Genomic DNA, 137,126 nt, shown 5'->3' on the forward strand with positions numbered 1-137,126 from the left:
CACAAGAAGCACAAGAAGCATCACAAGACGCACCGACACCACAAGCATCGGCAGCTTCCGTCGACTCCTGATCCAGCTCCGGCTCAGTCCATTCCGGCTGCTCCTTCGCCGAGTAGGCTCCCGGTTATATCAATTCCCTCTCAGCCGAGTTCGACTGCTTCACGTCCGGCTGTGGTCGCACTTCCCAGCGCTCTTACACTCCCGCTGGCGACGTTACGGACTCGGGCCTCGCAAGCGGTGTCCAAGGATTGTCGCCTGACTCTTCACATGGCTCAACTCCGCGAGGTACCATTCATGCATTTCGGCTCAACTCGTTGTTGGAATGCATTATTGGATACACTGAGCGGAGGGGTGCAGATGGAGCTCGTAGGGGGCAAGAGTCGTGTTCCACCTACGCCGTGTTCTCTTGACGGCATTCGAGCTTTCATGGCCGTTTTCGACCCGAGCCATCCTTGTCAGCGTCTTCGACGGATGCTCCCTGAGCTTCCTTTCTTCTTTTCTCCGTCGATACTGGAGGAAGCTCGGCGATGTTTGGCTTCTCAAACCCGGCCTCGAACTTTGATGCAAGTTCTTGGAGATATGTGGGTGAAGCTTCGTGGCGACAGTCCCTTGGACTCGGCGGGGAGGCCCATCCAGACAGATGGCCAAATGACTCGTTACTTCGTAGCTCTCTATGAGCGTCGTCATTGGATTGTCGAGTCGAGTGTGTTAATGGGTCTCCATCCTGACGTCAACCCGGCTGCCACGCCCGCCCAGCTTGCTGAGGTATACGAACTGTGGGTGGTGTACAAGCGCGAGCGCAAATGTCGTAGTGACACCTTGCGATCCTTGGTTGTTGCTGTCTACGACCAGCTTTACTCGGCGGTCACTCAGAAGTTCGGCGATGAACCTGCTCCACTGGTGGACGCAGAGGTTTATTTTGATCCGTCCGTTCCCCATTACTCTCCCGTTAACCTTTCGTGGGTTCCTTCCGGGAGAGACTGGGTCCAGTGTGCTCACGATGTGGATCTAGCCGAGCCCTGGCGAGCTTGGTGGCTTACTGACCCGGCGGTCCATCCGTACAATACTTGCTTCCGCGCTCGGAACGTGGACTTCTTGGTTTTCGCTCCGCGCGGTATGGATCCTCAGGTTGTTGACGACGCGATTGAAGAAGATTTCGATCTTGCTGAACAAGCGCCTCCTGCCTATGCCCCGGGTGCTCCAACTCGGCTGAATCGTCAAGGCATCCATATCTTCACTGGGTCTTCGATCGGTGAGCTCGGCTCAGATGGCGAGAGTGCGTCTGATGACGACTCGGCGGACGATGGGTTGGGTTCTCCCAATCTCCGAGAGCGTCTCCGAGTATGTCTCCGTTCGGCACTCTCACTCCTCAGTGGACGATCCGCAGCCCACTTCGCGCGTCGGGTCTGAGCACTGGTCGCGTCAGCTTCGTGCTAGCTCGCGATGATACTCTGCACGCTGCGATGTGCATCTCCTTTCGCAAGTCCCAGGGGCCGATAGAGGTGCTACGACGCCACGCCCCATCGTCGAGTCCGCTGTAGCTCTTCCCAGCTGTCTCCGTCGGGTTCAACTCACTTGGAATCCGGATCGCCGACTTTTTAGTTTTCTTCCTTTGACTGGGCGTCCCGTAGGAATCGTTCAGGACTTCATTTCGTAATTATTCAGTATATGTAGTTTCGACACAGTAGCATTCCATCTCAACTCGGCCTGTGTCGTCCGCTGAGTTGGTGTAACTTTTGGTGCAATAGCTGTTAATCCTCATCTGCAACTTGCACCATTTGCAGACGGTTTTCGCGCTTCTTCTGTCGTAGATAGTCAAACAGGAGACCCCCACATGACATATTCGACAGTGGTTCCCAAGTAGGCTCATCGTAGCCGACCCACTTAACTTTAAACTTCCGTTGTGATCGTGACGTACTTGTGGATAATGGTAGCTCATCGTCGAGAATTGCTTCGACTTCATACTGGTTTGTACTTGTGTCTGGTTCCCAGCTGTCTTCAGGCAGGAATTCTTCATCAAAGTCAAATCGCTGAGTCTCTTCGAGGTCGGCGATTAGCCTCGTCTTTGGTCTTCCGCCGAGTTCGGTGACTGCCTTCAGACGTGATACATGGACCACTGGGTGGAACCTATATCCACTCTTGTCGGGTAACTCCAATTCATAGGCGAATTCTTCCACCTTCTTCTTCACCCTGAGTGGTCCATGCCATCGGTGTGCTAACTTCTTGGTCAGGCCCGACTTTACTCGCTCCGTAAACAACCAGACTTGATCTCCTTCTTTGAACAAGGATTTGGTGGATTCATCGCCTAGTTCTGCAACTTCATCTTCGTCATCTGCTGTGTTGGGAATGGATCTTTTCTCCTTCTTGCTCAACGCTTCGTTGTGCTCTCGAGCTCGTCGTGCTTTCTCTCGCACTTGGAACTCAGCTGCTAATCGAAGTGCCACTTCTCGTTGTCTGTTCGCTTCTCGGCGCCACTCGACTGCGTCCGCCGAGTTGACTGGGCGTCCCTGTCCACGTCGTATTGAACTCGTCATAGCCTTGAGTGTAGACTTGGCGTCCCAACCATGCACCAGATAGAAAGGGGTTTCTCGCCGAGTCGAATCTCTTGAGTTGTTGATAGCGTGTACCATCTTCTCGGCGATGTCATCCCAGTCGGCTTGAAGTGGGTCTTCTACGTAGACCCGTATAGTCTGAACCATTGTCTTGACTGACCTCTCTTGTTGACCGTTAGCTTGTGGTCGGTAACTCAGCGTAGCTCTTGATCTCGACTGCATCATCTCGGAGAACTTTTGGAATACTTCACTCATAAACCTTGGATCTCGGTCGTGCCGTATCAGAGACGGCGCCCCGAACTGCCTGAAGACGCATTCTTCAAATAACTTGGCCACTTCGAGTGCCCCGGTGTCATTCATAGCCTTAGCGATAACGAACCCCGTGAAGTGGCCCTGGAACAACAGCAGTACAGTATTGCCCCGCTGAGTTCGAGGTAGGGGAATCACGAAATCCATTGACACGACTTGGAATGGATGGTCGGACACCACATTTCCCGGCGAGTAACCTCTCAACTGTGGCTTGCTCTTACTGGTACTGCAGTCCTCGCAGGCCCTAACATGTTTCACCAAGTCGGCGTATAGACCAATCCAGTAGTAGTCGGCCTTGACTCGGTGATACGTTCTGACGATGCCTTGATGCCCTCCTTCGATCGAGTTGTGGCAGTTATGAAGTATTTCGTCGACCATGGTTGACGGAATCACCAATCTCAATGAGAGGTTCGGGTTGCCGAGTTCGCCAAGTCGGCGGGCTTCATCTCGGCGGTATAACAGGCCGTCTTCGCTGAGTACAAAGACTTCTGCGACTTTGCCGGCATTCTGAGCTCGACGGTGTGTAAGGTCCTCCAATTCACCTCTCAGGTACGCCTTCAGATCGGCCCACCTGAGTTCTTCATCTTGTGCCTTCGCGATTCGTCGTCTCCGCTCAGTCTGTACTGTCACTGGATCAATGTCGTTGGCATTCTGAGCTGTCTGGGCTGACTCCATCTGTGACCCTGTTTCGACATTCGGGGTCGTGTGGTTAATCCGCCGAGTCGACGCCCTGCTGACTTGTTCGAATTCATCTCCACTGCTTTCAAACGCGGATTCTCCAGGATTGGTAGACATGGCTTCATGATCCTGACTTCCTCCTCTTGCTCTAGCCGAGTCTTCATCCAGCTCGTCCTCAAAGTGAACTCGGCGTACTCGGCTACGAGTGACTGCCGTGACAATCGGTGTTTCCGCTGAGTAGTCTGTGGCGTACAGTTCTTCGGCTACGCGGTTAATCATTCTCAGCTCTGCTTTCCTATCCGTCCCAAGAATTACTCGTCCAGCTTTAGCTTCCAGTGCTTCTGTAGCGAGAGAATCAGCCGCTGCGTTATAGTGTCGCGCTATGTGTCGATACCGGACCGAGTTGAGTTGTTTCGTGAGATCCTTGTGCCGAGCTAGTTCCACTTGCAACGTTTCCTTCTTGCATGCTATCACCCCCATGGATTGCTGGATTGCAAGCCGGGAGTCACACACGATAATCAGATCGGTTATCCCTCGGTCAATCGCCGCCAAGACTCCATTGTTCATGCCGGTGTACTCGGCGATGTTGACCGTGGTGGACGACAGGTACGCACTCGCAGCAATCTCAATGTCCCAATTCGGAAGGCGCCACAGTATCCACGAACAACTGCCATACCCGCCGTATTTAGCTGTCTTCGCTGAGCCATCAAATGACAGCACGCATCCTGCAAAGTCAGCTGGTATTCGGGCATATAGCAGCGCTGGGTCCATTCGAACTGTCGCCGAGTTCTTGGAGGGAGGTGCCACGTGCTTCAGGGAATCGTCGAGTTCGATAAACGGGGTTATCGACGCCTGGAGCAACTGGGCGAAGTCTACATCTCGCTCACGTACTCGTTTCACCCTCAAATCGTAGGGCGACAACATAACTGCGAAACTGACTGCGCGACCGTACAGCGACTTTGACTTAAACACCCACTCCAGCGTGGAGAAACGGGTGTAGACGTGAAGCGTCTTTCCCGCCAAGAGAGTGTAGCACACTTTCAGCAATTGCAACAGCGCGACTACTTCTTTCTCAGCGGGATGATAGCCGAGTTCGTTCTCCTTTAGTACGCGTCCGCAGAAGCGAACTGGGTGCAGCTTGTCGTCGTGTGGTTGCATCAACGTACTGCTCAGCGCCCACTCATTGGCGTACAACATTATATGGACTTCTTTCGCCGAGTCGAAATGACGCAGAATTGGAGCTTCTGCTACCCGTCTTTTGAGCTCGGCGAATGATGCTTTTGCTGACGCCAGGTCACCCCCAGGGCCAAAGTCCGTATCGTTTAGCTGATAGAGTACTGCTCCGTAAACAGCCAAGTTCTGGATGAATCGGCCGTAATAGTTGAGGGCGCCGAGGAAAGCTTGCATCCCCTTCTTTGATTTCGGGAAGGCGAGCTCGGCGATCGCGGCTATCTTCTTCGCATCAGCGCGTATGCCACTCGGCGTAATCTCGTGCGATAGGAAATCAACCTTGGGTTGGACAAAGATACTCTTGGTAAAGCTGATGCTAATTCGACATTCTGTGAACCGGGCTAGTAATCGGTCGAGTGTCTCTAAGCAGGCGTCGAACATCTCACCTCAAAAACAGATATCGTCGACAAACGACCTCCGCTTGAACACCGGAATCAAGGAAGACTGGTCTGGTTCTCCATTAGCAAACATGTCGCCGTCCGGTCCGTTGACCAGGTCTTGGACCGGATCGCAGTCAGCTTGTGATTGGTGGTCAGCTTCAAACTTCGTCAGCTGACTCTGCGTTGAATCGCTGACTCCGCCGAGCTCAACTCGCCGAGTTCCCGACTCGGCTTCAGCATCATCCATTCGGCAAACAGTTGCCATCCTCCCTTTGGTTGAACGTATCCCCATAGAGCGTTGTCGATTAGTCGCTGGTAAATCATAGGCGCATTCTTCAATCCAAACGGCATTCGTAACCATTCAAAGTGTCCAAGTGCACATACGAACGCCGAGATCTGTCGAGCTCGGCGTGTCATCAAGACTGCCCAGAATCCACTCGCAGCATCGAGCGAGCAAAACCACAAGTAACTCTCCAATTCGGTAAGCAGGTCATCGATCAATGGCATAGCGTATTCCATCGGCGTCGTGACCGCATTAACCAGTTTATAGTCAATGCATAGCCGGATATCCACACCATTTTTCTTGAGCACTATCACCACTGGCGAGGCCTAAGGGCTGCCCGAGAACGATATCAGCCCGGCTCGAAGTAGCCCTTTCAACAACTCCTAAAGTTTGCTCAAGTGGCGGAGAGGTATCCGCCGAGCTCTCTGCTTTATGGGTGCGTGCCCCTGAACGTCGATGTCGCACAATGCTCCATACGCTGGAGGCGGCAGGGCATTACCACTTGAAATCATTATCCCTTCGTGCTTTTGTAGCTCTGCCACCAATTTAGCCGACTGTGCTGGCGTATGACTACTCGACTTGACGTTTGCAGCGCCATAGTCGAGTTCGGTAGGTTCAACTTCAGTGAGGTCGGGAAGGAAGGCCAGCTCGTGAGCGTAGTCCGTCAATTCCAGATCTGTTCCACTACGCTCAAAGGCGTTGGTCGTACCATCGTCAACATCATCCTCTTGCTCGTCTTCAGTCGCGGCGATAGCCAAGTAGTGTTGTCTTAGAGTTTGCGTTGGGTCTCTCGTTGAGTTGCACTCGTCATCTCCAGCTTGTCCTAAACCGTAGTCAATTCCGCCGGGGTCGAACACCGTCGCCGCTGAGTTCGTCACTCCGACCTCAGCTATAGTACCTTCCAACAGTGATACCTCTGTTAATTCATGGTTGTCGGTTGCGTCAGGGCCCGTATTCGCTGAGTTCACTGCGATGGTCGATCTGACTCCTGCGTTTTCAAACTTGGCTCCGAGGTAGATGGCATCATCGTCACGCTGTCTAACCACTTCCAGACCGGTCGTAGTCTCCATAGTCTCCAACGCTGAGTTCGCAGTGTCGTTCGGCTTTATTCCTTCAGGCAGTAATACCTCTTGACTATCATAGTCCTTGGTCGCGTCGGAGTGATCAACCGCTGAGTTGGTTGTGACGGCAGAACTAACTTCCGCGCATGCAAACGCGTCCTCGGTGTAGCTGACATCATGACAACATGTTGTGGCCACGTCCGGGGCACTCTCAGTATTTATATCTGCTGATGCCGAGTTCACTGCCCCCGACTTGATAATGCAGGCTTCCGGTGTACCCATCGCTGAGTTCACCACGGCTGCAGAACTTGGTCTACTGACTCCAAACTTGGCTCGGTTGTCAGCAACAGGTTGGGCATCACTTAGGGCGCGTTCTGAGCGTTCGTCAAGATCTCCTTCCGTTATAGCTGAGTCTTCAGTCGCCGACACGTCTTCCGTGGCCCTTACTGCACTTGTTCCTTCAACCGCTGAGTTCGTGTTGACGTCAGAAATGGCGCCACCGTCTTCAAACTTGGACAACTGATAGGAGACATCTTGGCCATCGTGTAGCACCGACGTACGGTCCGCTCGGACGTCTTCCAGCTTGAACGCTGAGTTTATAGCCGGGTCACCCCTTGTCACCCCTGAAGTCGATATGACGTCTGCGTTACCGCGACGCCTCTCGAAGTCGCCGGCTTCAGTGTCGGCTTCAATCCTTCTCCAGCGTTCGGCGCATGTTAACTCTGGTCCACTTTCCACTGGAGGAGGTCGTCTTTCAACCGCCGTCGGAGTTGGGTATTTTCGTCTTTTCACAGCTGGCGGCTGGTGTGACAACCAGTCGTCGTACAGTCCGTTGGTTCTTTCTGCAGCAAATCTTTATTCCATCGGCCAACTCAGAGCCAATATCTGCCAGTCACGTACTTTCCCCCGAGTTCACGCGGACATATCCCTCATTGCCAGTACTCGTGTGGTTGCATTTTATCACATGAAAGTGAGGTGGGCACCAGACTGACGTCTGTCGTACGTTCGTAATCAGGACATGGGTTGGTCTTCCTCGGCGATTAAAAACAACCGTTGGAATCCAACCCTTCGTCCGTCGCACCCACAAGTCATGCGTCGACTCACTGGGTTGTCGCCTGGGCAATTTGAACTCAGCGGTCATTCGACTTTCGATCGTCAACCCGTCTGGTGGCCCGCATGGTACATTTGGTCCGAACTCGGTCTTGGTCGGTGCATTACTTGACCGGATGAGTGGTATCACCATCTCATCGGGTAGCTTGACCGCCGAGTTGTACAGATCCAGACGTATTCCAGCTGGGATCATAAAGTCGGTGCCGAGAATCAAATCGACTCCGGCATGATGAGGCATTATCCATACTTCAAACTCGTATGCCACTTCCCAGCCGAGTGTCACCTTCACCACTGCTCTTGACGTTGTCACCATCCTGTCTTTACTTATTCCTTGTATGTCAATCCGCTTATCTCGGCTGGCCACTCTCTTGAGACGCAGTTTCCTCGCGAAGTACTCACTGATCGCCGAGACATTTGCTCCGGTATCCAATAATATATTGGTCCTTCGGTCATTCACTGCACCCAATACGAGGGCTCTCATTCTAACTCGGCGATCAAACGTCTGTGCTGACCACCATCCCAGCCGTTCTCCCGGAAGCAGCTTCATTATCCTGGTACGATGCACAGTCTGGTCCGACTGCCGAGTTACACTTGCAATCGCTCGGTTGTTATCATCTAACTCACCGAGCTCACGTTCAATTCCGTCGATTTCACACATCCAATTGCCATCCCCGCTTCTTCCCTCGGGCCGTCCTGCTTCGCCTACGAAGGCAAACAAGAAGTTCGCCTCAACTGCAGGTTCAGCTGACTGTGGCAGCCCGGCATATTCCAACCCAGTCAGTGTTGGCGGGCCGCCGAGTTTAAATCACTCGGCGCGTAAAGGTTTTGCAGGTCTTCTGGCACTTGCGACTTGTCGACAGAGTTCTTCACGAACGCAGCCAGCTTCTCATATTGACGAAACAGCTCGCACTGGCCGCCTTCATGGACTTGTCTGCAGAATTTGCAGCGTCGTCGACAGTAGTGAGCCGAGTGCCCCATTCTTCCACAAGCTGCACAAGGTCCACGTTGGGTGTTGTCGCGTGATCCATCTCCACGATTCGACTGTTCTCGCTGGTTGTACGGTCGCGGAGGTCGGTTCGCTGAGTTTCCCCAGCTTTGGTTCGAGCCTTTCTGGTCTCCCGCCGAGTTCTCTCGGCGGTCCGGTGTATTTCCTTTATCATTGGAAACGCCGGCGTCAATGTAGTCGTCGTCTTCCGCTGAGTCGTGGCCTCCGGACTGGTCCTCATCATCCCATTCGTCTTCGGAGTTGTACGGACTCGGCGGGTTCTGATCGATGAGTTCCTCTCCGTCGGAGTCAGCGTCCACGACAGTGACTCGGCGGTCGCGGTTTTCTTCCTTGCGACTGCGCTTCTCATCTCGGCGGCTCTGATCCTTCCGCTTGTCATCTCGTCCTCGTGCGATCACGAGTCGGTCGCGTTGCTTCTTGCGCTTCTCGCCGAGGATCCGACGATTGATTATCTGTTCCACCTTACTGATGTCTCCCAACTGCAAGGGGTACATTAAATCCATCACATCGTCATCACCACAATGCAGCAAGAAGTGTTCGACATGGTCAGCTGCGTCGGCGCCACCCTTCTCGTACTGGATCTTGGCTGTCCGAGCATACCCGTTGAGTCGGATCAGGAAGTCGCAGATCGGTTCGTTGACTTAAAGTCTCGCCGAGTAGTAACGAGTGCGGGCGGATTGGTCGAGCTGTGAGCAATAATAATCCAGGAACGCCTCGCTGAGTAGTTTCCAACGTCGCTGAGTCTTCTTCGGCAGCTGCCTGTACCAACTCTTCGCCGCACGTCCCAAGCATAGCGAGAAAGGCTCGCACCATGCACTTTGGGGCATCCTGGTGCTCTTCATCTCGTAGATGAAACGCTTGAGCCACTGGAGCGACGCGTCAGAGCGGTAGCGCTTTCCTTCGAACTCGGCGATTTTGTCGAGCGAGGCGTGGGTTCGGACTTCGAGGTACTGCGTCGAGTCCTCTTCAGCCGCGTCAAAGCTCAAGTTTCGGATGTAGTCCTTCACGGTTTCTTCACGGTTACCTCTCACGTCGAAGGCGTCGTCGTCTTCTTCATCCTCCCCGTAAGCCTCAGCCTCATCTGCAGCGTCATACAATTCACGGTAACGACCTACATTCCGCTGCCCACGACTCGCGCTCGCTGAGTCGGGTTTAGCTTCAGTGGAGTCAGCATGTGAGAGTCTTCGAAGTACGGAGTCCCTTGCGTAGCGCGGAACACTTCACGTCTCTTCGTCTCCGGGGTCTTCGGCAAAGTCTTCTTGCTCGGGTCCTCGCCGAGTTGTTTGAACTCGGCTACTCGGCTGTACACCTTCTTCGTTCCACCAGGGGCCTTCTCCAATCCAAACGCCACTCTCAGCTTCTTCTTCCATTGCCAGAATTCGGCTCCGCCACGGGTCAGACTCCAGTCGGACAGGATGAGGCTGTTTGGTCGGCTGTTGCACCGATAGCCCATCGCCTTCAACAGCAACACAGTTTCTTCCACCAACTGGTTGATGTTGGCTGCACGCACCGGCTGAGCTAACTCGGGTCCCAACATCGGCCACTTCGCCTGCGCCATCGCTACAGGCGCGAACATCATCATCCATTCCGATCTCGTTCTCATCTCCTCGCCGAGTCGAGCCAACACTTTATTGGCGCTCGGCGTATCGGCGTTCCTCGTCGCTTTCGGAATAAGGGGCGGACGGTCCCCTTGAGCAACGCCATGTTCTTCTTCATCTTCTTCATCGTCCGCACCTTCGTCGAGCTCGGCGGATAAGTTGCACTCGACAGGACGTGGGGCTCCCATGCGTCCCACCTGCAGCGTCAACTCTTCCACCTCGCCAAGTAGCTCGGCGGTAGTCTTCGTTTCTCCGAGCTCAGCGGTCTCGGCCTTCTCTTCATACTCTCCTTCACTTGCATCTCCGTTCTCGCTCTCCTGGTCTTGGCCATCCTCGTCGAACTGGACGGTTCGTCCCACCTCCATCGTCATGGCGATGAGTCGTTGATCCGCCGGGTCCGACCCCGCGAGAGGCGATCCTCCAGCCGTCGCTGGGCTTCCGTCGCTCGGAGTTGCTGCTCCCTTGACCATCTTCACTCTTCTCTTTCTCTTCTCTTCCTCTTAACTTGGTTAGCTGGCACCTATAAAAACAAGCACACACTCCTGTTCCCGGGTCGCGGCACCAGTTGTGGTGTAGTAGAACACACAAATATCGTCAGATGTGGATTCCTTACACAAACCACAACGAATCGCCGAGTTAGGTCGGCGGTTTGTATGGCCTGCGCAGAGGGTGGTCCCCTCGCGGTCCGGCCCTTCCGGGACAGACGAGTGGCTCGCTTCCACTCGGTTCCGACTAACCAAGTCAGATCACTTCCGAGGCTCCGCCGAGTTTGGTTCGGCTGAGCTCGCTCACAACCCTGTGCCCTTCACCAAAGGATGGACGACGGCGCGCGAGCGCTTTTACAGGTCACCGAGCGCAGAGGCTGCTCAGCTAGAAGTGTTACGGCACCCGGGCTATCCGACGTACCGGCCCGCTGAGTATGCGGGACTTCCTTTCGCGCGTAGCGAGACTTTGTCCTACCCGGACCGACCTAATCTCTTGGCGCTACCAGTCAATACCCTACAAGCTATGCCTCTCGAGTATTGACGGCAGGATAATCCAGCCCTATGCAGGGACTTACCGGAAAAGTGTACACGTGTCTTGGACTAGGAAAATTCTGCTCTGTTATCTTCTGGGAGCCCTTCCGGCTCCCCCTATTTAATCCTATGCTTCTCATACAAATATCTAATGAAATGTAGAAGTTTCGGATCTCTACCGACCCTTCAGCTGAGTTCCGGCGACCATTGAGCTCAGCGGCTGTCCGGATAGCATATCCGGACAGATCGCCGAGTACTTACCGTGATCCTTGGCTCCTAAGCTCTGGGTTATCAGACCGAGCCGATTCTTGACCTAAAGTAGGTCGGCGTATGGTCGAATCTGGAAATCCCTACACCACATAGAGCTAGCTATTCCCGATATTTTCGGTTAGAGTCCCATGTGGAGCTCGCGTCTTCAGGGGCAGATACAATAACAAACTTGGCACGAGGAAGTTCAGCCAGGTTGACAGCGGATCGGACCGTAGTTAGTAGCCACAGCTGAGTGCCCGACTGAGCTCGAATCCAACATTAAGTGCCCAACTGAGCCCGAATCAGCCACAGCCTGCCCGAGTAAGCTCGAACTGCCCGAAGCAACGCCAAATGTCACAAGGTGGCGGAGGTAGCGACGATGCTTCAAATAGGCTGCCTCAGTAGGAGCATACACGAGCAAATTGAATGTGCTGCGTAGCTGGTCCTTTTGCCATGAGGTGAAACCATAGTCCGAAGATGCCACAGCCTCTCTCAGATACTTCAACACGTGAAACTGACAGAGCAGTATAGAGGCATCCGGAAACGCTGCCCTGAGTACCGACAACTCCGTAAAGTATTTGTCGATAAGTATGCTTTGGACTCGAGTCCATGCCGGATTGTTCTGCTTAAACTCCTCGATTGCAGTGACGAGAGTGTGACGACGTTCATTCTGCAGAAACAAACTGTCCGTGGCCGAAAACATCGTGCGCCATGAACGAAAATACCTTGTACTTAGAAGCATTGGTGCCGTGGGTTGCATCGATCAAAAGAACCTCCGGGAATTGCTCGAACATCAGCCTCATGTGCTGGGTTTGCAATGTAATGCAGGTCGCAACTCGCTAATTACATTCAACACTGCACGTTAGCTAAGGTATCGATAGTCAAATTGAACGAATACTATACCTTGGTCTGCATGGTCTCGACAAATATACGTCCAATATTTCCTGGTGCTTCACAGAATTCTTGCATCCATGTTTTCAACCGTTTGGCACTGTTACGCGAACCACGCACGTTTTCGCTCTGCTTGAGGCTTCGAACCATGTTACGCACGTCCTGAATAGACGGGTTGGCGTCCGTGTTCTCGATGATGAACTTCATAATATTCTTGTGTTTTGCACCCGCCTTGCGGAGCATATCCACCGACTCAACGACGCCATCATCTAGCACCTTGTGGATCGAGGAAAAGCGATAGAAGGTTTGGCGGTTGACGACATGATTGTGTACGGGGTTACACTTTGTGATACAAACTGCAAACGCGTGCTTGGCTTTGTCAACTAGTCGAACGCAGGCGTTGATCTATGCCAGATTTATTAGCGTTAGTACCGATAATTGAGACAATAGTACCCGCAATGCCCGAACAAACCCGAACGAACCCGAGCAGAAGTAAAACTTGAAGCCGTATCTTACCTGGGCTTTGCAGTCCGATAACCGCTTGCTGTTTCCCTTCGACTTGTACTTGCCGAAGCTCTTGACGTGGGCGCTTGCTGTTTCCCTTCGACTTGTACTTGCCGAAGCAAGTACAGACTAACGTCTTCGCGTAGTATTTCCATTCGGACGGGATTTCAGGTGCTTTAGAGTTCTTGTTTCGGATGTCTGTGTTACGACGCTCAACGGTCGTGTTTGTACGAACACGGAAGACCTTCATAGCACACAATGGGATCAGCAAAGAAGCCTATTGCAGTGTAAATCCACTTTACCTGGTAAGATGCGGCAAAATACCGGTCTAAATACGAGTGGAAAGCGTCCCACGATGTGAAGTGGTGCTTGTCGGGCACAGCCAGCGTTACATTGATAGACTCAGAGTCGTCGGTGTTGGTCCAGTCGCTGGAGCGGCTGCTGTTGTCGCCAGATTCCATCGGGAGCGATTCGTCGACCAATTCCTCTTCGCTGGACTCGACCGAGACGTTGGATGCGTCATCATCGCTTCGTGACCCTGATCCACGACGTTTTTGAGACGTCCGCGCCCTTAGCTCCATCTACAACGTTTGCGCCGATCGATTCTTGCCCTGTGGCTGACCCACGCTCGGCAGCACGCGCAAATTCGTGGCGATCGTCTAGCAGTATTCAGACCCCGAGGCGGGAAAAATGTGTGGTCGCCCCCCTTTACTATACGGTATACTTTGTCCGGAAAGGGGTATTTATCTGAGGAGGTTAGGGTCGACTCGACTCAGATTTGGCAGATTTTCATTCGGGCAAATGAATCACTCTCTATTTTCAATGCAATCTTTTATTCGGTGGGCCTGGCTTCCGACGTTTACGTGAGCAGGTGATGGCTAACTAGCTGTCCGACAAATGGCTAGGTTTTACATTTCGCAGCGGCCACCGACGTTGGTGTGCCGTAACTCGGCCAATTTTTAACGTTAGAGATTGCTGTTTAGATGTGTCAGAGCTTTGATTGGTAGAATAGGTGATTTGTATAAACGCGCCGCAATTCACGAGGTGGTTTTGGACCAGGTGTTTTGTTTAATAAGACAAAAAGACAAATTTTAAGGGTTAAATTGGTATTTTATCCACTCGCGGCTTTTAAAGCATTGGTATTTGGCGCGCAGTTGGTGCTACACGTCTGGGGAAAAACTGAGGTAGCACTTAGCTTGAAGACTCCCAGCCATAGTTGGTGTCGCACCGGGACCTCCACTGCTATTATATCGCTGAGCGACTCAGCCATACGGCCAACAAATCGTAGGTGATTCTTCATGTTTTTGGTTGTCGCCAATGTTGTTCAGCCAGACAGCTCGAGCTGACTTGTAGGGAGGGACCAGGAGGATACTTCGACTCGTCTTTCGATCCATATAGGAGTGAGGTGGAGATTGGAAGATTTCTTGGCAATTGGCGAGAGAGAGGACCAGTGTGAGAGGCTACCACGCTCTCTCTGTATGCTAAGCATTTTCTGATAAAAGCAGCCATTATTAGTGGTCTAAAGACTCTTTGAGAGTTAAGAGCCACGAGGGCTAGTATAGTAACGCATGGTAGTCATCATGTCCTTTTAAAAAAGTATTAAAAAAAAAGCATAAGAAAACCCACAATTTAGTAACAGCTGTGCTACTGTACAATCGGAATCAAAAATGTCGAAAACCGTCTACATCCGACCGTCTCATCACCAATGGCTAGAAAAAATCCGAGATCGATGGCAGTAGCGGGTAAAATGGACTCTGGTGGACGGGATAGCAAAAAAGTGCGTGACCCATAAAAGCTTTTTGTAATGTTATGTAATACTACTGTGGGCGTTAAGAAATGGCGAAGCCTACATATAGCGCTACTGACCATACCGATGAATAGTGTACTTCAGTACGCCCGGTGGCCCAAGTTGTCGGATCCTATGCAAAAGCAATCTAAGATAAGACGATGTACAAACTCGCAGCAGCTCTACAGTATAAACTCGCTGTCATCGTTTCTTGAAGCCCGGAACACGTGCAGACGATGTCTTGCTCGAGCCGCGCTCGATGTCGCGCAGCATAAGAGACGGGCGTTGGAGTGCTCGATGGCTGTGGCTATAGTGCCTACCGTACTCGAGGGGTCAGTGCGTGTGCTGGAGATAAGACTTTGCCTGGCCGTCGTTACACAACAGCAAGTGCGTACCGGCACTGTCGCAGCCAGTTTCAACCGGCACACAACGAAAGAAAAAAAGATGCTTGACGAAGTCGGAGCATTAGCTTGAAACGTGAGGCCATAAAAACACTTGGTTTCACTAAATCCTTTCGGCCTACTTTGTTCTTCGAAATCTTTCTCATTTTCGATTTCGCAGCCTACCATTTCGGCAGAAATATTCGACCCGACCCGATCAATGTCTCGAGAGGAGCTTTGGGCAGCGCCTACGCTCGCCGCTCTTGACCGTGTCCGGAGCCGCGGCAGCTCCACGCTGCAGGCGCCTGCGCCGCTGGACAACGGCGTGCGCTTTTTCCTGGGCGAGTCAGACGAACAGGAGGTGCTGGGCGTGCTGCGCGAGCGGTTCCGGCAAGAGCAGCGCGTCACGTCGGACGACGTCCGGTTTGTGGTGCGCGCCGTAGCAAGCCGCGGCGGCGCCGTGAACATCCCACCCGACTTCCCACCCTCGCTCTGGATTCTCGAGTTTAAGCGTGTGCACGGCTTCTTGCAGCTTGGTGGAGGCTTCGCGCTCGGGCTTCCTGACCACCTGACGGCTGGGCGGCGCATCCGCAGCGGCGGTATTGCGCGAGTACCAGCGAGCAGTGTGAGCAGCGGAGGGAGTAGCGACGACGAGAGAGACCACAGGGGCCACTACGTCGCCTCACGTGAGCCCAGTGCAAGTGCGCGGCCCAGTGCGCGACTGGCGTACGATAATGGCTCACCGGTGCACCGCACTCATCATCAACAACAACGGCAGCAACAGCAGCGCCGCTCCATGATCGTGAACGACCACCGCGCGGCCACTCAATGGCAACAGCGTGATCGGCCAGATGACGTGGAAGAGCTCAGCTCCAACGACAGCAGCGGCAGCGAAAACGGTGCCACAACCGGCAGCTCGAGTGGCACTGGCAGTGCAGACTTGACGCCTCCTTCTGTCGCCACGAGCCAGAACAGCTGTGAAGTCAACGCGCCGACGTCGAGCGAGAAGCGCGGCTACAAGCTGAGCCACACAGTGCCAGCCGAGACGTGGGAGAAAGCCATCGCCGCTGTCGAACAGCAAGGCATGAGTCTGCGCGCCGCCGCCAAGATCTACGGCGTGCACTTCGCAGCTCTCCACCGGCGCGTGAAGAAGCGTGCCCAAGGAGGGGAATCAAATAAAGGCAACAATAGCTACTTCCACCCAAGCGATGAGGCTGGGATCACGCGCGTCGTGGTCGCTTACGCGGAGCTCGGCGTGCTCATGACGTTCGACGAGCTCATGAAGCTCGTGGAGGCAGCTGCGTTACGCAAGCTCCCCGACATCTCAGTGGAGAATGCACGCAGGCTTTTGGTGCGCTTCCAGTCACGCAACGAGCAGTCGATACGACACATTATCGAGGACTGGCCGCCACCAGTGCCCGCAGTCTCGTCGGGCGGATCTACTGCAAGTCACTACTACTTGGAGCATCCGGGATACGCCTACGGGTCCAAAGTACCTTCAGCATCCATGCAGCGCGCGTTGGCAGGGCACGTACCAGGAACTGCGGTGGCTGCCGCGCCGCAGCAGGTCTTGCCGCCGCATCGGCTCGGTTTCGCTCACTCTTCTCCTATCAACGGCACCAGTCGCCCCGTGCTGCCAAGTATGAGCGTCCGCAAAAACTCACCACCACTTTCTGACAGCACCGTGACGTCTTCATTGCTGTTACCCCCTCAGCTACCGCAGCGTGAACCTCACAGTCAGGAGTCGAGTCGCTCTCGCCCCGTGATGTTTGTGTAAGCGTTTGCTGTGTTCACGTTGTCAAAGTTTAATCGTAAATTAATATGAAAGAATGCCAGTGTGCAGTGCTGCTCTTGTTGCTGCATTATTGACCTCTACAAAGTTCCGATTAAATCTGATCGAGTGCATGTGAACGCAAAGGGCGATTCCTTTGAGCGTGTCGAGCACACACCGTTCTGAAAGACCACGGTCGCAACGGAACATTCCTTTCGATGCAGCGGTACTTATCCGTTGGATGACGCGTTATCACGACGGCAAACCTACTGGTACGGATGAAGGAATTTATCTTGAAATCCTAAGGGCAGGAAGTTACTCTTGCATTGGCTGGTACGAAGCCGAAAAGCGTATCGGAAAACCGTTGTCACTCTACCGGCGTATTGAAGTGTCCTGTTGCCTCTGACCATACGCTTAAATTACGCCCATTATTTTAGCTCCAGCCACAGTCAAAGAAAACTAAAATAGGAAACGAGCACATTTACGACGCATTCAAAAATGCAATATTGACAAGCAAGAAAAAGATTAATCGTCCTACATGTACATGTACAACTTGTAGGCTACAAGTCATCAGCAGCTGATTCAGCTCAAGTTGAGCCTCGACACATGCCGGCCTAGTCCACCTCCTCAATCTTCGGACCCTGCTCAGCACCCGACGAGCGAGAATCAGTACCAGGCATATCACCCGGCATGCCACCGGGCATACCATCACCAGCACCGCCTGCAGATGCGTACACCTTCTGCAGTACCGGGTTAGCCACGCTCTCCAGCTCCTTCTGCTTCGACTCGTACTCCTCCTTCTCCGACGACTGGTGCGCATCCAGCCACTGGATCACTTCCGTCACCTTGTCGTCCACCACCTTCTTGTCGGCTTCCGGGATCTTCTCCTTCATCTTCTCGTCGTTCAGACTGTTACGCAGACTGTACGCGTAGTTCTCCAGCGCGTTCTTCGCCTCGATGCGCGCCTTGTTGGCCTCGTCCGCCGACTTGTACTTCTCGGCCTCCGCCACCATGCGTTCGATCTCGGCCTGCGAGAGGCGGCCCTTGTCGTTCGTGATCGTGATCTTGTTCTCCTTGCCGGTCGACTTCTCCACGGCCGACACGTTCAGGATGCCGTTGGCGTCGATGTCGAACGTCACGTCGATCTGCGGCACCCCACGAGGCATGGGCGGGATGCCGTCCAGGTTGAACTTGCCCAGCAGGTTGTTGTCGCGTGTCATGGTGCGCTCGCCCTCGAACACCTGAATGAGCACGCCCGGCTGGTTGTCCGCGTACGTCGAGAACGTCTGCGACTTCTTGGTCGGCACTGTCGTGTTACGAGCAATCAGCGTCGTCATGACACCGCCCGCCGTCTCCAGACCTAGAGACAACGGCGTCACATCCAGAAGCAGCAAGTCCTGCAGCTTCTCGGACGAGTCGTTGCCGCTCAGAATGGCAGCCTGGACGGTAGCACCGTAGGCCACAGCCTCATCTGGGTTGATGGACTTGTTGGGCTCCTTGCCGTTGAAGAAGTCGGACAGCAGCTGCTGCACCTTGGGGATACGCGTGGATCCGCCCACGAGCACCACCTCATGCACCTGGCCCTTGGACAGCTTGGCATCGCGTAGAACCTTCTCCACGGGCTCCATCGTCTTGCGGAAGTAGTCGCCGCACATGTCCTCGAAACGCGCGCGCGTGATGGTCGAGTTGAAGTCCACGCCGTCAAACAGAGAGTCGATCTCGATGTAGGCTTGTGACGACGACGACAGCGTACGCTTGGCACGCTCACACGCCGTACGCAGACGACGCAACGCGCGCTGGTTCTGCGTCAGGTCCTTGCGGTGCTTGCGCTTGAACTCCTGCACGAAATGCTCGACGAGGCGGTTGTCGAAGTCCTCACCGCCCAGGTGCGTGTCACCCGCTGTGGCTTTCACCTCGAAGATGCCCTCCTCAATACTCAGCAAAGACACGTCAAACGTGCCGCCGCCCAGATCGAAGATAAGCACGTTGCGCTCGCCACCTTTCTTGTCCAGGCCGTACGCGATCGCAGCGGCGGTCGGCTCGTTGATGATACGCAGCACGTTGAGCCCAGCGATAGCACCGGCATCCTTGGTTGCTTGGCGTTGGGAGTCGTTGAAGTAAGCCGGCACCGTGATGACGGCGTTCTTGACCTCCTTGCCGATGAAAGCCTCGGCCACCTCGCGCATCTTGATCAGCACCATGGACGAGATCTCCTCCGGCTGGAACGTCTTGGTCTCACCCTTGAACTGCACCGTGATCTGCGGTTTGTCACCGGGACCCGCCGTGATCTTGAACGGCCAGTGCTTGATGTCGGCCTGCACCACGGGGTCTGAGAACTTGCGACCGATGAGGCGCTTGGCGTCAAACACCGTGTTGGCCGCGTTCATAGCGACCTGGTTCTTGGCAGCGTCACCGATCAGACGTTCCGAGTCCGTAAACGCCACATACGACGGGGTCGTGCGATTGCCCTGGTCGTTGGCGATGATCTCCACGCGGTCGTTCTGCCACACGCCCACACACGAGTAGGTCGTGCCCAGATCAATGCCCACCGAGTATCCAGACGTAGCTTGAGTCATCTTGAGTTCTGATGCGAGTTTGTGTTGGGTAGTTTATGTAGTAGGTCTTGTAGTCTTCGCTATCGGACGTTCCGAAGCCTGTTGTTGTTAGTGTGAATCGCTTGATGTCCACAATGGAAATTCAGAAATGAGCGTAGATGGCAAAGACGGACAGCAAGCAGCACTGACAGTCAGGGTGAGCAAGTTGGTCGGGTTGGTGCCTCCCGTCCCGTCTCGCATCTCGATGCTTCGAGATGATTCGGACTGAGTATGGTTTGCAGAATCGGGGCTTCGAGTCGAAGTTCGACGGGTTTTCTAGACTGTGCTCAATGAGTCTGAGACAGTGAGGTAAGGACGGGGTGTTTAGCAATGGAGTCCATAGTATGGACCGGCGTGAGCTGGTCGTGACGTGTTTGATTGGCCGATTGGTGCACCAATGAAGGGCCCAGATCAGGTTCACTTCAATTCAGCCGACACTATTTTATCGCTCCTGGTGAGCTGCTCAGCTATGACAATTATGGGCTTGGATCGTATTGGTGCATCGACGATTTGAGCAACTTTTGTTGCTTGAAACCAGGCAAGTTTGCCAGCGTCGATCCAGCCGTATAATCCATCTTGCGAACTATTAGTACTACGACTGGAGGTGTACCAAATGAACGGTAAACTATTGCGAACAAATAGGGGGTACTTAAGTATTAGTCTACTGCATGTGCACATATACATGTATTTACTTCATTGATTTCTAAGCTAATCTAGGCATATCTAGCGACATGCACTTCTTCCACATAGAATCACTGGTGACAACTTCGTCCACCTCCTCGATCTTCGGACCCTGCTCGGCACCCGACGAGCGAGAATCGGCCCCGGTACCAGCACCAGGCATATCACCCGGCATGCCATCGAGCATAGCACCACCAGCACCGCCTGCAGACGCGTACACCTTCTGCAGCACCGGGTTAGCCACGCTCTCCAGCTCCTTCTGCTTCGACTCGTACTCCTTCTCCGACGTCTGGTGCGCATCCAGCCAGTGGATCACTTCCAACAATGCTAGTGCTTGATAATTGGAGAAGTGGCATCAACCACTGAAGGGTGTGATGTGGCGGGTTGGCTGCCGCGAATGAAATTCGAGAATGAGCAGCTTGGGCCGAACTCCTGCTACCGTATCGATAGATTCACTGTAGCATTGGGAAACTACGCCTTCCTGGCAGTTGCTACGTCTTGTGCTGTCTCAGTTGCTTCTGCAACCTACAACTTCCGTCACCTTGTCGTCCACCACCTTCTTGTCGTCTTCCGAACCTTGCAGCAAGCCATTAAAAGGTTCACCTCTTCAGGCAAGAAGTTGTTTAAATGCCAGAAGCAGTTTCTATCCCTGAGAATGGTTCGCATTAGGAAAGAGAGATAGTTTACAACTTATCCTTAATGTACCTTATAAGGGATACGATCCAAGCCCGTAATAGTCGTAGCTGCTCACCAGGAGCGATATAATTGTGTCGGCCGAGTTGAAGTGAGCCCGTTCTGGGCTCTTCATTGGTGCACCAATCGGCCAATCAAACACGTCACGACCAGCTCACGCCTGTCCATACTATGGACTCCATTGCTAAACACCCCGTCCTTACCTCACTGTCTCAGACTCATTGAGCACAGTCTAGAAAACCCGTCGAACTTCGACTCGAAGCCCCGATTCTGCAAACCATACTCAGTCCGAATCATCTCGAAGCATCGAGATGCGAGACGGGACGGGAGGCACCAACCCGACCAACTTGCTCACCCTGACTGTCAGTGCTGCTATGCTGTCTGTCTTTGCCAGCTACGCTCATTTCTGAATTTCCATTGTGGACATCAAGCGATTCACACTAACAACAACAGGCTTCGGAACGTCCGATAGCGAAGACTACAAGACCTACTACATAAACTACCCAACACAAACTCGCATCAGAACTCAAGATGACTCAAGCTACGTCTGGATACTCGGTGGGCATTGATCTGGGCACGACCTACTCGTGTGTGGGCGTGTGGCAGAACGACCGCGTGGAGATCATCGCCAACGACCAGGGCAACCGCACGACCCCGTCGTATGTGGCGTTTACGGACTCGGAACGTCTGATCGGTGACGCTGCCAAGAACCAGGTCGCTATGAACGCGGCCAACACGGTGTTTGACGCCAAGCGCCTCATCGGTCGCAAGTTCTCAGACCCCGTGGTGCAGGCCGACATCAAGCACTGGCCGTTCAAGATCACGGCGGGTCCCGGTGACAAACCGCAGATCACGGTGCAGTTCAAGGGTGAGACCAAGACGTTCCAGCCGGAGGAGATCTCGTCCATGGTGCTGATCAAGATGCGCGAGGTGGCCGAGGCTTTCATCGGCAAGGAGGTCAAGAACGCCGTCATCACGGTGCCGGCTTACTTCAACGACTCCCAACGCCAAGCAACCAAGGATGCCGGTGCTATCGCTGGGCTCAACGTGCTGCGTATCATCAACGAGCCGACCGCCGCTGCGATCGCGTACGGCCTGGACAAGAAAGGTGGCGAGCGCAACGTGCTGATCTTCGATCTGGGCGGCGGCACGTTTGACGTGTCTTTGCTGAGTATTGAGGAGGGCATCTTCGAGGTGAAAGCCACAGCGGGTGACACGCACCTGGGCGGTGAGGACTTCGACAACCGCCTCGTCGAGCATTTCGTGCAGGAGTTCAAGCGCAAGCACCGCAAGGACCTGACGCAGAACCAGCGCGCGTTGCGTCGTCTGCGTACGGCGTGTGAGCGTGCCAAGCGTACGCTGTCGTCGTCGGCACAAGCCTACATCGAGATCGACTCTCTGTTTGACGGCGTGGACTTCAACTCGACCATCACGCGCGCGCGTTTCGAGGACATGTGCGGCGACTACTTCCGCAAGACGATGGAGCCCGTGGAGAAGGTTCTACGCGATGCCAAGCTGTCCAAGGGCCAGGTGCATGAGGTGGTGCTCGTGGGCGGATCCACGCGTATCCCCAAGGTGCAGCAGCTGCTGTCCGACTTCTTTAACGGCAAGGAGCCCAACAAGTCCATCAACCCAGATGAGGCCGTCGCGTACGGCGCCACGGTGCAGGCTGCCATTCTGAGCGGCAACGACTCGTCCGAGAAGCTGCAGGACCTGCTGCTTCTGGATGTGACGCCGTTGTCTCTAGGTCTGGAGACGGCGGGCGGTGTCATGACGACGCTGATTGCTCGTAACACGACGGTGCCGACCAAGAAGTCGCAGACGTTCTCGACGTACGCGGACAACCAGCCGGGCGTGCTCATTCAGGTGTTCGAGGGCGAGCGCACCATGACACGCGACAACAACCTGCTCGGCAAGTTCAACCTGGACGGCATCCCGCCCATGCCTCGTGGGGTGCCGCAGATCGACGTGACGTTCGACATCGACGCCAACGGCATCCTGAACGTGTCGGCCGTGGAGAAGTCGACCGGCAAGGAGAACAAGATCACGATCACGAACGACAAGGGCCGCCTCTCGCAGGCCGAGATCGAACGCATGGTGGCGGAGGCCGAGAAGTACAAGTCGGAGGACGAGGCCAACAAGGTGCGTATCGAGGCGAAGAACGCGCTGGAGAACTACGCGTACAGTCTGCGAAACAGTCTGAACGACGAGAAGATGAAGGAGAAGATCCCGGAAGCCGACAAGAAGGTGGTGGACGACAAGGTGACGGAAGTGATCCAGTGGATGGATGCGCACCAATCGTCGGAGAAGGAGGAGTACGAGTCGAAGCAGAAGGAGCTGGAGAGCGTGGCTAACCCGGTGCTGCAGAAGGTGTATGCATCTGCAGGCGGTGCTGGTGATGGTATGCCCGGTAGCATGCCGAATGATATGCCTGGTACTGACTCTCGCTCGTCGGGTGCCGAGCAGGGTCCGAAGATCGAGGAGGTGGACTAAGTTGTCGCCAGTGATTCGGTGTGGGAGAAGTGCATGTTGATAGATATGCTCAGATTATTTTAGCAAAGAAACCAATAAAGTAAATATATGTGCACATGCAGTAGACTGATACCCCCCCCCCCCCGTAATGGTTTATCTTTCTTGTTTGAAAAATTATTTCGTAGTGGAGTGAATGCGCTCTACATAGTCGTAGTATGCATAATTCGCAAGATGGAGTAGACGGTTGTGATGAGCATAAATTGTTTGGTCTGGGTCGACCGTCGACTCGAGTTGAGCAACTTGCTGCAAGACTTTTGCTTGCTTTCAGATAGTTGATAGCTGGTCGCCATTCACATCAAGCTGTGCTGCTTCATTGAATCATTTGGCGTGGTTCAGATTAAAAGCAATACAAGTACAAGTTACAGCCACAAGCGCGATCGTTAAGCCATGATCTTCAGGGTTCTGAAAAATCTTCTGTAAACAGGAATTGCCGACAGAATGCGGGCGTTCGTTTTACGAATTGTTTACAATCGTACGTGTATTGATACCACTCTCCACGGTATCTATTAATATAGTGGTCCGACGTATTCATCCAATCCAGTCGATTGGACACCAGTTTGGAGCGCATCCACGACTTGCGGTAATCTGGTTGATTGGATGGATAAAAACAGCCTGGGTAGCATGCAGTTGCAATTTGTAGTACAAGTTGAGAACTCGGGTCGCTCTTTCCTTACTTTAAAAAAAACTATCCACGTTAGCAACTACCACAATCTGTGAGCTCCCCACGAATGGTATGGGATCAGTCGACTAAATGTATTCGACCGCTTAAGTCCGTTACACTTGATCCCGTGATAAACCTCCCAGGCCGGCGAACCGCGCTGTTGCAGCTCAAGGCAGTCCGCTCGATTCGAATATTGCGCGTGAAAACAAGAGCCACAGTGCTTTATCCAGTCGAGGTAGTTCAAAGTTATCCAACTAGAGATATCAAGGATCCCCATTGGCGAATCGTCTAACCTTCAAGGTAACACCCAATCACAGTCACAAACCTTCCAGATCCATCGAGAACTACACGAATTCATAGCCTTGCGCAACAAAGTGTACAGCATCGTGCGTGGGGCCCACCGCAGCCTCCACTGCGAATTTTGCGGCAAGATTGTGGACTTCTTGGTGTTCGGACCGAACCCAGACGGGCTGTTCCTGAGTATTCTCGGTAAGCGAGCGTCAAAGTCGCTTCTGAACTTCGTCACGGATATTCTCCACCTCACCGTCAAGTCCACCTTACATCCAACCCGATGCAACTGCGCAGGCCTCAGTCTCGTCCCCGAAGCAGTGCATTCATTTCTCTTCGATCCAGCTCCATTCCCAATCACCAACACTCCGACCAATCCACACTATAATTAAAAATGTTTTGCTTTTTATGAATAGCAAATGAAAAGCAAAAACATATTTTTTTCAGGCAGAAATAAAAAACGAACCTATGGATTTTCCCACTCGATTTTTCATTTTTCACTGATTTTCTTCGCGATTAAGTACGAAAACGCCTGTCAAGCGGCGTCTGCAGATACCAATAGCTCCAGGCTATGATGAAGAAGGAGCCGTCCATGGCGGCAGCTAGCGGCGACCCGTTCTACGTTTTCAAGGAGTGCGTGTGGCTGTAGCGGTTATGATATACGCTTTGCCGTCTCTAACACTGCTGCGTATAGTGAACTGGAGAGCAAAGTGTCGGCCGTGAATCAGAAACACGCCAAATGGCGCGCCATCTTGGACGTCAAAGACTCACCCGCCGCAAAGGAACTACCGGCGCTTACACATCGTGCGTGCTGCATTGACTACAACGTTCTCTTTATTGCAACGCGCAACTGACAGCGTGCTGCTGTAGAGATCGAGGGCGCCGTGGTGACAGCGGAGAAGTCGCTCAAGTTTTTGGAAGAGACCATCGTCATGGTGGAAGCCAATCGAGCAAAATTCGAGCACATTGACGCGGCGGAGATCGCAAGTCGGAAAGCGTTTGTAGCCGCCACTAGAAAGGTGAGAGAAAGCGTGGAGATTCAGGAGAGGAAGGAATAAAAAAAGAGCTAATGTCATGTGGGGACAGGAACTCCAAGCTGTTTCAACCGAAATCTCAACCGACACTGTGAAGACACGGATCCGCAAAGAAGAACGCAAGGTATGGAGAGAAATAGGCTGCATGGATGGTGATATTCGGCTGACACGCGTGCAGTTGATGCAACCAGCGAAGTCGTCGACGTCTTTCAGGTCAAATCTCACGGGGCAAGAGCGAAACGAGCGATTTTTGGAGGATGAAACACAGCGGCAACAGGTGCGAGTTTTTTTTTGCTGATTAACGCTGGGTTTATAGCTGCTAATGCACGAGTGATGGCGGATTTTCTTTTGGTATCGCTACAGCAAATTATGCAGGAGCAGAATGACAGTTTGGCAGGACTTCACTCGGATATCACACGCTTGCATGGAGTCACCGTGGAGATCTCGAGCGAAGTCAAACACCAGAATAAGTGCGTACTCTTTGCAGGTTTGAAATTTTTATTCGGCAGTGTGATAATTGTATTTTTTTGTGTGTGTTGGCTACAGAATGTTGGACGATCTGACTGACGATGTGGACGAAGCACAAGAGCGAATGAATTTTGTCATGGGACGTTTGAGCAAACTCCTGAAGACAAAAGGTATACGTGTATACACTCCAGAAATTTCAAAGTTATGCTAACTTTGCCAATTTGCTACTTTTTTAGACAAATGTCAACTTGGACTCATCCTCTTCCTAGTGGCCGTGCTCGTTGTCATGATCTTCCTGGTCGTGTACACATAACGCGGTACTATCTTCCGTAGTTGCTAGACGTTAATATGAAGCTCTAGCTAGACGAATAACTATGTACTGTACTACCGCGTCTTGAGGTCACGCGTTTGTTGCTCTGTTTATCTGTTTATGGGGGGGGGTCTATGAGGGGCACATTGCGCCCAAGAGCGACTTAGTGCCAGTCTAATAACTGCAGGCGTCTTCCTGCTTGGGACGGACACAGTTGGGGGTGCTTCTATTCCTATTGTTCTTGTCCACCTCCTGCACGGTGGCGCCCGAGGCGAAGAGCGGTCTCTGCTGCAACATGTCAAAGTGGTGCTGAGGCCGTGCAGCCACGAGAGACGCGAGTGCCGCCGCGGCCGCATGTGACGAAGCGAGGAGCGGCTGCGCGCGCGGTGAGGACGACGCGCTGGCCGTGAGCTGTTGCTGTTGCAGACGCTGCTCCTTCTTCTTGCGGTCCAGTTTGCGCTGGTTGGCATTAGCGCGCAGTCGGTGGTAGTTGCACAGATTGTGGTAGTCTCCGCACGACTTGAGCGCACGCGCATTGTGGCATTTGCCAGTACGGTACTTGCATTTGAGCTCCGGCGGCACAGGTTCCCCCGTCTCCTCATTCTCCTGTTGCTGGGGCTGGAAAACGGTGCGGAAGCTCGGGAGCTTGGCGTCGTCGACGGTATCAGGTTCGGTTGGCTGCTCCTCCTTCACCTGAGCCTCAGGATGCTGCAGTTTCCGCTTCTTGAGCGTCACAAGCAGCGACTTCATGGAGATGTTGCCGTCCAGCAGTTCCGCCGACGCGTCCTGTTCCTGACCGGCGCTCTCAGCCTCGACAAGCGGCTGGTTCGACACGAATTTCGTGGGGTTGCTGAGATTCACAAGCGCGATGGCTTCCTGCTCCAGAGAGCGCGCCACCTCCTCGTCGACCATGGTTACAGGGTTGCGCAGGACTCGGTCGGCAAATGGCCGGGAGGGCGCCGTGCGATCGTAAGTTAGCTGGTCGTTTGGTCGTTTTTCTGATTCTGGTAACAGCGAGTGGTTGGCAATCGGCGGGGCAACTTGTTGCGTTTTTTGCACAAGATCGAGCATACGAAAAGCAAGATAAAACCCGATATCATAACGGACGGCGCGACTTGAACTCACCGGCACGACCATTGATAACCGCATTCAAGTATGCACCAGTCTCACGGACGGCGGCGCTGCAACTGTGGCCACTACATGTAGACGAGTAAAAGCTGACAAGTTGTTTTTTTGCGCTAGACTTGCCGCGTCTGCTGAAGTTGAAGTGGAGCGAATTACCGCACCAAGAACGTATCATAATGGATCTTAGGTTTTTGATCTCCTTTCAGAGGATCGAGGACAATTAGTACTACGTAGTAGTACGCAATAACTTCATGAGCTTCAATACGCTTGTTGGTGTTATTTTCACATTGACAACAGCTCCAGCAAGAGAGCAACGTCAACGACTACACCATTTCAAAAATGCTTATAGCGTAAGCTTCCACCCTCAATCTCGCCCGTCCGTCCCGCTTAGTCCACCTCTTCGATCTTGGGACCTTCCTCCCCGTCGGCACTCCCAGCACCACTCGGTCCACCAGGTCGTGGACCAGCTCCGCCCATTCCTCCCATTCCAGCACCCGCCTCCGACGCATAGATCTTCTGCAGAATAGGATTGGCCACGCCCTCCAGCTCCTGCTGCTTGGCGTCAAACTCCTCCTTCTCCGCTGCCTGGTTGGCATCCAGCCAATGCAGCGTTTCCGCAACTTTGTCCTCGATACTCTTCTTGTCTTCTTCACTCAGTTTCGCCGCTATCTTCTCCTCGCGCGTCGAGTTTCGAAGCGAAAACGCGTAGTTCTCCAACGCGTTCTTCGACTCGACACGCAGTTTGTTGCGTTCATCTTGATCCTTGTATTTCTCAGCGTCGGCGACCATGCGGTCGATGTCGGATTGCGACAGTCGACCTTTATCGTTCGTGATCGTGATCTTGTTCTCCTTACCGGTGGACTTCTCCACGGCCGAGACGTTCAAAATACCGTTAACATCAACGTCGAACGTGACATCAATTTGCGGAACGCCACGCGGCATGGGCGGGATGCCGTCCAGGTTGAACTTGCCCAGATGATGGTTGTCACGCGTCATAGTCCGCTCGCCCTCGAACACCTGAATCAACACGCCGGACTGGTTGTCGGCGTACGTCGAGAACGACTGCGTCTTCTTCGACGGCACCGTTGTGTTGCGTGGAATGAGCTTAGTCATGACGCCACCGGCTGTCTCCAGGCCCAGCGACAACGGCGCGACGTCCAGTAGCAACAGGTCCTGCAGCTTAGAAGACGACTCGTTGCCACTCAGAATCGCAGCTTGCACGGTGGCGCCGTACGCGACGGCTTCGTCCGGGTTGATGGACTTGAACAGCTCCTTGCCATTGAAGAAATCCTTCAGCAACTGCTGCACCTTCGGGATGCGCGTCGAGCCTCCGACCAATACGATCTCGTTTACCTGGTTCTTGGACAACTTGGAATCCCGCAGAACCTGCGCAACAGGATCCATGGTCTTGCGGAAATATTCGCTGCACAAGTCTTCAAACCGCGCGCGCGTGATGGTCGAGTTGAAGTCCACGCCGTCAAACAGCGAGTCGATCTCGATGTACGCCTGCGCCGAAGTGGACAACGTCCGCTTGGCGCGTTCGCACGCCGTACGAAGACGACGCAGAGCTCGCTGGTTCGACGTCATATCCTTGCGGTGCTTACGCTTGAACTCGGTCACGAAGAACTCGACCAGACGGTTGTCGAAGTCCTCACCGCCCAAGTGGGTGTCACCCGCCGTCGCCTTGACCTCGAAGATCCCGTCTTCAATAGTTAGCAGTGAGACGTCGAACGTACCGCCTCCGAGATCGAAGATCAGCACGTTGTGCTCGCCTCCTTTCTTGTCGAGCCCATAGGCGATCGCAGCAGCCGTCGGCTCATTAATGATACGCAGCACGTTCAGACCAGCAATAGCCCCAGCATCTTTAGTCGCCTGACGCTGCGAGTCGTTGAAGTAGGCCGGGACCGTCACCACTGCATTCTTCACTTGTTTCCCGATGAAAGCCTCCGCGACCTCGCGCATCTTGATCAGCACCATGGACGAGATCTCTTCTGGTTGGAATGTTTTCTTCTCCCCCTTGAACTGCACCACCACTTGCGGTTTGCTTTCGGCACCACGAATTACGTTAAACGGCCAGTGCTTAATGTCCGATTGCACCTCTGGATCGGTGAACTTACGTCCGATCAACCGCTTGACATCAAACACCGTGTTGTGCGCGTTCATAGCCACCTGGTTCTTGGCTGCATCACCGATGAGACGCTCCGTGTCGGTGAACGCCACGTACGACGGGGTCGTGCGGTTCCCCTGATCGTTGGCAATGATCTCCACGCGATCATTCTGCCACACACCAACACACGAGTAGGTCGTGCCCAGATCAATACCAACGCTTTGCCCCGTCACCTTCTCCGGCATCGTCACTCTCTCCTTGCTGTCGTATTGGACAATGACTTGTTACCAAAGTGCGAGAGTCTCCCATCGATCTACAGCTTCGAGAAGCGGCGAGCATGCTCCTGTCCCAAAGTTCTGGTATTCTCGTGATCAAACCAACTGCCACATCCAGCAGCTAACCGGAATAGTTTGTTGAGCATCCGACGGTTGCTATAGATAAAGCTGCGACTCGTCCCTGATTGTGTCGCTAAAATCTCTCGCCCCTTCTCGATGGCGAAGCCTCGTCGTGCGTCGTACGCCGTCACCAGTGCCGAGCTCCCGGTCTTGAAGACGTTGGGGCTCGAGGAAGTTGACCCGGAAGACGTTTTCGAGCTCCAACGCAAGGAAGGCGCCGGCGCTTTTGGTCGCGTGTTTCGCGCCTGCTACAAGAAGGACCGTGCACGCCTCGCAGCGTTAAAAGTGATCCCCGTCGCACTTGAAGCTGGCGAACGGGGGGAAGACATTGAAAGCGTGCGACGTGAGATCCAATTCTTACGCGAATGCGACCACCCGAACGTTGTAGCCTTCCACGGCGCCTACTACAAGGACGGCGCGTTATGGGTCGCGATGGAGCATTGTGCCGGTGGGTCGGTGGGAGATGTCCGTCGTGTCCGCTCCTTAAATGAACGGGAGATCTCCATTATCATGCGTGGAGCACTCAACGGTCTAGCGTACTTGCACTCGCGTCGTAAGATCCACAGAGACGTGAAAGGAGGCAATATTTTACTTACGGATTCCGGCCAAGTCAAGATCGCGGACTTCGGTGTGTCAGCTCAACTCCGAGACACTTTATCTCGTCGGGGTTCATTCGTGGGTACCCCGTACTGGATGAGTCCGGAGCTCATTCAAGACAGCGACTACGACTTCAAAGCCGACATTTGGTCCTTGGGGATCACGGCGATTGAGCTAGCAGACCAGAAGCCGCCACTCTTTGACGAGCATCCTATGCGAGTCCTCATCCAAATCCCTCGCAACCCGCCGCCACAAGTCGCTCACCCGGAGAAATGGTCGGCGGCGTTCTTGGATTTCCTACGCTTCTGTCTACGTAAAGATCCCGCCGAACGCCCGACTGCAGTCGAGTGCATGCAACACGAGTTCATACGTCGTGAAGCGCACATTGAAAGGGTCTTTGCCGGTGGAGAGAAACCTGCAGCTCCTACGGTTGAGCAAGAACTCGACAATGAAATCGCAGAGGAGATTAGTGACGCCTCGTCATCTTCACATAGCGACGTTGAGGGTGAAGCTTCGACCGGGTTACTGGGCGAGACTTTCGAGTTTCGGGCGCAGTCTCCAATGGTCCCGGCAAAGCTACAGCTACACGCTTCTGCAAGTGCTGACGACCTGTTAACCCTGTCGACCGACGAGCTCCCAGCGCTCAGTCAGAAGGACAACAAGCTGAATCTCGAGCATCGCACATCGACGACTGCGAGTTTCCGTCAACCTGCGACGGAGTTCAAGCTCTTGCCATCCTCTGCCAAGTCCCCAGTCATGCGTGGCAGTACTCGCGATCCCTCGGCTCGCTTTGTCAAGCTCAACGACTCTCGAACGTCTAGCGACGTTTCTTTAAACTCTTTATCAATCTCGTCCGACGTCGCCTCTAAAAGGCCTCCACGATCGCCAGTATCTTTGCGTCCAAAGGCTTCGTCGTCTCCCCCAACGTCTCCATCCGTAAAGTCATCATGGCTGTCCGTATCGTCCCGAGATGACCCTCTCGCAAGCATCGACACAGTCACTAACGCTCGTGTGAACCGCCTTCTCTCCTCCCTGTCCACATCCACATCGTCTCCAAGTCTAGCGGCTGCAATGCGTGCCTACAACGACCAATACACCGTGGACTCGCCCAATCGACACTCAAGACGACAAAGCTTCAATTGGCGCTCAGAGACCGCTCTAGGAGCCACCAACCGCGAAGGATCGACGCGTTCCAGTGGCAAAATCTTCGTCGGCGATCCGTTCCGAGCTTCCCACGATGTCTGTGTCAAGTACAACTCCATCCAGGCCCAGTACGAAGGCGCACCCATGTCCGCCGAGTGGGCAGCGCTGCACAAACAATTCGGGATCGCGTTATCCCACATGCGTTGTCGACAAGGAACAGACATCGACGACCAAGTGCCAGCACTCGTCCGCATGCTACGTCGAGAACTGGCGCGTCACGGAGGCTTGAAATGCAAATACATCTTCCGCGTTTCACCCGTTCAGGACGAGGTGCAACGTGCCAAAGCCGCGATCAATCGAGGCTCGTTTGAGCCCGCCCAAGTCTCAGATCCACACGTGTACGCCAGTCTCCTGAAGCTGTGGCTTCGTGAGCTGCCCGTTCTCTTACTGGACGTCTTGGATGTCCACGATCTGGCCTCCGTCACCAAGTTAGTAACCACGGGGAAGCTCGACGACGACGATGATCTGCACCTCGTTACGACTGAAAACATCGATCTAGTGGACGCTCAGATCGCACGCACCCTTCAGAAACTGGGCCAGCGAGAGAACGCTGTGTTTCAATGGCTGCTGGAGCACATGCTGGAGGTTAACACGCACCGCTCGGTCAACCAGATGACGACGCAAGCGCTGGCCACTGTGATGGCTCCCAACGTCTTCTCGTGCGCAGGAATGGCTCGATCAACGCAGGAAAACGCGGGGAATCTCATGAAGCAGATCGTGCTCTTTCTCCGCGTCTTGTTGTCCTGGAGACGTGCCAGTTTGCCTGCCTCGACGTATCTGCTTGAACAAGAAGAGAAGAACGTGGCAGCAGCGTTTTCGACCAAAGCAGAGACCGCCAACGTGTCGACCATGCAGCACAAAGTGCGTCAGTCGCTAACAAAACTCGTGAAAAGTCCAGAAACTCCGGAGTCGGAGAGTGAATTGGTCTCGTTTGAGACGGCACTGCGCAGTCGCGTGGACCAGCTTTGGTCTGATCTAGAGAAGAGCGAGGTCACTACCGTCGAGACCCAACGACAGGAGAATGTTCTACGTCGTGTCTTCAGTGAATTCCAGTTATCTACACTGCAGTTGATAGTTCGGTACGCGAAGAAACGAGAAGAATGCACGTGGGCGAATCTTCTTCTCGAGAACGTAAAGGAGAACAAGCCACTGGAGACGAAGACGCCCGCGTCGCTCGGAAGGATGAAAGATCTGGTGGATGCTGCGTTGACGTTCGAAGCTTTTTGTCGTCTTCTCGATCGAGAACAGACGACGCAGGAGAAGTTGGAGAAGCTGCAGACTCGACTTGGAGACGCAGCGATTCGTCACGAGAGCAACCAGGTCGGATCGCTCTCTAGAAACATTTTCTATCATTTATCACGCACATATGCGCAACAACTCAAGACTTCACACTCGTCAAATCAAATCGAAGACACGAGTGTCAGTAGAACTTTACTCAATGGAGCAGTCCGTCTAGCTGCGCGGTCTGGCAACGACGCGAAGCTGCATCGCAACGTGGCAAAACTAGGAGAACGTCAGCCCGCGATCGGGAATCTACTGGTTCTACTTGGAGAGTGTAGTCAGAGACGACGACAGAGTGGGGCGCAGAGTCTGGAATGGCTGCAAACGCAGCTCATGGAGTCCATTCCACCACCCACCACACCTTAAACAAGTTGTTTATTTCTCGGTTTTAAGGCTTATTTTCGAGAGCTCTTAACTCCGAAGAGGGTCTTCTTTGGAGCACTAACGAATGTCGCTCCCCATGCCTTTGATGAGCTCTTTCCATCCTTCATCTTGGCGAGTACAGCGGAAACAGTGTCGGAAGATAGATGCGAGTACTTGCCACGAGCATCTCTACTCATAAAAGATCCACAAACAAGATGTGAGTATACTCACCACTTTTCTACAAAACTGAAAATGATGGGACGTACTTTTGCTGCGGATCAAGGAAAGCTTCGACGCGTCCAGAGACGAAGAGGTCGACGAGATGCGAGATGGGCACGAAGCAATCTTTCAGCTGAGCAATCGGGACGGACTCGATGAAGTCCAGCAGCACGTCCAAGTTGCGTTTGAAGTTGGCAATCCCCTCCATGTTGAGCTTCTTCACCGTGGCCCCACTCAAAATCTGCTCCAGCGACTTGGCCAGATAGCTGCACGAAGCAAAGTGAACAGCTTCCTGGACTGCTGGAGGCAGCTGACCCAGTTGCGCAAACGTCACTTTGAGGTAGTTGATGAGGTCCCACATGGAAGGATCTGGCTGGGTCAGCACCGCACTGGGAGTCCAGTTGAGGTAGTAGAAACTCGATAACAACTCGTCAATCTTCTTCAACTAGAATAAAAAACAGGTAGCAGATGAGTATTACACACTAAAAAAAATACTTTCAACACCATACCATGAGCTCGCAGACCATATCTTGCGCTCTTGTAGTTGTGCTCTCGAACTTCTTCTTGGCTGCAGCCTTACTCAACAGCAGTCGACTGGAGCAAGGCTTTATGAGTTGCGTGTTCGCTCCTCGGAGCGTATTACTGACACTGTAGCCATACGTCCGCGCTTCCCACGCTTCCGTCTGAATCTTGACGTGTTCCTCGAAGCGATCACAGGCACAAGCCAGAAACGACGCGTTCGTCCCCATCATGACGGCCTGTAAGCAACAAGGAGGAGCTGTAAGACACTACACGCACCCACTACTGTTTACTACTGTATACCGTCGAAACTTGCAGGTCTGTGTGCTGGTCGATCACTTCGTTCAACGTTTCGTTAAGAAACGACAGCGCCTCGATCGTGTCACTTCGCACCCACTCGCCCCAGTCGTCAATGTTCAAATAGCTACATCACGGCACGAGTGAATAATCATTGTACCCATTCACACAACGAGAGAGTTCCATTCCTACCGCTCATAGTCGAACATCATCTGGACCAGCGCCTCGATACTCGTACAGCTCTTTACGACCACCTAATAAAACAAAAGATACAGAGGTCAGTGAATGCCACACACCCAGCTTTTATCAGCCACACGTACACTGGTAAACGGCAGCACAACGAGGTTGGATCCGAGATCGACATTCTTCAACAAACGTCCGTCTTCTTTCTCCAATCCGCAGCACTGCAGCGTCTAAAATACAAAAAGAACTGAGTTTAAAACACAATCCGGCCGACAAAAGTCCGTGAAAAATACCGCTCGAAGTTGCTCGGAAGAGACTTGAACGCGCTCGAAAGTATCGCTGGACATGAATTCCCGAAGCTTCCTGCAGTCCACGCCACACAGTTGTGTCAATACCCTCGCCCTCCTTCTGCAGCCATGTATTAAAGTACCTCTTGGTTTCCGCCATGATTGCGCTCCGGAAGTGCGTTCCCAAGCGACGGAAAGTGTCAAACATCAGCGTGGAGTTGTACTCGTGCACCTCGTCACTTAGCGTTCGAGCACACACGATCGCTCGGAGCTTGATATCGAGGATCGTACTCGGCACGTTGACGCTCAAGACCGAAGTCGACACAATGCCACACAAACTCTGCATCACGAGATGGAAGATCCCATTGATCTCTTTCTTGGACAGCAACGCAGCGTCCGAGTAGCGCCACAGCAAATGTTCAAGGCAAAAAGCGCCCGTCAACTTCTTGGACAGCTCGTCGTGCTGCGCTACAAACTTGTCCGGAGTGATCGTAGTAACTGCGCCTCTTAGAAACGACGTTAACTGCAATTGAGGCTGTTAATAAAAGTGCAAAAACAAACGTTAAATAACAGCAGAACAAAACCTCTAAAACTTAATAAACGTAGCCATCTTTACCAAGCGGTTGGCATTGTAGAACGCCGCCAGTTCAGGGACTTGACTTATGGCACGGAAGACGTGGAGGATCCTCAGCATCGGCGACAGCTGAGCCAGAGCTTCTTTTCATGTAGTTGGAGTGAATGTTACTGCGCTCGCGTAAAGTATCAGCGTCGGAGTTGAAGACGCGGATGGACGGCAGCTTGAACGAGTCTTCGCTCACTAACGATCTTCCCGAGTCGGACGGACTCAACGAGGCTCGAGGACTGGCAGGAACTTGGCCGCTGTTGGATCTCCCAAGCGCATGGCCGCTCTTCTCTAGCACGTCCTGTTCGTAGTATTGCTCGCTGATTTGGTTCTCCAGGCGATGAATTGCTGCTTGACCAATTGACTAAACAGCAAAAAAAAACAGAAATATCAAAATTTAGTCCAAATTTTGGTGTCTAAGTTTTGAATTTTTCGTACCAATGACGCCGCGCGAACATCTTCCAGCCAGACGGAGGCATTTCGCTTCGCTTCGTCCTTGATAGTTCGCATGGCAACGTGCATCCAGTCGCTCATGCGTTGTGGGAATAGTCGACCCTAGTAGAGCCGGGAGTTTAGGATCCTTGAAGCAAAACTGAAAGCTTGAGCAACAAAAATCGTACTCGAAAGGCTGCAATTTCGACGCGGAGTTCTTCAAGCATTTTGAGTGCATGGAACAGTTTGCCCTGTTGGATGTAAGCCTCGATTGATGCAGCGAGAGCCACCTACCCAGTAGTAATAATCGTTATTGGCAGGAGTACTATTTTTATGACTTCTCAACTTACTATGCGTTGGCATTGCTGTAGCTTCTCGATGGACTCGTCAATGTGCTTTTGCACCATACAGCATGTGGCCAGGGAGTCGTGGACTGAGAGGATCCCCGACGTTGACGTTACGAGTTCGCTCTGAAAACGATCGATATCATTCTGCTCCGATGATCATAAATATTATATCAGAACTTGAGTACTATTTTGAGGCGTGAGTACTAGAACCACCTGCAGCTTGGATACGTCCGCCTTCATATGCACGATCTCCTCGATCGAGTCTACAAACTCCTGGAAATTGGAGCTGCATACGTCGCGGATCTCGTTCTCCTTGGTCGCCGCATATTCCTGCAGGCTGGCTGTATACTTAGTATTATTAGTATTATTCGACATTTTTCACAAAAAATACTACAATTGCCACACCGGTGAAGTTGTTGCCCCACTGCTTCTCGATGGCCAGCTGGATACCGGAGGCGAGTCGTGCGCGAGACTGCGCGATGTTCTCCACAAGTACAACCCACTCTTGTTTGCTCTGCCATGCGCGGGCCGGCGCACCGGCTGCGATCTTAACGGGGCCCTCCATCACAGTGCGAAAGTGTCCGTTGAAGATTGCAGTGAAAAAGTCGTGGCTACACCAGGCCAATGAATCGGTTTGATTGGCCAGAATCAACCGGATCATTTGCCACTCGAGCAACAGACGGCACGAAATATCACCGCGCAATATGCGAAGGCGACATATGAACGAAATTTCAGCCACATATTTCGCTCTTGCACGTGATAAAGGCAAAACGGTTGAATGTTGTGCCAAAAAGGCGAAGCACGAAGCTGTGATTGTAAACTTTGGGAGGACACAGATTTGAGCTGATGTCAGGGCTTGCGTTCTTTTCGAAAACGCTGTGGAAAATACTGTGTACTGTGCATCTCGTTCTCACGGTCGTTGAACTACACGTTCAACCTGCAGCACAGCGCAGTCTTCGTGCGCCGATCCGTATCCGTAAGGATATGACGGCGGAAATGATAAATCGACCTGCTTCTTGCGTACGGGTCGAATTATCATTTTCTGTGGGATAATTTTCGGATATTTGTGTCAAATAACGCTTTTGCCACAATAACGAGAGCAATGATACGGTTTATCACGGTTGGTAAGTAAATAGTCACGGCTCGGTCTCAAGAGCCTCTTGAGACTCTTGAAGAGGAGCCACAATTGTGAGCCAGACACGATAAATTTGATAGGATTATCGCACCTCGCAGAATTTCAACTCGCCCAAGGAAGGGTAATAATCTGCGGAACTTGTACCATTTTGAAGCTTCCCTATGTAAAGCGAAACCAAGTGATCCCTGGAGCTTCTATTAATACTAGGAGTTCTTTTTTACTCATCTTAGAGTAATACATGTATCGCTCAAATCACCAACGACACCAACTGCCAGTTGAACTGGACATGTTCCGACCCCCCCTGCACTTTTGCTTGGGGCATCGCATGCGGGGAAAGGGCAACCCAGCACACTGTCTATCATGGTTACGGTTGTGATCGCCCACCCTGCAGGAGTCCTGCCAGGACAGCGGAATTCGTCGTCGTGTTGATCACTTGTGAACTTTCGCCTACGACACGCACTCAGTCTCAGTCGGAGCCCAAGCACTCAAGTCACTTTCTCCAAGCCAAACTCGTTGATCATGCCGTCTGGAATTCCCTCCGCGATGCCGAACCTGCAGTCCTTGTCGCCTGTGACCATCACACCGACTCGAATCTCCAGGTCCTCAGAACCGCTGGCGCTCTTGGAAAAAATCGATCACGTTGAGATCAACCGCACCACTGTGCGCGGCGGTGTCGTGTACTACGTGTTGGATGTGTATCTTGAGCATAACACGTCTCGCATCCCGACCAACAAGAACACGTCCACAGGTCGACCCGACTACCAGTTGCTGCGCCGTTTCAATGACTTTGCCAATGTCCGCTATCAGGTGTGGGCGTATGCGCAGCGCAAGCATCAGGACGGATGCGCCTGCAAGTACTGTGACGCGTTCATGAGCTACGTCGTGCATTCCATGTCCCAGCCGCGGTTGTTCGTCAAGCTGGCCACAGGTGTGGACACGCGCAAGAAACTGATGGCGAGATTCTGCAATGAGTTCCTCTGTATGACCGTCGGTGGCAAGACCGAGCCCAGACCTCGCAACATTTCGTGTGACGGTTTCCAAGCCATCCCGTACGTAATGGAGCGCTTCTTCCGCAATGAGTCATAGTCTCCGTTGTGAGTGTGTCCTGAAATCGATCGAAGGTTTCACGTTATTCGGACAGACTCGCACAACTCACTGCCTAAGTATTCGTATTTAATTCCAAGATGAGGCACTGCAAAGACCAGGAGCTCGATGGTAGACTACATGTAGTTAGCCCAATACAGCATGATTGCTCTTCCAGTTGATGTAGTATGGTGCTTATAGCCTTAACCATGTCAAGCATTTCAACAGATCCTATCACTATAAGTGGTGTCGGTTATTGATAACTATTCACCAATACGCCTGTCGATTTTGTCAATCAAGGATCCCGAGATGCTGGTGGTGCAAAACACTTCGAGCACGACAGATACTTCTACAGTAGAAAGCGAGCTGATACCGGTAGTTCTTTGTATAAATGGCAGCAGTATCTCAACGCCTACGCACAGCTCCAAACATTCCATCCCTTAAACACCTCCAGATACTGGTACATATATCAAATAATACAAAAGCAGGCAGTGGCCACCGAATGATACCGTCGTCATTGGAGCTGAAAATTGTGGCTGGTACCAACCAAATTTTGGCCTATGCCAGAACAATTGTTTTTTGCAGAATTAGTCGATCAGGTTTGTTTAACTTGATCTCACCTAGTCATCGGAGTATACCTCACTTTATTTATTTGGAAGTTTCGCTGGAACACAAGTCACAAGCATCGATAACCTATATGCTCGTTTTTCTCCTTTGGCAGACCATCGATCGGCGTACGATTCTCAAGCAGTCCTGGAGGATATGACCGCAATTTTTATTGCAAAGCTCACGGAAACTCTTAAGCTAAAGATAATCCAAGTGAAAAGAGTTTCGTGTTTCGACGAATCCAACGTTGCTGACACAGAAGTAAAGGGAGCACAGTTATAAAAACCAATATTGATTGATGCCAACTTATTGTGCTCAAGTAATCACGGTTCTTGCAGATTATCTTGAAACAAATACGCCGTTTCGAGGCTACTCGACACCACTACTTATGCGTTCTCCTTCTCAAAGAAGCGATGCACCAAGTAGGGAATGGCCTGAAGACCATCGCACTCGAAGCTGCGCGGTCGAGGTTCTGATCTGCTGCCCAGTGTGAGGTTGATGAACTCGTTGCAGAACGTCGACATCAGCTTTTTGCGCGTGTCAACACCAGTGGTCAATTTCACGAATAAGCGCGGCTGTGACATCGAGTGCACGATGTAGCTCATGAACTCGTCACAATACTTGCAGCCTGTACAGCTCCCCTCATGCTTGCGCTGCGCATACGACCACACCTGGTAACGCAGGTCGGCGAAGTCGTTAAAGCGGCGCTCTAGCTGGTAATCGGGCCGGCCACTGGAAGCGGTCTTGGCCGTCTTGAGCGTTGGGATGCGTGACGTGCTACGCTCCAGGAACACGTCCAGCACGTAGTACACGACGCCGTCACGCTCAGTGGTGTGATTGATCTCGACGCGGTCGATCTTGGCCAGGAACGACAGTGGCTCTGAAGCCTTGGACGACAAAGTGGGCATGACCGGCACGGGTGACAGCGGCTGCCGTCGTGATTAACAGATTGTCGCTCATGGTGGCAGTGGATGCGGAGGACATTGTCGTCGAGCGCAGTATGTCTTTTGGTGGTTGAATGGCTCGAGTACGAACGACTGCAGCAGACAGTCTTATGCGTGAGACGAAAAATGAAAAGTGAGCCAAATTGGGCGATCTGTTTGTGTTGGCTGTCAAGGTCACACCCGCTGTCCTCCCTGCCCCGTCTCGGACGCTCTACCAAGTTGCCAAGGGCGGACAACCGTACAGTTACCCATCATTAATGGTGATTTACCATGAACCAATCCGCACCCATTGGTTGAGACGACGTACCAAGCACCAAACGTGTACTACTCTGTAGTGTACTACTGTGGCTCAGATCACCTCAGTACAGTACTGTACGTGTTCAGTATTATGTCAACCCCCCCCAATAATCTCGGCAAGATCACAACCAGACTGCGGGAGCAGCCAATCGCCTGAGTGATTCGATTGGGGTGAGATGCTGACCGTGACGCTCAGGCCATGGCTTGCCACGGCCTGAGCATCGCTCTGCTTGGTGTCGCAAGAGCTCCGTCCCTCTTGTGCCTCAAGAAGCAGGGTGCGATATAATAGTAGCAGCAAAGACTCGTTAGTGCGAGCAAGATAAGAGCAAACAAGTCTTCACTGAGCTACTGGCTGCTTCCTCGGCAGTAGAGCCAGCACCAGTCTCTCGTTTGACATCGGCAGGTGGTGTCCCAGAATCCTACGGTGCGAACCGCTGGTTTCATGTTTCACTTTCGCGTGAACGGCAGTCCTCCGTGGATGGCATTGTCAGTGTCAGCTCACCATCACTGAGTCAGGCAGCGATGCGGATTCTGCCCGCCTCAAGGCGACAGCGACGCACTACATGCGTACCGTGATTCTGTACATGTACAAAATTAAAGGGAAAACGTCAGAACGTGTATCAATTGGGCAAACGTTTGTCAAACGCGGTTACAGAGCCAGTCAGAGTGATGGTCACCGGCAGGTTTGAACCGAGCACACGTACTGTCACAAGTTTTGGGGATAAATAGGGCGAAACCCATTGTTCAGCACAATAGACTCGGCCCATTTACGAGACAATCACATTCCAGCAAGTGAGGGACGCCGAGATGGCGCGAGCTGCTGCGGTGTCGAAGATAACTGCGCCGGTGTACGCAGCGCAAGAGCGCATCTCACGCGTTGCGCATTCATCTAAAGTCGGGTATTTCAAGGCGAAGAGCAGGAAACAGCGGTACATGAAGAGGCGGGCCCCAGTCCGAGATTCTAAGCGGGCTTACCGCTGTGGAGTGATGAAAACGGGCGGCGCTAGGCGAGTTTGCCTCCTTCTGGAGGGGGCCATGCTACAGAGGCCCGTGTATTTCGCGTGTAGGGAAGACTGGGGCGGAGAGCCGACGTGAAGATGAAGCACTTTCTTTCATTACGGACCTGGTCGATTTAACCGAGGAGGCAGGAGAGGGTATTTTACCCCCAGAGCATTGTGAAGTAGGCTCTGTTGGCAAAGATATTGCTAACCTTCCGGAAGTGATTGTTTTGTATAATACTAGCGACAATGAAGATACAGAGAGAGTGAGTGATGAAGCTAGTGATTGTGGCTCTAATACAGCACATCAGCCAAATGAATATCGCGAAGAGTATTGCGCTCCGCCTATTTCGCCTCGTGAGATTATTAGTTTAATGGAGAGTGGTGATGAAAGCAGCCATGACAAGACTGAATGCAACGACGTTGACACCGGATGTCACGATGAAATCGACAATGTGTACTGGACTGTCACACCAGATATAATTTATTTGGACGAGTCCAGCGACGAAAACGACAGCAGGTCTAGCGAACGTTCTCACGGAGCTTCTGAGACGGGCGAAAATGAGAAAGCGAACATTTTGCTCCTACAGAAAGATAATGACGTAGTTCCATGGCCTTCTGATGTAATGGAGATAACCAATACCGAGAACCCAAACAAAAATTTTGGTACCCGATTTAGGGCCGATGGATTGGTGTGGCTGCGACACAATTTGCCGACTGGATGGTTGCCCAAATGCACTGGGTAGCATATTTTGTGCTCGGAATAACTGCCTCAACGGATCTGACTGTGGCAATCGACTGAGAGCTGTGAGTGGCCTGCACCTAGCGCGTGGAAATATTGGATACTCTGTTTTCACGGCTGAGGATATTGAAAGTGGAAGTATTGTTGCTGAGTACGCTGGTGTGTTGACAACACACGACTACCGTAAGGACAAGAAAAGAACCAGCAACTACACCATCGGTTTGGCCGCGCGGTCGTCGCGCAAGGAGAACTTGTGGATCGAGGCGAATATCAAGGGAAACATTACGCGGTTCATGAATCATTCCTGTGCGGTAAATTGCCGTTTTTACGAGGTTCAAAACCGCCGCTTCGTCACGGTGGTTGTCGTTACGATGGAGGATATTCGAGCTGAGAGCGAGGTCACTGTTGATTATGGCGATGAATTATGGTTTAAATGCCAGTGTGGTGCGGATGGATGCTGTGGTGACTCTATCGTTAGCAGTGACGATTCTTCTTAAGGGTTACTATAACGCAAAAACCCGGAATTGAGTAACTTTCTAAATGCACAAACAAAACAAAAAAACATGAAAGTGACTTCATTATTGCTCGATCGCGAATGAGGGACACTAATAAAAAATCCGGAGTTGAGTGACCTTCTAAATGCTCAAACGAAACAAAAAAACACGAAATTGACTTCTTTGTTGCTTTATAGCGACTGAGGGACACTCTTTTTGAATGTGTTATGTGCCATCCGATTGCGTGCATGAACGCTTGTTGTGGCCTTTCCGATGGCAACTTGAGCAACTCCGTGAAGATCTATTACCGTCCTCTCCAACACTTCCTATGCGCTTCGTCTTGGGGCGTCCCGGTTTCTTTGTGAAAACGGCAGGTAGTCATTCGGAACTCTGAGTGATGTCTGATTCTATCGGTATAAAGACATCTTTAGCGTGAAATGCATTGGCATACACCGACACTTTATAACACGGCTGAAAGTGTGTGTACACGTCCAAACGGTTGCCAACTACACATTTTGACACACAAACCTCACTTTCATACACCTGTTGGCGTTTGTTTGAGACTGTCACATACTGTCAATACCGATGGCAGCCCATACACTTATTGACACACGTTTTACACATACTGACAAAACGTTTCAGGATGATACACGTTCTGACGTTTTCCCAAAATTAAAGTTTTTACTGTACCAGTGACATGCAAAATGCCTCGTCGCAGACGACTTATCGATACATGTATTACGCGATACACGACAATGGTCAAACCGCTGTCTTGTTTGGTACTTCTAAGTACAAATAAGCGTGTCCGAGGGCTTTTTAAGCTTAAAAAATCAGCATTTACACCGCTCGCCTGCCATTAGTGAACTTACGCGCTGATTGGATCACAAGTAAAATAAATGGTTCTTCACAGACGTTGTGCATTTAATAAAGAAGAAAATATGGATACCGTCCGAAGACGGCGTCGGTCTTGCGGAACAAACCTGCAACATGATACCTGTACAGGTAGATGTTTCTGAGGCGGGCCTTCTAGCAAAGCAGCACGACGAAGCGATCCTAACATATACGGTACAAGCAGTACAGTAATTGGTTGGCTGACATCGCCAGAAGATCGCTGGAAAAGTGAAATCTCCACAGTGATAACGTTTTATCGACTTAGTATCTCAGAGTAAACTCTCTTTCACTGTGCCTTTCTCGTATTATTAGTAAGAGAGGCTTGGTCATTTACGCAGAGCGCTGAGCAGTGGTCGGCTCGCAAGCAGATACACACACCGTGCCTGCCTACTCCACGTGTATATCGCACCCTGGTTCTTGAGGCACAAGAGGGACGGAGCTCTTGCGACACCAAGCAGAGCGATGCTCAGGCCGTGGCAAGCCATGGCCTGAGCGTCATGGTCAGCATCTCACCCCAATCGAATCACTCAGGCGATTGGCTGCTCCCGCAGTCTGGTACTGTACTGAAGTGATCTGAGCCACAGTAGTACACTACAGAGTAGTACACTTTTGGTGCTTGGTACGTCGTCTCAACCAATGGGTGCGGATTGGTTCATGGTAAATCACCATTAATGATGGGTAACTGTACGGTTGTCCGCCCTTGGCAACTTGGTAGAGCGTCCGAGACGGGGCAGGGAGGACAGCGGGTGTGACCTTGACAGCCAACACAAACAGATCGCCCAATTTGGCTCACTTTTCATTTTTCGTCTCACGCATAAGACTGTCTGCTGCAGTCGTTCGTACTCGAGCCATTCAACCACCAAAAGACATACTGCGCTCGACGACAATGTCCTCCGCATCCACTGCCACCATGAGCGACAATCTGTTAATCACGACGGCAGCCGCTGTCACCCGTGCCGGTCATGCCCACTTTGTCGTCCAAGGCTTCAGAGCCACTGTCGTTCCTGGCCAAGATCGACCGCGTCGAGATCAATCACACCACTGAGCGTGACGGCGTCGTGTACTACGTGCTGGACGTGTTCCTGGAGCGTAGCACGTCACGCATCCCAACGCTCAAGACGGCCAAGACCGCTTCCAGTGGCCGGCCCGATTACCAGCTAGAGCGCCGCTTCAACGACTTCGCCGACCTGCGTTACCAGGTGTGGTCGTATGCGCAGCGCAAGCATGAGGGGAGCTGTACAGGCTGCAAGTATTGTGACGAGTTCATGAGCTACATCGTGCACTCGATGTCACAGCCGCGCTTATTCGTGAAATTGACCACTGGTGTTGACACGCGCAAAAAGCTGATGTCGACGTTCTGCAACGAGTTCATCAACCTCACACTGGGCAGCAGATCAGAACCTCGACCGCGCAGCTTGGAGTGCGATGGTCTTCAGGCCATTCCCTACTTGGTGCATCGCTTCTTTGAGAAGGAGAACGCATAAGTAGTGGTGTCGAGTAGCCTCGAAACGGCGTATTTATTTCAAGATAATCTGCAAGAACCGTGATTACTTGAGCACAATAAGTTGGCATCAATCAATATTAATTTTTATAACTGTGCTCCCTTTACTTCTGTGTCAGCAACGTTGGATTCGTCGAAACACGAAACTCTTTTCACTTGGATTATCTTTAGCTTAAGAGTTTCCGTGAGCTTTGCAATAAAAATTGCGGTCATATCCTCCAGGACTGCTTGAGATTCGTACGCCGATCGATGGTCTGCCAAAGGAGAAAAACGAACATACAGGTTATCGATGCTTGTGACTTGTGATCCAGGGAAACTTCCAAATTAATAAAGTGAGGTACCGTATTTCGCATGTAGAGAGCTGCACCCTCATATGAGATGCACCTAGATATTGACCAATCACATTCGGCTATCTTGAATTGAGGAAATCGCATGTAGAGAGATGCACCATTCCTAAGCCAACTAAGTCTTTGCGGCAAAATTTGCGCCGGCAGTCGGTCATTTGCCATGTCACGCACGAAGCCTCGCCCAGTGGGCAGACCTCGTGTCGGTGGTAAGGGACGCCACCAGACCAAACACACGGTCAAGGGCATCACGGTGCAGAAGAAGCTACGGGTACAAGAAGTGCGACTTGCGTCTCGACACCGACTGCCTTGCGGCTGCGTCTTTGGTGGAGGAGTTGCAGCGACTATCGCTAGTAGGGTTAAGTACTGACGAAGATCACGATTTTGATAGATGGCTCACCGCAGAGGAGGATGGCAACGTGAGTGCTGACGTAGCCGTCGTGTAAATACACTTTTTGTAAAGGAAAAAAGGTTCCTGCATAATTTGATTGTGTCTTTTGAATATATATTTATCCGGCTATGTGAACATTAGGTGCATCTCTCTACATGCGAAATACGGTACATGTATTGATGACTAGGTGAGATCAAGTTAAACAAACCTGATCTGCAAAAAATCGAAAAATTGATGAAATTGTCGAATACTTAAGTACATGCTCGCTCTCATACGACTTCAGTTCAGTGTGAGCTTCACGTGAATCGGATATCACTCATTTTGTTGTTAGTGTTCTCTTTCTTGCCATCAATTGTTTTGGCATGTAGGCCAAAATTTGGCTGTTGGGTTCTGCGCGTTACCAGCCACAATTTTCAGCTCCAATGACGACGGTATCATTCGGTGGCCACTGCCTGACGTTTGTCGGTCTTGAGTGCTTTAGTATTATTTGATACATGTACCAGTATCTGGAGGTTGGTAGACTAAGGAATGTTTGGAGCTGTGCGTAGGCGTTGAGATACTGTTTCCATTTATAGAAACAACTACCGGTATCAGCTCGCTTGCTAGAACTATCTGTCGTGCTCGAAGTGTCTTGCACCATCAGCACATTGAGTCATCTCGGGATCCTTGATTGCGTCCTCAGTTCCCATCAAGTGAGCTCCGAGACACGGGAACTGGGCGGAGGTGGCCGGTCAACATTACTTGGCCGCCTATCCCGAATATTTGCGTTCCATAGTGTCGCCCAGTGCAGCGTACAGAGAACGCAAACATGACACCCAGCCGCTTTGATGGTCCAGGTGTCTGCTACATGGACGATGTCAGGTATAAATACTTTGCCTGGCCACATGAGTGAGCTTCAGTTCTCAATTCGCTGCTTGTCACCGAAGTGTGCGTCGCTGCTGTATCGGAGTCGGCATCACCGCCCTTCCGTCATGGTTCCCTTCTGGGAGCGCGCATGGGCACCACCCCTCACACCTGTTTGCCTAACACCACACCGCTCGTCCAGCGCAGTGGAGCCCATCGGCGTGCTAAAAGCAATCGATCATGTCGAGATCACTAACTTCGCGGAGATCGGCGGCGTCGTCTACTACTTCATCGACGTCTATCGAAAGCACCACACGAACCGCATCCCGACCAACAAGCGACTGGAGGCATCGCGACGAGACCAACCAGATTACACCGTCCAGAAGCGTTTCAGCGACTTTTCTAACTTGCGTTACCAGATGTGGAGCTACGCGCAGCGCCAGCATGACGGTGGGGCTGCGTGTAAATATTGCAGCAAGAACATGGACTTCCTCGTGACCAGCTTCTCGCAGCCACGACTATTTATCCAGTTATTTGTCAAGAGCAAGAAGACGCGCAGTCGTTTGCTGGGAAAGGGCATCAACAAATACATCGAGCTGGCCATCGGTGGAAAGGAAGACTCACGGCGTTACTACACTTGCGATGGATATATGACGATTCCTGCACTGGTCGAGCGGTTCCTCCGCGATGACGCATGAAAGCACAATTGACACACGATACCTGTTATGCAACTCGTCAACCTGCTGCGGCTGTGAATATCTGTACCTCGCCGTAGACTGTCGGGGGCACCGATGTCTAGAATGAATTTGTTGTCTGTAAAGTATTGGCATAAAATGGTCGAGCGAGTGAGAAGGTTTGGCGCCGCAAGCGCAGAGTAATATCGTATTAAAGAGCAAAGTGTGGCAAAAGCGAATGCTGTCAAAACCTGACAAAGATTTCTTCGTGTCAGCCTTTTGACCTCGAGTAGTATCGAAGTATTTGGTACCATGAGCAGTTTTCAGCAACAGATATAAAAAAGAGACTTTATAAAAAGCAATTTTTTCTGTTAAAAAAGATTGGCGATCGTTTGCCTTGACAGCTCATGACAAAAGTCATGTAGCATAAGCTCTGGAGCAAACTTCGAGGTCACCTCGAGGTTAAAACCAGAATCCTGGAGTGTTTTCTTGTTTATTTTGCGTCGCTGTACCGCATTTGCGAAGCACAAGTTGCACGTTGAAGTGCATGCTTACTGTAGCACAAATCCAGCAGCGAGGTGTCACGTTGGCAATCGACGCGCGCGATATTTCCGGCGTTACAATTCTCACGTCCTATCCTAAAAGCTCATTAAGAGCGACTGGGAAATGGTTCGGGTCGCGGTTTCCAGCGCGAAGGCAGGGCTGTGCTACAGGGGCTGTAGATACATGTACAAGAAGTATGATAGGAATGTACTTTACATTTGAATTTAGCTTTGGACGACCAGTGGTGTTTACCACACCAGATAAAGCGAGGGAAGAGCACAGACGGTGCAGCCAAGCGGCATAGCCAAGAAATGTGACGAAGGATTGGCCGCGTGCTTGCGACGTGCTGACTCGAAGAAGGGCGCTACGCTGCTGAAAACGAACAGCAGACATCCATTTATCATCCAATAATCCGATAATAACAAAGCGAGGTGAGTGCTTGAGCCATGCAAGAGCTGACTGAGTCAGTCAACTTGACTCACGAGCTCTGGGAGCTCATCTCCCGCCATATTCCTGCGCAGCGGTTCTGTTCACGTTGCAGTTGGCCATGGGTGGGACGGCCGCATCAGATATCCATAGACAAGCAGACCTCTACGCACAAAGTTTTCCCTTTATATTGTATTTCCTTCCATAACTCAATAAGAAACTCTCCAAAATTTTGGCTGTTTTCAAGAATGACTTCCTCTATGCTTTTGTACAGCTTTATAAATAATACTGTGGAGAGCAGCGGAAAGAATGCGAGTAAGTCCTCACCCACAGCTTATGATTTGACCTCTCCATTCACAGTTCTGCCGACTACCAAGCCAACCAAACTACCATCCAAGCAATAATGCGCATGATGCATCACCCCCAGAGCGACGAGATGCGTCCAGTGTCGCCACCCGGCAAGTCCGGTGCCAACAGCATGCTGCTTGTACCAGACCTGCAGCCGCTGCGCATGTGGCCATGCCACTACGCCAAGGCAGCAGACGCTCTGGGCTTCCTCAAGGCCATCGACCACGTTGAAGTGAACGAGACTGTCAAACGAAAGGGCAAGCTCTGCTACGTGGTTCAGGTCTTTCTTAAGAACCCGGAGATCCGCATCCCCACGTCACGCAGTTCAGCCAACTGTCGCTCGTCCACCGCGGCCGACACGACTCCGCAGCGCCGTCAGAGCGTCACGGAACTACCGATGCCTCCATCAGGTCCGCAGGAGTCGGACTACCAGCTGGAGCGCGAGTTCTCTGAGTTCGTTAAGCTCCGCTACAACATTTGGGTACACGCGCAGCAGCCGCGTCCTGCGCGCGGCTGCATCTACTGCGACGACATCACGGCGTTCGTGGGCAACTCGAGCAAGCGCCCGTCAGGCCTCGTAGAGAAGATCTGGGCCACCAAGGCCCACCGAAAAGACATGATGGAGGCGTATTTGAATCGCATGGTGGTACTCGCCATTGGGCGGGGCGGCGACGGCCAGCGAAGCCCACACTGCCACGGCTTCGACCACATCCCGTACCGCCTCGTGCGCTTCCTTAAGAAGGCCGCAGAAGCCAACCACCTGCGCTGAACCTAAGTTAGGACTTTAATCTATTTGACGAGAAGTGGCGTGTTGAGAGAGAGAGGGGAAGACACAAGCCACAGATACATATATTTATTCAGTTGATGCAAAAGCTCAATGAGTATGGTAGGTGCAGTTGCAGCTTCCTTTTTGCAACTTCAAATGTGAGGTGCAAAGAGAATTCCTGATTGTAAAATGGAAGTGAGTATTTTGCCCGACTGGCTAACCGACTATACAATTATACCCCCCAACATGCATAAAATGGACTTAGCCGACGGTCTTGGCAACACTCGCTCGGAATTAATATCTAATCCCAGACACAGCGCCTTGCCGAGTCGAGGACTTAGAGGCCGGGGTGGGGCAGGCCGCGCAGCGGCGCCCCCCGAGCGCAGCGCAGCAAGTGAAGAGAGGGGCGGGCCCACGGCTATAAGTCCGCAGACGAGTGCAAACGCGCTAGTGTCCAACCTTTACTCCAATTTAACCGTACTTTACTATTTGTACACGTATAAAAGGCGATGCTATGTTACCTCAGTCGGGCAAAATAACGAGTGCCTTGTAAAATTGCAGAGCTCTTCGACACATCGACAAATATTTTAAAAGTTCGTGAAACGAAACACAAAATCGGACCACAAGGAGTCTACGAAGACTGTAGAACCTAGTAATGACAGATTAGACGGATACAGTGAAGACTAGACCTCTACTACGTAGCATGCATTGATCGACACTCTTTTGACTATTATTTCTATATGTAGCTCACAGTGGTGCTCAGGCGTAAATCGCTTGACGCAATTAAAGCTGACGTGTGTGCAGGGTGGATTACGAAGGTAAGACTGAGTGTTGGTCGGATGAATACCGATAGATGTAGTGTTTCAGAATGGCAATCAACTGGATTGGACGGGGAGGGATAACTCAAGCACCATGCAATGCCAGTTTTAAAATCTCTTCATCCCAAACACTACACCACCATGAGCTTCACAAAGACGCCCAGCCTGCCCTCAGCTTCCACTCAGCTCCGACCTCTCAGCGTATCGAAGATGGTAGTGTACGCTCGTGGAAACCATTGTGACCGAATTCATTGGGGGTTGCACGAAGTCACGAGGATCTCTGTAATACCAACGTCGAGCAACGGAGATTTGGCGGATTCGCTCTTTGAAGCCACGGTCTTCACCAAGGCAACGTTATCCCTTCCTTTCCCTCATATTCCGGCTTATCGCAAAGAAAAACAATTTGCCGACTTTGAAACCCTGCGCGCAGCCATTTGTCGTGCCGTGGACGTGACTCACTTGCTGTCGCGCTGCAGATTCTGCAAAGCGATACAAGCGCACTGCGCTAACAGCTCTCTCGAAAAGCAAGACGACAAGACTCACCTCGCTCTAGAGCAGCTCATGAACGACATCGTTGCGCTTCTTGTTCCTCTTCGCTGCTCGCTTAAAAAGCGCGTGTGCTGCGGAAAGCTGCAGTGCTGGCACCTCCTATCCCGATTTCTTTGTCAGTAAAATGATAACGCTGCTTCGAACTTCAACTTGAGTCATGCTTTGAATATAAACATACATGTACCTATCTTAAGGTTCGACTACTACAAGTCGACGACTATCTGAGGAGTTTGACAGTTCTCCAGTACGTAAGTACTGTAGTTGCTTATCTGATCGAGCGGATTGCATGATAAGACACGTAGCTCATTTAAAGCTAGAAACTTACAAGTCTCGCGGCGATAGTCCTCACTTAGGATCATTAGAGAGCCGGGGCTCTACGAGTGTTGGTCGGCTGCGGGCGTCGAGATGTCGGTCGTGTCATCTGACGATCAGGTCAGGTTCATGATTGATAATGACTCGCATTTTTCGTCCACTTCAGAATTGGCTTCGTCCGGCTCATATTTTCCAGCCATGCAGACGCAAAAGCAAGAAAAGACTCGTTCACCTTCACGAGGCAGCAGCCTCAGCGCTGTGTCGAGTATCTCAGCAGCAAAACCGGCGTCAAGTGCCTCCGCCTCCCAGCGTCGTCAGCTGACACTTCACGAGGTCGAAAGTTTGATTGTTTCCACTGCCGCATCGCGCCGTCAAGGCACTACGTACTACACACTGGAAGTGTATACCGGCACGTCGACCCCCATCGATGTACATTCAAAGCTAAGCGGTAGTGAAGCGGCTCGGCAACCAGCCTACAAGGTTGACAAGACGCAAGTGGACTTTCTTACTTTCCGTCAGGCGCTTTACAGCGCGTCCCACTTGGCACACACGTCAGTCTCCTGTGAGTTTTGCAAGGAGATGATGATGTACACTGGTCTTGACAGCGGGGACACAAAGTTCGGGAGCAGCGTGCTACGGCGACTCGTTGGTCGTGAAAAGATAAGTCGGTCGCTGCAGCAGTTCGTGGACGGTGTTGTTGACATCCTCATCCACTTTGCCTGCATTGAGGGAACGCCGTGGTGCTCAGGCCAAGTCCAAAGTCATCAAGTCATGCGTCAATTTCTCCTGCCTCGTGCTTTGGACAGCTAAGCTCAACCGAAGCCTATCCATACCATCAGGGAATTGCCCTGGACAAACTCAATTTATTTCCCCCACTCACTCGACTACTGCAAGTTGTGTTTTCTGTTGCAGACTTGTATTTGTTTTGCATTAGATACTTGGTGCAGCACATGTACATCTTACGTGATGCGCACACGTAGTTATCAGTGAATGAGTCAAACAACGAGCACAAAAGCCTCGGCGCTTGCGCGGGCGGGCTCTTCGTCCATTAAGAGTGCCTAATTGAGCTGCATGAGAAGCAGCGTGGCGTCCCTATCTCCTTAACCGCAAAGGAATACCTTGCGCGCTAGGCGGGTACGCTCGCAACAGGGCACTTCGGCTCAGCGTCCCTATTATCTGCCATCAACTAATAGCATGATGACAGGCGGGTACGCGCGATTCTACCTGGGTCATTGACTCGTAGACTAATTGAGCCGGCTGGACGCGGTGCGTCCGGGCGTGCATCGGTCATTTCTATTCTGACGGAATCGATTTATACATCACCGCGCGGCTGCATGAAGCGAGACATTATACCGGCGAACTCCGGGTGGTCTTCAGAGCCGAGTTGGGCGGCGAAGCACAGTAGCTGGTTCAGGAACGAGCTCAGTGGCTCCATCTGCAGGGTCATGCCGCCTTGCCACGACGGGGCAAGCAGTCGTGGCCGTTCCCAACAGTAGGCCATGTACGTTGCCACGCGCTTACAGTGCGCGCAGTGGCCGCCGCGGTCCACGGTTGACTGAATCTGTGAGCGCAGCTTCTTCAACTCCGCAAACGTGCACCGGAATGAATAGTCCGGGGTGCGCTCCTGCGGAGGCTGAGACTGGTCAACGGCGGTCGAGCGTAAGTACACGTGCACGGTAGCGTTGATGCCTTTGTGGCTATCCGGCGAGGTGAGGACGTCGGCGGCGGGCTCGGGGCGCGAGTGGTTGCATGGATCGCCGCCCTTGACGGGAACCAGAGGCTGGATCGAGAGTGACTGCAACATGGAGGAAGTAAGGTAATTAAAGAATGGAGCTTTGAATCAAAGTTTGATGCGCGTGCCAATGCCGACGACAATTGCAAGTTGCAACACAAGTTGTGTCACAACCTCGAGAGCTCTTCTCTACCGATATACAGATTCGGCACCGCGTGCGTGGCAGGTGGACATGCGACGCGCCAGCTCTGACAGCTTCAAGCACAATTGACTGGCCCACACTCGAATTCTGGAAGCGGTACAGTACTGTACCTGCGCAGAAGCGCTTCGAGTAGGAGTTCGACCGTCACATATTCAATCGAGAGGATTTGCAGCTGTCCGGAGTCGTTATTGCCGGGAAGGCTTTGGCTAGGATAACCTTCCCGTCTCTGTCTCAGTGCGGACCATCATCGCTTGAACTTTTGAAAAGCACACAACAAGCAAAAGGGTTTGCGCTCGGACTTCGACGCCAGCGTGCTGTGGCGAAGCAGGCCCGAGTATCTATTTCAATATTTCAGAGTGAGCTAAGCGTTGGTGAAAGTGTGCTGGTCTTCATTGTGAACTTCAGAAATGGCTGTAGACGAAGCCCAGCGCATCCTCTTCTCCAGTCGGAATACATGTACATGTAGTAGGGTTTTAAATGTGTATACTGGTTGCCTTTATCCGGGTTTTTCCGGCGTGAGTCTAATCTGCGAGATTAGATGAATCGAGCCGGCGTTCTATTTGATGAGCGACGAGCGCAGCACCACAGACTTAAAGCTGTTCGCCTCGCTGGTGATGGCGCTTTACTTCATTTCCTGTTTCGACGCGAAACAAGCGTATAACGAAGCCATTTAATCACTCTGCCACCATGCTCCCACCGCTTTCAAACAAGCTGGGCTCGAACCTTCAGTTGCTGGTACCTACCACGATCACTCCTACGATCATGTCGGCTCAAAGAAATGCGCTGTTGGAGCTCAAAAAGGTCGACGCGATCCAAGTGCGTTGCGCAGGTAAAGGCAAGAAGGACTGGCTCGTCGTTGAGGTTTTTGCCGACTCAGCAAGTTCGGACCCTGCGAGTGATGATTGCGAGGAGGTGCAAGACGACGCGCGCCTACGGAGACCGACCGTCCGGATCGAACGGACGTTGTTAGAGTTTGTGGCTCTTCGCAACAAAGTGTATAATATCGTTCACGACGCGCATTACTCCGAGCCTTGCGAGTTTTAGGCTGGTTTCATGGATCAGGTCGTGTTCGGAGCGAATCCCGACGGGTTACTTGTTGGTTTGCTCGGTGGCAAGCGGCTAGCGCGTACAGTGGAGAAATTCCTGGATGAAGTACTCTCGCTGATTGTCCGAATTGACAGTCGAGGCTGTTGTTCCGGGCAGACCTCTGCTCCCCAAATCGTGCATACCTTCCTTTTCAATGGAGCCAATGAAGCCGCCTAGACCTCGACAATAGCTACACATCTCTGTCCATGTCGCTAGGCGAATTGCTTAATAAATCGATCAATTGCGTTCTCGGCGAGGCTTCACACCTTTAACTAATCGTTTTTATACAGTACACTCTTCCGGTACACATGTACTGTACTTGAACAAGACTTGTCAACAATCAGCGTCAGTATACAATGTACATGTATACTTGTTCTGTACTACTACTACTACTGTACTAGTATTACGCTGAGGATTCACCAGGATCCGTTCGGTCAATGTTTAGACGTTGCTGCGCGTGCCTGCGCGTCTGAGGGTTGGATGCCAGCCGACCAACTTGGTCACCAAGGGAGCCCGCCACGCCATTCTTAAATGTGCCAGGCACTCGCAACGTCTTCCCAGCGGTGAAGCGTAACGTGACATATCCTCGACGATGCTGCCTAACCTGTCGAACACATGCCAGCTGCAACTGCTGATCCCCGTGTCCATCGAGCCCGCGTGGGTGTCATCACGGCGACAAGCGTTACTGGACCTTAAAACTATCCTGAGTGTCCGCGTTTCGAGTCGCAAAGGCAAGGGCCGCAACGCTGTTTACACTGTCGAGGTTTTCTGCAACTGTCTGAGCGAGAGCTCGACCAGGCCGCTTAAGGCGGCAGTGCGCACGGAGAAAACGTTGAGTGACTTCGGGCAACTTCGCCGCGACATTTACGACACTGCGTGGTCGGCTCATGAGCATGTGCATTGCGAGTTTTGCACCGGGCTCGTTGAACTTTATGTGCTGGGCAGCGCCGACCCGGAAGCACTGGTGCTACGGCTGCTGGGAGAGGAGCGGGCACTCCGCAAGCTCACCAAACTGCTCAATGATCTTCTCACTCTCACTGTCCGTAACTCTTCAACCGACGGTCGCAGTGTGTGCTCAGGTCAAGCCCACATTCCTCAGACACTGTACAGCTTTCTGTTTGACATTACACCTGCTTAGGTTGAATAGAAGGCTCTGAAAAAGATACTTTAATTGGGTGAAATGAGTATTGCAAAAAAACACTGTCAGTGTCATCGTCGTGAAAACTGAGGGTCACCCACAATGGTTTTTTCATCACCAGATTTCTGTTGATGGGACGCTTGCCGGCACCATCGCATACGCCTGTTTTCCATTATCCATTACATTTTCTTCTTTTGACGTATAATGCCTCCGACATCTGCGTCTGCGTCGACCTCTCCACGGGCCTTTACGCCGACCCATGCCGCCGTCGCGAGACTCCACACTGCCGGATCTTCTTCGTCCACACCGTCAGTGAACGCCCGCAGCCGCAGCAGCTCTGTCGTCCCGCTCCAGCGATTCGAATGTGTGCGTGTGGCCAAGAAGCTCCGCCGTGATGGCCATCGCTTGTACGTCGCCTCTGTTTTCCTCCACCGCAGCGAGGCACAGCGACGCCGATCTGAGTGTGTGTATAAGGTCACGCCGGCATCTACCCTATCAGCAGAGGCCATGCATGCTGCAATGATGGCCGAGCGTCAGCCGGACTTTTTGGTGGAGCGTCGTTTCTCCGAGTTTCGCCGGTTGCGGAACAGCGTTACGGAACTTGTAAGAACGGACACAGCGCATATGAAGACGTGTGTGGATTGCCAGGATTTGTTGCGTGTTGCTCTCAGTCCCGAGCACCAGAATTGGACAGTGAGGCGGATGTTTGGCAATAAAGAGCAGCGATTCGCGCTACTCACGACGTTCATGAACGATCTACTGACTCTCACGACTGATGCTGGTGGGCGCCCAAGTAGTGGCAGTAGTACGCAAGAAACGGATTCGAAGGACTGCAAAATGCTGGAACAAGTGGCCGAGATGCTGCAGGACTTTCTTAAGCGCGAGTACAAGGACTCGCTCGGTATTATTTAATTTTAAAGTGATAGGAGAAGAGATGAAAGAGGATGCATCGACTTGCATTTGATCGCTAAAATACCGTGACTTTCTCGTCGTGCTCCGCTGTTCTTCGCGTCTCATTAATAAATCTCAATGCGGAAGACAATGGGTGAAATTTGGAGTAAAAAATCGGCAATACTGTCCTCGACAGAACGATGGACGTGTTTCGCGTTGCTAAATATGTGGGAACCAATATTCGATCTGGACTTCTTCAGACTGAGAAATGTGGGAAAGTATGGAGCCATCACCAAGGCAATGAATGCTCTCTAGCGTGAGAATTGGAGCCGAAAAAATGTCACGACAACGGAGAATGCCCTGCTCTCTCTTGCGCGCTACAAACCCAGGTAGTACTGCTGAGCCGTACGTGGCTGCGTCCAAGTTGGCAATGCAGCACGGCAGCTCAGTCGCAAGATGCATGGCCTACATGTAGGTGATCGAACTTCGATTGATTCGAAGGGGCTTAGCATGTCGATACAAGTACAGCGGCGATGGAGAGCCAATGGATGGCCATATCTGGGCGATCGATCTCCTTGCCGATGACGGCCTCACAAACAGATTGCGCCCAAATTGAGGAGCAATCAGTTTTCCGATGCAAACCTCAGTTTACGCCCAGCCTTCAACTTGCCGTTTCCTGTTCGTCGCTATCTTATAACATAGTACCCTGTCAAAACTAGTCTTTGCGCATAATTTCAAAGAAATCAGGACGTTAATTGTTATAATTTATAAATACCTTCCACATCGCTTCTCTTTTGGTACAAATGCCTCACCGTACATGCTTGGGGCATGCAAATCGTCTCCGCAAAATCCGCTGCCGTGTTTCGCTCGGTGACATCGTCTGCCGCCATGTTGTTGGCAAGTCGGTTTGCGCCAAATAGTTTGGCAGCGACGACGAAACCCGATTCAAGTACTGTATTTTAACTGGATGACAAATTCGTGTGGCCATCACAACGCCTCGACCAGCACGATTGGAAATGGCTTCACTTGTATCGCCGAGTCGCCAGATCTGGCGCCACACGGCGATATCTTTTGTTATCTTTCATTACGGGTACTGTGTTCCTTGCGACCACAAATTTGCAAAAAGCAACTTGTGATTGCCCTTTGGTGTCACTCTTAAGCAGCAGCCCAGGAGTGTTGGTCGGACCGCCTTTCCGACCCAAAAAACGACCGCAAACAGCCGCACCCGAAACGGCAAAGAGAGCTTCGATCACACTGTGATTCACAGCGATGATCGCGCCATTCCGTAAGCTGGTCGCTGCAGCAAAGCGCACAAGATGCGCATCACAGTGATGATCACTGGGGCCGACAGCATAGTGTGACAGTAGTGGAGCTCGCGCCGCAGACTCTGCAGGAGACAACGGAGCATACGAGCTCACCATAAAGAAAATGCTACCCTAGCCGCGGATTATGACATGCTTCTGCAAACCATTATTTTATTTTCAGCCAATTAAATTCTCTGTTGTGTTTAAATCACGCATCCATTGGATGAAAACCCGCGTCGGACCTTGCAGAGGCAGAGACAGTATTACGCGCAGTCTTGGGCATGAATCACACACTCATTTTGGAATTTGCCTTCACTTGAATACTGTCAAAACTTTCCGATCCAAAGCAATGCCGCAGCCTGCCACTATTGCCTCTGAGGAGCATGCACCACAGCAGCTGAACCTAATCCCGCGTTTGGCGCGCAAGGAGTCGCAGCGCGAGATGCCTGTGGACATGAAGGCGCCTCCACTCACGCCTGTGCTCGTCGAGCCACTTCGCTGGTCTACGGCGTCTTTCTCGCTGTCTTTCCTAAGCAACATTGATCGCCTGGAAATCAATGAGGCTGTGGAGCGCAACGGCGTGACATACTATGTGGTGGAGGTTTACCAGTTCCACTACAACTCGCGTCTGCCCACGAACGTCAACAACCCACGTATGGCCGTCACGCGCGAGTCGGACGTCAGCGAGCCGCGCGAGCCCGACTTCCGCGTGGAGCGGCGCTACTCGGACTTCGCCAAGTTGCGCCACCAGATCAAGCTTTGGACGTGCCCCAACGCGCAGTGGACGTGCCAATACTGCTACGAATACGGCCGCTTCATGCGCTTCAAAATGCGTCAGCCACGCCTTCTCACGTCGCTCACCAACACCAACGTCGAGAAGCGCAAGGAAATGTTGCAGGAGTTCATGATCGACTTCATCGACCTCGCTCAGAACCCGTCGAAGAACACGATTCACCGCTGCGAGGCGCACCAGCACGTGCCCGCTCTGCTCGAGAGCTTCCTCCGAGATTGAGACACTTCATAGTTTAGTCAGCGTAGCCTATAATTTATCCTCAAGCAGAACGTTTCATCCAATCATTTTGCAGCTTTTCAAGCTCGCAATCAAGACCCTTGATTGTGGCGACAGTAAGTACAGAATGATTATGGACGACGACGAGTTTGAGCTGATCTGCTCGCTGGACGCGTACCCCGATGCCGCGGGGCCGCAGCTCTCCGTGTCCGAGGAAACGTTCTCGATCATCAAGCGCCAGGTGCTGCACCACCAGTTCCGCTCTGAGCTGCGTCTGCACCGGCAGGAAAAGACGTTGAAAAAGTATGTGGCACGTCAAAGCGATGGCGAGTCCATGCATCAAATTGCCAAGTCCGTAGGCTTCTCCCTGTGTATGATGGCGCGCCTGCTGCTGGATGCCAAGTACGGATGGAGTAAGACCACGATCTCCAATTTGTTTAAAGAAGCCATGAAGGAGGAGAGCGAACTGGAGACGGATACGCCCAATCGTCGTGGTCTCTCGGACGAAGAGTACGCCCGAGTCATACGAGAGGTGGGAGAAACTCGTAGACGGTTGATAGAAGCACTAACAGCGGGTGAATCGTTAGATCCGTGAATGCATTAACCAGGACGAGATCGGCTCGCCACTAGCGGACCGTATCCGCCACAACATGGGCGTCGAGCATGAATATTTGTTGCTGGAGACACTACGTAACCGACAGTTAGTGTTTGAAAGCGAAGATATGCTTCGTGAAAAAGGATTATCCAAGACACCCGATGTGAGGTTGTTGTTGCCGATCGGAGTCAAGGACCCGAGGACCGGACAGCTGCATGTAGTCAATTGGATCGACAGTAAGGCCATGTTTGGAGACAGACACACACACGAAACGGAGAATGCAAGTCAGGTGAGTGAAGGTGCTAGCTTTGGGTTCTTTTGCGTTGATTTATCTTACTGATTGCGGTGCAGCTGCAAGGGTATGTGAACCGCTACGGACCCGGAATGGTGATTTATTGGTTCGGTTACGTCGCACAGCTCAGCTCCGACAACGATATCCTCATCACCGATGCATTTCCACTTGAAATTTCGCTTCCTGGGGCTTTCAACCCATTAGCATCCGTTACGAAGCTGGAAGAAGGTACAAAAGTGAAGTTGCAACCCGCCAAGATACAAACCGACTTCGACGACGAGTGGATTCCCGTTTCCACTTGTTTTTGATAATACTTGCAAATTCTTACTGGAAAAAAATGTGCGGGCTACTTGGACACATACAGCTCCTAACGTGCTTATAGCTGCATGCAATTAGCAGCCCCTTGCGTTGCTGAGCAAAAACGACTCCAGCATCGCTGGTACAAGCTTCTGCGCGTCGCATTTGCGCTTGCCAAGCTTCGGTGCTCGACGTTGCCCCATGGCCACAAAGTCGTTGATAAACTTTGTGAGAATTTGCTTGCGTTTTTCAGTACCAGAGGTGAGTTTGATGATGCCGCGAGGCTGGCTGTACTTGTAGCGGATGTAGATGAGGAAATCGACACAGTACTGGCACGTGCACTGCGGCATGTGGCTCACAGACCTCAGCACGTTCTCGCGCAACTCCTCGAACTCGGCGAAGCATCGCTCCACCTTGAATGTTGGGTGCGCCGCATGGTGACGAGGAGAGGACGCGTCTGTCGAGCTCGCGGGAAGGCGCGACGTTGGTAGACTCAGATACACCTCAAGTGAGTAGTACACAGTCTTGTTCTCGTCATCGACACGAGTCTCGTTGATCTCGATACGGTCCACGCTGTTGAGAAAGCCTACGGACAAGCTTGCATTCCAGCGTCGGTGCGCCTCCAGGTCCATTCGAAGACTACTCTGGAGGCCGTGCGGCCGTGGCACGGACGGCAACTCAACGTCTTCGCCAGTCTTGGCCGCCACCACAATGGAGCAGTCGTGTGGCATGAGCTTCTGAAGCTTCTGGAGTTGGTGGGGGCGCTCGTGGTCGGCCACGCACGTCGTTGCGGTGGTCGATGCGGTCATTCTGCTTAAAGTTTTTATTACTTCAAAGGAAATTGAGAAATGACTTGGTGCTTGGATTTACGCAATCGCGAATAGTCCCAATGGATTACATGTACACGGAGAAATTGCGTAAAAGGTGCAGGTGGATCAAAAACTGAAGTTCCTGTCTCATATTTGATGACGTGCTGCCTACTGATAGCCGCTGATTGGCTGTTAAAACGACCAAGCAGAAAAATGACCATCACTCTGCATCTGTCTCTTTCTTTTTACATCGCATGCGAAAGGCGAAGCATCAATGTGTAGTGGACAAATGCAAAGGTACGTACACGGCCTGAGGTCTTCAGCGCTCGGCTGCGTTGACGTGCAATTCTGGTGGGAAATCCAAGAGATTATGTTGCTTGGCGTACGATGTCGAGGTAACAGGAGGCCACCAAAAGCCTACATGTACATGTATTAACCCCCAGCTACCTGGTGCGCCATGAATATTACGATATCAGCACTACGACATGTTAGCAAGCACCCCGATATTTTTCGCTTATTTCTGATATAAAAATAAAATATTTACGTATTTTTGTTTTCTTTTTTATATGTGCATAAAAATAATTTTATGCCATATCCCGCCAAAAGAGATATTCACGACTTACTATGCGATGCCTATTAGAGGCCTTATTTGCACAGCCTGCGAGTCACAGCGCGACGGTCAGTGTCGACCCAGTCGTTTCAAGATCCCCAGTTCAATAGCTAGCTAGGATATCGCAATGAGGAGGTACCCCGATCCGGTGCGCAAGCAGTTCCAGAAACTGAACCAACCGATCAACACCCATGGGGAGCATTTCCATCATAGTCTTCATTGCCTAACAGCTCAAAATAAAGCAGAGGCCAATAATGCTGTCTCGATTATCGTCCAAAAAGTTCACGAAAGTAAAATTGCTCTCTCCAGACATCTTGAAGATTGTCCACACACACCGGTGGCTCGAATGGATCGTGCCGCTTTTAAAATGGCTTTGGAACTACGACTACGAGCTCAAGCAGCAAATACAGAAGCTTTTGGAGGGCTCCGTTGCTGTTCATTGTAAAGTCGACGTAGACGCAATGCTGAGACAATTTCTGGAATTTCAAACTGGCAATTGCTTACCGGACACTTTCATCGAGCGACCGTCTACCCTACGATTTATCGAGACTTTGAACGCTGATGCTGTAAGTCACATTCCAGTCAAAAAGACAATGGGCGGTCCAATGTTAACCAAGTATGCCGGAGAAGTCATCGAGGAGGAAGACGAGAATGTACGTGAAAAACAAAACAGTACTGGCGGACGAGTGACTTTTCTTAATGACGTATGGCAAAATATCACAAACAAACATTTTCTGAGGTTCCAACTTGCTCTTTTTGGAGCGGCCACTACCATTGGACTCTTTCCGACTGACTCTAGTCACGACGGATTTACACTGGCAAATTAGTTGGAGACGATAATGACCGATGGAGGACAAATAGTGGAAGATCGGTGCGGTGATCACAGACAGAGCTCCCCAATATGCCATACTCAATATATTCCGCTGCTATTACGCCAAGACAATAATAATGGCATTATCCCCTAAGTTGACTACGCATACTCTGCCTGATAGCTTTAACACTAAATGCGTCCCAGTCCTTGTTGTACGATAGAAACATAAGCACTTCAAAAGTGTTAGGGTCCATGGCTTTCCTCAGGTCGGTCAGAACCAGCTTGGCTTGACTGAAGAATCGCTCGCACTCGTTCGACGTGGGTGGAACCCACTCGAGAGGAAAGTATTGCGGTGTGGAGCGCGTCACAAGGGCCTTCTTGAAGGCCGACACGAGAAATGACTTGGAAACCGCTGGATTCACCACTGTGTCGTCGCTGCTGCGCTTGAGATGAATACACGCCGCTTGTTCGCGTGCTTTCAGCCGACCACCGCCAATGATCTTCACGATGCCGCTCTCCAGTGCGGGATTGTTGACGACGGAGGCGTCACTTGCAAGCCGGGTCTTCATGCTGGGGTTGTTGCGCAACACTGCATCGGAGGCACGTCGTGCACCCACCAGTGTTAGAGTTGAGTCTTGTACAGCCTTACTCACCTCATATAGCTCGTGAAGCGACTTGAGAAGAGAGCGAGCGGCTTCGGTTTCCTCTGGCGTCAGTAGAAAGCGCGCGATGTCATGCTTAGCCACCGTAGCGTGGTCCAGCGCGAGAAGAGCGCTACAAATCTTGTCGTACTGCTGTACCATGCTGAAGGTACTCAACCAACGAGTCGCGTTGCGCATGACAAGCGCTAGAGAGGTCACCTTGCGAATGGCAGCACGACACTTGATGGTGCTCAGGTGCTTCATGAGCGCGTGTATCCTGGCCAACATGGGTTTATGATCAGCCAGATACGCGTTCACCGCCAGCTGAAAACGGTGCCTCGCACAGCCAATGAAAGGCAAAGCTCCAACCGTTCGGCCAATAGCCTGACTGACGGAACAATTATCACCAATCATAAAGAGCACGAACTCCCAAGGCTTTTTGAAGGTTGATAACGTGTCCACTATCAGGTCAAACAAGCTTTGAGCGCCGAGGTCTTCTTCATCGCCCAGAGGGCAAAATGCGAGCAAGACAAAGCGGCGTGACACGCATGGAATGCTCTCATCATAGCCAGGCTTCCTACCCCCCCCCACGTTATTCACAGAGGCATCATATTACACAGCCATGATCGCAATGAAGTGGCGACCACCACTCGACCAGCCATCGAGAACCAGCCCAAACTTCTCAGGAAGCTTGGCAGCGATGACGTCGCGCACGTATCCGTAGAGGAGGGCGATGTATCGTTGCAATGTTGAGGCAGCAATAGGCGCCATGGAAGCATTCGTACGAACCAGAGCGACGACGAGTGGATTCCCGTTTCCACTTGTTTTTGATAATACTTGCAAATTCTTACTGGAAAAAAATGTGCGGGCTACTTGGACACATACAGCTCCTAACGTGCTTATAGCTGCATGCAATTAGCAGCCCCTTGCGTTGCTGAGCAAAAACGACTCCAGCATCGCTGGTACAAGCTTCTGCGCGTCGCATTTGCGCTTGCCAAGCTTCGGTGCTCGACGTTGCCCCATGGCCACAAAGTCGTTGATAAACTTTGTGAGAATTTGCTTGCGTTTTTCAGTACCAGAGGTGAGTTTGATGATGCCGCGAGGCTGGCTGTACTTGTAGCGGATGTAGATGAGGAAATCGACACAGTACTGGCACGTGCACTGCGGCATGTGGCTCACAGACCTCAGCACGTTCTCGCGCAACTCCTCGAACTCGGCGAAGCATCGCTCCACCTTGAATGTTGGGTGCGCCGCATGGTGACGAGGAGAGGACGCGTTGGTCGAGCTCGCGGGAAGGCGCGACGTTGGTAGACTCGGATACACCTCAAGTGAGTAGTACACAGTCTTGTTCTCGTCATCGACACGAGTCTCGTTGATCTCGATACGGTCCACGCTGTTGAGAAAGCCTACGGACAAGCTTGCATTCCAGCGTCGGTGCGCCTCCAGGTCCATTCGAAGACTACTCTGGAGGCCGTGCGGCCGTGGCACGGACGGCAACTCAACGTCTTCGCCAGTCTTGGCCGCCACCACAATGGAGCAGTCGTGTGGCATGAGCTTCTGAAGCTTCTGGAGTTGGTGGGGGCGCTCGTGGTCGGCCACGCACGTCGTTGCGGTGGTCGATGCGGTCATTCTGCTTAAAGTTTTTATTACTTCAAAGGAAATTGAGAAATGACTTGGTGCTTGGATTTACGCAATCGCGAATAGTCCCAATGGATTACATGTACACGGAGAAATTGCGTAAAAGGTGCAGGTGGATCAAAAACTGAAGTTCCTGTCTCATATTTGATGACGTGCTGCCTACTGATAGCCGCTGATTGGCTGTTAAAACGACCAAGCAGAAAAATGACCATCACTCTGCATCTGTCTCTTTCTTTTTACATCGCATGCGAAAGGCGAAGCATCAATGTGTAGTGGACAAATGCAAAGGTACGTACACGGCCTGAGGTCTTCAGCGCTCGGCTGCGTTGACGTGCAATTCTGGTGGGAAATCCAAGAGATTATGTTGCTTGGCGTACGATGTCGAGGTAACAGGAGGCCACCAAAAGCCTACATGTACATGTATTAACCCCCAGCTACCTGGTGCGCCATGAATATTACGATATCAGCACTACGACATGTTAGCAAGCACCCCGATATTTTTCGCTTATTTCTGATATAAAAATAAAATATTTACGTATTTTTGTTTTCTTTTTTATATGTGCATAAAAATAATTTTATGCCATATCCCGCCAAAAGAGATATTCACGACTTACTATGCGATGCCTATTAGAGGCCTTATTTGCACAGCCTGCGAGTCACAGCGCGACGGTCAGTGTCGACCCAGTCGTTTCAAGATCCCCAGTTCAATAGCTAGCTAGGATATCGCAATGAGGAGGTACCCCGATCCGGTGCGCAAGCAGTTCCAGAAACTGAACCAACCGATCAACACCCATGGGGAGCATTTCCATCATAGTCTTCATTGCCTAACAGCTCAAAATAAAGCAGAGGCCAATAATGCTGTCTCGATTATCGTCCAAAAAGTTCACGAAAGTAAAATTGCTCTCTCCAGACATCTTGAAGATTGTCCACACACACCGGTGGCTCGAATGGATCGTGCCGCTTTTAAAATGGCTTTGGAACTACGACTACGAGCTCAAGCAGCAAATACAGAAGCTTTTGGAGGGCTCCGTTGCTGTTCATTGTAAAGTCGACGTAGACGCAATGCTGAGACAATTTCTGGAATTTCAAACTGGCAATTGCTTACCGGACACTTTCATCGAGCGACCGTCTACCCTACGATTTATCGAGACTTTGAACGCTGATGCTGTAAGTCACATTCCAGTCAAAAAGACAATGGGCGGTCCAATGTTAACCAAGTATGCCGGAGAAGTCATCGAGGAGGAAGACGAGAATGTACGTGAAAAACAAAACAGTACTGGCGGACGAGTGACTTTTCTTAATGACGTATGGCAAAATATCACAAACAAACATTTTCTGAGGTTCCAACTTGCTCTTTTTGGAGCGGCCACTACCATTGGACTCTTTCCGACTGACTCTAGTCACGACGGATTTACACTGGCAAATTAGTTGGAGACGATAATGACCGATGGAGGACAAATAGTGGAAGATCGGTGCGGTGATCACAGACAGAGCTCCCCAATATGCCATACTCAATATATTCCGCTGCTATTACGCCAAGACAATAATAATGGCATTATCCCCTAAGTTGACTACGCATACTCTGCCTGATAGCTTTAACACTAAATGCGTCCCAGTCCTTGTTGTACGATAGAAACATAAGCACTTCAAAAGTGTTAGGGTCCATGGCTTTCCTCAGGTCGGTCAGAACCAGCTTGGCTTGACTGAAGAATCGCTCGCACTCGTTCGACGTGGGTGGAACCCACTCGAGAGGAAAGTATTGCGGTGTGGAGCGCGTCACAAGGGCCTTCTTGAAGGCCGACACGAGAAATGACTTGGAAACCGCTGGATTCACCACTGTGTCGTCGCTGCTGCGCTTGAGATGAATACACGCCGCTTGTTCGCGTGCTTTCAGCCGACCACCGCCAATGATCTTCACGATGCCGCTCTCCAGTGCGGGATTGTTGACGACGGAGGCGTCACTTGCAAGCCGGGTCTTCATGCTGGGGTTGTTGCGCAACACTGCATCGGAGGCACGTCGTGCACCCACCAGTGTTAGAGTTGAGTCTTGTACAGCCTTACTCACCTCATATAGCTCGTGAAGCGACTTGAGAAGAGAGCGAGCGGCTTCGGTTTCCTCTGGCGTCAGTAGAAAGCGCGCGATGTCATGCTTAGCCACCGTAGCGTGGTCCAGCGCGAGAAGAGCGCTACAAATCTTGTCGTACTGCTGTACCATGCTGAAGGTACTCAACCAACGAGTCGCGTTGCGCATGACAAGCGCTAGAGAGGTCACCTTGCGAATGGCAGCACGACACTTGATGGTGCTCAGGTGCTTCATGAGCGCGTGTATCCTGGCCAACATGGGTTTATGATCAGCCAGATACGCGTTCACCGCCAGCTGAAAACGGTGCCTCGCACAGCCAATGAAAGGCAAAGCTCCAACTGTTCGGCCAATAGCCTGACTGACGGAACAATTATCACCAATCATAAAGAGCACGAACTCCCAAGGCTTTTTGAAGGTTGATAACGTGTCCACTATCAGGTCAAACAAGCTTTGAGCGCCGAGGTCTTCTTCATCGCCCAGAGGGCAAAATGCGAGCAAGACAAAGCGGCGTGACACGCATGGAATGCTCTCATCATAGCCAGGCTTCCTACCCCCCCCACGTTATTCACAGAGGCATCATATTACACAGCCATGATCGCAATGAAGTGGCGACCACCACTCGACCAGCCATCGAGAACCAGCCCAAACTTCTCAGGAAGCTTGGCAGCGATGACGTCGCGCACGTATCCGTAGAGGAGGGCGATGTATCGTTGCAATGTTGAGGCAGCAATAGGCGCCATGGAAGCATTCGTACGAACCAGAGCTCGCTCGCAAAGGCTTAATGGCATGCGGTCCAGCACACACCACTCGATCCAGCGGAAAATTTTGTTGGTCCGCTGGTCGGGGGCATGGTGAACCCCAGCAGGTTGCTGCGCCGGGAAGCAGCTTCAGCCAGTCGCGGGTAGTCAGGATGCATCTTCAGGAGGTGGTGCATCTGGAGGCTGAAGAGTTGTTGGCATGACTGCAAAAGGTCGAATGAGCTGAGGAGATTGGACAAGGCTCGTAATGTCTCTTTTGAGGTGGTGGCAACCTAGTAGTTTTGGTGGACCCTAGAATAACTGATAAAATGCTAAAAAAAAAATGCTTGCATTTTTACTCGCTCCTCAATACTTTATTGCATTCCCAATATGCGATATTATTCACTATGATAACTCAAATCGCAGAGGCCTGGTCACAGACGACGCGGGTCAGTACAGTCGCGCTCGTCGAATTCTCGCTCTGCGGTGGCCTAACGTGGTCTTCTTGAAGTGTTTTCCTCATGATGTAAATAATCTCGTCAAGAGCATACCCCGTTCATCAGTATTCCGCTTAATCACGTCTCAAGCTCAAAAAGCGGTGAAAGATCTGAATGGGTCATCTGCTGCGTGGCTCAAGCGTGCCCAAGTGATGATGGTTCAAACTTATGGTGGGGAGTGGAAGCTCTATGATCTGTGTACGACACGCTGTAGTTCAATGCAGCGCTGTTTTGCCTCCCTCCCACGCGTAAAAACGGCTCTGCATCTATTTGCTGTCAAGCTCAGTAGTGACAAAGAATTTTCCAAGTCGTGCTCTGTGCTCGAGAAGGATTCATTTTGGACATCTCTGAAAGACGCTGAAGAAGTGACAAGTCCTTTGTTTTTTGCATTCAAGTTGCAGAGCGACGAAATTACGCTGGCAGACGTTATAAGCGTTCTGAGAGATCTATACGAAAACCTGGGGGGGGGTCCTCTAAGTGATGAGCTAGTAAACCTTGTGGAAGCACGGTGGGCAATGTGCGAGCAACCGCTCTTCATGCTTGCGCTTTACTTGCACCCGGCTTATTTCAAGGATGCAGCTAAGCTGCCTGTCACGAAGGTGACAGGCCTGGAGAATATAAGCGATATCGCTGAGTATTACTACAAGAAGCTGCTTCGCTGTGAGCCAAACACTCTTGTAGGAAAATGTCCGATTGGCTAAGCGAAAAACTCGTGAAGAAGGAGAAAACACTAGACAATTTCACGAACTGCACGCTGTCTCCATGGCTGCGTATTCGGATCATATGCAACGTATCAAGCCAACCAGTATCCTTTCAGAGATAGCTCTCGCGATATTCTCGATTCCAGTGAATACTGCTACTTGTGAGCAATATTGCTCGGGCTAGCTTTAATACACACTGCGCTACCGAATCGGATGGATCCTGAGAAAGCGGCAAAGATTGCAGCCCTCCGGAGGCATGTACGGAGGACTATGGGGGCAGAAGTTACTGTGGACAGTCCAGCTAAGCGCTCAGTACCGACGTCATAGCCGGATCGTATTGTAGCGTTCGGCTCACCTGATAGACGGAGCTCAGCGGCGCGTAGTATTTCGTCTCGCGATAGAGTAAGAGAGGCGCCCCCGGAAAATGCAATAGACCTTCCTGATCAAGACGATATCAACGAAATTGCTGGAGATGTCGACAGTGTTGCGTACTGGGAGGAAAATTGATCGGAGATGGACGAAGACGCCGACGTTGCTACGCTTCTTGACACTATGACACGATCAGCTAATGCTGGTAGTGAAATAGAGGAAGAAGAAGAGGAGGAAGAGGTCCCGCTTCAATTAGAAGAGCGACCTCCAGTTCCAAAAGATGGCAGGCACTGTCCACAAGAGGCACTCGTTTTTTGCGGCATTCGAGGTCGAAAGGTTAATTTTGAAGACTTCAAATCTCTTGATCGCATGGTTGTGGAAATAGATGCAGTGTTCTAGCACTTACTCTCCACTGAAAGTTCTTGAGGCACTGGACACGGCAATACCAAAACATCAAGAGCTAAAAAAAAGAGGAAGATTTTTCATGATTGCGCGGATCGTGCTGCTTCTCCACAGCATGGTGCTCTTTTACTTGCGCTCTTGTGTCCAGTATTTGCAACGGGATGCGACGTTTAGTCATGATAAAATCACCATTAGCTCAAATTTGAATACCATCGCTGAAGACGAGACGAAGGACCGGATGAACGAAGAGGAAGACAAGGCGCTGATAAACATGAGTAGCCTCCAGGAGGACCATGAAGGGTACGAATATCAGTACGTTAAGCGAAGGCGCAAGCTCCTTCAACAAGGCGGTTCGTACAGTGCGCTGTGTACGACCTGGATGAAATCTACGAAGGCTTGGTACTCTTCCTGTTGTACTTGTGTCGCTGCCACTTGCGTTGAATACGGGTGTGTTTCAGCACCGCATCTTTGACGACTTTGTCATAGTCTGTAGTATCCTCCAAATTGACTCAAACACGCTCAGTGATGTGGTGGAGAGCTTACGGGAGATCATGCAACTACGCTTCGAGCTCACTACCTCCCTGCATCAGCACAAGACACAGCATGATCTCACAGTCAAAACCCTTCAGGAAGAATTGAAGGCATGAGACGCAACTGGATCCGGGAACATTGAGGTGGACGACTTACGCTCCGTACGGGGGAAGTTTGAAATTCGCTTGACGTTCTTTCGCTTCAATTGCGTGGCGAAGCACTTTTGATCTCGAGGGTACGACGGTCTCGTATGCTAAAGTGGTATGGTTAGTGGTGATTGATTGCTCAGAGCGATAATATCTTTGAAACTGTGCATGTCACTCAGCATGATATACACGCTTCGCTGCAACCAATTTTACTAGTACATGATCATGTCGGCCAGTCTAGTGTGATCTCACAGTCAAACTACGACTTGTACGTATCGACGCGACAGTTACCGCGGCTTTATTTGGAGAGCGAGTCCAGCCTTGGCAACTTTGCTGTGTATCCTGTGAGCTGCTTTGCGCTACCTCCAATCTCACAACTGGCAAATGCACGACTCCGTGTCAGCTCTAAAGCGCTGTACGACATGTTCAATCTGCACGCACCGCCGGACGCTACTTGATAGCTGGGTAACGAGATCAAATCATGCCGTCGGTGTCAAAAAGATTAATTTGACGGTAGCGCTCCTAGGTTCATTTGCCGAACGTAATAATAATACAAAATAAAGCGATGGCAGTACTCGCTCTGGCGAAGATATAAAAAGAGCGAACTTGTTTGTTAGATACGTTATACGTAAATAAAAGCAAAATAATCGGAGCTATAATACGGACCTTTCGAAGCGATTGTTGGATGTGGTTTGTGAGATAGCGGTATCCCATGTCCCACAATCAGCAAGCCACTGAAACTATCTTTCGAGACCCGATTATTGTTAGATTCGGATGCCCTATTTGAACGATGCTGGTATCAAATCTGAAGAGATTGTGCCCAGAGAAAGGTTTGCTCCCATTCACATTAGATCTCCGGCGAAAATGGACGATTCACAAGGGGCTGGTCCTCGAGCATTAGCAGTGCTCGCCGAAGTCCTAAAAGAACTCAAGAACGCTCTGCTCGCGGCCGCTTCAAATGAGTACGCGGAGCGACTACTAATTCCTGACGATCGGCTCGACATCAATACGTACATAGACGCCGATGCGCTTGCAGATTTTCGCCTCACGTGCGCTTATGGTGCACGTCAAGTAGCCGTTTGAGTCTTGTTTGCGCCGTTGTACCTTTGGTGGGAATCATGTTGAAAATGGGACTTACATTGAGCTTGGCCGCTATTTCATCCCACCGCCATCTAATGTCGCCATTCTTGGTCGTATAGGGTTGATCATCGTTAATCTGAGCAATATAAAGGAAGCCTTGGTCCGGGTTAAAGCGCTGGTGGAGCTTCGGTGTAATGGGCCCCTCCATTACATAAGGAGGTAGATTTCTTTACATAAGTAGGTGCATCAGCACACGACTAGCGTGTGTTGAAATGCTGTCATGCCATTGGCTGATATATGGGGGTCAGACCCATTTTTAGCCAATTGGACTATGACGTATATTTGAGTGGCCAGGGCTGTTACCTTGGTCCTAAAAACGTCAGAGTTGATTTTTCCTTAAACCTAAGACTCAGTCGTCCTATTGCGAGCTTCCTCAACACTATAGTGTAAGCAAGTAACGGAGTAAATACCTGGCCCGTTACAATCGGTGTCTGATGATTGTTGCTGCCTGTAATGAATTTTGCCGCCGCATCGTTGACGTCGGTCTTGTCCTCATGACCCGCGTTGCTCAAGACCTCGGCCTCGTCCGACTCGTCATAGATGCGAGGAAACTTGCCATAGTGGCGACTTGAACGTCCTTCGTCGCACTACACGCCACGATTGCTACGAAGTTCAATATCATCGACATGTGACACGCAGTCGTCAGAGCTGCTACTAGGAAATACATTGCTTTCTGCGCTACTTGAGCTCACATGGAGGTGCTCATGTATACTTCTAGCGCCAGACGCTGTTGCCACGGGCGGCTGCGTGGGCTTATTGGGAGGGAACCGCTCCCGAGACATCAGATCACTGAGTGAGGAAGTCCGCTGAAGCCGCACGAACAATTGTTAAAATCTATGCGATGATCGGAGCCACCATCTAACGGGGTACGCAGCCCTAAGTGTACCCCTAGTTACATGAAGTGTGACACGTCACACTTCAGAAGAATCACACGTCATACTTCGGGATATTTGGTACAAGGTACCAAGGTCGTCTAAAGCCAGCGATTGGCTGATGACATTGCTTTTCTATAGGTGACTTATAGTTTGTATTTAGCTCAAGCTTAGCCTACCTATAAATACACTCAGTTTACAATCTACCTTAAATTGGTCACTTCGCTCCCTTTTGGTAAAAAGGGACCTGTGAGCTGCCGTTCACTGAGAGTTTGTAAACTCTCGGAAACCAGCTTCCTCTAGCGCAAGGTGCTGTGTGACCCCGTCACACTTGGTAGCACTCGTAGTCAATCCACGCCACCGCGGTTAGACTACCTCAACCTCTCTGAAGTTCGTTGCCATGGATTGGAACGACTTCGTCCATATGAACGACTCACAGCTCGAGTCGGTTCAGAAGATGGCAGGCAGCTTCGGGACGGAGGCCCTGCAGATCCTAGTGGTGTCAACACCGGCCGAGCAGCTCGAGCGCGTCAATGCGTTTGACGCTTACGAGCAGGGGCTTATTACGCATGTGCGGGAGAACATGCAGGCTCCGGCTGCGGAAGAAAATCCGCCACGCCCGAAGCCAATACGGCTGAAGGTGAAGCCGCATGAAGGGAAGGGAGGTGGGAACCTTCCTTTCTGGGCTCAAGAAGTAGAGCTCCCGATGGACACGGCTCTGCTCTTAACCAAGCAACTTCGTGTTGCTATTGCACTTTCCAACCTTAGCGGTCGTGCTAAGAGTTGGGTGTACACGCGGAAGGCACCATCCCCTGAATGTTTCACATCCTGGGTTCAGCTGTGCGAACAGCTCCGAGCCGCGTTCCTCCCCTCGAACTACGAGTACCGCCAGCGCTTGTGCTTCCTCTAGTGCAAACAAGGGAGGCGTGAGCTGCACGAGTACGTCCAAGAGATACGGGAGATCACTGCGTCCATAGTGGGAAACCCACTTAACGAACACATCAAGATGGCTGTGCTCATGGACGGCCTTCGAGTGGGCCCAGCGCGCACTCAGCTGTTTCGGGTGCAGTCAAGCACCCTTGAAGAGGCGATTCAAGTTGCTCTTCAGGAAGAATACAGCCATCGCCAGGCGCGTACGCCGGCCTCAGCATGACCTTGGAAATCTTTGTCGACTTGCAGTCGAGCAGGCCCCAACGGACCAGTTCCCATGGAGCTCGGGTCCGCCGAGCAGCGCGACATTCGCTGCTTTGGCTGCGGGAAGATGGGCCACTTCAAGCGCGATTGCACCGCGGAAAGACTCCGCAGACGGGCTTTTCCCAAGACCGCCCTCAAGGGTCGCTGGCAGAATCCAGGATCCCGGGGACAGGGGAACACCGGAAACCAGTAGGGGCGGGGCGTCCTACTGAGGAAGAACGAAGGCTTCGTGTTGGGTGCGCGGGTGGCGCGTACGACGGGAACTTAGCCCCTCAGAGTCTTCGCACTCTCGAATCGGCGAAGAGCAGCGGCGGGCTGCTCGTAGTACACGGATGTGTACGGGGATACGATCACACCTTTAGAATCTTGATCGATTCTGGGACGTCGAAGAATTTCGCACGCCGCCAGACGCTTGCTCGTAATAGCAACAAGTTGTCCGATGCTTTGAGAGAAAGCAAGGGTATCGGGACGGTGTGGGTGCGACTGACCGACGGGAAGGTCGTCACTGTTCCCAACGTCCAAGTGGATCTGGCCATCAAGTTTGAAGACTTTGACAGCCTCGAATAGCTCACTGTTCTCGACATGGATCCATACGATGTGATCCTGGGCATGCCCTGGCTTGAGGAGCACGAGCCCTGGATCAACTGGCGAGGCAAAGCAATTAGTGCCAGCCGCCCTGCGAAGTCCGACAGAGCATTGGTGAATCATGTTCCAACCTCTGTCAGGACCCGGGGCGCATGCAAGGTATCAAAGCATCCGGCAGATGCTTGAGCGTCGTCGACGTATATGACGACTCCGACGATGCTTTGATGGTGGCAGCGCTCAGAGGAGGCGCTGGTCAAGTGGGTAACTTAGGTCCACAGGCGGGTAACATAGCTCCGCAGACAGCTGCAGCTGTTACGAATGCTGACAATAGCGTGTTCAAGGTGGGTAACAGAGTTCCACACACGGTCGCCCACACCTTAACTGAAGAGGAAGCCGTCGGATACGCTACCTTTTTGGGTAACATAGTGCCACACGCGGTCGCCCAGACCTTAATTGAAGAGGACGACGTCGGAAACGCTTCCTGTGTGGGTAACATAGTGCCACACGCGGTCGCCCAGACCTTAACCGAAGAGGAAGGCGTCGGACACGCTTTTTGTGTGAGTAACACAGTACCACACGAGGCTCGAATGTCGGCGATCCGACATCCCCAGACGTGGGTAGCAGAGTTCCACGTCACGGTCGCCGTCGACGACGTCGCTTCAAGCGACTTGGAGTCCAGGACCCGGGCTCCTCCGACAAGGCCGGTGGAAGAGTGTTATCACATCTTCGATGGCGAGACCGGTTTACCTGTCAAGGCATCCGGGGTCCACTTGGAGCCGTTGCCAGAGGTTGCCGAGATACTGAACCACGAGGAAATGACGGTCGAGTCTTTCCTGGCCAACTTCAAGGCTGGAAAGGTTGCCGATATGGTGCTCATAAGACCTGAGACCACTCGGAGGAGCTGAACGCCTCCTTTGTCTTGGACTAGGACGTCCTGGAAGACCTGAGCAAGCAGCGTCAGACGCGCTTGGGCTCCGATATCCTTAAGAACCGCAAGGATCCGGTGTATCCTTTGATGACGGAGTATGCGGACGAGGTGAGCAAACGCCCACCGACACAACTTCCACCAGATCGAGGTCTACGGCATGAAATTGATCTCGTGCCTGGCACAAAGTACTGTGCCACGAGGCAATGGCCGTTTCTGCGCGAACAGTGCGAGGCCATTGATGCCTTTTTCGCTGCGAAATCAAAGGCAGGCATGGTGGGAGTCGAAGTCCCCGCACTCGACGCCATCATTCTGAGTTCGGAAGCCGAACGGAAAGTGGCGTCTAGTTCATGCTTATAACAAACTGAACAGCGCGACGGTGCCGGCCCAAACACCAATCTCACGAAAGGATGTGTTGCTAAACAACATGGCCGGAAGCGCACTGTACAGTGCACTGGATTTGGTAGACGGATACTACCAGATCCTGATGCGCGAGAGCGACATAAACTCATCGCGGTGAGCACTCCAAGCGGCATGCTTCGGGAGTGGCTCGTCACGCCGCAGGGCTTGTCTTATGCCCCGGCGACGTTCAGCCGCCTGGTGACGCAATTGTTCCGGCCACTACGTGGCTTCGAACAAGCGTACTTCGACGAAATCTTCGTCCATAGCCGTGCCGAGGGAGGCAAGACGGTCATGGAGGTTCATCGAGGTGCATATAGGGCACCTCCGTCGAGTGTTGGGCGTGATGCGAGCGAGCAAGCTCTACGCCAACATCGACAAGTGCGTCTTCGCGTCACCAGAGATTAACCCTTTTGCTACCAAAACCAACGAAAGCTGCATGTTTTGCAAAAGTAGGCGACAAATCCTTCATAAAATAAGCAAAACGTGTTGATTTTATAAAAAACACGTCATGTGGAATTCCTCTGGCTCGAAGGAACTGGCCCTTTTAATTGTGACCAATGGCGTTCCGAATAAGTTTTACCTTTGCTTAAAAAAATTCGACATATTTACTCCAATCAGCAGTCAAGCGCAAACGACGTTACACACGCAGGAAGTGTTGGTTTTGTTTTTTATGGCTAGTGAGCCGTTGTAATTCCCTTTCAAAGTGATAAACGCCAGTGCGGTATATGTCAACAAAACCAGCAGATTGTGTTGATTTTACAAAAATGCTAGCTTTTATGAATGGAGTGCAATTTACTTGACGTACTATAGGAAGCAAAAGGGTTAAGGTTCTCGGTTTCTTCGTAAGCGACGTGGGCGCTCAGGCTGAACCAGACAAGGTCAAGGCCATAGCAGCATGTCCAACGCCCCGATCCCAAAAGGATCTTTGAAAGTGGTTGGGTTTGACCAACTACCTTCACAAGTACAGCGCAGGGTATGCGGGCTTCGCCAAGCCCTTGTCAAGTCTCCTTCAGAAGGACGTCAATTGGCACTGGGAGCAAGAGCACCAGGATGACTTTGACAGCATCAAGGCCAGTCTCCAAGAGGCCCCTGTCCTGGTCCTGCCGGACGAGACGAAGCCGCTTAGCGTCGTCTGGGATGCCTCCGACTACGCCATCGGGTGTGCACGGCTGGAGGCCGACACGGCTGGACATGAACGGGTCATCTCGTCCCTGTCCAGGCAACTCAAAGCCGCCGAACGGAACTACCGTGATCACGACAAGGAGCTCCTGTCAATGAAGTATGCCCTTGTGAAGTTTCGGGTGCAACTTCTGGGCTCACGGCCCTTCGTGGTCTACACAGACCACGCATCCTTGAGGACGGCGACAAATTCGCCTCACTTCTGCCAACGAATGGCGAGGTGGCTGTCCTTCTTCGCGGAGTACAACTTCCGCGTCGAGTACAAGCTGGGAAAGCTCAACGTGCTTGCGGACGCTCTCTCTCGGCGTCTAGACTACGAGTTGGTCCACATAACGCGGGTGACAGCGGATCTATATGATCGGATACGCATGGCGTATCGTGATGGTGAGGCTGTCGCGCCTATCGTCAAGTTCCCCACAGCAGGAACGAGCGCAAAGTCCGACTGGCTTTCGTTGCGACAGCGCTCCCGGCTCCACCGATATGAGTTGAAGGAGGGCCTCCTCTATTATTGGGTGGAGCCCACTGATCCTCCACGGGTGGTCGTACCCAACAACGAGGATCTGAAGTTCGACATCCTCGCGGAGGCGCATGACGCACCCTCCAGCGGCCACTTGGGCCGCGAGAAGTCCTTCCTGTCGGTCTCTCAGGCCTTCTGGTGGACCTATATGTACAAGTGGGTCGCTCGATACGTGAAGACATGTGAAACATGTCAGCGGGTCAAACCCTCAGGGCACTCTTCGGCTCCACTACAGTGCCTGCCCGTACCGGCTGATTGTTGGGAGTCGATGAGTCTTGACTTCATCGTTGGGCTTCCCGCCGACGGACACGGCAACACCGGAATGTTGGTGTTCGTGTGTCGGCTGAGCAAGATGATACATCTCGCTCCGGTTCCCGTTACTGTTACGGGCGAACAAACCGCAAGGTTGCTCGTCAATGGCGTGTTCCGCTATCACGGTCTCCCGGAGACGATTGCCTCGGACCGAGACCCGCGGTTCACGGCTGCGTTTTGGAAAACGCTGTTTCCGCTACTGGGAGCTCGTTCGCAGATGTCCACTGCGGGCCACCCACAGACAGACGGCCGGACAGAGCGCGTCAATCGAGTGCTCGAGGACACTCTGCTCAGTGTGCGCGCGGTAGCACCACGTACGTGGTCAACGCAGCTTCCAGTTGTTGAGTTTGCGCTCAGCAACGCGGTGCACGCGTCCACGGGGGTCACGTCGCTCTACTTGAACGGCTTCCGTCACGCCAGTGTGCCTCTCACGCTTCGAGGAGACACTGACTTCTCTATTCTAGTGGGGGAGAGGCTCGGAAAGTTCTTCCCTCCCAGGTCTCGGATGTGAGACCTGTTTCACTGCGGAAAGAAGTGAAATTCTTTTTGGATACCAAGCTGAGTGTTGTCAGCAGGGTCCGCGATGCCATGGCAGCGGCCCAGGACTGACAAGAGGAGTACTCAGACAAACATGAAAGAGGAATCTTAAGTTTATTTAAAGTGGGGGGCTTAGTGATATTAGACACGAGGAACCGCTAGACACTGTCAGCTCTGTCGGCAGTAACAAGCTGAAGCACCGCTTCATCGGACCATTTGCAGTCCTGGCCAGACATGGTGCGTCGTACAGCATCGAACTGCCTAAGTCAATTACGACGCACCCGACGTTCTATGCTGGACGTTTTAAGCGGTACTTTAATCTGCAGGGGATTGCTGACTCGCAGACCCACCTTGGCCCAGCTCCTCGAAGCGAGGGCCGGGCACAGACGTCGACGAAGGTGTCGGAGCAGGCACCCAAGCCTCGGTCTGAACGGCAAAGCTGCGGTCAAAACCGTACCCAGGAGGGTCTCCGTACGAACGGACCCCGGGGCCATACGCCGAGTACGTTGAAAACACCGGTACGCACCATACGCGTACGACGGGGAGTGCGCCGAAGGCGGCTTCGGACGTGGCAGCAAATCCTCGACACGTCGGATCATGCGGAAGGCCTACTTAAGATCGGACAAAGAGGCCCGTCGGTCCACCCGCAGATGCAGGCTCGCGACCTCACGCTCCAACAGGTCCAGGCGGTCCGCAAGACGAGCGAGATCGCCCTGATTCCCGGCCTGGGCGGCAGCATCCCCGCCAGTCCCAAGGCCAAGTGCAATCTCAAGCACGAGGACGCGTTAACGAAGGCGGTCAGCCTCAGGGCCCTGTGTCGGACCCGCATGAGAAGCACGTGTCGTTCGGGAGGCGCTGGGTACTCGTACACGTACGAGGGACCTCCGCCCCTGCTTGATCGGAATGGAAAAGTCCACTACCACGTGGAGCGGATCCTCCAGGGGCAACGGCGTCGCGGTAAGCGACAGTTCCTCGTGAAGCGGAAGGGCTATGCCCACTCCGAGAGCTCGTGGGAGTTGATTGAACGGCTCCTGATTGACTTCCCGAAGTCTGTCGCAATCTGGGAACAGAAGCGGCGGCAGCTTTATAAGTAGTCCGGAACTTCTTGCCCGAGCGGGGTACGGACGTTGACGACACTCCGTACCCGCGCGCTTCAGAATGTCCCTTGGCAGCATGCTCTTGCTGACCATGTGGGCAAACCGAACACGAAGATCACGCTGGTCCAGGTTGCGGGACAACAGCTGATCTTCATGAAGATCCCGTAACTCCGAGTGTGAGTACTTGAGAGACTCCACCCAAGCCCAGAACATGTCCTCACAAGAACACCAGTTGGGGCCGTTCTCAGGAAGAACCCAGGGGTAACCCCAAAGAGGAAAGAGACCACCCCGGTTCTCGGGCTTCTTACGACAAGTCGTGAAGTCCTTAAGGGGGATGCGGTGTGGCGCGAGAAGCACACACCGAGCCGCCTCCAAGTTGTCAACAAACAACTGCTCCTTCTGGACAAAGGTGCGTTCGTAAACGCCCCTAGAGGTGTGACCGCCAGCAAGGCCACGAGGAGCGACGAGAAGCTCCAGGAAGAGGTCAACCCCAGAGCTCTTCTCGGGAGGCCAATACCCTCTTGAGTTGATGGCAGCTCCCTGGCTGACGGGTGCCACCACCGAACCCCCACGCGTACGCTGGGCAGCTTGGAAGTCCTCCTGCTGCTGGTCGAGGTCGTTAGAGATCTCCCGGGGCTCAGGAATAGCACCCTCTTCATCTTCCTCCTCCTTCTCGTCCTCTTCATTCGAGGAATCGAAAAGGTCCCGATGGGAATACCCAGTCTCCTTCTCCTCGCGGAGTGGAGACTTCGAAGCCGTACGCTTCTTAGAGGGCTTGGCGCCTTCGGTTTTAGCGGCCTTAGCACGCGCAAGACCTTCGGCAAGCGAGAGACGTTTGAGATGTTTCTTTTTTTCGTCGCCACCAGCTTTGGGGTGCCCTTAGCCTCGACGGGCAGACCTCAGAGCGCACCGACGTCTTGGGACTGTGATCTACGTGATCACTAGCGAGCGACTGCACGCTGGCGTCTTTGTGCTCGCTGGGCACTGAGCTATGGCCTCCCGTAGAGCCCACAGAAGCATCGTGCGTGCTCTCGGACTCGGCTTCGCCCTCACTGCCAAAGTCGAACTCACGTTCAGCGAGCAGAGGGTACATACTGCTGCTCGAGGCTCTAACTGTGAAGTGAGCCTCCGCCACTCTCGCGCGGCCAGGTTGATGTTTTTCGACTTTGAGAATGAAAGTTTGTGACGTGAAGTAGTTCTATCCGGCCCCAGAGTGTGTTGCCCAGTACAACACAAATATGCAGGGCGTTGATCGCCTCGACCAAATCCGAGGACGATTCTCTACAGCGGATGGTCATTCGTACAAACGATGGCACAAGAAGCTGGCCCTCGCGCTTATTGACGTTGCACGGTCAAACGCATATCTTACGTGGCAACTGGTGAAGACGGACCCAGCGACTCGTGACCCCCACAGATCGCTCCTGATGGAGCTGGTCGGTGATCTTTTGAACGGGCAGTAAAGGACCGCACCTTGGGACGGTAGAATGATATATAGTGGTGGAATGCTCGACGGCGGAGATGTGGAGCAAGTTAGCACACCTTCATCTTGGACAACGTCCAATAAGACTGCAGTGCTGCCAACAACGAGGTGCGCATCTGTATCTTCAAGACAAATTCACGCTGAGAAGAGCCAAAAACGCCGGCACTGTATTGTGTGTAGATGGGAGGGGCGCTATCCGACCGAGGTCACGAATTACTGTCTAATACACGGTGTGTGTTTATGCCGGGCTGTACATGACCACCCCGCAAAACCATGGATGTGTCCGTCGACAACATCTACATGCTGAGATAAATTTCACCCGTTCTACTTTCCTAATTGTCTGTTTACCGATAAAGGAAATGTACGTCGTCACTGTGATCTTGTGAAGCTGAGAGATGAGTATGAGCCTAGAGCACAAACACCACGGCTTGCGACTGCTCGGCAGATTGGTTACGGGCTCGGTGGCGGCGGGCTCAGCGAAGGTGACTCTCAAGGCCTTGACGCGCTCGGTCCGAGCGGCAGTGCCACGAACAGGCTTGCCGCTTACAGTGTGTCAGGCGGGAATACCAGCGAAGCTGCGCGAGAGTGTGAAAGGACTGATCGTAGAATAAGCAGCGGGGCTGCACGTGAGACCGTGCACGGAAGTAGTGACCGTCCTACAGGACGACCTAGGGGCAATGATGCAGATAGCTGTGGCTGGGAGAAGCTGCCGCGCGATCTTGGCGATGATGCTGCAGGCGCTGGCGGGGGCGATGCTGGTGTCGGGCTTGGCGCTGTAGTTGAGCTTAGTGGTGCAGGTCGTGGCCCCGCGGACGTGGCGAAGATACTCATGAGAGGCATGTGTAATACGATAAAACGAATCATAGTTTCTTACGGTATATGTAAAGTGGATGGAGTGTTGCTTGCCTTCCAGCTAACATGTACTTTTATGTGATGATCGAGCTCCGAGCACTTGCAGGATGGCTCTGTGCAGGATGAACGATGCCTCGGCGAGAAGAGCGATGTTGCAACTATCATCCGTGCCTCTGGCATTGCACTTAGGTCTCGTAAAGCAATCAGCTTAGCATCTATTTCAAATAAGAATATGTTAGCGAAGACAATAGTGGCTTCACAAATGAGAGGATGCCGTGACATCAAAACATCTCTAGCATCCACTTGTTTGAGCAGTACCTTCTGAGCCGTGGATATTGCTTGAGCTGCAACTGCATGCAACGCCCACCTAGAGAGACGAGGTCTCGACGAAGCTCGATCCCGATGCACGCTCTGACGTTTCTCGTAAGTATTACTTGCGCAAGCACGTTGCAAACACCGGCCCCAACATCAACAAATACGTCCGCTTCATCGAGTGAGCCAACGGCTGCAAGTAGAAGAGTAACACCGAACGGTAGCACCTTACCCGCGTTGTCATAAATGCGGCCAGCGGGTTGGCGAACGTCATTTGTAAAAATTATATCCACCGCTTCAGCAGTTTGAAAGTCGTCTAGATTATCTCCATATCATCCGAAATCAGCTACTGCGTCACAAAAAGAAGCCCAGGTTAGTATTGTCAACGTCAATTGTTACGCAGGCAATCCGAGCCTCACCCGCTGGACTTTTCGCTATAGCCACCTGTGGATGACGGCCCTCCCCACAACTTCGCGCCAGACAGCCACCATTAGCTACTGAATTCTGATCACAGCACCCTTGGCGCCCTTGCTCCTCGCTGTCTGACACCTCTCCGCCACTGGCAGTACTTTCATGTATATCGTCACCTTAGCCAACAAGCGCGGCATCGGTCTCACAAACGACACATACGTCTCTCCAAAGCAGACGAACCTGGCGCGTGGTGATCACCGCAGAGACCTTTAGCACTCGACGGAGTAGCTGGAGGTCGGCTGTCTGGTCTTAGTGGTCGCTGCAAAACGAGGGGTGGTGGTGGTGACCTCGGCTCTCTCAGGAGACGTCTTGAATACATGCCGCTAAGAAAACAAGGCGAGAAGTAGCTAATCGCCTTCTCATACGTCGTTTTGAGGCTGGTCAGCCGAATCCGCAGCTGGCGGGCAGACCGCTTGGTCTTCATTTGGCGGGCCACGTAGTCCCATGTGATGCTTAAGCCCTCCTTCTCGAACTGGGAGGCGATTTGCACCAGGAGCTTGTTTTCCGTGTATGTGAAACTAGTGTGCATTAGCCTTGAGACTACTAAAGCAGAATGGGAGGTCGTATGTGTGCATTTGTCTTTCCTTTTGTACGATCTGGTGACTGGCTGTCGAACGATTGACCTCTAGATTGATGACACGACCGCGTAGAAAAGGCCCCATTACGGTCGTTGGAGCAATAAATAGTATTTTACTTTAAAAATACGATGCGGTGATCAGACGACCAAAAACTGCCCCCAACCTCATTTCATTCATTGCTGTGATTGGTAGTAATGAAACACGGTAGGCAGAGCAGGAGAAAAGGCTTAAAAGGGCGATTTTATCGCCCTTTTAGAGGGGCATTTCCTACCTTGTTTTGAAAAAGGTGTTAAAGGGCGAAAAATGCGCCCTCACACCGCGAAAGGGTTAAATTGCTCACTTTGCTCCCTTTCGGTAAAAGGGGACCTGTGAGCTGCCGTTCACTGAGCGTTTGTAAGCAACGCAAGGTGCTGTGTCACCCCGTCACACACCAGCTTTATAAACTCACAGTATTTAAAAGACGTAGAGGCCCCATAATCCAACAATGATGTTGGATATACGGATGGATCACAGTCGATGGACTGCTTTTGCTCACGTCCTGGGCGTTTAGCTCAAATTTCCGTGCGCAGTTCTTTGAATGAGCGCGCACGCAAATCTGTTTATTGACAGATAATCCACTTAAGTACAGTGTACAGATATGGCATTTGTAATTGAGTGACTGGGATGGCGTTAATACAGCGTTAAGTTGCCTCCAAAATCTCTATAATCTTTTTTCACGGCGTTATGGAGGCTTTTACCAGGATGGCTGTCATGACCTATGAGTTTTTAAAACCGCAAGAGTTCTTAAGATAAGAAGGCATCATTTCTTTAATATTCATCGCATTGGAGAGCTTTATACCTCACTCAAACGCTCAACGAGGGTCATGTAGCCAATAAGAAACAACGCGGCTAGAATGTTTATTGAATGATATGGAAAAAGTGTGACCTGAATCTGAAGAGCCATCAATGTAAAAAAGTGACAAAAGGAGCAATGTTAGAGCAACGTTAAGGGGGCTTAGAGCAACAATAAGGTCCAGAAACTCTGCGGTGGTTAACGTTGCATCGGAGTACCTCACTGTACATGTATAGGACCAAAATCTCACAAACAACAAAAAGCCCTCTTCGAAAGGTCTCTAATTAGGAGGAGTCGAACATTGCAAAAAACGTGCTCAATTTTCCCTTCGGATTACGCTCACATTTTTGACAACAACATGCTCACTTTCAAAGTAAGCCACCTCCGGAGGTGGCTTACATATAAAATGAGCAAGCTTTTTTTATTATCTAAATAATCCTCCCTTCCAAAAACCAGACCGGCATGGAAATGGGGGGGAGGAAGGCGCGTGTATGGCTGCGTCGCTCTGCACCCGTCTCCGGCCAGAAGTCGGGTGCCCCAAGGCGCGACGTGCAGCACACATGTTGGAGATTGATGCTGCACAGAAGGCTACACTCATATTATAGCACGGCGACAGTGCACCAAGGCACGCGCCCCTGTAGCCCGTGGCGGCGCCAGAGCAGTGTCTGTGCGAGTCGTCGCTTTAGAAAATGTAAATTGTCTCTTCTTAAGTGCGAAATTGAGCCTCTCCCCTTTTACTGTTTCTGCTCAGTAATTGTGCACTCCTCTGCTTACAAATTGGACACGTCTCTGCTTATATTTTTGGATCATTTCTTAATGTTCGACTCCCCCTATTACTGTAATAATACATGTATGACGATCTGATTGGCATTTGCAATCCTTCCCCAAAATAGAATTCTTTTCAATACCGTGGTGTACCGGCTACATGAAGCATAATAATCTTGAAGAGCCAACGTGGACGCTTTGAAAGATTATTTTTGCAGCGTGGGTCGTATGATCATAGATATCTTATTGACCAAGTTGCTCTGTATCCTTTGATTCTGTGAGCACAAATGCACCAGATTATTTCTCCCGATTGCCTTGACGCCACAAACACAGCTTCGATCTGTACGGCTGTCCGTTTCGATCCCATGAAGCAGAGGTCGGACGTTTACAAGTCTTCGTAAACTTGCCCGTCTCATCGCAAGTGCGGCGCCGACTTGATCAATTTCAGTTTGATACATGCCCCCCCCCGCGTTCCCCGAAAGCTTGACACACTGTGCGTTTGCCCGGCTCACAGCATACACGGTGGGACTCAAGGCAAAGCCCATGATGGTGCCTTGCTAATCCGTAAAGCCTGGAGCTTCCAGGCACCTCTTAGAAAGGTTGCAGCTCATTTTTACAATTGCCAAGATGGGAGGCGGATCGCTCTTCCAGGTGGGCGAGGTCGTCGAGTTTTGGCGAGTGCTGGTGCAACTAAGCATCCTGGCCTTGAGCCTCGTGCTTTTTGAGAAAGCGTTGCATCATATGGAGCTCAAATTTCCTCCTTCTGACAAATATCAACACATGCTCAAGAAAGTTTACCGAGAACTAATGGTCTTGGGTCTAATCAGTCTGGGACTCAAGATCCTAAAGGAAGCACTGAACATCAACAGCGAAATCAAGACAATGCTCGCGTTTCAAGTGGCCGACTTGACCATCTTCTTCCTGGCGCTGGCGCTGATCGTGCAGTCCACTGCCGTCTTCCAACTTCTTCGCAACCAGAACGACCGAGCCGAGCGTGCAGAGCTCATGAGAGCCCAAGATCTCGTTCATTTACTTAACGAATCCAAGAGCTCAGCTCCTTCATTCGCTGAAACCCTTCTTTGTTGTGGACGAGCGGCAAAGAAGAAGAACTACGGCAAGAGATTGGTGGAACTACGTCTTCTTCGTCGTCTGTTTCTCCGTCGCTTCGGGTTTCCACAGCTCTTCCCGTTCTCTAAGTATCTAAGCCGAGCTCAAGCCAACCAGATCTCCCATATGATCGAAGTGGAGCCGGCTATGTGGCTCGTACTCCTCGCAGTAGCCTGGGCAATCTGCGGCATCCTCAATATCCTGGAAGCGCTGGATGCAGAGATGCCGGAGCGTCAAAAACTGGTCGAAGCGTTCATGTTCGTAGCGTGGATCTTGCTGCTTGTTCACCTTATGGTCTTCCTCTTCTTCCGCTCTTGCGTTCACTATCTTCTTCGCATTGCGGCATTCAATGAGGACAAGAAGATTTTGATTAAAAACTTGAATACGATAGCCGAAGAAGAGGCAAAGGCGTGGCAGAATGAAGAAGCCGACAAGGCGTTGGAGATCATGAGTAGCATTCAAGAGCAACACGAGGAGTACGAGTACCAACGCGTTCAACGCCAACGTAAACTCCATCAACAAGGCTTCTACCACCGAACAGCAGCGACGATGGGTATCGCACACGAGACTTCGGGCAAGCTATTCGAGAGCATCAACGGTGTCGTACCGGAGTCTCTAAAGATCGACATCCGGTTCTTCTCGTACAAGGCGTGGCACGTCTCGGTCATCCTCCTTCTCATCCTTAACGGGTTCCTTATCACTCTGTTCGTACAATGTGCACTCTATGATTTAGACGAGATCTACGAAGACTTTGGTGTGCTAGCGACGGTTCTGGTCCCACTACCGCTCGCGTTGAACGCGCTGTACTTCCAACGCCACATCTTCTACGACTTTGTCGTTGTAAGCAGCACGCTTCGTATCGACTCCCATACACTCAGTGATGTGGTGGAGAACTTCCGGGAGATCGTGCAGCTACGTTCAGAGTTTGCAACTTCACTGCATCAACACATGACGCAACATGAACTCACAGTGGAAGACCTTCAGGAAGAATTGAAGGCACGAGACGCAACTGGTAGCGGGTACATCGAGGTGCACGACCTACGTTCCGTACTTGGGAAGTTTGGATTCCGCTTGACGCGCTATCGCTTCAATAGTGTCGCGAAGCTACTTTTTGAGCTCGAGGGTACGATGGTATCGTATGCTCAAGTGGTGCGCTTAGTCGTGATGGCTCAGAGCGAGAACTTCGTTGAGACTTTGCCAGTCACTCAGCACGGTGCTCACCCGTTGCTGCGACCAAGTGTAATGATGTACGATCACGAGGGACAACCGAGTGTGCTCTCGCAGTCAAACTACGAGTTGCACGCATCAACGCGTCAGCTACCGCTGCTTGCCGAGTCGAAGGGGGCAGAGCCCAGGCCAGACGACTTCGTAGGTGGGGCGGGGAGCAGTTTTGTCCTTCACCCGATATCACACCGTGGTATCAACCCAAGTGCGCAGTCAGCGATGGCACGGCCTAGCGTCAGCTCCCAGGCACTACACGACATGTTCAACCTACATGGACTACCAGATGCGCCTCAGTAGATGTAGGAACTAATAAAAAAAATCTAGGTTACAGATTAAACGCGGTATCTATTGCATCTTCAACGCGTGTCGTGTTCCACGTGTGCATGCAAAGATATTTGGAGGTAAAGTTCAGTATTAAAAAGCGTCTTAAGAGCGGATGATTTCAAAGTCATTCGTCTTGGCTGTTTTCGTTGAGCATATTGCGTGTAGCTGAGCGCAGCCACCTCGACACGAATGGCTGTTTTTGTAGTGACGAGCGAATACTCTCGTCCAACAAGCGACACAAAACACGAAATATGCCTCTTCCAGCGAGCCATACTTATCCTTTACCGGTAATTCTACAGCATGTACTGAATTCCAAACACACAACTTGTTGAGCCTCAGTGTCTCTACCCAAAGCATAATCTCCATTCGTGCCTGCATGCGATGCGCTCAACCCTGACGTTTTTTAGTACTGTACACGACATGTGTTTGTATTATAGTACAGTATTAAATACGGAGCCGATTCGGTGGGTCAAAGCACTAAAGTTCATCATTTGGGCCTTCCTTTAGCGTCGCCACCACAAACAATTAATTGAAGAGCTGGTAGTCTATCCGTTTGTCGTCAAAGATCGTTGCTCCGCACCAGTCTTTAGCATCAAACACGTTAAACTTTGCCCGGCTCATCGGAAAATAAGGGAATGACAACGGACTGAATGGATAATTGACAGTGGATTATTCTACGGAACACCAACCAAATGCTCAATTTTAGAATCTTGCGGGCGTGTGGGAAGGATGCAAAGCACTAGGATGGACCCTCGTTACTCCGTAAACCCTGAACTTTTACGTCAGTAACGCTGGCCAGTCCGGAAGTAGAGGCGTTTTGCCGATGATCTGTTGTTTGGCATCACGTATTGCAATGTCCCGTTAAAACAACTGAAAGGTAACGTCGGACTTGGACTCACTTTCCAATTGTTGAGATGGCAGGCGGGTCACTCTTCCAGGTCGGCGAAGATGTCGAATTCTGGAGAGTATTGATCCACTTGAGTATCCTGGCGTTCTGCCTCGTGCTCTTTGAAAGGGCACTACATAAACTGGAGCACAAGTTCCCTCCTTCGGAGAAATACCAGCACATGCTCAAGAAGGCGTATCGAGAGCTCATGGTCCTCGGTTTGATCAGTCTCGGACTCAAGATCCTCAAAGAAATCCCCGACATCGACAGCTACGGCAAGACCATGTTGGCCTTCCAAGTGGCCGATTTGACCATCTTCCTTCTAGCGCTGGCCCTCATTGTACAGTCCACCGGTGTGTTTCTACTACTGCGCAACCAGAACGACCGAGCTGAACGTGCTGAGCTCATCACGACGCAAGACCTGATCAACTCGGTCAACGGGTCCAACGGCGCCGACAAAGCGATGCCCACTTTCTTTCAGACGCTGTTCTGCTGCGGCAGATCAGCCAAGAAGAGAGCTAACAACAGAGAACTCGTCGAGTTGAGACTACTGCGGCGTCTGTTCCTTCACCGCTTCGGACTACCGCAGCTCTTCCCGTACTCCAAGTACCTCAGTCGAGCTCAAGCTCACCAGATCGCGCATATGATTGAAGTGGAGCCGGCGATGTGGATCGTGCTGCTCATCGTGGCGTGGGCAATTTGTGGCCTGCTGGAGATACTCAAGACCCTCGATACCGACATGCCAGAGAGCCACGAGCTCGTCGAATCTTTCATGATGTTCGCGTGGGTGTTGCTACTACTCCACGTCATGGTGTGCTTGTACTTCCGCTCCTGTATACATCACCTCCTTCACTCGGCAGCGTTCAGTAATGACAAGGCCACACTTGCTGCCAACTTGAGCGTTATCGCCGAAGAAGAAGCCGAAGCGTGGAAGAATGAGGAAGCAGACAAGGCACTAGAGATCATGGGGTGCATCCAAGAGCATCACGAGGAGCTGGAACTCCAACGTGAACGCAACAAAAGAGCGGGTGTAGGACACCTCAACAAGCGACGCAGCAGCCTGGCAGAGGAAGGCGTCGTGCCCGGGTCTCCTACTATCGAGATCCGCTTCTTCTCACACAAAGGATGGCACATTGGCGTCATGTTGCTGCTCATCCTCAATGGGTTCCTCATCACCCTCTTTGTACAGTGCGCATTCTACGACATGGACGACATCTACGAAGACTTTGGTACACTCCCGACGGTTATGGTACCGCTCCCGCTGGTGCTTAACGCCGTGATTCTACAGCGTCACATCTTCTACGACTTTGTCGTCGTCAGTAACACACTGCGTATCGATTCGCATACACTTAGTGACGTCGTGGAGAACTTCAGTGAGGTCGTTCACATACGATCCGAGTTCGCTACCACTCTACTGAACCACATTGACCAGCAAGAACTTACCATCGTGGATCTCCAGGCCGAACTGAAGGCCCGAGACCGAACCAGCTCTGGGTTCATCGATGTTGACGATCTTCGTGAGGTTCTTTCGAAGTTCGGCTTCCGATTGACGCGCTATCGTTTCAATAGTGTCGTGAAGCTGTTGTTCGAGCTCGAAGGTACCACCGTCGCCTACTCACACGTAGTGCGTCTGGTGCTCATGGCTCAGAACGAAAACCTCTTCGAAACGATGTCGGTTCGTCACCAACAGCCACACCCGTTGTTGCGACCAAGTGTCATGATGTATGACGATCTGGGCCAGTCAAGTATGCGGTCCCAGTCCAACTACAACATCTTCAACTCGACGCGACAAGTTCCCGTGATGGCACCGCCTAACATGGACGAACCCACCGCATCCGATTTTGTGACTATCGCCGTGAGCAGCAATATCCTCCCGCAAATCTCGAACCGTGGTAAAGGAATGAGCATGGAGCGTCCCAGTGTCAGCTCGCAGGCCTTGCACGACATGTTCAACCTGCACCGCTTGTCGGAATCCCGCGTTCAGCCAAGTGTCATGCACCTCTAAATCTCGTGTCGTAACTCAAAACTCGAGCGATCGTAGCTCGTCTAAATGTGGATAAATTAGGCCGAAAGCGTAAAGTATATCAACAATCAACCTCTTGCTATTTAGTATTTGGTCCTGTTGATGATGCCTAGAAAAAAAACATGCAAAAGTTGCCTTTTTCATTTTTGCAAAGGCACTCGTTATTTTGCCCGACTGAGGTAACATAGCATCGCCTTTTATACGTGTACAAATAGTATAGTACGGTTAAATTGGAGTAAAGGTTGGACACTAGCGCGTTTGCACTCGTCTGCGGACTTATAGCCGTGGGCCCGCCCCTCTCTTCACTTGCTGCGCTGCGCTCGGGGGGCGCCGCTGCGCGGCCTGCCCCACCCCGGCCTCTAAGTCCTCGACTCGGCAAGGCGCTGTGTCTGGGATTAGATATTAATTCCGAGCGAGTGTTGCCAAGACCGTCGGCTAAGTCCATTTTATGCATGTTGGGGGGGTATAATTGTATAGTCGGTTAGCCAGTCGGGCAAAATACTCACTTCCTTTTGCAAATGGTATACTCAAAGTATACATTTGCAGGAGTATACGAAAATGTCCCACCTCCAAATATGCTGATTCCGCTCATATCGTTGGTGCTGCTTTGGACCGCAGCAGCGCAGCCTGCAGGCACTCACCTGGAGCCTGCGACGGATGACGCTTACGACATGGTAAGTCGCATCGATGTAGACGACTCGGTAGTGGCGGTAGTGCGTCGCAATGGGGTTCTCCACCTGCTCTACGACGAGACCATCATTGGAGCCGAATTCGACGACCCGTATCTACGCAAGCAGACGGCGTTCCCCGGCTTCACCATTATGCAATGTGCTGCCTATTTGGAGCGTAAACCCACCAAGGCCCTGCAGATCGGACTGGGTATTGGCAGTGTGCCGAGCTTTTTACGAGAAATGGACATCCCTACAGGTAAATTTTATGAATTCCTCCTCGGGGAATATTTAGGTTGGTAAACTAAATTTTAGGATTCATCGTTCTACTACAGATGTGGTGGAGATTAGCGAAGCAGTGGTGACTCAAGCAGCGGACTACTTCCAGTATGAATGGTGCGAAGAGGACGAGTGTCCTCAAGGTAGAACAGTCGTGATGGATGGCCTGAAATTCCTGGCTAGTAAACCGGAGGATCTTGACATTGAGACGGACACGGAGAACCCTTACGATCTCTTCATTGTGGACGTTTACACTGGCTGGAATCCCTTCGCGTTCTTTGTTCGCGAGGAAATGCTGCGTGTCCGTGAGAATTGGCTGACTACCGATGGAGTGTTGGTCATGAATTTCGTGGGATACATGCAAGACCCCCGTGCGGCGGCCCCTAAATCGATCTATCGAACGCTGCAGAGCGTGTTCAAGTACGTCAAATGCTTCCGGGAGATGGAAGCGCCCGATGAGCCCGAGGCAGCAAACATCGTGTTCTACGCTTCAGACAAGCTGTTCGACTTCAATCTACCCTCCACGGGCATGTACAAGGACCCACCAGCACACACATTCTTCAGCGTAAAGCATCACTCTTCATCTGATAGTTCTATTTTTCTTATCAACTAACGATTTCATTGTTTCCTCTCAGGTCGTCAAAAATTTCCCCAAGTGGGAGGTACATACCTAAATTACTTTCAGCGCTACTATTTTTTTGCAGCATTTGTTACTAACTTTTGCTTTTTTTTCTTAGATTTTCACCGATTTGAAAAGTGACGTGGAAGTTGCGATCCACCAGGAAATGGACGACGAACAAGTGCGCTTCGTGGCATCTAACGACGACACTCAAACCGCAACTTCTGCTGCGCCACGCGTGCTGACCGAGGCTGATCACGGCCAGAAAGATTTCCGTGAGATCCACGCCGAGACGCAAGCGCACATGCGTCAACGCGTTCTGGACCAGTTCCCTGCTGCTCTCTGGGAAGAATTTAAACACCAGAAGAGCAATACTGAGTAAAATTGTGCTTGGCACTATAGAAACAGGGTTGTGTGTATACCGGCAACAAAACTACCAGTGTCGTTGCTTCTTCCAAGCAACTCGACTTTCTCCTTGCACTGCACGTGTTGCCATGCCACCGTCAATAATTCTCTGCACAAGTTGCAGCTCGGTCGGTGGGAGTTGCAGATACGCACTCAGCTCGTCAGAAAGACGCAGTAACTGTTGCGCCTTTTCGACATTCCACTCTTCCACTTCCAGCGACTTGGCAGCACGTAGCCATTGAGCAGCTTTATTGACTCGCTCAGCGATCGTCCACTGCATGAGGCGGTACTCCTGACGAGGGAAGGCGAATCCTGGTTCCTGACTCTTAACGTCTTGTAATAGAGCCACCAAGTGTGCGTATCGTGGCGCTCTGTCACTCGGTCCCAGTACCAGTTGACACGCGCGTAGACACCAATGCACTGCGCCTAACTGAACCTGCGCCGTCTCGAGCCCCACTTCGAGATTCGTCACGCGCTCCATCAAGCGAATCACTGCCCCTTCTTGACTCTGCACATACTGCTCCGTAGCGTACGCCGCGGGCGAGAACGCACGCGACGCGAAGGTGCGTACGAACGCCGTGACGTCGCTCTCCACTGTCTTGACGGTGTGGATGTATGCGACGAGCTCTTGAGCTCCCGGAGGACACGCCACTAACTGCGTCTGCATCTGCGCCACGAAGCTCTCGACGCGACTGAGTGTTGGTCTTCTACCCAGACACTCACGACGTAGTAGTTTCTTGTCCATGTAGTACAAATGCTGTCGTCTTGCACAGCGTGGACAACGGAAGGCGTCGATGGTCTCCAGACCCACCGGAGACAAGTCGACACACGACGCGTGATACCATTCGTCACAAAAGTCGCAGCAGATCATGGGCGCGCGTTCCACGCCTCGACACAGACAGAAGATCGGGGCGTCCGTACTGCGGCGCTCTGGTCGCTTGCGTTGAGGACGACAGGAGCCACATAGGAAGGCGTCTTTGGAACGCGACGGCATCAATTCTGGGACACATTGCGGATGGAAATACTGCTGACATTGTTGACACGACGCGACATGGGCGCGTTCACTGAGCACTTGCTGACAAACACAGTGCAGTCGCGAGTGAATCTGCAGCGCCTGACTCGCGTTCTGACCGTGTTGATGCTGCGCTTTGTCCAGCGCAGTCTGCAAGAACTGACTTAGTGGGAGATGACTATTGGACGGACGTAAGAACAGCGCGTGGACGGCGTCGTGCCATCGCCGACAGTCTTGTAAGCGCGAGTGCACTTGTCGACGTAGCAAGGAAGAACCCGACACGAAGTGGGCGTCCGCTTGGGCGTAGAACCGCTCTACCTCTTCGAGTGACGGACGCTCTACCATCGCCCTCGAGACAGCCAAGATCTGGTGCGCACGACGTTCCCACACTCGACATTTCTCCAGTCGATCTTTAAGACTCTGGGTATTACCTGGTGGGATCGGTAGCGCTATCGCGCGTCGAAGTAGCACTTCTAGTTCTTCGGAGCTCTTGGAGCCATCACGTAGCGCGTCCTCGATCTCTCGCGCCACCGACTCCGCGGCTGCTACCAGTTGCTGCAACGCTCCAGCGTTGGCGATAGAGTTCGGATTCGACAGTCGTAACTCCAGTACCTCCCGCAGCACACGCTCCACTTGTCCTTGCGTCGGCGTACCCATAACTGTCCCGCCTTGTGTCCGATCCACGATCGTCGCCGCTAGAACGTTCACCTTGCACAGCACTTCCAGATACCGTTGACCACGTGCCAGTTGGCTGAGGAAACTGCCGTCTGCGCCGCTCTCCTTCTTGGCTCGTAGACGCTCGCTAACTCTCGTAATGGCAGTACACAGTCGACCGAAGTGAACGTTGTCGTGTAGCAACACGTTGGGAGCGCCCATGCACTGTACAAGCAGCGACGTATCGGCGGACGAGCTTCTGGGGCGAGCGTTGTTCCGGATCTCGTCGTTCACGATCCGTTGCACGGTGTTTAGCAGCTTAATCGCTTCAGTGCGAGCTGCACGCCAGTCGTTGACGACGTCGCGTAGTTTCCCCATTGTCGAAGGCTTGACGAGTAATTTCCCGGCCTCCAGCAACAGCGACTCCCAGTCGCTTAGACTCGCAGCAGAACGGTCCTGTCTAAGCGAGAGAAGCAGTCGCTCGGCACGAACGTCCCACTTGTCGGCACTAGAGATCCAGAACTCCAACGAGTCCAAACGTCTCATGTCGGCACCGCCTGAAGCTTTACCACGTGATAACAATTGCTTCAAGTCCGTTATTGCTGGCTGCGATACGGCATCTTGAGTGGAATATTCCCTAGCAGCCTGCATCGCCGCGTCGCACTCTTTGTTCCAGTCCTGGACACTATCCAGTCGTGTGCGTAGACTGCGGATCATGTCTTCAAGACGAGAAGCTTCGTAGCGATACAAGTACACAAAGTTGGTCGGATCTCGACACTTACACATGGTAGGATAGTGCTCCAGACAGCCAACGGTAGGGCCTCCGTTGCTTGCCTGTGGGGGGCGACATCTCGTACACACGACAGCCTGGAGATAGCAGTATTGCTTGCACGTCACACAGCGTAGACCCTCGTGCTTGCCCGATCTACCCGCCCACAACACCATCCTGGTAGGGCGCATGGATGTCTCCATCTTCGTCCTCATCTTGGAGCCTCTATTGCCGCCCATCTTCGCCGGTTTGTTGCATGCTCGAGCCACCATACTACGACGCATCGATGAGGCCTCTGGGTCTGTGGCAATAACCGCTCCATGCTTCTCGTACCCCGCCATCAGTTCGCGCTTCTCCACGCGCATCTCGCTGCTGTCCACACGTCGCTGGAACTCTTGATAATCCTGCAGGAGCTGCTCCACCGCTGGGAGTAAAGACGAGCGTGTGTTCTCATAGTCAAAGCTGTTGCCATCCGCCAGAGTCTCGGCCAATGTACACACCAGAGCGTCGTGACAGAACACCGGTAATTTACGGAACTCGCGGTATTTTTTCAGCGACTTGGCCCCCCAAGCCAACCAGTCCAACGTCGCAAAGTTCACCGCCTCTGCGCAGTTAAATCCGTTGTTAAAACCCGCGTGATAAGCGGACGGGAACGTGACGACAAACTCGTTCGGACGGTGCGTCGCGCGGTACACTGGAACGCCGTGTTCTCGCAGCGTTTTGGGAGAAAACATGGTGACCAACTGCATGTGCAGATCCGGCTGACTACCGAAGAGCTCGGGCGTCAGTTGCTTCATCGTGCGTTCAAAGTGCTCAGCACTGGCACTGGGGATGCCGTACCACGTCTTGGGGGCACCACAATGCAGATAACTGGTACTGTAGAAGTTGTGGTCCTCCACGTGCCAGCAGAAGGTGGAGAAACACATGCCCGCGTACAGCCACGGCACCATAATCCCCTTGATATCTTCGTCCAGATACTGCAGTACCGAGCCTGACAGTTTGGGCATGTTGTTCAAGTTCCAGTCGTCTTGCGCATAGCGTTGCAGCAATTCCTCCAAAGACTGCGCTGCGTCGGTAGCGTCGTTCTCCCCCCCGGCTTTCGAGCCCAGACCTTCACGCAGACCGTGGGAGAAGAACTCGCTGAGTTGACGCACGTAGTCGGTTTTCGCCTTGGTCGTTAAGTTCTTCCAGCGCTTGGCTACAGTTCTCAGGCTCTTCAAATACAGATCATGGCGAGGGAATGCGCTGCCGTTCGCGCCCGTGTCCACGTCGCTGCCGTACTGCACTTCGAGGCGTTGCTCGTGGATCGGTATACTGAGTAATCGCCAGTATTCTGCTTCTAACTCGCGGTCGCTGATAGCGTCGTCCGGGTTCGTATCGGAGGATAAGGAGAAGTAGTCTCGCTTCCAGGCATCCGCACGTTGCTTGTAGTCGACCATACTGATCTCTGCGCCCATATCGAAGCCGAACTTGGGGTTGTCTTTGCCTTTATCCGGGTCCATGGCGTCGTCCACGCACTCCTTACAGTACCAGTCTCCAGTCGGCACTTTATCCAGCGGCTCGTCCAGACAGAAGATGTGCTGGCCGCTGTTACAGCCGTCGCACAGCAGCATCCGATCCCAGCAATCTCCACGCAGACAAACCTGACAGATCTCGCTGTTGTACGCCAGCTCCGCCGCGCTGGCGTCCCAGCCATTGGCGATCAGAATCTCCATCGTGGACAACTCGACGTCGTCGTTGGAGCCGTCTTCCACGTACCGTACAGCCACGTGCGGTTTCTTCCCGCCAAAGACGCGCTTCACCTCCGCTAAGACGGCGCCGGCATCGGGAAAGAAGCGATAGAATTTCTGTCCCGCTCGAATCTCGGGCGCGCCAAGGCGACACTGACGCGTTTCTAACGGTTTTAACGCGGCCGGCTCGAGACTCTTTCGCTTCTCGTCTTGTACTCGCGTTTCGGTCTTGGGAGCCTCGTTCTCTTCGCTGCTGGTCTGTTCTCCGTCGGAAAAGAGTGTCCGCTTCACTCGGTGTCCGTCGTCTTCTGTCTCCTCGTGCTTGATGAAGGCAGGACGTTTTCTACCGCTAAGCGTGCGAGGTTTAGACGACGGTGTGGCCTTGGTATCACCCGTGGCGTTCGCGCCCGAAGGAGTGGCTTGTATCTTGGTCTCTACTGTACTACTACTGTCCTTGGCGCTGCGCTGCTCCTTCTCGTAGGCTAGCAAGGTAGTCTCATAGTGGGCTTTATAGACTTGACAGAGCTCGTCGGACGGCTCGCTGGCGGCCTTTGTGCGTCCTACGCGACGTACTACCTGCTCCCACCTACTACTGCTACAAACTGCGTCGAAGCCACCGAGAGACACTACTGACTTGTATAACAAGTGGAGATTCACCAGCTGGCCGTCTGCGCGTGGCAGCGCCTTCATGGGCTGTCCGCGTTGGTACAGGAAGAGTCTCAGAGCCTCGACGAACTGGCCTTCTGCTCGGGAATGGCCCTCGATGCAGTTAAGTTGCTGCACGCGTGTCCGGAAGCGGAACGTCTTTTCATTGATAGCGAACGGAGGACGCCAGCCCGACGGAGGCACAATTTTGCAGATACCGGCTTGCATGCCGATGTGGCGGATGCTACACAAGAGAAAGCAAAGGGTAATGGTGAGTAGAGTGATCTCGTCATTGGTCAGGGCGCCAGTACGGCGTCCTAGAGCTTCGTTCTCAGCCTCAGATTAGCCGCAGCGGCATCGCGTCGTTTGGCATCAAAAGTCTCTGCAGTTTGGTCGGGGCAGGACCAAATAGGAGCATCTTAAGCGCTTCCAGAGCTGCTGAGGCTGCCGGAACGGATGGAATTGAGGCGAAATGCAGCGCTGCGGCCTGCTGAGACGCCGAAGTTGAGACTGCGAATAAATTACCGCACCTGGAAATATATTTCAGAGGGTGCTGGAATTCCTCGGCCGTGGGGTAGAACACTGGACACGGAGGGCAGATGTAGCCATCACTGTCGCTGTTCGTGGGGTCCCAGTCCATCGCTGTAAAGTGGCGTTGGCAGTGGGCGGATGGCCACACGTGCGACCTCTTGTTCGTCCTTGACGGCCAATGTGAGAGTGCAAAAATACTGGGCCAAGGCACATTCTCTTTACTTGGCAGAAACCCTACCTGTTCAGTACATTTGGGTTGATTACCCAAAGCAAATGGTCACAAGTCAAAATGAACTTTATTACAAATAATCAAAATTCTACGTGTGGTGAGAAAATAGGATCTTAGAAGCGTTTTTGTCCCTGTTTTTGAGCGTGACTACCCATTTTTGCGGATGGGTATTTTTATCACGTTGCATGGTCAGGTGCCTGGTAGAGAACACCAGATCGAGCACCTCACGGGCCTTGATAGCCTACGTAGCAACCTCTCCCCAGAAATTGGCTGTATCAAAAGGGTAGAACGTTTTGTGCGCAGTACTATCACGATACAACGGCCCCAGTGGTATTTTTATCCTTGGGTCATGTTCATCTGTATACGAATATACAGGTTTACATACTCCCGGCCGCACCGGAAATAATTGCTTATCTCGTAGTCTATAGTAGCTCTTGGAGTCTATACCTCTGCAGAACATTAGTTCATCGTGTTGGCAACGTGATATTTTTTTGCAGATACACAGAGACCTCTCGATAGCTGCACACGCGTCGCGCGGAAGCTATTTATCCCGGTGCCGCGAGTCTGCGGAATTTATGCCGACTAGTGATGGTCGCGAATCGTTGCTTATGTTGCATAGAACAGACAGCAAACCGGCCAATGAACTGGATCATGACTTAATTCAATACAGTCGATTGTGCTCTGCTATTATCCTATCGGCTCGAATTGAGCAGTAATATAATTGACGTTTCTATAGAAGAATTGTATTGTGCATCTTCCTGTCACTGAACTGTCCTGTGATTTAATCGCAAAAGCGACAGCGTCCCAAGTCATCAGCCTTTGACTAGTGATGTGGGAGCACCTTACTCTTCATTCGGCTCAAGTTAAGCCTGAACTTCAGGCTGAAGCACTTGGAGCATGTTGAGGATGTGCTGTATTTCAGGATGTGCAACCCGTTGTTTGAGAGGAATTTATCGTACAGTACTGTGTGCGTGCAAGTTGCACTGCAACCGCCAGTTATATCCACCGCCAACTCAACCGTCACGTTCGATGTCTAGGTGGGTGCACTAAGGTCAAGTAACTGCATGCGATATACCTGAAGTGTTCAAAGCAAAATAAGCAATGTCTCAACTAAGCAAAATCATACAGTCAGAGGCATTTTTTAGTGTCTGGATTGTAACCGCGAAGCAGGGAAATAAGCTACGGGCTATGGCTTTTCAAATATCAAATTACTTTGCTCTAAATCAATCACCGCTATATTGTCGTTCATTATTTGTATTGCCCCACGGTGCTGGCATGGGTATTGTGGGACAAAACGCGGGGGCGAACCATATTTGGCTGAAGGTTCCAATGATCGCCACGGTGTGAGGCCTTTGGGATCGAAGTCTTAATATATTATTTTTTAATAGCGATACTGGGCTCGTCCTTGTTGGGGGGATAACATCACCAGCACCTGTCAAAGTTGAGTTGAGAATGTTTTACATGTACGTGAGCTGAGACCGCAAGCTGAACGGGGCTCAGATCGTCACTCATCATAGTACCTTCAATTTCTGATGGCCGGGCATTATTTCATTCACGTTTTCATTCTGAGCCATCAGCAATCATCAATAAGTGCCCCACTTGCGACTCGCAAGTTGCGAGTAAGCGACTGTAGTGCCTTTAAGCTCAAATAGGATCTTCATGACACTATTGAAACGGTAGCAAAACTCAAGCTTTGACAGGACACCCCGTAGCTCGCCCACTAGTTGAATCGATCTCGATCGCTCAGCTCTTCTCGGAAATCCAAGATATCAAACTCCTGCTGATCAATGTGGAAAAGTAACATGGTGGCGAACTCGGACCTCAGGCGTGTTACCTCGCTGAACTTTTCCACAACGTCACTGAGCGTGTGTGAATCAACACTTACTTCGAAGTAGCATACTGCTGACAATGACAAATCGTAGAACATACGATGCTGCCAGACGAGTGCGTTGAAGTAGTGGCACAATGACTGCGGGTATAATGGTACAGTACACCAAACTCCTCGTAGATGTCGCCCAGTTCATTCACCGCGCATGGAATAAACAAGGAAACGAGGAATCCGTAAATAATTAGGAGCAGAATAATTGAGTGCCAGCCCTTGTGAGAAAATGAAGTGATGTTAAAATTGTTAATAGAAAGAGGAGTTACTACGACTTCATTCGATCCTTCTCGTCTCGTGCCGATGTCGTTAAGATCATCAACGATCGCGCTTAAATAGGCAACGAGGGTGGTCGTATCGGTGGTACTGATTCAATACTACTGAATGAGCTGATGTACAGGAGATGACGAACGCAGGAGCACTCCAGCGGAAACAGAATCCAAGCGAACACAATACAAGCCTCGACGAGATCGTGGCTCTCTGGCATGTAATAATTAAGGAGTTTAAGCAGTCCACAAATTGACCACACTACCATTAGCACCACGACCCACATCGCCGGCTCCACTTACATCATATGCGCGATCTGGTGAGCTTGAGCTCGACTGAGGTACTTGGAGTACCTCAGTCGCAGCGGTAGTCCGAAGCCGGGAAAGAACATACGTCGAAGAAGTCTCAACTCGACGAGTTCTTTGTCGTTGACTCTCTTCTTCGGACTTGCCGCAGCAGAACAGCGTCTGGAATAAATTGGGCCGGAGCCTTTGGACTCGTTGACCGAGTTGATCAGGTCTTGCGTCGTGATGAGCTCAGCACGTTCAGCTTGGTCGTTCTGGTTGCGCAGTAGTCGAAGCACACCGGTGGACTGTACAATGAGGGCCAGCGCTAGAAGGAACATGGACAAACTGGCCACGTGGAAGGCCAACATGGTCTTGCTGTAGCTGTCGATGTCGGGGATCTCTCTGAGGATCTTGAGTCCGAGACTGATCAAACCGAGGACCATGAGTTCTCGATACGCCTTCTTGAGCATGTGCTGGTATTTCTCCGAAGGAGGGAACTTGTGCTCCAGTTTATGCAGTGCTCCTTCAAAGAGCACGAGACAGAATACTCAAGCACCGTAGATCAATACCCTCCACAATTCGACATCTTCACCGACACGAAAGAGTGACGTTCCTGCCATCTCGACAACTGTAGAGTGAGCTCCAATATTCCGTCACATAAATTCGTTTATATGTGATCGGCAACGAGCCCTCTTTACTTCTTGGGTATCAAACTGTGCTGCGAAGGTACTGTACGCCAGCACATTGTTATGCTTTGCTTCGTGAGTTCAAGAGCCTCTTTAGTTTTATAGAAACCACAAGTTGAAGCTACTTCCCCCATAATCGTATATCTATAATGGGACGCTTCAATTGGTTGAAAAACGTCCCATTATCTTCCAACCACCCGCTCCCAGTCAATCGTCGTCATGGTGGAGAAGCGTCGGAGTCCGGTGGGCGACTCGCCGCCCGAGGCCCAGCGCCGCAAGAAGCTCAACACGCGGACCGACGCCGATGTGGAGCCCATGGACGTAGACACGTCGCACTCTGCCCATGAAATTCCCAGCAGTAGCGAGGCACAGGCGGCTCCAGACGGCTCGAAACCTTCGTCACCCGCTAAAAGTCCGGACGCAGCGCTGCCAACGCTAGTTTTTCGCGAAACGTTTCCTGTTCTAGGGCTGGGCAACGAGCGTGTCGTGACGCCCTCTCAAAAAGACGCTCAGGGCGCTTCCTGGCGCGTTATTTGGCAGCCCAGAAGCCTCACCGACGACTCTTTCGTCGGCGTGTTCGTGGAGCTCGTCGAACAAGACTCAGGAGCCGTCAGAGTGGCAGAACTGAGTATCACACTGTTGAATCAAGGTGCACAGCCTGCGCTTGTGAAACACACGAGCGTGCACGAGTTTACCGCGGAAAACGCCGACTTTGGCATGAGTCAGTTCGTTCAGAGGAGTGAATTGATGAACCCGAGCAATCAATTCCTGGACAAACAAGGCCGCGTGGAACTCGAGCTGCGTCTGAGCTTCGTAGGCGACGTTGCCGCTCTAGAAGCGCAAGAACAAGCTCCAGACTCGAGTCATTCTGCCACTCAGGAGGCAGACTCGCAGTCTACCCAGCAATTGATATCCTACGACTCCAAGGAGGAGACTGGGATGGTAGGACTGAAGAACCAGGGAGCCACGTGTTACCTGAACTCGCTACTACAGACGCTCTTCCACTTGCGAGCCTTCCGACAGGTCGTGTACGCCACACCAACCGCCCAGGAAGACACGAACGACTCGGTGTCGCTGGCGTTACAGCGCGTGTTTTACAGGCTACAGAGACAGCAGAAGGCCGTGTCTACCAAGGAGTTAACGCGCTCTTTTGGCTGGAGCGCGATCGACTCGTTCATGCAGCATGACGTGCAGGAATTGTACCGGATTCTGTGCGATCGATTGGAGGAAAAGATGAAGAACACGCCCGTGGACTCTGCGATCCAGAAGCTGTTCGAGGGCAAAGTCAGGTCTTTCGTCGAGTGTGTGAACGTACAGTTCCAGTCGAGTAGAGAGGAGCGGTTCTACGACTTGCAGCTGGATGTGAAAGGCTGCAAGAACTTAATGCAGTCGTTCCGCAGATATGTCGAGGTGGAAATGCTGGATGGAGACAACCAGTACGAAGCCGAAGGACACGGCAAGCAGGACGCGAAGAAAGGCATCGAGTTCTTAACATTCCCGCCGGTTCTTAACATCCAGTTAAAACGCTTCGAATACGACGCCATGCGCGACGGGATGGTTAAGGTGCACGACCGCTTCGAGTTCCCAAAGACGCTGGTATTGGATGAATTTATCTCGAAGGACAAGACGAAGACCGACGCGCAGTCTCCAAGCTTTATTTATCATCTGCATAGTGTGTTAGTGCACAGCGGCGACGTGCATGGCGGTCATTACTACGTATTTATTCGACCGGGCAAGCACATCGCGGCTAGTACCGACTGGTTCCGCTTCGACGACGACCAGATCACGCGCGTGGACGAACAAGTGGCGGTCGAGGGCAATTTTGGCTCTGGAGGAGCGGTTGTGACGCCACCGCACGGCTCTACAGAGCCCCCGTCGCCTCTGTATTCGTCGTCACTCTTTTGCTCACCAGAGCGCAGTAACGGAGCGAATACCGAGGCGAACGGAGTGGACGGACTCGAGTTCCGATCGGTGGATACAGGCGAGAATACAGTCGAAGAGACGTACGATTACAGCCAGAATAACGGTAGTGGCAGTCTCATTTTAAACGCGTCGTCAAACAGTCTGATGCTGCCACTTGGTAGGAGTTTTTCCAGCGCGTATATGCTGGTATACGTGCGTGACGGCGAGAACGACGTCAGTGCGATTCAAGACGCAACAAGTGACGAAGAAGTCACGTCCGAGACGATAGAAAGTGACGCTATCACAGCAGAGCAGTATGAGCTCCCGAGCTGGCAAAGTGACCCGCTCCCGATCCCGCAAGAGCTTGTGACTCGCTTCCACGAAGAGGAACAGGCAGTTGCTAGACGCAAGAAGGCGCAACAGACCGAGCATCTGTACATGAATCTCCGTATCGCGTCGGACTCGAGTATCGCCAAGCTCAAGCGGGTCACAAAGACGCTGGACTTCTCAGGGTTCAATAACTCGACCACGGTGCGTGTCCGTATCAAGCGTGCCGCGTCCATCCGACAACTGTACCGTCGTGTGTATAAGGAGACGGGTGTACCCATGTCAAGACAACGACTGTGGAAAGTTATCACGCGCGAGAACCGCACGACACGGCCGGATCTGCCACTTGGTCCGGACGTCTATGAGTCTTGTGTGGACTCGTTAATTGAGGACGACGCCTCACCTAAGACTCCTGTTAAAATGTATCTCCAAATCCTGGACGCGACGTCTGAAGCTGCACTTTCCCCGGCGTCGCCGTCGTCGCCATCGATCCACGACGTACGAGACAAGAAGACCAGGACAGCAGCTATCCACCGGCATTTCCTGGACGAATTCTCGCCTCCAGAGACGAAAGACGAGGCCAAACCGAGTCAAGAACTGGACGAGGACGACGCTGTTTTGCATGAGTCTACTGACAGCGTCGTAGAGCATGCTCCGCCACTGCAAAGTCACGATATTTTACTGATTATCAAGTTCTACGACCTCAAGAAGAAACTCGGCGAAAGACTGGAATACGTGGGCAATGTCGTGGTGGATTCGCGGTTAACTGGCGCCCAACTGGCCGACTATCTGCATGAGGCACTGGCGATCCCCTCATCTAGACGAATTCTGTTATTTGAGGAAGTTCAGCCCGTCACGGTGTCGACGATTTGCTTGGAGACGCCACTCGCCACTGCTGAGATCCAGAACGGAGACATCATTTGCTTCCAGTATGCAGAAGACGAGGAACCGGTGGACGATATCGTGCTCAAGCCGGATCCGGAAGACAATCCGGACGCCGTGGAGACGTACATTGGTCCAGACGGACAGGAAGTGAAGGCTGTGGTCTCCCCAGATATTGACGATCTATCTGCATACGACAGCGTGGGCTCTCATAGCCACGGGCTCCAGAGACGGTCGTATCCGGACGTCCGATCCTACTTCCGGTACCTGTTAGACCGCGTGGAAGTGACGTTTTATCGCTATGGACACTCGGACGAATTCTTCACTCTCCAATTACTACTCAGCAATTTGTACATTGAGGTGATCGACGCAGTGGCAGCGCATCTCGATCTCATTGGTCCAAAAAGACTGTTTGTGCGACTGTACCAGCACTCGCCACTCAATAATTTGCCCATGAAGGCGCCACTGCGTCACTCCCGCTATGCTGCGGATGATCAAACGACACTGGACGATTTACTCACTGAGTATATGGAGCGTACCAACATCTTGCACTACGAACTACTGGAGCATCCGATCACGGAGATTGAAGCCAAGAAGGAACTTCTGGTGCATTTGAGTATCTACGACGCCTGCTTTGCTACGGAACAGGCTGCGTCGCCGTCTCCTGTTGCGCCGCATCGCAGTGTTGAAGTGCTCGTGCTGCCTACTCACAAAGTTTGTGACCTGCTAAAACTTATAAGAGGCGGATTCGGACTACCGAAGGACACGCCTCTACGTGCGTGCGAGGTAGTACAACATGGAACGATGATCCGGCGCGTGATTAAGGAGGACGCAGAGCTGAAGCGATACTGGGGAACTGGCCACGGAGCGGATGCCAATACACCCGAGATTTTGGTAGAACAGATCCCCATCGACGAGTTGAGTGATGAAATCTCTGAAACTTTATCGAAGGACAACATGTCGGATGACGAGCGGCCGTTGTGGTTCTACCGAGGCGTGGTGCATTTCAACTTCCAGAACAACGCGAACAAGTGGATCCATCCGCACGGCGTGCCCTGCATCGTGCGCTTCAGTGAGCAAGAGACTGTCGGTGAAGTCAAGGAGCGCATCCGGCAACGGTACGACGCTATTTGAGGATTATTTTTGCTGTCTGTACTTAACTAACTTTTTTAAATTTTTGCAGAATGGGCATCGCTTCGGATGTTTTCGCGCAATGGAAGTTCGCGTTGGTGAAAGATCTCAAGGCGTCGACGTTGCAGGCCGTGTACGACGATATGGAGGCAGAGGCGTTAGATGCGTTCCCCATGTCGAGGCTCACAGAGCTCTGTGGCGCGGACTTTGAGAATCTAGGCAACTTGGGACTGGAGCACGCAGACCCGACGCCACCGCCGCGTCACCACAGCAACAGAAGGCAGGAAACAGGGATCCACATCCGCCAGAGTTGAGCGGGAAAAAGCCCACAAGACAAGCTACAAATACAGGTTTAAGGTTTTGCTCTACTCATCGTGTTTCGTTTTGTAGTGCAGTCGCGGCAAAGAGTCCGAGCCAAACCGGTACGTTCCTGTCCTCAGACAAAAGCCTCGTCTGCAACGTGGGTTCACGTTTTGACTTCGACATACACTTGGGTTATCTCGAGTTGTGGACACAAGCTGACACCAGAAGCATTCACGCCTTGTTGTGAGGGAAGGCGACACCTTCGACAAGGCAGAAATCTGGCAGATGGCGGCGCTCCGAGTATTGTGCGGCACAATAAAGGCACAATCATTGTGACAATGTGCCTGGTGCACTTGACCTTGTCACTTTTGCACAGCTGGGGTTGGGACACGCGATCACAAAGCCGCGGCAGAGACGCTGTTTCATCCAGTAGTATCGTTCGAAACGAAAATTGTCCAATCCATGTCGTTACCAGATTGCGTAACTATCCAATTAGCACACTTTATTTTATCACAGTATCTAACGCAAAAAACTGCCAATCGAACACCCATGCTCTCATTCCTCCAGATCAGTTTATTTATTACCGTCTCGAGCGCACATGCCCTCGGCGGCATCGGCATCGGTGGCATGCTGTCCGGACACTTCCAGGAGCGACCGGCGCGCCGCTGACCACGCGGGTGCTACAAACCGAGAAAGTGACGATAATATCAGCACATTTGCCCCAACAATGATTAGTAACATCAGCGACACGACCGCAGCTGCGCGGCCCTTGACTTCGGACATGATTTCGTTCACTGCGACGGTGGTGCGAGCCCCGACTTCCGGCAACACTCGTCCGTCCACAAGCTCGGGCGACGTCTGGACGCCCAAGCCCAGTGACATTCCCCCGCCTGGAAGACGCAGACGGAGGTTTACTCTTCATCGCAAGGACACGCAGGAAGAAGAAGAGAATTGCCAGCACCACAAGAAAGTGGCATTGTTGCATCAGTCCCGTCCCTTCAGCGAGATAAAAATCGAATCGACTGTCGAAAGGATGAGCAGCGAGTTGTCCAAGAATGGGTACATGTATTCGCGCGGCAGCTTCGAGAGCGACCCAACGTTAATGGACAGAAGAAATCGCTATAGCAGCGCCACAAATCGAGGTAGCAGAGTGCGCGCTTGGAGTCGAGCGCTGAGTGTGTCGCATGACTCGGATAGAGACGCCTCGACAATTGCCGCCATGGTCACTGCCACACCTGATACGGTGTGGAATACCTTTTTGAAGACTGTAGGCAACTTTGCCGACGAACCAGCACTCAGTGGCCGCGAGTTTCAGACAAATGTGAATTTTTCATGGGCGCAACATGCTGTTCGAGTGCGATGTGTGGCAAGAGCATTTTCGCAACTGGGCTTTTGCACTGGAGATGGAGTGATTGTCACTGCGCAAATGAGTCCTTTGTTGCAAGCAGTGAACCTTGCAACAGTGTCATTGGGTGGTGTAGTGTCTCACGTTCGTAGTTCATGGAGTGCACGAGAGCTTCGAGATGAGATTTTCCCAATTGCAAAAGCAACAATTGTGGTTGTAGACACACTGAAAGATAATTTCCGCGAGGCTTTAGAAGCTCTTGACGATCAGCCCGACGACTTGCGACCTTCTGTTCGGGCTGTGGTGGTTCTCGGCGGGTTTGATGCAACTGACCGTGCTGTTGCGAGTCTTCACGCTAGTATTAATGTCATTGGCGCTGAAGATCTCGTAGCAATCAACTCTCTCGCCACCAATGAGGCTGCTATGACACCGTCGATCGAGTCACTGGCATGTAGTGTCATGCCCGACCAATGCTGCTTCCTAGGCTTCGATTACGACGCATTAGGACGCGTCCGAGCCGCAGAATTATCACACGACAACGTGCTGTTCACAGCTGCTGCCCTGGTGCGTAGCTTCGGCCTCAATATTCGCGATCGCCTGGTCGGATACCTCCCACTACACCATGTGGCGTCGCAAATTTTAGAGTTCTACGTTCCGCTCGTCGCCGGACTGTCGGTAGTTTGTGCCCCAACGTATGATCGCCCACTTGTACGTGTAGTTACCGACCACAAACCCACCGTGTTCTTCGCGACTCCCGCTACATGGACACGCTTCAGTGAACAAGTGTATCGAGCCAAAGGTGACGTGAATGCAGCCATCTACCGCTGGGCAAAGATACGCGCTACCAACAACTCGCAGAAATTACTCTTCGCAAGAGGCAAAGGAGCCAAGCACCGTAGTCTCGGCTACATGCTCGCCAAGGCTCTTGTGCTGAACAATATCAAGAAGAAAGTGGGACTCGAAAGCTGCACCGCCTGTTACTCTCTTTTAGCGCCATTGGACTTTGAGCTTGAACGCCTTTTTAAGACCGTTGATACTCCGATATATCAGCTTTTCGGAACTGCTGAAACTTGTGGCTTCGCGGCCATAAATTTCCCTCATGCGTGGGAATTTGGAAGCTCTGGCCGTGCGTTGCCAGGTACCACTATCCGCTGTGATGAGCGCTCGCAAGAGACGGTTTTACGCGGACGTAACGTCTTTATGGGGTATCGGTATGCTCCTAATAGTGACAACTACGATGGAAGTGACCAGTTCACGTCCTCGAATAATTCGGACGGATGGCTTCGACTTCGACAACGCGCGTTCCTAACCCCCACTGGTTTCCTTCGGCTTAGTGACCCGAGAGACTTCCTTGTGCTCTCGACGGGCGACTGGGTGCCTGTTCACCCATTCGAATTTGCCATGAAGGAGCTGATGCCAGAACTGGACCGTGCAGTGCTGGTAGGCGACGGCCGCACCTTTTTAAGTGCATTGTTCTTCCTCAAGACCAGCACCGGGACGTCTCGAATTGTTGCTGGCAACAATAAACACGCAAGTGGTCGACAACTGGATGAAGATGCACTTCAAGTCGGCCACGCTATTGGCAGTCCTGCTACTACAGTCGGAGAGGCTATTCGCTGCCAGCAATGGGCAGTCCATTTTGACTGGGTGTTGGAGAAACTCCCTCAAGTCTGCTGTGTATCAGGATCTCGAGTGCGTAAATGGATCCTCATGGCTGCAGATTTCTCCGTTGAGTCGGGTGAACTCGATCCAGACACGGGGGACGTTTGCCGTCGCGCTGTGGATCGAAAATACCAGGCACTACTTGACTCACTTTACAGCTAAACAAACTACTTCTAAAAGAACTTATTACCATAGCAAGATAATTGAACAATAGAAAAAAGAATGATGATCTTTTTGTCGCACAATCACTCTGGAGGTTGAAGTGGGCGGCCATGCTACTGTGACTTGTCCATGCACGATTAATGATGAAACGAATATACCACTGGGGCTCATTTACAGGCACCGATATGAAACGATGGTGGAAGAACACTACCTGGTGACAGCACCGGACATGTGTGACCGTCGGGGCTCCAACCATTTGCATTGTTTCTCTGAGCTTTTTCTGGCCTGATGTCTTCACATTGGGATGAGTCTCTCGCCATTTGCTTGTCTGCTACCGAATTTCAGCTCGACATGAGCTGTAAAATGTACAGGTTTCCTTGTACAGGTTTGCTTGTAAAGTCCTCTCAGGCTGCTGAGACTCAGCTAAGCTTGCGGTTACTGTGTAATGGAGGACTGCAAGGTCCAAATCATCAGGAATGAGCTCATCGACAGCTGCAGCCACCCTGCACCCTTGGAGGAGCAGGGTGACAGGCAACCATGTGTGCGCCTTTTCAGCTCGTCGAGAGGAGCGGCACTCAGCGAAAGGCTCCGCTTGACAAGCTCTCACTTTCGAAAAGAGCGAACAGAGCCCAACCCTCTGCCATGCAAGCCGCCCTGCCATCGTCTTCACTTTCGGCTTCCAAGTCGGCCACCACATTGTGGACGGCTCGACTGATCGCCACACTCTGGAAACTTGCGGTCAGTCGCGCTCGCAAGCAGCGCGGACAATCTCGTCCCACCGCGAAGACCTCCGACGTCTTGTATTGTAAGGCCAGCCAAGTATCAAGGCCAACGCCCCCAGAAGAGTCCGACGAGACCTCGATCATGCGTGAAGCTGCTCTCTCTGTGGTGGCGTCGGGGGTCGTTTCGCTAGCTGATCTCGAGGCACTCACAGGATACCATTTCTCCGAAAAGAATGGCGACGGAATGCCCTCGAGCAACGACGACGACGCGAGCTCAGAAGCAGCCACGGAAGTGTCCGAATGCTGCAGCATTGCGGGCAGCGACCTGTCGGAGAGTACGCTGGACGAGGAATTCACGGCGTCAAGCCCCGCCAGGAGATCTAACGTTTGCAAGTTTCTTTCTCGTCGACGAACGGCGACGAAATGGGTTCGCGTTGGATATGGCCGTTATGTGAAGGTGCAGGAGTGACTTGTACTACTGGTAGTAAAAGCTTTTATAATTTATGAGTTCCATTGAGGTAAATAACACGCTTGACGGTCAGCGTGGAAAGTGCAATACCTGGTAATACGTAGTAGAGCTGTCGACGTCCGGTGTATCCGCGATTTTACACCTCGGACGTCCCAGGTCGTCCCGAGATACACCTCTCGACACGGCAGGACGTCCCTCGTAAATTTCGGACGTCCCTCTCGAGCGACGTCGACAGCTCTAATACGTAGTAATAGTCGATCGCGTGGCAATTCCATTTTGCCTGGTTTTCGTAATCGAACGATGATGAAGACCCAAGCTACGAGCGTTTCTAAGATGGAAGGCTTCCTTTCTGAACCTATGACAGCTCATATCCGCGGATAGTTTATACTAGTAGTAGATCAAAATCACAGTTGTGGTCAAATTGTCTTCTGATAAACGATTTGTTCGAATTTTGAGTATGATCCATTTTTCAGCTCGATTATGCAGATTTCTGTTTATGAATGTTTCGCGATTATGGTGCCCTGCAGATGATTGGCCCCGTATGCGACAATAATGTCGTCGGAATCGTATCGATCAATCGGTCACTTTACGATTTGCCTAGTCGTCTAGGCAACGTTCATAGCTTAATCTGTAAAAAATGTCTGCTGTTCGCGTACCAAGCGAGACAAATCTTCCTGAAATGGTGCTGCACCCAAGGCGATTGTCGCCAGTATCGTCCAGTGGTGACCCTCTCACATCCGAGTCTCCAACATCCAGCGTATCATTGGAAGGAGTGCAGCCGTATTTGGGCCTCAAGCTTGAAGCTCATCGTCGCTGGAACACGTCTCTACCATTGGGGTTCCTTTGGAGCGTCGAGCGCGTGGAAATTAACGTGACGCGAGCCGATGCAGACAACGAATTGATGTTCGTGCTGGAGGTATTCCTAAGTAAGCCGGTGTCGCGTTTGCCCATTGGCAAGCCTGGATCGAACGAAGAGCGAGTGACAGCAACTTTTCCGACTTTCAAGGTTGAGCGCCGATTCAGCGACTTCGAGGAGCTGCGGAGGAGCGTTTCTTCTTGTGTGAGTATGGAGCGACAGTGTTCCTGTCAGTATTGCCTCAAATTCGTCGAGTACATACGATTCTCAGCCACGGGGGCTGGTTAAGCGGTTCGCTGGCGAGCAGAAGCGTAAGCAAGTGCTACAGACTTTCATCAACGATTTTGTCTCGATGGGCCAACGGCGAGTACAGAAGACCGGCAAACGAAAGTGCCAAGCACAGCAACTAGTTCCCGAACTCGTGAGTGCATTCCTATTACAGGGCAATGTTAAGGCGTAAAAAATCCGATAAATAGCCAGCAGTTCTGTTCCACAGTTTGATCGCGTTTTTCATAACCTACACTTTTCTGGTTAATCAATCTGAAGTTTAATGGATCCATAGTTTTTTTCTAACCATGTTTTTTTTGTTGTTGCAGTGCAAGCTTGGCTCAGTACAATGAATGTACTTAGCAGGATCAGACTAAAGTCGACACCAACACGTCACGTTTTAATGCATAATTTTAAAGTCTTGAGCACACGGCAATCAAATCAAAGAAGGCAGCGATTTGAAGAATCGTGGATGATTGCTCGGACGCCATGGTTGCCGTGGCGAGTCGCCATCATCAACAGTGCTGAAAAAATGAAACGGCTCAGTGAAAATCCATCGAGGCAATGGCAACTTCCATGATGGTCGGTGAAATTTGAAATGGCGACGAGGTAGTCGTCGAACGACATTATGCGATCGAAAACCATGAGAGCGTACAAGTCCAATCCATCTATACCACGAGTGGCCAACGTCACCTCAGCGTGACCTAAATAAGCGGTTCAGGAGACAAAGGCGCAATTGTATAATTCCATGTCATAGCGAAGGGCAGCACTTTGTTTACACCAGGCCGAACAGTAGTACCGTACCCATAACCCACATCAACTTCAGCTTCTCTGACCAGTGCTCTTTCGAGTACTTGCGCCATTTCGTCTCTTCACTTCTACTTTTCCACCTCACCTCGAAAGAGAGCGATGAGCGAAGCCATCACCCCGATCGCGGAGACGGTCATTAGCCGGGAAGAGCTGCTGAGTTCTGCCCGCTCGATGCCCAAGCTAAAGCCGCTGCCAGCGCTGTCCCAAACGAACCTCGCGCCGGTGTCGTCTGCTCCAAACGACCGCTCGCCGCCTTCATTCGTAGAATTTCTATCAAACCTAGACCAGATCCGGATCATGGACACCCAGACGAGCACACGCGACGGTGCCACATTGTACGTGGTGGACAGCTACATGTTCTCCTACTCCGCCTCCAACATCCCCACTATGCGGAACTCCTCGCCGCCACCTACGCAGCTCCGACTGCCACTATCTTCCGTGTCGCAGCTCAGCACCGCGACTCCAACAAGCGCATCGGCATCGGGACGTGAGCGTCACCCGAGTCTGTCTGCTCGACGCCGGTTCTCGGACTTTGCTCGGCTTCGACACGAGGCAGAAGCAGCCTCGTGCATGAACGCGCACTTCCTATGCCAGTACTGCCGCCAGCTCCGGACGTACATTAGGTTCCACGCCGCCCAGCCACTCTGGTTCGTGCGCGTTGTGACCACCAAGAAGCAGCGCAAAAAGATCCTCGAGCGTTTTCTATCAGACCTCGTGGACTTTGCACAGTCACGAGCTCAGCGCGACCGACACTGTCGACTGCGCCAAACATTACCTAAGCTCATAGAGGATTTCCTAAGCAACTAACGTGTACGATAGCGCAAGAAGACAAGAGCTTAAAGACAGTAAGATATAGTAGCGTTTTCATCGGGTATTTATTCATAAGTTGCACATTTCCTGTCATTCCAGAAGCGATGTTGCCAAAAGCGATGTTGCCAAGAGATGGCAATGCCAAAGAAAATTGTGACAAAATTTGGAAGGCCATGTGTTTGCCTTTTGCCATCTTTTCAGTCCAAAAGCAAAAATGGAAAAGATTGGGCATTTGCTGAGACCGATTTAGGCCAGCTGGGTCGGAGCTGTTGCCATCCATACAAGTTCAGTCTTGACCAGGACGTTCCAATGCGTGTCACAAAGCACAACAAGTGCTTAACTTTTCATCTGCATTTGCTTGAGGACATTTTTCAATTCGCCACGAAGCACTACAACGACCCATGAGAACGCGCACGCGCTGAGCGAACTAAAGAGAGACGACATGAAGGTCGAATGCACGTTTTTCCGGATGAAATCGATCGCCCAAATGACGCGCGCCGCGCTCAAGATCTGGCAATTCGTGATCAAGTACACCACCAAGCCTTTGCTCAGTCAAGGAGTGGACGGAGACATGGCCCTGGCCAGGAATTCGCGACGGAAATCGTTCGATGGCGCTCGTCTTTCGACCAAGAAAAACGGAACAGTCGACGAAAATCACATCGCATTCGACGATTTGTGCAAGTTGGTTAAACCGGACAACGCAATGCTCTACACCCCTCCAACTTCTCAAAGAGTGCAAGTTGTGGCGCTCGCTAATTGGGAGTCCGCCCCCTCGTTCATTCTAGATGGGCACCTACACCAGGGCTTCCCGAAGGCGAGCACTGACCGACTACTGAACAAGTGCAACCCGTTTCTGTCTGGCAAACGCAGAGCTAACAGTGAAGATCTCAGCTCCGAAGCGCCGACTGTGTCGACCGATTGCTCCACGATTCCAGAACATATCGTCGAAGAGCTAGACATTGTCGAGGAAGAGGAGGACGGTGTTAAAGAGAAAGAACCTATCCCACTCAAGACAGAAGCTTGCGAGACGAAGGTTGAACAAGCTCCATCGAGTGGGACCTTTCAATTTGAGAGCAAGTCGGCTCAACAAAAGACCCACGAAAAGAAGCAGACGCAACGCTGGGTCTGTGCAGGCCACGGTCAGTGGGTGAAATGCAACGCTGAGCAATCGTTTACTACGGTCAGTTTAGATACGAACACTGAAAACCTGTGGAAGGTGCGCTGGGTTCAGGTCGGATACGGCCGCTACACCAAGTATCATGTCAACGGGAAAACAGGGGAGAAAATTACATGTACAGCTTGAAAGAATACAATGTTGATTGTTCAAGTAATCTAATTGATGTAGTACTTCAGTCGAGATTTTTAGGATAGGTATCACCTCACCTTGAGTGATATTGCAGAGTTTTAAAAGAAGTTGTACTGTACCTTGAACCTGTACAACATCGCTAGCGTAAGCACTTCGCACAGCTGTAATGGAGGTAAATACGAGAATGATGGCTTGCGCCGAGTTCTGATGTGGCGATATGATCGAAGCAAACCACGACTTAGATTGTGAGCAAAGGAACGACTTCTCTTTTTACTTGCTCAACCTATGCCGTTGGGAGCCTTTTGGTATACGGCTGTAGAGGTATACTTTGAGTATAGTATTTGAAAAAAGGCATGCTTGTTTTTGAACAGCAGTGCCAAAAAAAACAATGAAGTACTAAATAGCGATACATGTACCGGTTTATTTTACGCTTACGGCTAATTTATCCACATATCGACGAGTTACAAGAGTTTTGAGTAACGACACGACATCATGACGGTTGATTGAACGCGGGATTCCGACAAGCGGTGCAGGTTGAACATGTCGTATAAGGCCTGCGAGCTGACACTAGGACGCTCCATGCTTATTCCTCTACCACGGTTTGAGATTTGCGGGAGCATATTGCTACTCACGGTGATAGTCACAAAGTCGGATGCGTTGGGTTCGTCCGTGTTAGGCGGTACCATCACGGGAACTTGTCGCGTCGAGTTGAAGATGTTGTAGTTGGACTGGGACCGCATACTTGACTGGCCCAGATCGTCATACATCATGACACTCGGTCGCAACAACGGGTGTGGCTGTTGGTGACGAACCGACATCGTTTCGAAGAGGTTTTCGTTTTGAGCCATGAGCACCAGACGCACTACGTGTGAGTAGGCGACGGTGGTACCTTCCAGTTGAAACAACAGCTTCACGACACTATTGAAATGATAGCGCGTCAATCGGAAGCCGAACTTCGACAGAACCTCACGAAGATCGTCAACATCGATGAACCCAGAGCTGGTTCGGTCTCGGGCCTTCAGTTCGGCCTGGAGATTTACGATAGTAAGTTCTTGTTGGACAATGTGGTTCAGTAGAGTGGTAGCGAACTCGGATCGTACGTGAACGATCTCACTGAAATTCTCCACGACGTCACTAAGTGTCTGCGAATCGATACGCAGTGTGTTACTGACGACGACAAAGTCGTAGAAGATGTGACGCTGTAGAATCACGGCGTTAAGCACCAGCGGGAGCGGTACCATGATCGTCGGGAGTGTACCAAAGTCTTCGTAGATGTCGTCCATGTCGTAGAATGCGCACTGTACAAAGAGGGTGATGAGGAACCCGTTGAGGATGAGCAGCAGCATGACGCCAATGTGCCATCCTTTGTGTGAGAAGAAGCGGATCTCGATGGTAGGAGACCCGGGCACGACGCCTTCCTCTGCCAGGCTGCTGCGTCGCTTGTTGAGGTGTCCTACACCCGCTCTTTTGTTGCGTTCACGTTGGAGTTCCAGCTCCTCGTGATGCTCTTGGATGCACCCCATGATCTCTAGTGCCTTGTCTGCTTCCTCATTCTTCCACGCTTCGGCTTCTTCATCGGCGATAACGCTCAGGTTGGCAACAAGTGTGGCCTTGTCGTTACTGAATGCTGCCGAGTGGAGGAGGTGGTGTATACAGGAGCGAAGGTATGAGCGCACCATGACGTGGAGTAGTAGCAACGCCCACGCGAACATCATGAAAGATTCGACGAGCTCGTGGCTCTCTGGCATGTCGGTATCGAGGGTCTTGAGTATCTCCAGCAGGCCACAAATTGCCCACGCCACGATGAGCAGCACGACCCACATCACCGGCTCTACCTCAATCATGTGCGCGATCTGGTTGGCTTGAGCTCGACTGAGGTACTTGGAGTACGGGAAGAGCTGCGGTAGTCCGAAGCGGTGAACGAACAGACGCCGCAGAAGTCTCAACTCGATGAGTTCTCTGTCGTTGGCTCTCTTCTTGGCTGACCTGCCGCAGCAGAACAGCGTCTGAAAGAAAGTGGGCACCGCATCGTCGGAACCTTTGGATCCGTTGACCGAGTTGATCAGGTCTTGCGTCGTGATGAGTTCAGCTCGTTCAGCTCGGTCGTTCTGGTTGCGCAGTAGTAGAAACACACCGGTGGACTGTACAATGAGGGCCAGCGCTAGAAGGAAGATGGTCAAATCGGCCACTTGGAAGGCCAATATGGTCTTGCTGTAGCTGTCGATGTCGGGGATCTCTCTGAGGATCTTGAGTCCGAGACTGATCAAACCGAGGACCATGAGCTCTCGATACGCCTTCTTGAGCATGTGCTGGTATTTCTCCGAAAGAGGGAACTTGTGCTCCAGTTTATGTAGTGCCCTTTCAAAGAGCACGAGGCAGAACGCCAGGATACTCAAGTGGATCAATACTCTCCAGAATTCGACATCTTCGCCGACCTGGAAGAGTGACCCGCCTGCCATCTCAACAAGTGGAAAGTGAGTCCAAGTCCGACATTTCCCCTAACCGGACTGGCAAGCGTCACTAACGTTAACGTTCAGGGCTTACAGAGTAACGAGGGTATTTTGCTGGTGCTTCAATAATCCGCCGTCCTTTCAGTACGTTGTCGTTCCCTATTTTCCGATGGACCGAGCAAAGCCTACCGTGATCATGCTAAAGACTGGTGCGGAACAACGATCTTTGACAACGATCGCATCTTTCATGGCATCGTTACGGATAGACTACCAGCTCTTCAAACATTAATTTGTGGTGGCGACGCTAAAGGATTTCTTAAGCGTCGCCACCACAAATTAATTGTCCCGGACACTCCCAAAATGATGAACTTTAGTGCTGAGGAACCGGCTAATGTAAGGCTCCGTATTAATATAACACTACAAGCACATGTCGGTTTTGAAAAATGTCAAGGGTGAGCGCATCGCATGCTGGCACGAATAGATCTTCGGGTGACTATTGTTTGGTTAGAGACACTCAAGGCTCAACAATTTGCGTTTTGTACGGTCGGTCCGAGCTGAAATGCAGCTCATATAAGCTTGCAATTATAATAAGTATGGCTCGCTGGAAGAGGCCTATTTCGTGTCTTACAGCGCTTGTTAGACGAGATATTTCGCTCGTCACTGCAAAAACAGCCATTCGTGTCGAGGTGGCTGTGCTCAGTTCGCAAACACGCAATGCGTTCAACGAAAACAGCCAAGACGAATGACTTTAAAATCGTTCGCACTTGAGACGCTATTTAATACTGTACTTTACTTCGACGCATCTTTACATGCACACGTGGAACACGACACGCTTTTAAGGTGCAATAGATACCGCGTTTTATCTCGATCCTGCTCTCTTCAAGCAACTTCTCATTCTCTAGTTAAAAAAGTAGAACTGTGCTTCACATCAAGTACAATTTTTATTCATTTCTACATCTACTGAGAAAATTAACGCGCATCTAGTAGTCCGTGTAGGTTAAACATGTCATGTAGTGCCTGGGAGCTGACACTAGGCCGTGTCATCGCTGACTGTGCATTTCAGCGGTTGCCATGGTGTGATATCGGGTGCAGTCCAAAACTGCTCACGGTCCACCTACGACGTTGTGTGGCCTAAGTTCTTGTAACGGGGTACGTAGCCCCAAGTGTACCCCTAGTTACATGAAGCATGACACATACATGGTACAGTACTGCACCCCGTTTTCGCGGGGGTCCAGAAGTTTATCAAAGGTCCCAAGGGCGCGTAAACGGGGTGCAGTACTGTACCAGGGTCGTCCGAGGCTGTGACGGGGTCACACAGCACCTTGCGCTAGAGGAAGTTATCTTCCGAGAGTATACAAACTCTCAGTGAACGGCAGTTCACAGGTCCCCTCTTTAATTAAAGAGAGCGAAGTGACCTAAATAAGGTAGATTGTAAACTGAGTATATTTATAGGTAGGTTAAGTTTGAGGTTAATACAAACTATCAGTTACCTATAGTAATGCAATGTCATTTAACCAATGGTTGGTTTTGAATGACCTTGGTACCTTGTACCAAATATCCCGGAGTATGACATGTCATACTCCTGAAGTGTGAAGTGTCACACTTTCATGTAACCAGGGTACACTTAGTGCTACGTACCCCGTTACATCCTCCCCCACTTAGGTTCGGGTTAACCGACCAATCAGAATGAAGAGATGTTCGTCACAAACTCTCATTCTCAAAGTCGAAAATCATCGACTCGGGCGCGCGAGCGCGGCGGAGGCTCACTTTACAGTTAGAGCTCGAGCAGCAACCTGTGCGCTCTTCGTCAAGGTCTCACTTCGACCGTTAACATGCCTCGTGGCACTGCTAGAGCGGTGCTAAGACACGCTCCAAGGCTGCAGCCGGTAAGGCGCAGGCCAAGAGCACTAAGCCTCACGGCAAAGGCTCTGCACTTAAGGAGGCTACTCAGGTGGCCTCCGAGGCGATCGGATCCTCGGGTGACGCGGCTGCGGACAAGCGCGCAAGCAGGCGCCGCAGTCCGTCGCCCTCGTCTTCAGACAAACGTCCGAACCCTCGGTTCGTAGAACGTGAGTTCAACTCGGGCAGTGAGGACGATGCCGAGTCCGAGAGCACTCATGATGCTCCTGCGGGCTCTGTGGGAGGGCACAGCCCAGTGCCCAGTGAGCACAAAGAAGACAGCGTGCAGTCGTCCGCTAGTGATCACGGTGATCACAGTCCCAGGACCTCTGTGCGCTCTGAGAGTCCGGCCGTTAAGGCTAAGGGCACTCCCAAAGCCGGTGGCGATGAGGAAGATAATCCTCGCAAACGTCTCTCGCTTGCCGAGGGTCTTGCGCGCGCTAAGGCCTCTAAAGCCGAAGGCGCCAAGCCCTCAAAGAAGCGTACCGCCTCTAAGTCTCCACTCCGCGAGGAGAAGGAGACTCGACGCTCCTATCAGAGTCTCTTCGACTCCTCGGATGAAGAGGAGGAGAAGGAGGAAGAAGAGGAAGAGGAGGGTGCCATTGTTGATCCCCGGGAGGTCTCGAATGACCTCAACCAGCAGCAGGAGGATTTCCAAGCTGCCCAGCGTGTGCGTGGGGGTTCGGTGGCGGCACCCGTCAGCCAGGGAGCTGCCATCAACTCAAGAGGGTATTGGCCTCCCGAGGAGAGCTCTGGGGCTGACCTCTTCTTAGAGCTTCTCGTCGCTCCTCGTGGCCTTGTGGGCGGCCACACTTCTAGGGGCATCTATGAACGAGCCCTTGTTCAGAAAGAACAGTTGTTCGTCGACAACGTGGAGGCTGCTCGGTGTGTGCTTCTCGCGCCACACCGCATTCCCCTTAAGGACTTCACGACTTGTCGTAAGAAGCCCGAGACCCGGGGTGGTCTCTATACTGTTTGGGGATACCCCTGGGTTATGCCCGAGAACTGTCCCACATGGAGTTCTTGTGAGGACATGTTCTGGGCGTGGGTGGAGACTCTCAAGTACTCGCCCACGGAGTTATGGGAACTCCATGAAGATCAGCAGCTGTCCCACATCCTGGACCAGCGTGATCTTCGTGTGAGGTTTGCCCACTTGATCAGCAAGCGTATGCTGCCAAGGGACATCCTGAAGCGCGCGGCTTCTAGCGCTCACGATGAGCGCGGGTACGGTATGTATTCATCATCCGTACCCCGTTCGGGCAAGAAGCCCCGGACTACTTATGAAGCTGCCGCCGCTTCTGTTCCCAGATTGCGACAGCCTTCGGGCAGTCAATCAGGAGCCGTTCAATCGGCTCCCACGAGTTCTCGGAGTGGGCATAACCCCTCCACTTCACGAGGAGCTGTCGCTTCCCGCGACACCGTTGCTCCTGGAGGATCCGCTCACGTGGAAGTGGACTTCACATTCCGGTCAAGCAGGGGCGGAGGTGCCCTCGTACGAGTACGAGTACTCGGCGCCTCCCGAGAGTCACTCTCGTTCGAGTGCTCCGACTGCGGGTCCGACACGGGACCCTGAGGTTGACCGCCTCCGTCAACGTCTCCTCGTGCTTGAGATTGCACTTGGCCTTGGGACTGGCGGTAATGCTGCCGCCCAGGCCGGGAATCAGGGCGAGCTCGCTCGTCTTGCGGGTCGCCTGGACCTGGTGGAGCGAGAGGTCGCGAGCCTGCACCTGCGGGTGGACCGCCGGGCCTCTTCGTCCGATCTGGACGAGGCCTTTCGCATGATCCGACGGATCGAGGCTTTGTTGCCACGTCCGGAGCCGCCTGCGGCACACTCCCAGACGTACGCGTATGGTGCGTACCCGGCGTACTCAGCGTACTCGGCGTATGGCGCCGGGGTCCGTTCGTATGGAGCCCCTCCGGCGTACGGTCTTGACCGCAGCCTTGCCGTCCCGACCGAGGCTTGGGTGCCTGCTCCGACGCCCTCGTCGACGACTGTGACCGGCCCTCGCTTCGAGGAGCTGGGTCAAGGGGGGTCTGCGAGTCAGCAACCCCCTGCGGGTCAAAGTACCGCTTAAGACGTCCGACATAGAACGTCGGGTGCGTCGTCATTGACTTTGGAAGGTCGATGGTGTACGACGCACCATGTCTGGCCAGGACTGCAAAAGGTCCGATGAAGCGGTGCTTCAGCTTGTTGCTGCCGACAGAGCTGACAGTGTCTAGCGGTAGGTTCCTCGTGTCTAATAGCACTAAGTCCCCCACTTTAAATACACTTAAGTTTCCTCTTCCATGTTTGTCTGAGTACTCATTTTGTCTATCCTGGGCCGCTGCCATGGCATCGCGGACCCTGCTGACAATGTTCAGCTTGGTATCCATAAAGGATTTCACCTGTTTCCGCAGCGAAACTGGCCTCACATCCGAGACCTGGGAGGAAAGGGCTTTCCGAGCCTCTCCCCCACTTAGAATAGAGGAGTCAGTGTTTCCTCGAAGAGTGAGAGGCACTCTGGGGTGGCGGAAGCCGTTCAAGTAGAACGGCGTGAACCCCGTGGACGCGTGCACCGCGTTGTTGAGCGCAAACTCAACAACTGGAAGCTGCGTCGACCACGTACGTGGCGCTGCCGCGCACACACTGCGCAGAGTGTCCTCGAGCACTCGATTGACGCGCTCTGTTTGGCCGTCTGTCTGCGGATGATCCGCAGTGGACATCTGCAGACGAGTTCCCAGTAAAGGGAACAGCGTTTTCCAAAACGCAGCAGTGAGCCGCGGGTCTCGGTCCGAGACAATCGTCTCCGGGAGACCGTGATAGCGGAACACGCCATCGACGAACAACCTTGCGGTTTGTTCGCCCGTCACAGTGACGGGAACTGGAGCAAGATGTACCATCTTGCTCAGCCGACACACGAACACCAAAAATCCGGTGTTGCCGTGTCCGTCGGCGGGAAGCCCAAAGATGAAGTCAAGACTCATCGACTTCCAACAATCAGCCGGTACGGGCAGGCTCTGTAGTGGAGCCGAAGAGTGCCCTGCGGGTTTAACCCGCTGACATGTTTCACATGTCTTGACGTACCGGGCGACCCACTTGTACATGTGGGTCCACCAGAAGGACTGAGAGACCGACAGAAAGGTCTTCTCGCGGCCCAAGTGGCCGCTGGAGGGCGCGTCATGCGCCTCCGCGAGGATGTCGAACTTCAGATCCTCGTCGTTGGGTACAACCACCCGTGGAGGATCAGTGGGCTCTACCCGATAATAGAGGAGGCCCTCCTTCAACTCATATCGGTGGAGCCGTGAGCGCTGTCGCGACGAGAGCCAGTCGGACTTCGCGCTCGTTCCGGCCTTAAGGAACTTGACGATAGGCGCGACAGCCTCATCGTCCCGATACGCCATGCGTATCCGATCATATAGATCCGTTGTCACCCGCGTGATGTGGGCCAACTCATAGTCGGGACGCCTAGAGAGGGCGTCCGCAAGCACGTTGAGCTTGCCCGGCTTGTACTCGACGCGGAAGTTATATTCCGCGAAGAAGGACAGCCACCTCGCCATCCGTTGGGAGAGGTGAGGCGAGTTAGTCGCCGTCCTCAAGGACGCGTGGTCTGTGTAGATCACAAAGGGCGTAGAGCCCAGAAGGTGAACACGGAACTTCACAAGGGCATATTTCATTGCCAGGAGCTCCTTGTCATGGACAGGGTAGTTCCGCTCGGCGGCTTTGAGCTGCCTGGACTGGAATGAGATGACTCGTTCCTGTCCAGCCGTGTCGTCCTGCAGCAATGCACACCCGATGGCGTAATCGGAGGCATCGCAGACGACGCTAAACGGCTTCGTCTCGTCCGGCAGAGCCAGGACAGGGGCCTCTTGGAGACTGGCCTTGTTGCTGTCAAAAGCATCCTGGTGCTCTTGCTCCCAGCGCCAGTCGACGTCCTTCTGAAGGAGGCTCGACAAAGGCTTAGCGAAGCCCGCGTACCCAGCGCTGTACTTGTGAAGGTAGTTGGCCAAACCCAACCACTTTCGAAGATCCTTCTGGGATCGGGGCGTCGGCCATGCTGCTATGGCCTTGACCTTGTCTGGGTCAGCCCGAACGCCCACGTTGCTTACGAAGCAACCGAGAACTTTGATCTCTGGTGACGCGAAAACGCACTTGTCGATGTTGGCGTAGAGCTTGTTCGCTCGCATCACGTCCAACACTCGACGGAGGTGTCCTAGATGCACCTCCATGGCCGTCTTGCCTCCCTCGGCACGGCTATGGACGAAAATGTCGTCGAAGTACGTCTGTACGAAGGTACGCAAAGGGCGGAACAATTGCGTCACCAGGCGATTGAACGTCGCCGGGGCGTTAGACAAGCCCTGCGGCATGACGAGCCACTCCCAAAGCATGCCGCTTGGAGTGCTTACCGCGGTGAGCGGGATGTCACTCTCTCGCATCAGGATTTGGTAGTATCCGTCTACCAAATCCAGCGCACTGTACAGTACGCTCCCGGCCATGTTGTTCAACAACACATCCTTTCGTGGGATCGGTGTTTGGGCCGGCACCGTTGCGTTGTTCAGCTTGTTATAAGCGTGAACCAGACGCCACTTTCCGTTCGGCTTCCGAACGCAGAACGTCGGCGTCGTGTGCGGGGATTTCGACTCCCGCACCATGCTTGCCTTCGCTTTCGCGGCGAAGAAGGCATCAATGACATCACACTGTTCGCGCGGGCATTGCCTCGTGACACAATACTTTGTGCCGGGCACGAGATCAATTCGAGAGTGTGAAGACTCTCAGGGGCTAAGTCCCCGTGGTACGCGCCACCCGCGCACCCATCACGAAGACTTAGTTCTTCCCCAGTAGGGCGCCCCGCCCCTACTGGTTCCCGGCGTTCCCCTGTCCCCGGGATCCTGGCTTCTACCAGCGACCCTTGAGGACGGGCTTGGGGAAGGACCGTCTGCGGAGTCTTTCCGCGGGACAGTCGCGCTTGAAGTGGCCCATCTTCCCACAGCCGAAGCAGCGGATGTCACGCTGTTCGGCGGACCCGAGTTCCATGGGAACTGGTCCGTTGGGGCTTGTTCGACCGGGAGCCGACAAGGGAACTCCCAGGCCACGCTGAGGCCCGGCGTACGCGCCTGGCGATGGCTGTATTCTTTCTTGAAGAGCCACTTGAATCCGCCTCTTCAAGGGTGCTTGCCTGCACCCGGAACAGCTGAGTGCGTGCGGGGCCCACTCGAAGGCCGTCCATGAACACAGTCATCTTGATGTGTTCATTGAAGGTGGGTTTCCCACTAGGGACCGCCCGTGAGCTTCCCGTATCTCTTGCACATACTTCGTGCAGTTCGCGTCTTCCTTGTTTACACGCGAGGAAGCGCGAACGCTGGCGGTACTCGTAGTTCGCCGGGAGGAACGCGGCTCGGAAGCTGTTCGCACAGCTGAGCCCAGGATGTGAAACATCCAGGGGATGTCGCTTCCCGAGTGTACACCCAACTCTTAGCACGACCGCTAAGGTTGGAGAGTGCAAAAGCAACACGCAGTTGCTCGGTCGAGATCAGAGCCGCGTCCATCGCGAGCTCTACTTCTCGGACCCAGAAGTGAAGGTTCTCGCCTTCCTTCCCTTCATACGGCTTTACCTTCAGCCGTATTGGCTTCGGGTGAGGCGGGTTTGCTCCCGCCGCCGGAGCCTGCAGGTTCTCCCGCACATGCGCGATGAGGCCCTGCTCGTACGCGTCGAATGCATTGACGCGCTCGAGCTGCTCAGCCGGTGTTGATACCACCAGGCTCTGCAGGGCCTCCATCCCGAAGATGCCTGCCATCTTCCGAACCGACTCGAACTGAGAGTCGTTCATATGGGAGAAGTCGTTCCTATCCATGGCAACGAACTTCGGAGGTTCAGGTAGTCTACCCGCGATGGCGTGGATTGACTACAAGTGCTACCAAGTGTGACGGGGTCACACAGCACCTTGCGCTAGAGGAAGTTATCTTCCGAGAGTATACAAACTCTCAGTGAACGGCAGTTCACAGGTCCCCTCTTTAATTAAAGAGAGCGAAGTGACCTAAATAAGGTAGATTGTAAACTGAGTATATTTATAGGTAGGTTAAGTTTGAGGTTAATACAAACTATCAGTTACCTATAGTAATGCAATGTCATTTAACCAATGGTTGGTTTTGAATGACCTTGGTACCTTGTACCAAATATCCCGGAGTATGACATGTCATACTCCTGAAGTGTGAAGTGTCACACTTCATGTAGCCAGGGTACACTTAGTGCTACGTACCCCGTTACAGAGGCCAACTATTGGCTGATGACATTGTTTTTCAAAAGGTGACTTATACCGATAGTTTGTTTTAGCTCAAGCTTAGCCTACATATAAATATATTCAGCTTACAACTTACCTTATATTGGTCACTTCGCTCCCTAAAGCAAAAGGGACCTGTGAACTGCCGTTCACTGAGAAATTGTAAACGCTCGGAAGCAAACTTCCTCTATCGCAAGGTGCTATGTGACCCGTCACACTTGGTAGCACTTGTAGTCGATCCACGCCAACGCGGGTAGACTACCGGAATCTCTCTGAAGTTCGTCGCCATGGATAGGAACGACTTCTTCCATCTGAGCGACTCACAGCTCAAGTCGGCTCGAAAGCTGGCAGGTATCTTCGGGATGGAGGCCCTGCAAAGCCTGGTGGTGTCAACACCGGCCGAGCAGCTCGAGCGTGTCAATGCGTTTGACCTTTACACTCAAGGACTCATCGCACATGTGCGGGAAGACCTGCAGGCTCCGGCGTCGGTAACAAGTTCGCCGTACCCAAAGCTACTACGGCTGAAGTGAAGCCGTATAAAGGGAATGAAGGTGAGAGCCCTCCCTTCTGGGCTCGAGAGGTAGAGCTCGCGATGGCCGCGGCTCTGGTCTCAGCCGAGCAACTCCGCGTTGCTTTTGCGCTTTCAAACCTTAGCGGTCGTGCTAAGCGTTGGGTGTACACGCGAGTGGCGACATCGCCTGGATGTTTCACATCCTGGGCTCAGCTGTGCGAACAGCTCCTAGCCGCGTCCCTCCCGGCAAACTACGAGTATCGGCAGCGTTCGCGCTTCCTCTCATGCAAGCAAAGAAGGAGCAATCTGCTCGAGTACGCCCAAGAAATAAGGGAGCTCACGGCGTCCCTAGTGAGAAACACGCTCAACGAACACGTCAAGATGACGGTGTTCATGGACGGCCTTTGTAACGGGGTAAGAGATACCGTTACTAGCTTACACTATAGTGCGGAGGAAGCTCGCAATAATAAAACCAAGTCTTAGGTTTGTGTCAAATTCAACTCTGATTTATTTAGGACCAGGGCGGCTACCCCTGGCCTCGTGTGAACCACTCAAACACATGTCTATATCTGATTGGTCAATAAGTGAGTCTGGCTCCTCACTATCAACCAATCAGATGATGACGCTTTGGCACACGCTACCCGTGTGCCACTTTACCTACTTATGTAATAACTAAAGAAATATCTACCTACTTATGTAATTGGAGTTGGGCCCATTACATCACCCTCCTCTCTAAGTTGCGCTTACGCAACATAAGCGCACGGAACACATTTGAAGAAAACTCGAAAACCCAACGGAGCGAAGATGGCCGAGGACAACACGACGCAGTCAACGGGCGTTAGCACCAGCGCGACGCTGGTGACAGCAGCAAACATCGACGCACTAACGGCGGCGGTAACCCAGACAGCCGAGACACCGGCGGAGCCGACAGTCACGAGGATCAGTGCCGGAAGCACGCGGTCGCGCGTGATGGACGACGCCCTGGTTCCCTGGGACCTGTACGACTTGTCAGGAGCGGAGAATCCGGATACGCTAGACACTATGAAGAACCACTTTCGTCGCTTCCGCGCGACGCGGAAGAATACATTGAAGGCGCTGATCGTGAGGGACTTCGTCGCTCTTGGTGTGCCTTCATCCGGCGATGGAACCGGATGTCGCGTGCTGGAGAAAGCTTTGTCGACTGGTTGGCGTATCGCGAGGAGATCCTCGCGGATCATTCGATTGGAGAGCTGCGCGTGAAGGTCTGCAACAACGCGTGGGATTTGGATCGACTCTGCTTCGTGCACGTGAGAGAGGGGTGCGAGTCCTGTGGTACTTCAACCCGTCCGACTCAACGTGAATGGAGCGAACATCTCGCTGAGCGGCCACTCAGCGGCGAGGAGTCGGGATGGATCGGAAAGTACGAGCACACCCTGTCCAGTATGGATCAGGCGGCTAATCGCGGCGGCTCACGCCGGCGTTGCACGCGTCGGAGCGCGGCGTCGTTGTCGCCTCCTCGTGCGGGTCGTTCTCGTGGCCGTTCTCGATCTCGTTCGCGGTCTCCGCGGGGTGACCCGCGGAATCCTTCTTCTCAAGCAGCATGGTCTCATACTCGTGGACCATGTTCGGAACGTCGCGGAGAAGGTTGGCGCGGGGCTCCCACGTATTATGTTCTGGGGGATAACCGAGCCAACGTACCAAGTAGCGGCGCGCGGTCGGAACCGCGCGAGGAACACGACTACGGACGTTTCGTTGAGCGGTCGCGCTGTGGGGATCTTCGTGGTCAACGATACGCTCCACAATCCAGCGCGCATCACCCACCGAGTCAATTATCGGTGGTGGGCCTTCACGATGATACGGCATACGCCCTGTAAGTTCAGGGCGAGGTGGAGGCAGCTTCGAACCGCGCGTTGGACGCTCAGGTCGGGGCTGAGCGGGCGGAAGATCGTGCCTGGCGGGCTGAGCAGATCGCGTCGGAGCTTCGTCAGTCGAATCGGGAGCTGTTATCTCGCCTACGGGGATTGGAGACGCATGTGCTTGGCTCTGCCCAGCAGGGAGATCGTCCGCGAGAGCGGGCGCCAGGGGCTGACGGCTTTCTGGCGCGTCAGGCTCGTCGGGCTGGTCGCCCGACGCATGCTCCGTCTGCTGGCTCGAATCAGGAATCGTCGCAGGGAAGTACCGCTTGAGTCGCCCGACGTAAAACGTCGGGTGGAGTCTAAGTGATGACGGGATGTCCAAAGTGTAGGCGTTGCTCACAACCTTGGTTACACGAAAAGGAGCGATGAAGCGCGGGGCAAGTTTGTTGGCGCCGAGGTTGGTCACGGCGGAAGCGCGGATTCCCTCGGTCGATAGGAGAACGCGATCGCCTATCTTGAATACGTTCACGTTCTTTCGACCGTGCTTATCAGCTTGTTCCTTTTGCTTGTCCACTGCGTTCTGCAGTGCGTCGCGGACGAGCCTTGCGATGGATTGCCTTTGCATGACGAATTCCGCAACTGCCGAGCGATCGGCAGGAAGCACCGAAGGTTTCGGTGTGTAGTTTGCCGTGGTAACTTCTTGCGTACGAATCGTGCTGCCCGGATCGATTAAGTTCTGCGACGTCCATCTCGTAATTGGAGATGCAGTATGCCGAGGAGGCGCGATGGACTGCTTGGACGGAGAACGAGTCAGGGCGTTCGCACTGGCTACACTCGAAGGTAACCCTGAAGTCGAGTGCGCCGGCAGGCTTGTTTGACACCGGTGAGGCTACCGGTGCGTGCTGAGACAACGGTTCACGTACCGGTGATGACCACGACACGGACACGTTGTCTCTAGAGCTGAGCGCAAGTTCCAGCATCCATGTTCGACCGAAGGAGGTTCTCCCCCACAAGGGGTGGAGCCGCCAGCATCCGTGGGGTGACCCACGGCGAGAAAGTGCCGGAACACGTGGGTGGCGAGCGTTGTTCACGAAGAACGACGTCATACCCGTCGAGGAGTGCTCGGCGTTGTTGAGTGCGAACTCGGCTAGCGGTAGGAACGAGCTCCAGCTCGTGTACGAAGTTGCGTAGCTTCGGAGAACGTCTTCAAGGACGCGGTTGACGCGTTCTGTTTGTCCATCCGTCTCCGGATGTGCCGCAGTTGACATCAGCAATTTGGTTCCCAAGAGCTCGAAGAGGCGTGACCAGAACGCGGATGTAAACCGCGGGTCGCGGTCGGACACGATAGACTCCGGCAGGCCGTGGTGACGAAAAATCACGTCGACGAAGTGAGCCGCGGACTCTTCCGCGGTGATTGAGGCCGCCACCGGAACGAGATGGACCATCTTGCTGAAACGATCAACGAACACAAGTACACCTGTGCGCCCGGCTGTATCGGGCGGAAGACCGAAGATGAAGTCCATCGAAATGGAGCGCCAGGCTTCCGTGGCGACCGGAAGAAGGCGCAATGGGGCCTGAGACGTCGAAGACGGTTTGACTCGCTGGCAAGTTTCACATGTGCGGACCCACTTGCGTACCCACTTGTACATGTGCGGCCAATAAAAGTCTCTTGACAGAGCCGCGTACGTCTTCTCGCGACCGAGATGTCCTCCAGTCGGGGCGTCATGATACGCGTGGATTATGCGCGCACGTAGATCAGCGTCGTTTGGGACGACGACTCGAGGACCATCGAACCTGTCGATGCTGTACTTGAGTAGATTACCGTCCAGTCGATATCGATCGATCTGATTCTGCGTGGTCTTTGACAGGGCACTTAGCGTGTCACTACTAGGAGCACGCAGGTGCTTCATGATGGCGCCGTATATAGGGTCATCATCGTACGCTGTAGCAATCTCGTCGCCCAGCGGGAGCGTGGGCGTGGTCAACGTCAAGTTGATGCCTGACGACACGCAGACCGCACATTCGTCGTCGTCCTCATCAGCGAGCTGATGTCCTAGCGCTTCACGGGGATCGTAGTCCGGACGCCGAGACAGCGCGTCGGCCAGAATGTTATTCTTGCCCGGCTTGTAGTGAACAACGAAGTTGTACTCGGAGAAGAATGACAGCCAACGGGCCATCCGTTGCGACAAGTGAGGGCTCTTCATCGCTGTCCGCAGCGATGCGTGATCAGTGTAAACCGCAAATGACTGTTCACCGAGCAGGTACACTCTGAATTTGATCAGAGCGTACCGCATTGCCAGGAGCTCCTTGTCGTGGACTGGGTAATTCTTCTCGGCTGGCTTCAGTTGGCGCGACTGATAGCTGATAACGCGTTCGTGTTCGTCATCATCGAACTGCATCAGCGCACAGCCGATGGCAAAATCGCTCGCGTCGCAGACGACGTGGAATGGCTTTGAGTCATCAGCAAGCTTCAGTATCGGCGCAGACGCCAAGCTCTTCTTCACCGAGTCGAATGCAGCTCGGTGGTCCGATTTCCACTCCCAGATCACGTCCTTCTTCAGCAGCGAGGACAGCGGCTGGATCAACCCAGCGTAATTCTTCGTGTACTTGTGCAAGTAATTGGCCATGCCAAGCCACTGACGCAACTCAGTGGGGCTTGTCGGCGTTGGCCAAGCACAGATAGACGATACCTTCTCGGGATCCGCGCGCACACCGTTCTTGCTCACGTAGCATCCCAACACCGGAATCTCCGGTGCGCAGAAGACACATTTCTTCAGGTTTGCGTAGAGCTTGTTCTCTCGCATCACCTGGAAGACTTGTCTCAGGTGTTTTAGATGTACGTCCACGGCACTGAGGTTGCCCTCAGCGCGGCTGTGCACGAAGATGTCGTCGAAGTAACTCGGCGCGAAGTCTCGAAGCGGGCGAAGCACATGGGAGACCATGCGATTGAAGGTGGCAGGCGCGTTCTTGAGGCCCTGTGGCATCACGAGCCACTCCCAGAGCATCCCGCTCGGTGTACTTACGGCGGTGAGAGGCACATCAGATGTTCTCATCAGGATCTGATAGAATCCATCGGTCAGGTCGATGGCGCTGTAGATGACGCTGCCAGCCATGGAGTCCAGTACCATGTCCTTCCGAGGGATCGGAGTCTGCGCGGGGATGGTGGCATCCTTCAACTTGTTGAATGCGTGAACGATACGCCATCCCCCTGTAGCTTTCTTCACACAGAACGTTGGACTGGAATGGGGAGAGGTACTCTCACGCACGTGACCCGCCTTTCGGCGGCCCTCGAAGAAGTCATCGATCGCTTTCACTTAATCACGAGGAAGTGGCCATTGTCTGGTGACGCAGTACTTCGTACCTGGCGCGAGGTCGATCTCATGCTGAACCCCACGATCCGCCGGTAGCTCGGCGGGGATCTCATCCGGGAAGACGTCGGCGTACTCGCAGGCGGTGTCGTATACGGGATTCGCTGACTCACGCAAGGCCTCCCAGGACTGCGTTTGGAATCGTTCCTCTCGAGCAGACTTAGGTTCAGCACCTAGCGGACGTGAACGTTCACTGTCTGTTGCGACCGCATTTGCTGCCTCATCCACCGAGACTGCCTCGGTGACCAAGCATACTTGCTCGACGTCTCCAGCCTTGAGGTCCCGAAGAAAGTTCTTCCAGGACAAGCCTGGAAGGCGTGTGATCGCCGCCGCTTCGCGCGGCGGGCTCGCGATTGCGATGCTGCGCGACCGATTCGGGCCTCCTTCCACGTACTCCAGCGCGCTGACCGATTCCATCGGCGGGCTATCGCTGGTCGTGTAGTCTCGACGAGGTTTCAGGCGTCGTCGCTTCGACTTCCTCGAGCTTACGCTCGAGTCTGACGCACTGCTACTCGACGATGCATCACCCTCCTCTAGGCGCGGGAGACCGTACTCGACCGGGCCGGGAAAAGGGGGGGGGGGGCCCTGCTCAACCACGGAAGCCGTCGAACGTGTACGACAAAGACACGTCACGCCGCGCAACGCGGGGAGCCTTACTGTCTGCGAGTTTGACTTGGATCTCGCCCGGAGCATTCCGGACGCGGACGTTCTTGGGTAGTACCGACAAACACGACGCGCGAAAGAAGTTGTTGGTCGCTCCTGAGTCAAGGAGCGCGCGCAGTGGTCGCCGGGCACCGGTGACGTGAAGGCTGACGATGATCAGTCTCGAGTCGCCCGGCGTAGTGGTAGCATTGGTGTGTGCTTGGAGCACGGGGAGGGCTCGAAGGTTGGGCTGCCACCGGAGGGCCCGGTCTTTCGTCAAAGACAGTAGGGCGCCCCGCACCTACTGGACCTGGTCGTTTTTTGAATGAGCGACCGAGGAGTGTTCCGCGTCGACGTGAGAGACGACGGGAGCTGGCGCGCGGCACTCCGCCGCGCGATGACCCTTCTTCCCACAACGGAAGCAAATGAGGGAGCGATTGCTTCGCCCAGAGCTGCCGCGGTAGGACCCGCGACGTCGATTGCTCGACGCGTTGATGGCGTCGATCTCCATGGGCTCGGGGGTAGACTCCCGGGCTTCCGCAGGTATGGCTGCGGCGTACGATGCAGCTACCATGTAATCCTCGCGAATCGCGAGTGCAAACGCCTCCTCGAGAGAGGAGGGCTCAGCTCTGGTGAGGCAGTAGCGGGTCATACCTCGCGCATGCCGAACACAAAGACGTGGACTTGCGAGGCCATGTCGATTGGCTTGGTCACGATGCATGACGCCAGATGTCGCGTCTTCTGGACGTAATCACGCATGGACATCTGCCCTTGCCGCAGAGCGAAGAACTCTGCGCGAACGCGAGACTCATCTTGCGGGGGCTCGAACGCGAGGCGCAAGTCGCTCTGGAGAGTTTCCAGAGTCGGGAAAGCCTCGGGGTCGACAACCAGCTTCCCGAGGGCCCATTCTTTGGCCTTCCCGGTTAACCGGGAGAGGAGGAAGTTCATCTTGGCCGATGACGCCTCGATGCGTCGCGAGGCGATAGCGATGTCGATCTCGCGGAACCACCGGTTTAGCGGAAGCCGGTTTTCACCGGCGCCAGAATACGTAGACGTCTCCATCTTGACGACGTCATTCTGGGATGGACGCGAGGGAGTTGACACCCGCCGATTCGCATCGGCGAGCTCGCGTTCCATGAACTCTTGTGCTGCAAGACGTTGCTGGTCGGGCGTCGCTGAGCTCAGCAGCGATGCGACCCCAGCGGCTCCGGACACCGCCACGAGGCGGTGAAGCGCTTCCCACTCCACGCGAGTGAGATGCAGCATGCTCCAGGGTCGCCCCGGAGATCTGGACTTGGCTCATCGTAGACTTGGTCGTTGGAAGGACTACAAAGAGCTACCAGGTGTAACGGGGTAAGAGATACCGTTACTAGCTTACACTATAGTGCGGAGGAAGCTCGCAATAATAAAACCAAGTCTTAGGTTTGTGTCAAATTCAACTCTGATTTATTTAGGACCAGGGCGGCTACCCCTGGCCTCGTGTGAACCACTCAAACACATGTCTATATCTGATTGGTCAATAAGTGAGTCTGGCTCCTCACTATCAACCAATCAGATGATGACACTTTGGCACACGCTACCCGTGTGCCACTTTACGTACTTATGTAATAATAAAGAAATATCTACCTACTTATGTAATTGGAGTTGGGCCCATTACAGCCTTCGAGTGGTCCCGGCTCGCACTCAGCTGTTTCGGGTGCGGTTAAACACCCTCGAAGAGGCGATTCAAGTGGTCCTTCAAGAACAAAACAACCATCGCCAGGCGAGCACGCCGGCCTCAGCATGGCCTGGGAATTCGGTGTCGAATCCCGGGGGAGAAAACCCCACCGGACCAGTTCTCATGGAGCTCGGTCCGCTGAGCAGCGCGACTTCGCTGCTTCGGCTGCGGGAAGCTGGGACGATTCACGCGTGAATGTCCCGTGGAGAGACACCACAGGCGGACTTTCCCCAAGCTCGTCCTCAAGGGTCGCTGGCAGAAACCAGGATCCCGGGGACAGGGGAACGCCAGAAACCAGTAGGGGCGGACCGCCCTACTGGGAAGTCTTCGTGTAGGATGCGTGGGGGCCGCCACCACGGGGACCTAGCCCCTGAGAGTCTTCGCACGCTCGAATCGGCGAAGAGAAGCGGCGGGCTGCTCGTAGTACACGGATGTGTACGGCGATATGATCACCCCTTTAGAATCTCGATCGATTATAGGGCGTCGAAGACTTTCGTACGCCGCCAGACGCTTGCTCGTAATAGCAACAAGTTGTCCGATGCTTTGAGAGAAAGCAAGGGCAACGGGATGGTGTCAGTGCGACAGGCCGACAGGAAGGTCGTCACTGTCCCCAACGCCCAAGTGTATCTGGCCGTCAAGTTTGAAGACTTTGACAGCCTCGAACAGCTTACTGTTCTCGAGATGGATCCCTACGATATGATCCTGGGCATGCCCTGGCTCGATAAGCACGAGCCCCGGATCGACCGGCGAAGCAAGGCAATCGGTGCCAGCCGCCGTGCGAAGTCCGACAGAGCATTGGTGAGTCATGCTCGTACCTCTGTCAGGACCCGGGGCGCCCGCAAGGGCTACCAGGGTACCGAAGCATCCAGCCGACGCTTAGGAGTTGTTGACGTATATAACGACTCCGAGGACGCTTCGATGGTGGCGGCGCTAGGAGGCTGGGTAACTTAGGTTCACAAGCGGGTAACATAGTTCCCCAGACAGCTGCAGCTGTCACGAACGCTGGTAACAGTGTGTGCAAGGTGGGCAACAGAGCCCCACACATGGTCGCCCAGACCTTAACTGAAGAGGAAGACGTCGGACACGCTTCCTGTGTGAGTAACATAGTGCCGCACGAGGTCGCCCAGACCATAACGGAAGAGGAAGATGCAGATGGCGGCTCCTGTGTGGGCAACATAGTTCCACACGAGGCCTCAGGTGCCTCGAATGTCGGTACCACGACCCCCTTAGAGGTGGGTAACGAAGTTTCACGTCCCGCCAAGAGTCGGATTTGAACCTCGTTCAGATCAACGTCGCTTCAAGTGAATCGAAGTCCAAGACCCGGGCTCCTCCGACACGGCCGGTGGAAGAGTGTTATCACATCTTCGATGGTGAGTCCAAGTTACCCGCTAATGCATCTGGCGTCCACATGAAACCATTGCCAGAGGTTGCAGAGATAATGAACCTCGAGAAAATGACGGTTGAGACTCTCCACGTTAGTCTCAAAAGTGGGGGGGGGGGTGCCGAGATGGTCCTAATAAGACCTGAGATCACTCGGGAGGATCTGAAATCCTCCTCTGTTTCGGACGAGGACGTCCTGGAAGAGCTGATCAAGCAGCGCCAAGCGCGCTTAGGCTCTGGGATCCTTAAGAACCCCAAGGATCCGGTGTATCCTTTGGTGACGGAGTATGCGGACGTGGTGAACAAATGCCCACCGACCCAACTCCCACCGGATCGAGGCATGAGATCGATCTCGTGCTTAGCACAAAGTACTGTGTCACGAGACAATGGCCTCTTCCAGGCGAACAGTGCGAGGTAATCGATGCCTTCCTCGCTGCGAACGCTAAAGCGAAGGCAGGCATGGTGTGGGAGTCAAAGTCCCCGCCCTCGACGCCAAATTTCTGCGTTCGGAACCCAACGGGAAGTGACGTCTAGTTCATGCTTCTAACAAGCTGAACAACGCGACGGTGCCGGATCAGACACCAATCCCACGAAAGGATGTGTTGTTGAACAACACGGCCGAAAGCGTACTGTACAGTGCGCTGAATTTGGTAGACGGATACTACCAGAACCTGATGCGCGAGAGCGATATCCTGCTCACCGCGGTGAGCACTACAAGTGGCATACTTTGAGAGTGGCCCATCATGCCGCAGGGCTTGTCTAACGCCCAGGCGACATTTAACCGCCTGGTGACGCAACTGTTCAGGCCATTGCGCGCCTTCGTACAAACATACATCGATGACATCTTCGTCCATAGCCGTGCCAAGAGAGGCAAGACGGCCATGGAGGTACACCTCCGTCGAGTATTGGACGTGATGCGAGCAAACAAGCTCTACGCCAACATCGACAAGTGCGTCTTCGCGGCACCAGATATCAAGGTTCTCGGTTGCTTCGTCAGCAATGTGGGCGTTCGCGCTGACCCAGACAAGGTCAAGGCCCTAGCAGCATGGCCAACGCCCCGATCCCAGAAGGATCTTCGAAAGTGGTTGGGCTTGGCCAACTACCTTCACAAGTACAACGCAGGGTACGCGGGTCTCGCTAAGCCCTTGTCGGGCTTCCTTCAGAAGGACGTTGACTGGCGCTGGGAGCAAGAGCACCGGAAAACGTTTGACAGCATCAAGGCCGGTCTCCAAGAAGTTCCTGCCCTGGCCCTACCGGACGAGACGAGGCCGTTCAGCGTCGTCTGCGATACCTCCGACTATGCCATCGGTTATGCATTGCTACAGACTGACACGGCTAGACGCAAACGAGTCATCTCGTTCCAGTCCAGTCAGCCCAAAGTGGCTGAACAGAACTACCCTGTCCACGACAAGGAGCTCCTGGCAATGAAATATGCCCTTGTGAAGTTTCGGTCTCATGTTCTGGGCTCACGGCCCTTTGTGATCTACACAGACCACGCATCCTTGAGGGCGGCGACGAATTCGCCTCACCTCTCCCAACGGATGGCGAGGTGGCTGGCCTTCTTTGCGGAGTACAACTTCCGCGTTGAGTACAAGCCAGGCAAGCTCAACGTGCTTGCGGACGCCCTTTTTCGGCGTCCAGACTACGAGTTGGCTCATATCACGCGGGTGACAATGGATTTATACGATCGGATACGCGTAGCATATCAAGACGATGAGGCTGTCGCGCCGATAGTCAAGCTCCTAGCAGCAGGAACGAACGCGAAGTCCAACCGGCATTCGTCGCGACAGCGTTCCCGGCTCCACCGATATGAGTTATAGGATGGCCTCCTCTAATATCGGGTGGATCCCAATGAATCTCCACGGGTCGTAGTACCCAGCGACGAGGACCTGAAGCTTGACATCCTCGCGGAGGCACACGATGCGCCCTCCAGTGTCGACTTAGGCCACGAGAAAACCTTCCTGTCAGTCTCTCAGGCCTTCTGGTGGACCCACATGTACAAGTGGGTCGCACGGTACGTGAAGACGTGTGAAACAGGTCAGCGGGTTAAACTCGCAGGGCACGCTTCGGCTCCGCTACAAAGCCGGCCCGTTTCAGCTGACGGCTGGAAGTTGATGGGTCTTGACTTCATATTTGGGCTTCCCGCCGACGGACACGGCAACACTGGGATTTTGGTGTTCGTGTGTCGACTGAGCAAGATGGTTGGCCTTGCACCAGTACCCGTTACCGTCACAGGCGAGCAGACCGCGAGGTTGTTCGTCGATGGTGTGTTTCGCTATCATGGTCTCCCGGCGACGATTGTCTCGGACCGAGACCCGCGGTTCACGGCCGTGTTTTGGAAAACGCTGTTCCCTTTACTGGGAACTCGGCTGCAGATGTCCACAGCGGAACACCCATAGACCGACGACCCGACGGAGCGCGTCAGTAGTGTGCTCGAGGACACTCTGCACAGTGCGTGCGCCGGAGCCCCACATACGTGGTCGACGCTTCCTGTTGTTGCGTCTGCGCTCAATAACGCGGTGCACGCGTCCACGGAGCTCACGCCATTCTACTTGAACGGCTTCCGTCACCCCAGAGTGTCTCTCACTCTTCGAGGAGGCACTGACTCCTCTATTCTAAGTGGGGGAGAGGCTCGAAAAGCTCTTTCCACCCAGGTCTCAGATGTGAGACCAGTTTCGCTGCGGAAACAATTGGAAACCTTTATGGATACCAAGCTGAGTGTTGTCAGCAGGGTTCGCGATGCCATGACAGCGGCCCAGGATAAACAAAAGGAGTACTCCGACAAACATGGAAGATGAAACTTAAGTGCATTTAAAGTGGGAGAATAAGTGCTACTAGACACGAGGAACCTACCTCTTGTCACTGTCAGCTCCGTCGGCAGCAACAAGCTGAAGCACCGCTTCATCGGACCATTTGCATTCCTGGCCGGACATGGTGCGTCGTACACCATCGACCTACCTAAGTCAATGACGACGCACCCGACGCTCTACGCTGGACGGCTTAAGCGGTACCATGATCCGCAGGGGGTTGCTTACTCGCAGACCCACCTTGGTCCAGCTCCTGGAAGCGAGGTCCGGCCACAGACATCGACGAGGGCTCCGGAGTAGACACCCAAGCCTCGGGCTGAACAGCAAGGCTGCGGTCGAGGCCGTTCGCCGGAGGGGCCCCGTACGAACGGACGCCAGAGTCATACGCTGAGTACGTCGGATACGCACCGTACGCGTACGGCTGGGAGTGCGCCGAATGCGGCTCCGGACGTGGTAGCAGAGCCTCGATACATCGGATTATGCGGATAGCCTCGTCAAGATCGGGCGAAGAGGCACGCCGGTCCCCCCGCAGATACAGGCTCGGGACCTCCCGCCCCAACAGGTCCAGGCGGTCCGCAAGACGAGCGAGCACGCATTGATTCCCGGCCTGGGCAGCAGAATCTCCGCCAGTCCCAAGATAAATTGCAATATCAACACGAGGAAGCGTTGACGGAGGCGGTCAACCTCAGGGCCCTGCGTCGGACCCGCAGGAGAAGCACTCGGACGAGAGTAGCGTTCCGGAAGCGCCGAGTACTCGTACGCGTACGAGGGCACCCCCTCCCCTGTTTGATCGGAATGGAGAAGTCCACTACCACGTGGAGCAGATCCTCCAGGAGCAACGGCGTCGCAGTAATCGACAGCGCCTCGTGAAGCGGAGGGGTTATATCCCCTCCGAGAGCTCGTGGGAGCCGATTGAGCGGCTTCTAAAAGACATCCTGAAGGCTGTCGCAATCTGGGAACAAAAGCGGAGGCAACTTCATAAGTAGTCCGAGGCTTCTTGTCCGAACGGAATGCGGACGTTGACGACATTCCGTAGGCGATTCGAATCGCCATCCAAGAAGATTACAGCCACAAGCAGGCTGGTACTCCTCGGGAAGAGGAACATTGCCACGATGAGAATGGAATCCCTCGGGAGGTGGAGTATCGAGCAATGACGCTGTTGCTCCTGCTGTCACGCAGCCCGTTGATACCGGCGCGTACAGCGATCCTGAACCCATGGACGTAAGCTCAGCCGAGAGCTTGGTCCGCTGCTACGGATGCGGCGGACATGGACACTACCTGCATGTGTGTCCCTCGCCAGTCCTCAGGAGGAAGACAGCCCGTGGACCCCAGGTCCGGTGGCGCAGGCCGCGGCCAGGTGGACGAAAACTCCCCGACCACCAGTAGAGGCAGTATGACCTACTGAAGAGTGCTAAGCCTTTGTGAAGGTTGTGCTGGTTGTGCGCACCACGGGCTAAGCCCAGAGAGACGCGATTCTCACAAACCGGTGAAGGGCAGTGATGGTCTGCTGGTAGTACACTCGGTGTACGGGGCTACGGTAACCCTTGAACGTTTGATGAGGTCTGGGGCGCCGCCGATACGTCACTTGGCATAGCGGCACCTGACTGCACTCTATGTCAGAGTGGCGTTCGTAAGCTGGTCCTTGGTGGACTAGCCTTTGGTACGGTGAAGGAAGTACCAATGGTTCTCAACGGGACTGAAACGTTTGGGCTCGATGAACCTGCGCACCGCAGTGTCGCTCGCAGCTCTCTCCATGAACAACATGA

General features: G+C 52.7%; 35 protein-coding genes across 35 annotated transcripts; 23 read left to right on the forward strand and 12 right to left on the reverse strand.

Annotated features, from left to right (window-relative positions):
- Positions 1-15,239: 15,239 nt before the first annotated feature.
- PITG_11246 (uncharacterized protein) lies at positions 15,240-16,810 on the forward strand (the record flags this gene model as incomplete). The annotated part of the gene is made up of 1 exon (XM_002901959.1): positions 15,240-16,810. One exon carries the CDS (start codon positions 15,254-15,256, stop codon positions 16,808-16,810), a length of 1,557 nt encoding a protein of 518 aa, XP_002902005.1.
- Positions 16,811-17,290: 480 nt separating this feature from the next.
- On the reverse strand, positions 17,291-19,380 carry PITG_11247 (heat shock 70 kDa protein; the record flags this gene model as incomplete). The annotated part of the gene is made up of 1 exon (XM_002901960.1): positions 17,291-19,380. One exon carries the CDS (start codon positions 19,378-19,380, stop codon positions 17,419-17,421), a length of 1,962 nt encoding a protein of 653 aa, XP_002902006.1.
- A 721-nt stretch (positions 19,381-20,101) lies between these two features.
- On the reverse strand, positions 20,102-20,887 carry PITG_11248 (uncharacterized protein; the record flags this gene model as incomplete). Its single annotated transcript, XM_002901961.1, has 2 exons — positions 20,102-20,368; positions 20,831-20,887. The coding sequence occupies 2 exons, from the start codon at positions 20,885-20,887 to the stop codon at positions 20,102-20,104; spliced, it is 324 nt and encodes a 107-aa protein (XP_002902007.1).
- A 304-nt stretch (positions 20,888-21,191) lies between these two features.
- PITG_11249 (heat shock 70 kDa protein) lies at positions 21,192-23,374 on the forward strand (the record flags this gene model as incomplete). Its single annotated transcript, XM_002901962.1, has 1 exon — positions 21,192-23,374. The coding sequence occupies one exon, from the start codon at positions 21,304-21,306 to the stop codon at positions 23,263-23,265; it is 1,962 nt and encodes a 653-aa protein (XP_002902008.1).
- Positions 23,375-25,468: 2,094 nt separating this feature from the next.
- PITG_11250 (uncharacterized protein) lies at positions 25,469-26,068 on the forward strand (the record flags this gene model as incomplete). Its single annotated transcript, XM_002901963.1, has 4 exons — positions 25,469-25,564; positions 25,651-25,757; positions 25,834-25,925; positions 25,992-26,068. 4 exons carry the CDS (start codon positions 25,469-25,471, stop codon positions 26,066-26,068), a joined length of 372 nt encoding a protein of 123 aa, XP_002902009.1.
- A 171-nt stretch (positions 26,069-26,239) lies between these two features.
- Positions 26,240-26,815, reverse strand: PITG_11251 (uncharacterized protein; the record flags this gene model as incomplete). The annotated part of the gene is made up of 1 exon (XM_002901964.1): positions 26,240-26,815. One exon carries the CDS (start codon positions 26,813-26,815, stop codon positions 26,240-26,242), a length of 576 nt encoding a protein of 191 aa, XP_002902010.1.
- Positions 26,816-27,577: 762 nt separating this feature from the next.
- Positions 27,578-29,542, reverse strand: PITG_11252 (heat shock protein 70; the record flags this gene model as incomplete). Its single annotated transcript, XM_002901965.1, has 1 exon — positions 27,578-29,542. The coding sequence occupies one exon, from the start codon at positions 29,540-29,542 to the stop codon at positions 27,578-27,580; it is 1,965 nt and encodes a 654-aa protein (XP_002902011.1).
- Positions 29,543-29,788: 246 nt separating this feature from the next.
- PITG_11253 (serine/threonine protein kinase) lies at positions 29,789-33,139 on the forward strand (the record flags this gene model as incomplete). The annotated part of the gene is made up of 1 exon (XM_002901966.1): positions 29,789-33,139. One exon carries the CDS (start codon positions 29,789-29,791, stop codon positions 33,137-33,139), a length of 3,351 nt encoding a protein of 1,116 aa, XP_002902012.1.
- A 29-nt stretch (positions 33,140-33,168) lies between these two features.
- PITG_11254 (exocyst complex component, putative) lies at positions 33,169-36,607 on the reverse strand (the record flags this gene model as incomplete). The annotated part of the gene is made up of 15 exons (XM_002901967.1): positions 33,169-33,325; positions 33,403-33,800; positions 33,865-34,113; positions 34,178-34,298; positions 34,364-34,425; positions 34,492-34,584; positions 34,648-34,717; positions 34,785-35,176; positions 35,258-35,344; positions 35,424-35,627; positions 35,702-35,818; positions 35,884-35,985; positions 36,046-36,186; positions 36,256-36,383; positions 36,448-36,607. The coding sequence occupies 15 exons, from the start codon at positions 36,605-36,607 to the stop codon at positions 33,169-33,171; spliced, it is 2,481 nt and encodes an 826-aa protein (XP_002902013.1).
- A 1,113-nt stretch (positions 36,608-37,720) lies between these two features.
- Positions 37,721-38,263, forward strand: PITG_11255 (uncharacterized protein; the record flags this gene model as incomplete). The annotated part of the gene is made up of 1 exon (XM_002901968.1): positions 37,721-38,263. One exon carries the CDS (start codon positions 37,721-37,723, stop codon positions 38,261-38,263), a length of 543 nt encoding a protein of 180 aa, XP_002902014.1.
- A 989-nt stretch (positions 38,264-39,252) lies between these two features.
- PITG_11256 (uncharacterized protein) lies at positions 39,253-39,774 on the reverse strand (the record flags this gene model as incomplete). The annotated part of the gene is made up of 2 exons (XM_002901969.1): positions 39,253-39,598; positions 39,740-39,774. The coding sequence occupies 2 exons, from the start codon at positions 39,772-39,774 to the stop codon at positions 39,253-39,255; spliced, it is 381 nt and encodes a 126-aa protein (XP_002902015.1).
- A 2,015-nt stretch (positions 39,775-41,789) lies between these two features.
- Positions 41,790-42,256, forward strand: PITG_11257 (uncharacterized protein; the record flags this gene model as incomplete). Its single annotated transcript, XM_002901970.1, has 2 exons — positions 41,790-42,153; positions 42,246-42,256. The coding sequence occupies 2 exons, from the start codon at positions 41,790-41,792 to the stop codon at positions 42,254-42,256; spliced, it is 375 nt and encodes a 124-aa protein (XP_002902016.1).
- Positions 42,257-46,439: 4,183 nt separating this feature from the next.
- PITG_11258 (uncharacterized protein) lies at positions 46,440-47,009 on the forward strand (the record flags this gene model as incomplete). The annotated part of the gene is made up of 1 exon (XM_002901971.1): positions 46,440-47,009. One exon carries the CDS (start codon positions 46,440-46,442, stop codon positions 47,007-47,009), a length of 570 nt encoding a protein of 189 aa, XP_002902017.1.
- Positions 47,010-48,316: 1,307 nt separating this feature from the next.
- Positions 48,317-49,071, forward strand: PITG_11259 (uncharacterized protein; the record flags this gene model as incomplete). Its single annotated transcript, XM_002901972.1, has 1 exon — positions 48,317-49,071. The coding sequence occupies one exon, from the start codon at positions 48,364-48,366 to the stop codon at positions 49,069-49,071; it is 708 nt and encodes a 235-aa protein (XP_002902018.1).
- A 956-nt stretch (positions 49,072-50,027) lies between these two features.
- Positions 50,028-51,557, forward strand: PITG_11260 (uncharacterized protein; the record flags this gene model as incomplete). Its single annotated transcript, XM_002901973.1, has 2 exons — positions 50,028-50,554; positions 50,798-51,557. The coding sequence occupies 2 exons, from the start codon at positions 50,028-50,030 to the stop codon at positions 51,555-51,557; spliced, it is 1,287 nt and encodes a 428-aa protein (XP_002902019.1).
- Positions 51,558-52,059: 502 nt separating this feature from the next.
- On the reverse strand, positions 52,060-52,551 carry PITG_11261 (uncharacterized protein; the record flags this gene model as incomplete). Its single annotated transcript, XM_002901974.1, has 1 exon — positions 52,060-52,551. The coding sequence occupies one exon, from the start codon at positions 52,549-52,551 to the stop codon at positions 52,060-52,062; it is 492 nt and encodes a 163-aa protein (XP_002902020.1).
- A 791-nt stretch (positions 52,552-53,342) lies between these two features.
- PITG_11262 (uncharacterized protein) lies at positions 53,343-54,061 on the forward strand (the record flags this gene model as incomplete). Its single annotated transcript, XM_002901975.1, has 1 exon — positions 53,343-54,061. One exon carries the CDS (start codon positions 53,369-53,371, stop codon positions 53,723-53,725), a length of 357 nt encoding a protein of 118 aa, XP_002902021.1.
- A 298-nt stretch (positions 54,062-54,359) lies between these two features.
- Positions 54,360-54,905, forward strand: PITG_11263 (uncharacterized protein; the record flags this gene model as incomplete). The annotated part of the gene is made up of 1 exon (XM_002901976.1): positions 54,360-54,905. One exon carries the CDS (start codon positions 54,360-54,362, stop codon positions 54,903-54,905), a length of 546 nt encoding a protein of 181 aa, XP_002902022.1.
- A 2,510-nt stretch (positions 54,906-57,415) lies between these two features.
- On the forward strand, positions 57,416-58,112 carry PITG_11264 (uncharacterized protein; the record flags this gene model as incomplete). The annotated part of the gene is made up of 1 exon (XM_002901977.1): positions 57,416-58,112. The coding sequence occupies one exon, from the start codon at positions 57,450-57,452 to the stop codon at positions 58,110-58,112; it is 663 nt and encodes a 220-aa protein (XP_002902023.1).
- A 130-nt stretch (positions 58,113-58,242) lies between these two features.
- PITG_11265 (uncharacterized protein) lies at positions 58,243-59,071 on the forward strand (the record flags this gene model as incomplete). Its single annotated transcript, XM_002901978.1, has 3 exons — positions 58,243-58,641; positions 58,697-58,993; positions 59,063-59,071. The coding sequence occupies 3 exons, from the start codon at positions 58,243-58,245 to the stop codon at positions 59,069-59,071; spliced, it is 705 nt and encodes a 234-aa protein (XP_002902024.1).
- Positions 59,072-59,388: 317 nt separating this feature from the next.
- On the reverse strand, positions 59,389-60,122 carry PITG_11266 (uncharacterized protein; the record flags this gene model as incomplete). Its single annotated transcript, XM_002901979.1, has 1 exon — positions 59,389-60,122. The coding sequence occupies one exon, from the start codon at positions 60,100-60,102 to the stop codon at positions 59,389-59,391; it is 714 nt and encodes a 237-aa protein (XP_002902025.1).
- Positions 60,123-63,079: 2,957 nt separating this feature from the next.
- PITG_11267 (uncharacterized protein) lies at positions 63,080-63,793 on the reverse strand (the record flags this gene model as incomplete). Its single annotated transcript, XM_002901980.1, has 1 exon — positions 63,080-63,793. One exon carries the CDS (start codon positions 63,791-63,793, stop codon positions 63,080-63,082), a length of 714 nt encoding a protein of 237 aa, XP_002902026.1.
- A 16,110-nt stretch (positions 63,794-79,903) lies between these two features.
- PITG_11269 (uncharacterized protein) lies at positions 79,904-80,287 on the forward strand (the record flags this gene model as incomplete). Its single annotated transcript, XM_002901981.1, has 2 exons — positions 79,904-80,093; positions 80,124-80,287. 2 exons carry the CDS (start codon positions 79,904-79,906, stop codon positions 80,285-80,287), a joined length of 354 nt encoding a protein of 117 aa, XP_002902027.1.
- A 4,393-nt stretch (positions 80,288-84,680) lies between these two features.
- Positions 84,681-85,946, forward strand: PITG_22931 (uncharacterized protein; the record flags this gene model as incomplete). Its single annotated transcript, XM_002901982.1, has 1 exon — positions 84,681-85,946. One exon carries the CDS (start codon positions 84,681-84,683, stop codon positions 85,944-85,946), a length of 1,266 nt encoding a protein of 421 aa, XP_002902028.1.
- Positions 85,947-86,887: 941 nt separating this feature from the next.
- On the forward strand, positions 86,888-88,864 carry PITG_11270 (uncharacterized protein; the record flags this gene model as incomplete). The annotated part of the gene is made up of 2 exons (XM_002901983.1): positions 86,888-87,866; positions 87,927-88,864. The coding sequence occupies 2 exons, from the start codon at positions 86,888-86,890 to the stop codon at positions 88,862-88,864; spliced, it is 1,917 nt and encodes a 638-aa protein (XP_002902029.1).
- Positions 88,865-89,457: 593 nt separating this feature from the next.
- PITG_11271 (uncharacterized protein) lies at positions 89,458-90,693 on the forward strand (the record flags this gene model as incomplete). Its single annotated transcript, XM_002901984.1, has 4 exons — positions 89,458-89,809; positions 89,886-90,394; positions 90,465-90,491; positions 90,631-90,693. The coding sequence occupies 4 exons, from the start codon at positions 89,458-89,460 to the stop codon at positions 90,691-90,693; spliced, it is 951 nt and encodes a 316-aa protein (XP_002902030.1).
- A 188-nt stretch (positions 90,694-90,881) lies between these two features.
- PITG_11272 (histone demethylase, putative) lies at positions 90,882-97,276 on the reverse strand (the record flags this gene model as incomplete). Its single annotated transcript, XM_002901985.1, has 4 exons — positions 90,882-95,907; positions 96,194-96,361; positions 96,809-96,845; positions 97,270-97,276. The coding sequence occupies 4 exons, from the start codon at positions 97,274-97,276 to the stop codon at positions 90,882-90,884; spliced, it is 5,238 nt and encodes a 1,745-aa protein (XP_002902031.1).
- A 1,591-nt stretch (positions 97,277-98,867) lies between these two features.
- On the reverse strand, positions 98,868-99,224 carry PITG_22932 (secreted RxLR effector peptide protein, putative; the record flags this gene model as incomplete). The annotated part of the gene is made up of 1 exon (XM_002901986.2): positions 98,868-99,224. The coding sequence occupies one exon, from the start codon at positions 99,222-99,224 to the stop codon at positions 98,868-98,870; it is 357 nt and encodes a 118-aa protein (XP_002902032.1).
- Positions 99,225-99,761: 537 nt separating this feature from the next.
- PITG_11273 (ubiquitin-specific protease, putative) lies at positions 99,762-104,098 on the forward strand (the record flags this gene model as incomplete). The annotated part of the gene is made up of 6 exons (XM_002901987.1): positions 99,762-99,871; positions 99,956-100,364; positions 100,437-101,714; positions 101,757-102,803; positions 102,882-103,771; positions 103,837-104,098. The coding sequence occupies 6 exons, from the start codon at positions 99,762-99,764 to the stop codon at positions 104,096-104,098; spliced, it is 3,996 nt and encodes a 1,331-aa protein (XP_002902033.1).
- A 587-nt stretch (positions 104,099-104,685) lies between these two features.
- On the forward strand, positions 104,686-107,332 carry PITG_11274 (long-chain-fatty-acid-CoA ligase, putative; the record flags this gene model as incomplete). The annotated part of the gene is made up of 1 exon (XM_002901988.1): positions 104,686-107,332. The coding sequence occupies one exon, from the start codon at positions 104,686-104,688 to the stop codon at positions 107,254-107,256; it is 2,571 nt and encodes an 856-aa protein (XP_002902034.1).
- A 542-nt stretch (positions 107,333-107,874) lies between these two features.
- PITG_11275 (uncharacterized protein) lies at positions 107,875-108,447 on the forward strand (the record flags this gene model as incomplete). The annotated part of the gene is made up of 1 exon (XM_002901989.1): positions 107,875-108,447. The coding sequence occupies one exon, from the start codon at positions 107,899-107,901 to the stop codon at positions 108,445-108,447; it is 549 nt and encodes a 182-aa protein (XP_002902035.1).
- A 637-nt stretch (positions 108,448-109,084) lies between these two features.
- Positions 109,085-109,591, forward strand: PITG_11276 (uncharacterized protein; the record flags this gene model as incomplete). Its single annotated transcript, XM_002901990.1, has 2 exons — positions 109,085-109,505; positions 109,575-109,591. 2 exons carry the CDS (start codon positions 109,085-109,087, stop codon positions 109,589-109,591), a joined length of 438 nt encoding a protein of 145 aa, XP_002902036.1.
- Positions 109,592-110,677: 1,086 nt separating this feature from the next.
- On the forward strand, positions 110,678-111,187 carry PITG_11277 (uncharacterized protein; the record flags this gene model as incomplete). The annotated part of the gene is made up of 2 exons (XM_002901991.1): positions 110,678-110,722; positions 110,798-111,187. The coding sequence occupies 2 exons, from the start codon at positions 110,678-110,680 to the stop codon at positions 111,185-111,187; spliced, it is 435 nt and encodes a 144-aa protein (XP_002902037.1).
- Positions 111,188-111,632: 445 nt separating this feature from the next.
- Positions 111,633-112,493, forward strand: PITG_11278 (uncharacterized protein; the record flags this gene model as incomplete). Its single annotated transcript, XM_002901992.1, has 1 exon — positions 111,633-112,493. One exon carries the CDS (start codon positions 111,633-111,635, stop codon positions 112,491-112,493), a length of 861 nt encoding a protein of 286 aa, XP_002902038.1.
- An 865-nt stretch (positions 112,494-113,358) lies between these two features.
- Positions 113,359-114,955, reverse strand: PITG_11279 (uncharacterized protein; the record flags this gene model as incomplete). The annotated part of the gene is made up of 2 exons (XM_002901993.1): positions 113,359-113,404; positions 113,451-114,955. 2 exons carry the CDS (start codon positions 114,953-114,955, stop codon positions 113,359-113,361), a joined length of 1,551 nt encoding a protein of 516 aa, XP_002902039.1.
- Positions 114,956-137,126: the final 22,171 nt, after the last annotated feature.

The sequence above is a fragment of the Phytophthora infestans genome, genomic scaffold, assembly GCF_000142945.1.
Source record: "Phytophthora infestans T30-4 supercont1.19 genomic scaffold, whole genome shotgun sequence".
NCBI classification, from domain to species: Eukaryota; Oomycota; class Peronosporomycetes; order Peronosporales; family Peronosporaceae; genus Phytophthora; species Phytophthora infestans.